Raw genomic sequence first — 106991 nt, 5'->3', positions numbered from 1 at the left:
GAAAAGGGGTTTATGGGGCTCACGGTTTGTGGGTACAGGATCCGGCTCATGGGCATGGCAGTAAAATGTGAGACTCCTTGCTCACATCTGGGCAAATCAGGAACTAGAGAAAGGAGAATGCTTGTAGCACGAATCTTAAATGGTCTTAGTAATAAAAATAAACCCAGAGCCAGATATTGGGGTGAACGCTGAAAGATCAGAGAAGCAGAACAAGCCACAGCTTCCTCACCTCGCCTATTCCTCAGCTGATCCTGTTTCCTCAAACTGGAAGCCTCTCTGTCCTCATCTGGAATGAATCTCAGCTGAACTGCTGCTCAAAAGCCTGAAAGCTTAACCAGCTCTAGTTCCTGGTCCTCACGCCTTATATACCTTTTTGCTCCCTGCCATCACTTCCTGGGATGGGTGTGTCACCATGCCTGGCTGTTTCCAGTGTGGCTTTGAACTCACAGAGATCCAGACAGATATCTGCCTCTGGAATGCTAGGATTAAAGGCATGTGCTACCACTGCCTAACCTCTGTGTTTAATATTATGGCTGTTCTGTTCTCTGATCCCCAGATAAGTTTATTGGGGTGTACAATATCTCAACCACAAATGCTGGCACTCATTCTTCCTTTTTCATTAAGTCTAGGATGGGAGTGTACTGCCCACATTTCAGGCAGGTTTTCTCCCTCAGTTAATTACCCCTGGATATGCCCAAAGGTGTACTTCAAAAATACTATGGACATTTCTTAATCCAACCAAGTTTATATTCACAATTAACTGTCACCAAAATCATACAGAGAGGTGGGATTTATGGGAGGCCATAAGTCGAAGCACTGGTCCTCTAGACTAGCTACTTCTGCCTCTCCCTGGAATACCATATGGTTCTACAGCAGTGGTTCTCAACCTTCATAATGTTGCGACCCTTTAATACAGTTCCTTATGTTGTGGTGACCCGCCCCCAACCATAAAATTATCTCGTTGCTACTCCATAGCTGTAGTTTTGCTACTATTATGGATTATAATGTAAATATCTGTTATAAGGGATATCTGATATGCAACCACTAAAGGGGTTGCGACCTACATGTTGAGAACCACTGCTCTGTAGGGTCTCTGTTCACTTCTGACTCCCCAGCATCTCCCTGTCCACCACCCCCCTCCTCCCAAAGGATCAGTCTCCTATCCTTTGGTTAGTTCTCGTGTTTGAACAGTTTCTCAGGCATCCTCTAAACCCTTCCATTCCTCCAGTTCCTTTTGCTTCTGCAAGGAGCAAGCAGCGCTGTCCTGTGTTTGGGTGGTTAGGTGGTAGATGTCCATTCCGGGCTGCAGCTGACCTTCTTCTCCTTCGGAAAAGCAATCTCCTTCTGGAGACTCCCCGGCAAGTCTGCATGAAGAAATAACTGTCCCACTGGTTTGTATTGGTCTGACTTCTTATAGCCCTCATGATGCTAAAAGAGAAACTCCTGCCTACCTCTTCTTACCTTCAGGCACACAGCAAAGCAGTATCATGCTGGACTATGTCCTTTCTGTCTTCTTCCCCCATGTATAGTAAATAGGTCTACCCAGTCTCCAGTAGTTTAAGCCAGAGGATCTGCGAGCATCGTGAAACATCAAATCCAAAACTCTTACTGGAGCCACATGGAAGAGAGCCCTTCTTCTTCTTCTTCTTCTTCTTCTTCTTCTTCTTCTTCTTCTTCTTCTTCTTCTTCTTCTTCTTCTTCTTCTCTCTCTCTCTCTCTCTCTCTCTCTCTCTCTCTCTCTCTCTCTCTCTCCTCCCTCTCTCTCTCTCTCTATTGAAACAGGGTTTCTCTGTGTAGTTTTGGTGCCTGTCCTGGATCTCACTCTGTAGACCAGGCTGGCCTCGAACTCACAGAGATCCGCCTGGCTCTGCCTCCTGAGTGCTGGGATTAAAGGCGTGTGCCACCACCGCCGGGCAGAAAGCCTTTCTTATTCCACTGAGAAGGACATAGGAAAGGGTGCAGTTCTGCAGCTGTGGTGGCCATCAATGGCTATCAGGCCATCTGCCTCCACCAAGAAGAACTGCCCAAGGTGGGAGGAAAGCAGACCTACCAAGTGAAAAGGAGGAGACAAATTCCCAACAAGTCCTCTGGCCATACTTGGATATTCAGTCATGTGAGCAAATAATAAAACTAGTATCAGTTGAGCAGACTGGTGTACCAAGAAAGAATATATTATTTCAATTAATTCTCCATTTTAAAGAGGAGGGAGCTGAGGCACAGACTAAGCAACTCTACAGCTGGTAATTGGTTGTAATGGGATTGGAATGTGGGACGTTTGGTTCTAAAAGCCATCCTAGTGACCATCCCACTGTGCTGCCTTCTGAAACGGAGCACAAGAAAGAAAATAAAGAAAACAACCATTTTCTCACAAGCATGTTAACTTACTCTTTCTCATTGCATATTTAGTAAGTTTCTGTCAGTTACATACACAATCATTTATGAAAATATGCTTTTGCTTATGGGGGAGGCAGGATAACGTGGTTATTTCTTTCTGACATCAAACTTCCTGGACTCACATCCCTAGTCTTTCACTTCTAGCTATGTTAGTTTGCTTTGCATTGCTATAACAAAACACCTGAGGAGTAGGACGTAAAAAGAGGAAAAAATATTTTGACTCACCATTTCAGGGGCCTGTTACAGAGAAGAACATCAGGGTAGAGAGCATATAGAGAGCAAAGTTGTTCATTCCAGTTGCCAGGAAGGTGGTCAGTGGGGGGTGGGAGGGTAGGCGAGGGGGTGGTGGGGGTGGTGGGGGTGGTGGGGGTGGTGAAGGGGGCCATGAGCAAGGGAAAAGAGAGAGAAAAACAATATCTAGTTTCTTCAAGGGTATGCTTCCAGAGACATGGCTTCTTTTTACCTTAAAGATTTCACCAGCTGGGAACCAAGTCTATAACACAGGAATTTTAGGGTGACTGTTCAGATCCAAACTGTAACACTGACTGACGATGTGACTTTTGGAACATTACACAATGTCTCTGTAACTCAGCTTCCTCATCTCGAAAACGGTTAATAGCACCTACTATCTTTTCCACAGAATCTGTTATAAAGATCGAACACTGCAGTGTCCTGAGGGCAAGGGACATGGTATTATTTCCACTATTATCATTATGTGTGTCTATCAGTAATGTCTATGTATCTACCAACAAGACAAAAAATGTCTAACTGAAAGACGGAAGATGGTGTAGAACCGGATAAACCACTAAGCAGTGCCATCAAAAGCTGGGTTTTTTCGGACCCGCAGCATCATCTTCAAGCTTTCTGTGGTTCTCCCATCGTTCTTGCAACCTCATGACTATGAAGTATTGCCTGGGACTCTACGTCAGCAAGGAAGGAAGGCTGGAAGTCCGGGAAGTCCGGAAGTCGGAGACTTTCTCCAGGAAGAGGCTCCATCTTTCCCGAAGTCCTCTGGGAAACCCATCGAGAATGCTCCCTGGCCTAAAGTGGGTCAGATGCCCCTCTGCAGCTGCTGGAAAGGTATCTGCCCTGGAGGAGAAGATAACCGTGGTTAGCTCAGAATTGATTCTTTGGAGCTGACCGAACAAGAGGAGGGAGGAGAGAACAGTGATATGGGCGGTGAACAAAGGCTGCTGCACCGTTTTACTCAGAACCTTTTCCAGTAAAAGGGATGAGACACAAAACAGAGCGCACATTGCTGTGAGCATCTTATGCTCTCTAAACGTAGTTTCTATGGCTTTTATTACTATGTGTCATCTGTGTGTCTTTAAAGCCCTATCAACAATCTTTCATGTGTTTATTATTATTTCCTCATAAACAGATTCCAGAAGTAGAATTTAATTAGGCCAAAAGTTGTAAACTCCTGCCAAATGTGCCTTAATCTAATCATGAGGAAACAGACAAATTTAAATTGAGGAACATTCATTGCTTATCTTCTTGGGGGAAAAAAAGTATCATTTTCATGAGACACAAAGGATAGACGAGGAACTGGTACCAATTAAAGATCACAGGCTCAATGAATGCATGAGGGATCCTGGAGTGGTCCCTGGGTTAGGAAAACCTCAAAAGAAAATTACTGAGACATTCAGCACAATCTACATATGAAGAAGTGAATCTGTGTTTGATAGTGATGTCCAAATATATAACCAAAGTTATATTCCCTGAATAAGACGCTCATGCATAGTTATATAAAGTGATATTCTTAGGCAATACTGAGTTAATCAAGGTACAAGGAGCATTGTACAATGATGCAATGATTCTATGGCTTACTGCCAGACGGTCTTCAGTGATATTAATAACATTAAATACAATGTAAAATAATTAAAAATTAGAGAATGTAGGTGAAAGGTAAACAGTTTGATTCTGTTGTGTTTATTTATCAAAATAAAAAGTTTAAGATGACATGTTATCAACATAATTTTGGCTTTTGTTGGTTTGTGTCAATTTGTAAGCAATGTTATAAACAATTTTATCCTGGTGTATTAACGTGGAGCATTGTCTCTTTTAACTCTTTGCTACTTTAGTAGGCTAAAAGTATTTTAATCAACAAAAAATACATTTCTATGTGTGTATTAGGTGAACTGCATATTTTTTATGTTCACTACATAGTTGTAATTTTCAAATCATTGACTAATTAATTTCCTTTTTATTAATTCTTTAAGTTAGCATACAAAGTGATGGGTTTTATTATTGCATTTTTATGCATAGAAGCCATTATCCATTCTTTTTATTCATCTGTCTCATAGTTGTATTTTTTATTGAGTAATTCAGCGTGTCTATTAGGCTCTTGTGTTCTTTTTTATTTATGTTTATTTTTAAATTTTAAGTTACTAGTCTGGGGTGTCTGTGGTCTCCTTAAATACATTGAGCCATTTGAAGGACAGAAATGAGGTAGATTGACAGAATCTTTAGAACTTTTATTGACCCCTGATATCTGTCAATGTTAAGCCAAAGTTTTTGTGAACGGTTGAAGTGCCTTTTCCCATTTCAGTATTAGCCAATTTCCTTCCTGTCTATGTCCCCACAACTCAGGCTCCTGCTTGTCACTGTAGCAATTCAAGCATTATGAAAAAAAATGCCCGGATATCTCTAGAAGAAGGAAAGGCAAGATACGTGGTAGTCTCTGCCAGACTAGCTTGGCTCAGTTCCTCCTGGTCCTTGCTCACAATGCCCAGGCAGAACACTGGTCATACTATGTTGCAATTAACTGTGGGGCCCCTGTGACTCTCAATGTAACAGTACTGCTGCTGAGTAAGAGAGGAACTTTGGATGCTGGATACAGGAGACATGACTGTGGTCCCACCCCATCTCCACTACAAGAAAAAAGTTCTCAAACATTTTTGGAGTCCAGAATATCTGGGAGAGGTAATTATGAACACACAGGTCCAGCCTCAATGAAGTAGACTGGGGCATAGATCTCCTCATGTCGTCCAAGTTTCCCAAGTGGTTCTGTTAGGTACCAAAGTTTGAGAACCATTGTTCTCAGTAGTTGAGCTGTCAATCACATTGAAAGTGTATCAAAAGCTCTGATTAAAAACTTCTCCGTAACTTGTTAGGCCATGTTCAGTGGATATCCCTGGGAGACCTGCCTTTTTTTTTTTTTTTTTTTTTTAAGGGAAATGGAGGAGGAGCAGATCTGAGGGAGAGAGATATGTGTATGGTGGTGGTGGGGAACTGGAAGGAGTGGAGGGAGGAGAAACTGTGGTCCGGATGTAATATATGAGAGAAGAATAAAAGGAAAACGTTTCTGTCAAAGCAAGCAAATTGGCTCCGTGGATAAAAGCACCTTTAGCACAAGCTTAGATCCTCTGAACCCACATATAGGTGGAAGGAGAAAACCAAATCCACAAAGCTGTCCTCTGAACTAACTCCACGTGTGTGCCTAAGAAGTGACTGAGGTAATGCTGTCTTGTCCTGACTCCATTTGTGTCTGCTCAAGCGCTTTTCAGACCCTATGAACAGTCACCTTGTCAGCACATTCAGAACTTCCCATGACCTTGAACATGGCCCAAATTTGTAACCAAAATACCTGCTGAATGTATGGCCAAACAAATGTTACTAGGTTCCTCTGACCTATATCTGACAAAGAATGATGTCATTGTGATTTTTTTTTTTCCTTTAAAAAACACTCTTCGGTGTCAAGAGTCTTTCTGAGGCTCTAGCCTACTCATGGTCACTGGCTATTAAAGGACTCTAATTTGACCTATGTGTGTGGTCATCTGTAATTTTCTCACCTGGACTATAGCATCCACATGCCCATTATTCACAGATACACTCAATAATAATACATCTTTTTAAGAGGTAGAGGTTCAAATCCATTATTTAAATATATCATTATCTAAGTCTTTGGTTGATTTTTTTTTTTTCTTTAACAGAATGGAGAGGAATGATTTTTTAGAAGACTTGAATTCTTTTTTTTTTTTTTTTTTTTTTTTGGTTTTTTGAGGCCGGGTTTTGGTTTCTTTTTGTAGTTTTGGAGCCTTTCCTGGAACTTGCTTTGTAGACCAGGCTGGCCTCAAACTCACAAAATTCTTTTCTTTAATAGAATGGAGAAGAATAATTTCTAGAAGTAGTAAGCAAATTAGGTAATCTGAAGAATGAGGTAGCCAAAAGGGGTATTAGAACTCAAAAAGAGAGAGTAGAGACCTAAGAGGGTCTTTGTGCTGGCCTGGGCAGGCAACTGTGAGCTAAGGATCCCAAATGCTTCTTTCCAGAATTCAACCTCTGCTTAAAAACAAACTTTAAAATCCCTGAGGGCCTTGGGTTGGCCTATCCTAATCTACCCCATCTGTGACCTCCTGAAGTGGGTGAAGGGACTGGTCCTGCAGAACAGTAACTACAGGGTCTCCATGACTACGCCAACAGCAGGACATCTGAGAGGAGTTTCGCTCGCTGAGGGTCCAGTGATGATGGTGTGTGTGCCAAAGAACTTGAACCAGACCAATGACTCACTGCAGTGAACGTTTTGTGGGTGGGGCTGATTGGACAAAAGGGTGTACTTTGTGACGTACTGCAGCTCCCAATGCCACTAGGATGAATGAAGAGGTGCTGGAAAGATGGAGGAACAAGGTGGGTTTGTGTGTTTTGTTTTGTTTTTAATTGATTTTTTTGCAGGGGATGGGGGATGCTGCAGGGGTGAGGGGAGGATATGGAGGGGCTGGGAGGTGAGCAGGATTGGGGTGCATGATGTGAAATTCTCAAAGAATCAATGAAGAATTATGTTTAAAAACAAAACCCTGAGTATGCAAATACAAATGCTCACATGAAAGTGTCCATGATTCTTCCCTTTCAAGGTAAAAATCCTTGGTTGAAAATATGGCTTAATCACCTGGCGTTGGTGGTGTACACCTTTAATCCCAGCACTCGGGAAGCAGAGGCAAGCAGATCTCTGTGAGATCAAAGAGAGAGACAGAGACAGAGACAGACAGACAGACAGACAGACAGAAAGAAAAACAAGGAAGCAAAAGAAAACATGGCTTCACATCTGAGACCAGAATACATCCTCGAGATATCGATCACAGCTCCATCTTCCCCCAGAGGTTGTTCTCCAAGCTGTCTGTCTGTCTGTCTGTCTGTCTGTCTGTCTGTCGCAGGAATGGAGAGGAAGAAGGCAAGGTCGTTTTCTCCACTTTGTTCCACTTCCTTCTTCCATGGTAGCTGGGGGCCAGTTTCTGAGTTCTTGAGGATGGGGGCCGGGCCGTGGTATGAAAAATGACAACCTCTGAAAGATCTGACATGGTTGGGCTTTCTGTACCTGGTGGACATTCAGTGCTCGCTTTCTTGAGGGTTTCAGAGGTTATTGGAAAGTTTACTCTTTATTCTACCCTATAGCTCATCGTTTCTATTCCTGTGGATAGCTTGTAGCCCACTAACAGCCTTTCCTTCCATTCTCAGAAGTTCCATTCTTCTACACGAGCTACATCTGATCCAGCAGAAAAGCTCATTTAGCCTGGTGACCCTACCGATCTCACTGAAGCCTGTATACTCTGACACCCCAGGCTGCATTACTTCCCTGGACGATGGTCAAGCAGCATCCTCTGGGTCTGGCAGCTGCAGAAAATGGTCATTTTAGGCTCCCTGGAAGGTGTCTTAGAAGCCTGAGGAGGAAGTGGCAGCCTTTCCCCAATAATCCCTCCATAAGCAGAATGAGGCTCTCCTGAGTAACATTCCTCTTTAAGAATCCTGCGGGACAGAATCAGCTAGCCTGGGTTCCTCTAGTCTGGCCTCACAGGGGGTCACAGAGACTGAACGGACAAGCAGGGAGCCTGCCTGGGACTGCCCTAGGCCCTCTACATATATGTGACAGTTGTGTAGCTTGGTCTGCCTGTGGGACTCCTAATTGTGTGAGCAGGGAGTGTCTCTGACTTTTTTTGGTTTTTCGAGACAGGGTTTCTCTGTGTAGCTTTGGTGCCTGTCCTGGATCTCGCTCTGTAGACCAGGCTGGCCTCAAACTCACAGAGATCTGTCAGACTCTGCCTCCCAAGTGCTGGGATTAAAGGTGTGCACCACCGCCACCCGGCTGTCTCTGACTTGTTTGCTGGCTTTTGGTACCCTATTCCTCATACTGGGTCACCTTGCCCAGACTTAATACAAGGGGAGGTGCTTAGTCTTACTACAAATTGATATACCATGTTTTGTCGATATCCATGGGAGACCTGCCCTTTTCTGAATAGAAACAGAGGAGGAGTGAATGGTGGTGGTGGTGGTGGTAGCAGAGGGACCAGGGACAGGGAGGAGAGGAGGAAGGGGAAACTGTCATAGGGATGTGTGTGTGTGTGTGTGTGTGTGTGTGTGTGTGTGTGTGTGTGTGTGTGAGAGAGAGAGAGAGAGAGAGAGAGAGAGAGAGAGAATGAATGAACGAATGAATGAACGAACGAATGAATGAATGAGAATCCTATAGGAATTTCAGAGATTCAGATTTCACAGTGGAGTCTTTGATCTAGTTGGAGTTGGGTTTTGCGCAAAGAGATTAAGGGTCTAGTTTCGTTCTTGTCCATGTGGGTACCCAGACGGGTCGTATTTCCCAGACCCGTCTATTGAAAGTGCTCTTTCCTCCTGTATGTATTTTGGCATCTTGTTGATTATCAGGTAGCTGCAATGTTGTGAATCTGCACATTGTTTTTAGGTGTGGTCATTTCCTCAATATTAATTTTACCAATCCATGAGCATGGAAGGGCTTTCAACTTCTATTGTTTTCCTTCAGAGATCTAAAATTGCCTTTGCAGAGGTCTTTCACCTCCTTGGTTAGGCTTATGATACAGTCTGGGTTTTGTGGGGTTGTGTATGGATGTATATGTGTCTATCTTGAGGTTACTGGGAAGGGGTTTGTTTCCATGATTTATTTCTCAGCATGTTTGTCATTGGCATTTAGAAAAGCTACTAATTTGTGTAATTTAATTTTTGTATCCTTCCATGCTGCTGAAAGTGTCTCTAGAATCTCTTGTGTATAATATCATTTGCAAATAGGGATAACTTGGCCTTTTCTATCTATACTCCTTACATTTCCTTCTCTTATCTTATTGCTCTAGCTAGGGCTTCAAGCACTACATTTAAAAAGAGCAGAGACAGTGCTTGAGGTACATGGAGGGAACAGTCTTCTCATTGCTAATTTTAATAAGATTGCTTCAAGTTTTTCTCCATTTAAAATGACATTTGCTGTGGGCTTGCTAGGGCTCTCATTTTACTGACATATGTTCCCTCTGGTCCTGTTTCTCTAGGATTTTTTTTTCTTTTTGTTTTTTCAAGACAGGGTTTCTCTACATAGTTCTGGCGTCCTGGAACTCACTTTGTAGACCAGGCTGACCTCAAACTCATAGTTTGGCCTCAGCCTCCCAAGTGCTGGGATTAAAAATATGAGCCACAGCCGCCTTGCTTCTCTAGGATTTTTATCATGAAGGTATGTTGGATTTTGTCAAAGGTCTTTTCTGCACTTATTGAGGGGATCACGTGATTTTAGTCTTTAAACCCATCTGCATTTATTTTACTTATCAATTTGAGTGTGTTGAGCCATCCTTACCTCTCTAGGAAGGCTACCTTGATTGTGTAGATGATGTTAAATCCCAAACTCTGAAACTGCTAGAAGAAAGTATAAGGAATACTCTACAAGGGAAGGACTTTTTGAATAGGACTCTGTTTGCTCATGAATTAATACTAGCAATTGACAAATGGGACCAAATGAAATGAAAAAGTTCCTGTCCAGCAAGGGAGATAATGAACTGAGTGAAGAGGAAGGCCATAGAGTGGGAGACAGTGTTGCCAGCCACACATCCAGTAGAGGATTAAGCTCAAGAGTATGTAGAGAACTCAAAAAACGAAGCATTAAGAAAACAGCCCAACTTAAAACCTGCATTTTCCATCCGTCTACTCTGACTCAAGACCCACTCAACGAGAGGGAAATCATTCTTGGTACTAAAATCCTAGCCCAATACCTGGTGTTAGTGTGGTCACTGATTGTAGACGGGAACCTCCTACTACCCCTTGACTGGACCAGCATAATTCCTAATTATGTTCTAAAACTTATCCTTATACCCATAGGTAAGGCCAGCACTCCTCTCATTAAAGGAACTTCCTAATGGGGTGGTGGTAGCAGTGGCACATGCCTTTAATCCCAGCACTCAGAGATAGGAGGATGCCTGTGAGTTCAAGGCCAGCCTGGTCTATAGAGCGAGATCCAGGAAAGGCGCAAAGCTACACAGAGAAACCCTGTCTAGAAAAAAAAAAAAAAGAAAGAAAGAAAGAAAAAGAAAAACCAAGTTATAATTAAAAAAAAAAAAAAGGAGCAGCTGCTTGACCATTACAGATAATCACAACTAGTCAAAGTGCAGAGAATAAGTGACTATGGAGTGAGTCCCCATCCCCAAATGGGATATCTGTAACACAACACTTACCAAAGTGTAGACTGAAGTTTCTTGGTTCCTCCTAGTCCCCACTTAACCCCCCTCCAATTCTTCCCCCCTCACACACCCCGGGTAGCAACTGTTTTTATAAAATAATTAAGAGCCTTAATATTATTTACAAACTATTTGGTCTATGGTTCAGGCTTATTGCTAGCTAACTATTACATCTTAAATTAACCCATTTCTATTAATCTACATATCCCCACATGTCTCATGGCTTTACCTGTGTTCAATTGCATCTTGTTCCCCTGTTGGCTATAAGTGTTTGTCTGGACTCTGCCTTTCTTCTCCCTGTATCTCTCTTGGATTTCCTGCCTGGCTATATCCTTTGTTGCCATAGGCCAAAACAGCTTCTTTATTAACCAATAGTAGAGCAATATTCACAGCATACAGAAAGACAGCCCCACAGCACCCAAGGCTCATGGAATGTACTAGAAGAAACAAGAGAAAGATTGTAAGAGCCAGAAGACTAGCAGGACTATGAAATAGTGTCTTTTGGATATGACAGGGAGGTTACACCCATGAATTCCCAACAATATGGTTACCCGAACAGGACCACGCCTGCCAACATTCCAGAATGGATCAGGGAAGGGCACATAAGGCCCCACCCCTGGTGAAGAGCTATAGGCAGTCAGTGGCTTGGCTGCCGAGGGAGAGAGGGACAGTTTTCTTTATGGACAACCTGCCTCCTGATGGTTCATTCTCTAGTGGTTAACCCTCTGCCAAGAATATATAAGCAACACTAACTGGACCCATTCAGGGGTGTGTGTGTGTGTGTGTGTGTGTGTGTGTGTGCAATGACAGAAAAAAAGGGAACATGGATTTGAGACAGTTATAAGGGAGGACATGGAAATGAAGGATATACTCATGTATGAAATGTGAAAATAAAACCTGTGGGATCTGAGTCAGAAATTTCTTAGTAAAAATTCTGCACATAGTAATCCAGTTTTGGAAATGCTATCTTAAAATTTGGTTATTCTGGTGCAACTTACATTTCAATACCCATCCCCCACCACTGTATAGCTTTAGATGTTCTATCAGGAAGCCACATTTAGGGAAGTCACTGTTTGCACATTCTAACTCATATTTAGAGCCTCTGGGAAGAGCAGCAGATTATTGGAAAATGACAGATAGTCCGTGCTCTATGTGTGGATATAAATGCTATGCTATACAGTCCATATTTAATTCTATTATTGATGGGTAAAGTTTATTCAGTGTGTAACATACATAGAAGTCTGCAGAAATAAATGAACAAAAACACACCTCCATCGTGAGGACCTAGAGCAAGGAAGAGAACAGTGGCAGCTACAATCAGCCACACCACAGCTCTTCTTGGTTGTTTCCCCACAATGAACATCCCGACCATCAACACCATAAGCCACTCTTGCCTTTGAAGTTGAGGTGAAACCCTTTGTGTCCATCCAGGATGTTTCGTAACGCTGCTTCTATGAGGAGAACATCTGTTCTCATTTCTGGGTAGCCATCTCGTGAAAAACCCCAGACAACTAATATTTAAACAGTGACTATGTTTAAAGTAAGTAAGGTAGCTTAAAGTCTAGCTGCAGTACCCCCAGACCTGCAGGACCCCCTCGACCTTCCCTAATTCTGACCAGCATCCACAGGAAGATTCTCAAGGCTCTCTAAAGACATATAGTGCTTGTCAGAACAAAGCAGTTGAACTTTCTACACACAAAACAATACTATGTGTGTACAAAGGAGGCTGTTTTGAAGAGTTACTTTTCCTCATTCTTTATATTTTATCAAATCAATTTTTGGTTCAAATTTAGCTGGCTTAGAGTTTTAGAATGTTTGAGGTGGAGAAAACCATGTCACTGAGAAACATTCTGCCCGAATTCTGATAACTGTTGGATGACTTTCCATTTCCATGGGAGTTATTTTTTATTTTATTTTATTTATTTATTTATTTATTTTGGTTTTTTTGAGACAGGGTTTCTCTGTGTAGTTTTGCACCTTTCCTGGAACTCACTTTGTAGACCAGGCTGGCCTCGAACTCACAGAGATCCACCTGGCTCTGCCTACTGAGTGCTGGGATTAAAGGCATGCGCCACTACCGCCCGGCTCCATGGAAGTTATGATAAGACCTTTTATCACTTCGACCGCAGAAAATTCCAACCAACCTATTTACAGTAACAACCGGAAATCTGAATTCATTTCTGAATGTTACTTGCATTTTGTTTATGTATTTCACTGTGTTTGTTGCATTTATAACTATGTAATAGGGTTTGTCAGTTAACATGTAAGGTTTCAAAGCATGATAGTTTATCATCTGAGAAAAAGACAGTCTTATAGGTTTTATTTAGATAAAAATTTACATCTTAAAGTTGCACAGAGAAAATTAGTATTTTCAAACTTGCCAGCATTTGCTTCTTGGATAAGTGTCCACAGAGTAATTTAAAGTGTTTAAACTGGCCTGGCAGTGGTGGCACATGCCTTTAATCCCAGCACTTGGGAGGCAGAGGCAGACAGATCTCTGTGAGTTCAAGGCCAGCCTGGTCTACAAAGCGAGTTTCAGGAAAGGCGCAAAGCTACACAGAGAAACCCTGTTTCGAAAAAACAACAAAACAAAACAAAAGTTCAAACTGGATATGGTACCTCACACTTAAAATCCCAACAGCCAATAGGTACAGGTCAGACTGACTATAATGTGTGGTCAAAGCCATTCTGAGCTATTTGGCTAGATTCTGTCTCTCAAAGGCTAAAGATATAACTCAGAAGTCTAGCATGGCTCTGGGTTTGAGCCCCTGTGCTTAAAAAATATATATATGGTAAAATATTAGCAATGCTCTGAATAATAAATGAAAGGCATCACTGACTTTTATAACATCCTACTCAACAAATGCCTAAAATTACAACATTAATTCAGTCAGAGGTTTATGTGAAGCCCAATTTGTACATTTATTTATACTAGTCAATAGGCACCTGGAATCACATGAAGACTAACAATATTCACACCATGTTTAGAAATCTATGATCTGATATAATAGGGAATAAATATACCAACAAATAGTTTTATTATTTTTTCCACTTATTTAAAAGAGAGAGAGAGAGAGAGAGAGAGAGAGAGAGAGAGAGAGTGAGTGAGTGTGTGTGTGCAGATGCCCATGCCACATGGCATATAGGAATGTCAGAAGACAGTTTGCCAGAGTTGGGTCCTTTTCTTCCACTGTGTGGCTTCTGGAGAGTCAAACTCAGGCATGGTGGCAAGTGCCTTTACCCAATGAGCCGCGTCAACCATCCCCAACAAGTAATTTTTACAGAGTGATGAGTAATTATTGCTTTGCTAAAGAACATTTCCTTCCTTCCGTCCTTCCTTCTTCCTCACTCCCTTTCTTCCTTCCTTTTTTCCCCTCCCTGAGATGGGGTCTCATGTATCCCTCCTGGCCTTAAAGTCACTATGTAGTTGTTGGGGTTCAGCCCTGACCTGTCGAAGCGTCCTTGCAGCAGGGAGTGAGCAATTGAGAAATGATGGATAGGGAAAAAACATAGACATGGATGAAGAAAAAGAAACATAGGATAACTTTGGGAGGGCCCTGGGTCAATACCTAGTCGCCTCGAGTTTATTCCTAATGGGCTTTTTATATACTAGCAGGGGAAGTGGCAAGAGACCTCCTCCTTTCAAGATCAAGGTACAAAGTACAAACAAGTGTAGACCCTTCCTTAATTTTCAAAACACCTGGTAACCACGCCCCACGGCAAAGCATTTTGTGATTAGGCCCTGAAGCATAAGACACCTGGTAACCATGCCTTTGGCCAGAACATCCTATTATGCAGCCTTGGAGAGTGACGTAAACTCTGACTCTCTGACCTTGAGTCAAAATAGAAACAGTCCACAAGTTGGAATCTTCGTGGGTTCCCACATGTAGCTGAGAACATTGAGCCTAGAGGCCTCTTGCCTCCACCTCTCAAGTGCTGGGATTACTAGTGTGTGCCACCATACCTTGTTTGTACAGGTGAACCTGGGAATTCAACCCAGGGCCTCAAACAGACACTCTAGTAACTGTGCTACAGCCTCAACCCGTAGTTCAAAATTACAACTAACACTCCAGCTGCCACTTTGTAACAGTAACAGACTGAGTTTTTAGTGCTCATTTTGTGGTGGACACCAGCTAGGCAATGCTATATGTATCAGCCTATTTAATCCTCCCGTAACCTTGAACCCGAAGAGTGTTCTTCATGTGCTTTATGAGCACAAGTATGGCACCAAATTGATGCCTGAGAGGTCATAGAATCTCTCCCCAACATGTGATGTGTAAGGTGGGCAAAAAATGTAGGTAGGCCAGGATTTTGCAGAAACTGAAACAACCGAAGACTGTTCATTGATACAGGACATACAGTGTAGGGTGCTGGACTGGAGAAGGAGAAAGGAACAATTAAATAAGCTGGGACGTGGAAATGAATATTCAAAAGCCCTGGCAAGAATCAATCTTTAAGATAATACCCTGAATATGTCTAGTCTTAGCATTTGAGAAGCTGAGGCAGGAAGATCTTCACAACTTCAAGGACAGTCTGAACTACTGCTGAGTCCCAAGCCATTATGCTTACAGAGTGAGACTGTTTCAAGACACAAAAGAACAAACCAGCATGGTGGGATAAGGGGCTTGGAAATCAGCCATTTTGGATTTGGATTCAAATTCTATCTTCCCCACTGAAAGTTGGTAAAATCGCATAAACCCTTTGTTGTAGCTGAAGTTTTTCAGTGTCCAGCCTGGCCCACAGTTGGGACAAATCTCTCTCACCCACCGGTCCCACAGCTGCTCGGACCCAAATAAACACACAGAGGTTTATATTAATTAAAACTGCTGGCCATTAGCTCAGGCCAACCACTGACTAGCTCTCACATTTAAACTCAGCCCATTTCTGTTAATCTATATGTCACCACGTGTTCTGTGGCTTTGCCTGTGTGCCATTACATGCTGCTCACTGGACGGCAGGCTGGCGTCTCCTGACTCAGCCTTTTCAGAGCCACACTTTTCCTCATCCTAAAATATAGAAAAAGATGGATACTCTCAGGTTGAAGGGAGGATTAAATAGGCTGATACATATAGCATTGCCCAGCTGGTGTCCACTACACAATGAACACTAAAAACTCAGTCTGTTACTGTTACAAAGTGGCAGCTGGAGTGTTAGTCATAACCTTGTACTACCATCTATGACTAAGGTCAGAAGGTAGGATATTTCACAGGATCCCTTTGGTTGTAGTTACAACTGCTACTAGTTTCCTTTTCTGTCCACAAGCAAGCTATAAAAGTGAGAAAATATGAGTCAAAGGCATAACTTCTGTTCCACTGACACAGTTGTTGACCAAATACGTTAAGAGTGGAAATGTCCTGTGGCAAAACTGTAAAGCAGGCCTGTTCGTTCATCTTTACCCTCTCAAGCCAGCTTTTAGTTTGCTTGCACAAATGCAAATTCTAAACAGACGCAATCAGTGAAATACATGCGTGTGCTCTGGTTCTTTGCTGAGACCGAGTAGAAATGATGGTAAAGGTGATGTTTCTGAAGGCAAAACCCACCAGGAGGATGATTTAGGAAGACAAAAAGAATGTGATTTGGGATTGAGAAGCCACATAGATAAAGAGAAAACTTATTTAGTTGGCCTGAGAAAAATGACCGCTAGACATGTCTTGGTGAAAAAAATGGGAGTTACCTGGTATATGAATTTTCCTTGGGAGATGTTGATATTGAAAGCAAAAGGGTGTAAAGGGCTAGTTTATGTTTTGGCAACATAGCATTAATATGTGTATCTGTATGAGTCAGCTAACACTGGACATGGGGACGTTATGAATCAGCACAAAATGGCTGACACCAGATGTTTGGGGACTCCCAAAATAAACAGTGATGTGATCTGTTACATAACTACTTTTGGCAGAGTGCCACTTTTGTGTGATTCTGTATAAATATGGTCTTGGGTCAGAGATCATAGCTTTTTGCCTTCACCAGCTTGCCTGTGTGTGTCTGTAGGTCTGTAGACTAACCAGAGAAATGATTCCACCCAAGTCTACCTTAGTAAACTAGTGAATTTGTTGAGGTTCCAGGATTATGTGTGAGGGTCATTTACTGGAGCAGCAGCTCAAAGGCACCTACATCCTGTTATGAATGATGGTTCACAAAACCTTCTCTGGAGGTCTGTACACAACTTGCAGGCAGCCGGGCTATCAGGAGTTCTCCCTAGCAATTGATACTGCTTATGTAACAGGGATGGGGTGGGGTGTGGAGTTTGATTCTTGTAGGTTTCAGCAGCTTCCTGAGACTTCTGAAGTATGTTTACTTTATGAGCCTTATACATTTTGTTTACTTCCTGAGTCTTAAAGAGACTCTCTTCTGCCTCCAAGAGGGACACTATTTCAGTTTGGTGGCAATAGCTACTCAGTATCTGGTTGTATCAGAGGACGTCCTTCTTGCTTTGGCAGTGGGGAGGAAGGTGAGGTGAAAAACAGGAGTGAATTAGAAGTCTATTTAAGAAGTGGTTCTTCAGTTCCACACAACCCCAGAACTAACCTGACCGAGGCTGGATAAGGTATATGGCCACCTTCTGGAGGAACACTTGGCAAATGTGGACATAGGGTTCAGTTCTATAAATGGGGAGAATTCTGGGAACATTCATGTTATAACACAATAAAATCCCAAGTCTTTCACCTCCATTTTAATCCATGATCCTGGAGATCAGAAAATCTGTCTGTGCTATCTGACCACTTGCAAAAGAAAGACACGAAGATACAGTTGCCAACATCGCCCAGGGACAGGGTGGGGGTGGGGGACTTTGGTTTCTTGTGGGGCCTTTCTTCTTGGCTTGCAAGTGGCTGTCTGCTCACTGTGTCCTCATAGTCTTCCGTTGGCCAATGCCGCTGTGTCTTAATCTCCTTTTCCTATCAGGCCGTTAATACTGAATGAATTAATGCCTGCCTATATGACTCCTGTTACCCCGATTCCTTCTTTAATGGTCTCATCTCCATGTATTACACTCTGAGGAACTTGTGAACTTAGAGGTAACCCAATCCAGCTAGTGAAGAGTAGGACAAAGTGAAAATCCTGTAAGAGTCTGGGGTAGGTTTGGAAATAGGCAAAATGCTTAGTGCTTTTAAGGGATCAAAGATCATGTCTTTGTGCTAGTTAGTTTTTTGTTGACTTGGCATAAAGTAGTTGAGAAGATGCATCCATCAGATTGCCTGCAGGCAAGTGTGGGGGGCATTTTCTTGATTAGTGATTGATGTGGGAGGAACTAGCTCATTGTGGGCAGTGTCACCTCTGGGTAGATGGTCCTGAGTTGTAAGAAAGCAATCTAGGCAAGCCATGGAGACCAGGCCAGTAACACCATTCCTCTATGCCCTGTGCTTCAGTTCCTACCCTGAATTCCTACCTGGACTTCCCTCCGTGATGGAGTATGACCCAAGCTGTAAGCTGAAATCAACCCTTTCCTCCCCAAGTTGCTTTTGGTCATGGTCTTTATCATAGCGATAGAAAGCAAAGTAGGACAGACTTTGACTTCAAAAATGCAGAAAAGATGCTGATATGCCGTGATGAACAAGGGCAAAAGTCAAGCAAGAGAGGATGAAAAAGGTCATGTGACTAAGACAGAAAGCAGATTAGTGGTTATCCAGGGCCTGAAATGGAGAACAGACTGATGGTAAACAAACCCAAAAGAACTTTAAAATTTTATTTAGTGTGTGTGTGTGTGTGTGTGTGTGTGTGTGTGTGTGTGTGTGTGTGTGTTGGGGCTGGCATGTGCCACAAAGTATATGTGACAGTCAGAGGATAACTTTGTGTAATTGGTTCTCTCCTTCTATCTGTATGTGGGTTCTGGGGCTTGAACGTGTGTTGTAAGGATTGTACAGCCAGCTCCTTTGCCAGCTGAGCCAACCTGCCAGTCTCAAAGAAATTTTTGATATAATGAAAGTGTTCTAAAACTAGATTGTGGTGATTTTTGCATAGATGTATAAATGCATTTAAAATTCATTGAGTTGTACAGTTATAATATGTATTACATAAATTATGCATTAACAAAACTATATTTTAAGAAACAAGAATGGATTATAAATTAGCTCACTAAAATATGATTAAAACAACAACAATAAAAGAAATATCAGGGCATGGTGGTACACACCAGTAATTCCCAGCACTCAAAGTGGAGACAAGATAACTGTGAGAATGAAACCATCCTGGGCTGCATAGTGAGTGCAAGGTCATCTTGGGCTACATTAGAGAGGCCCTATCACAATCAGACAGACAGGCAAGCCAACCAACAAATCAGCAAAACAAAAACCCCAAAGAGGCTTGGGATATATATCATTGGTAGAGCACTGACCTAGCATATATAAGATCCTGAGTTCAATAGCCAACACTGAAAAGGAAGTGGGTGGGGAAGGGAAGCAAGATATTTGCATGGTTCTAAAGTATCTCAACACTAGGTACTCATTAACCACAGTGGGGAAACAGTAACTTTATGGTGGAGAACACTGGCAGGCACTTTAACCACAGGATCCGTGTCAGCAGGGTAGTTAAGGGTATGTGGACATTGGGTTCTTTCTAAGGTGATGTATGGAGAGGTGGTCAACATTAACTTGTAAGCATCCTTGCCAGGAATGTGTAATCTGAATTTAAGCACAAGAAAAATAGTACAAACCAAAGTTGAGACATGATTACAGAATAACTCATCAGTGTGGAAATAACTTACCAAGGCATGAAAATTAATCTTATGAAAGACATGAAAATTAATCTTATGAAAGACAGAGACTGAGCAAATAAGACAACAGCATGCAGCATGGCTTTGTGGGTTGGTTCCTGGTCCAGAAATCCCAGAAATAAGACTTTATTTTATCTTATTTATCTATTGGGTTTTTTTTTTTACTTTTATTTTTTTGTTTTTGTTTTTGTAGATAGTGTCTCACTATGTAGCCTTGGCTAGCCTGGAACTGTCTATGTAGGCCAGGCTGGTCTCGAACTTGTGACAATCCTCCTGCCTCCGCCCACTCCCCACCACAGTGCTTGAAATTCAGGGAGGTAACATTGAGCCAAGACACAAATAGGACTTTTACAAGACAGATGGCAACATTTAAATAAGGTCTACAAAATAATTAATGACAACTTACCAATGTTAATCCTCAGTCTTTGGTAACAGTACAGCAAATGTAAGATTTGCTGGAGGAGTAAGATGAAGGGCATGTGAGCATCTCCTTAAAACAACTGTAACTTTTGTAAGCTGAAAGTTTCAAAGTGCAAAGTCAAAATATAAAGGCAGATTTCATTTTCAGCTGGGTAAATGGCAGTGGTTTGATAGTGAGAAAGAAACGGTGAAGACCCAAGTTCTACCCATTGCTCCGAAAGCAGCAGCTTAGAGAATACCAAGTAATGGATTCATCAGTTGCTGTGTTAACCATTTTCTCTTTCCCTGTCTTTTTCCAAATGGAAATGGTACCATTGAGTGTACTATGCTGCATTTTTCTTTTTCTGCTTAAAGATGTATTTTACTTACTCTAATGTTTACAAAGTATTAATTTATAGCCTATATAAGCTATCTTATAACAATTTGTGCTAAATAGTAATTTATTTGTTATTAATATTAATACTCCAGGGTTTTTATGATTACACTCAAAAGATAGATCTCCATCTGCTTTTTTGCAACAATTTTCATGAATTTTCGGACATATATTGTGTAATTTTTTGTGTATAATTACATGACTGCAGGCAAATGCGTGCATGCAGTGAAAAATACAATCAAGGAAGAGATAGTTCTGTCAGTCCCTAAATCCTCCGGTGCCCTCCCTCACTTTAGGACATACGGATCCTATAAAATAATGGCTCCATCCTGACATTTTCATACGTGCTGTACTGTATTTTCGTCAAATCCAACACACCCCATTTGCACCTTTTTATGCCCATCCTTCCTTCTCAGTCTCTCTTACTCCTTTGTCCCTTGAACCTTCATGTCCTGTTGGTTTATTTCTGACTCCACGTATATGACACTGGTCTTCAGGAGTCAGGCTGATTTTGCTTAGCATGACAATTGCCAGATCCATCCCTTGTCCTGCCAATGACCATTTGTTCTACTGACTAAATAAATTCCTTTGTGTATAGGTGCTGCATTTAGAAGTCATTTTAGCTGCTGGGGGGCACCTAGGTTGATTCCATTACTTGGCTTCTGTAAATTATGCCACAATAAACTCAGATGGGCATGTTTCTTTGTTGCATGGTGACTTGGATTCTTCAGCTATATACCCAGGAATAGTATAGCTAGATCATATAGTAGTTCTTTCTGTTTGTTTGTTTTTTGAGCAACTTGCACGCTGATTTCCATTGCTGCACTGATTTCCATTCCCGCTAACAGTGTAAAAGGTCCAATCTTCCACCCCCTTTCTTCCTTGCCAATGTTTGTTGCTTTGCTTTTCTTAGTGATAGTCATTCTGACTTGAATGAGGTAAAAATCTCCATGTAGTTTTGATTTGCACTTCTTTTTATTTTCTTGGTCATTTCTTTTCCTTTACGAGCTATTCAGTTCATTTGCCTGTTTGTTGATTGAGTTACTTGTTCTTCTGATGTTTAATTTTTGAATTATTTATGTACTCTGGGTAACAATCCTATCAGATGAATAGCAGGCAACATTTTTCTCCCATTCTGTGGACTAATTCTCCACTCTGCTATATCTTTCTCTGTGAAGAGCCTTTTAATTTGATGCAATCCCATCCATTAATCTTTGATATTATTTCCTGGGCTAACAGAATATCTTTTAAAAATGATCTTGTGTTTTAAGCCTAACATTTTGATTCAGTTTTGCCAAATATTAAAAGAGAAATTATAATTGATCTCTAAATTTGCATCTTAAATACAAATTCTGGAAAGACAGAATCATTCACCCAAGAACATATGAGCAAAGCATCATGCTAGTGTAAATGCCTCCCAGAGAAGATGGGTGAGTGTGTGCATTCTGGAGGCCTCAATCAGACCACAAACAAAAGCACTAGCCAGATGGGGCGAAGGTCCAGGTTCCAACTCTGTTGATAGGTTAATTGCATGCATACTCTGTTTCTGTTATGACATATTAAATTGTTTTCTCAACAACATTTACTGAGAAGGAGCAAGCCAACTGCTCACTTTGTAGTCTTTGTTTAATCTCCTGGCAAGACAGTCTTTCACTTTAAATCATGGAATGACCATAAAACTACAAAACATATATTGAGGAAATTAGACTTGGTGAGTTTATAAGGCTTGGATGCTATAGGGAATTAAGTTTGTATTTAAGGTGTAGATGGACGTTTCACATCTTACAGCGTGGGCTCTTTTTTAAATTAGAATGCTTCATTCAGGGCTGGGGTTGAAGATCAGTGGGAGTGTATACTAACAGGCATGAAGCTCCGAATTCAACCCCAAGTCCCCCAAACAATCAGACGTTTCATCCAAGATCTTTTTGCCCGTTTTTTTTTTTTTCCTTAGAGGCTGCTAAAAATAGAGTTGGTCCTAGCAACTTTTGTAATAGAATTAGCCTTACTCTGATGTAAGCCAAATTATTTAGCTATTTCTCTGTAATTGAATAGTTTTATATGCTTCTAAGATTTTGTCCTTAAGACTATGCTTAGAATGTTACAAATGTCTGCATCCATGTGTCTGTAGGACAAATTCCTGTCATAGCATTTCTAGCTCAAGGGTATATGCAATTAACATTTAAAAATGTTTTTCTTTCACAGCAGAGTTGTTGGTGTCTATTTAGTTTAAACAATCCTATGTCCTTTGGTAAACAGTAATACAACAAAAATGTAGGTTTTTCTCTTTAAAAATGGCGACATTTTCCCTGTTATCTGACCAACCTCTCTAAGGTAGCCATGCTATTTGGGAGGATGCACACCCTCCCAAATATACTGCATCTGCCAGGCCGAGTTGCAACTGAGTTATTATTAAACTGTATTTAATGAGAAGTTCTGATAACTAAAATAACAAGCTAGAGTAGAAACAAAGTTTATTGACAAATAAATAAGACACAGCTACTCCAGATACTTTCTTATACTGTTTATATATTTTTTTCATTGAGACAGGGTTTCCTCTGTGTAGCCCTGGTTGTCCTGGAACTCACTCTGTAGACCAGGCTGGCCTTGAACTCACAAAGATCTATCTACCTCTGCCTCCTGAGTGCTGGGATTAAAAGTGTGCACCACCACGTCTAGCTCTGTCTAACATTTTGAGATGTCTTGCTATATAAAGTCTGGGCTGGCCATAAACTTGTGATCCTCCTGCCTCAGCCTCCAGTGTGTTGGGGTTTTAGGCTTGTACCACTCTGCCTGGTCTCTTTCTTTTCTTTAGACAGTACTGGTTTTTACCTGGGATACATGTTTTAGAGAGGTACCTAATCAATCTTATATTTGATAAAATTATATGTCTCAATTATGGAATGCAGTGGTTAAAAATAAATGTATATATAAATGTAATAATAAAATTTAAATTAGGTGAGCTTCATGTTTAAAATATAATGCTTTCATTCATGAGAATTTCATATAATGTATTTTGGCCATATTCACCCAGTTTCTACCTCTATCTCCTTCTAAATCCACTCTCACCTCCCTTCCTCCCCAACTTATTATTATTATTATTTTTTAGGTAACCCAATGAGTCCAATTTGTGTTGTCTATATACCTGGTTGTGAGGCCAACCTTTGGAGCATGGTTGACCTACCCAGACACACTCTTAAACGAAACTGAGTCTCCCTTCTCCAGAAGTCTGTCCATGAACTAACTGTCTATAGTTCCTCCATTAGGGGTAGGAGTTTATGAGCTCCCTCACCCCTCCATGCTAGAATGTTCACTGACTCTACCTTCTGCAGGTCGTGTGCTGGCAAACATAGCTTCCATGAGTTCATGACTGCAGTGGTCCTGTAATGTCCAGGACTGTTTCACTGTAGTTCTCCCTGACTGCTCCCTCTTAGGATCTTTCTGCCTCTTCTTTCACAATGGTCCCTGAGCCTTGGGGGATGGCATAGATGTCCCATTTGCGGATGAGCACTTCACTGACAAGTATTCTCTGCACTTTGGTCAACTGTGAGGGGTTTTGTTTGTTTGTTTGTTTTGTTTTTTGCATTTATCACTGTCCACTGCACAAAGAAACTTCTCCAATGAAGTCTGAGAGCTGCATTAATCTGTGAGTATAGAGGCATGAATTTAGAGGGTAGTTCGATACTATTCCCGCTTAGCAAGAAAGTAGTGGGTTCTTGGTCAGATTTATTGTACCAAGCACGTGTTTCCATCTGTGGAGTGAGCCTTAAATCTGATCAGAAAGTTGTTGATGACTCATGTAGTATCTGTACCACTTTAGCACCCATGGACATAAGCCTCATTCTTATGAGAAGAAAGCATCACTAGTGCACATTTTCCTGTGAAAAAACAACAAGTTCCAGAACAAAATCTATATGTATTCTTATTTACGTTAAAAACAAAAGATAAATTGTGGTGGTATTTTATTTGTGCTCTAGCAAATAAAGCTTGCCTGGGGATCAGAGGACAAAGCCGGCCGCTATATTAAACATAGAGGTCAGGCAGTGGTAGCACATGCCTTTAATCCTAGCATTCAGGAGGCAGAGATTCATCTGGATCTCTGTGAGTTCAAGGCCACACTGGGAACAGAGCTAGGCATTAAATCATGCCTTTAATCTCAGCACTAGTTAACCATAGAGGTCTGGAGGTCTATACAGACAGACAGGAAGTGATAGAGCTGGGTGGAAAGAGGAAATGATGTAGCTGGGCAGAGAGAGGAAGTAAGACGGCAGAACACAGAAAGGTAATAAGGCATCAGTATACAGAAGTAACTCTCTTGGGCTGAGGATTTCCTAGTGGTAAAAACTTGTGGCTGGCTTGTTTTATACCTCTGATCTTTCAGCTTTCACCTCAATATCTGGCTCTGGGTTTTTTTTATTAATAAGACAGTTTAGCAATTTGTGTTACAATACATATGCATACAAATGCATATTAAATTATTTAATATGTAGCTGCAAAGCTATAGGTCACAAATTTAAAACTAGATTGGCATCCATTAAATTGCTCACACTGATTGTACAGTCAGTGACAGAAGAGAGATGGACAGTGGTGAGAAAGACTGCCTTTTCAGACCCCTGTTCTGTTTAAACATCACATCCAGGGGTTATCCGTGCAATTCTGAAGATGGCTAACCAGATACAAACCTCATATGGGTTATGATTTGTTTCAGAAGCATAAACAGAAATCTAAACAACGTGCAGGTTCAATTCCCCTCCTCTGTGGTTTCGTCAAGCCCTCGGCAGGCACTGACCACAGTAGGGACTGTTTCCAAGTCCCTGCTCCACTTCCTCCTGTGGGGAGCTCTCATCTCCAGTAACCAGGATGCACGGCAGCCATCACTCCCACATCCTGGACAACAGGACAAAAGGAGAAAATGAAGAGAGATGCCACGTTCCAGGTATCTGCCACATGTGTGTGTCCCAAAGCCAGAACATTCTCACTTGGCCACATATAGATGCAGAGGAGACTGTAATGGGTGGCCTTCACTTCTGAGAGACATCCACAAAGTTTAACCATCAGAGTTTAGACGCAAGGAAGAGAGAATATGTCGCATCTGTCTTTCTGGGTCTGGATTACTTCACTCAGTGTAATATGTCCAGTTCTATCTATTTACCCTCAAGTTTTACTCTTCTTTACAGGTTAATAGAATCCCACTGTGTGTATGTACTACACTTTCTTTATCCATCAGGTGACAGGCGTAGAGACTGCTTCCATTTCCTAGCTATCGTGACTAGAAGAGCAGTGAGCATGGCCAACCAGGTGTCTCTACAGAGGGATACAGTCCTTTCGTGGTGTCTCTTATTTGTAGATCTTTAGAGTATATAACCTGGAGTAACTTCAGGATCCAGGAAAGTAAAATGGGACCATGGGGTGGAGTGGAGGCTCCCGAGGAGGGGCCAGAAGGACACTGGTACTATGAAGGGAGAAAAGGGAAAAATAGGGCCAGTTTGTGAAGGGAGGAGGGTAATGCAAAGGGAGAGCAAGGAAGAGGAGCTAAGTGACAGGATGTTTGAAAAAGCCATGCCATTTTATAAGCTTACTTAAAAATACATATAATATATGTGTATGCAAATATATTGACATATCTCATTTATATGCAATTACCCCACATGGGGTGATAATGCTCCCCCATAAGAGCTATAGACCAACAAGAACCCCAGTGTGACACAAGGGAAATCTCCCTTTGTGTCGCTGACTGGGGGGATTCAAAGGACCCCCAAACAATATAGGCTAGCTACTGCCATTGTCTTTGGTCACCTCACAGAACTTGGAAGGTAGGACCCCATTGCTGAAGATACCAACCACTTGAGAGCCAGGCCTTGGAGGAATCAAGCTGGTCTGACCTGGAAGCTTCCTCCCTGAAGGCTAGCTCTCATAGGCTCCGAGGGTGCTGTGCAAGCTGCCAAGGGAGAAAAGTAAGGACCTACCCAGCTATAAGGTCTGGGAATCCAATGATTGACCTGGCAGGATATCCCCAAGAATGCCACGGTGGCACTTTCATCGTGAGGATAGCCAACAGCTGTCCGGTTGGACTTCAAGCTAGTTCAGTAGAAGGGAACTTGTGCTGGTTAGTTCTTTGTCACTTCGACACAGTCCAAGGTCATCTGGAAACAAGGAACTTCTGCTGAGAAAATGTCTTGCTATCAGATTGGCCTGTAGGCAAGTCTGTGGAGGAATTTTCTTAATTGATGACTGATGTGGGAGGGCCCAGCCCACAGGGGTGGTGACACCCTGGAGCAGATGGTCCTAGGTGGTATAAAAAAGCAGACTGAGGCAGCCCTGAAGAGTAACACAGTAATTAGCCTTCCTCCATGGTCTCTGCTTCAATTCTTTTTTTCTTTTCGAGACAGGGTTTCTTTGTGTAGCTTTGGAGCCTGTCCTGGAACTCTCTCTGTAGACCAGGCTGCCCTCAAACTCATAGAAATCTACCTGCCTTGGCGATTCAAGACCTATGCCACTACGGCCTGACTCTGCTTCAATTCTTGCTCCCAGGTTCTTGCCTTAAGTTCCTGCCCTGACTTCCCTTCACCATAGACTACAAGCTGTAAGCTGAAATAAACCCTTTCCTCCCCAAGTTGCTTTTGGTCGTGGTGTTTGTCACAACAATAGAACTAAGACAGAACTCATCATGCCTGGTACTGTAAACCTAGCCAAGAACTTAACAGCTGGAGATGTCTTAGACCCTAGCAGAGGACATACAAATGCCATTTTCCTAAATCAATCTAGCTTCCAACTGCACTGTGTACTAAATACTTGTACCCACAGAGAAGTGTAGCTCTCAGCCATCACCAAAGAAGCTTCTTTGTGCAGCAGATTGATGGGGGAATGTCTTTTTGTATGCTATGAAAATATGTTGCTCTGATTGGTTAATAAATAAAGCTGTTTGGCCAATGGTGAGGCAGAATAGGGTTAGGCGGGAGGAAGGAGAAAGGCAGAACAGAGAGGATGCTGCCAGTCACTACCATGAGAATCAAGATGTAAAGATACTGGTAAGCCACAAGCTATGTGGATATATATATATATATATATATATATATATATATATATATATATTTGGTTTTTCGAGACAGGGTTTCTCTGTGTAGCTTTGCGCCTTTCCTGGAACTCACTTAGTAGCCCAGGCTGGCCTCGAACTCACAGAGATCCACCTTCCTCTGCCTCCCGAGTGCTGGGATTAAAGGCATGCACCACCACCGCCCAGCTTTAAAATATATATTTATAGAGATGGGTTAATTTAAGATGTAAGATCTAGCTAGCGAGAAGCCTGAGCCAATAGGCCATACAGTTCGTAATTAATATAAGCCTCTGTGTGTTCATTTGGGTCTGAGCTGCTGTGGAACTGCAAGGACATGGAGCCGGGTGGGCACAGGAAAACTTGCAGCTACAGCAGATGGATGCTACTACAGAGATCCACAACTGGTACAAACACAGGGAATAAGTGACAATAGGGTGTGTAGCCCCAAGTGATACATACACAATATAACCCCCTATACCTAAGGCTCGGGGGACATCATGGAAGAGGGGATGGGAAGATTGTAAGAACCAGGGGACCAGGATGCCTGCTGTGAGAAGGTGTCTTCTAGATATGACAAGGATGCTATACTCAGAAAATCTCAAAGCAACTTCCTGAACAAGATCTGCACAATGACCATACCAGTAGACATGGATAGGGAAAACTTCATGAGACCTCATCTGTAGTTGAGGTAATTGATGGCTACACACACACACACACACACACACACACACACACACACTCTCCCACTCACTCCCACTATTAATTATAGAAGAAGAGGTCATGAATCTGAGAGAGGGTGGGAAGATACTGGAGGAGTTGGAGAGAGAGGACTTGAAATGATGTAAATGCAGTGTACCCATATATGAAAAATTCTCAAAAATTATTATTTTTTAAGTAAGGAAGGGGAGGACAGGTAATAGAGTCCTTAATCCAGAACTTTCCAATTAGTTCAGACATTCTCTGCACCACTAAAACAATATGGTCACTACGTAGAACAAGAATGCTGAAAGTTGCTCATCTGAAGAAAGATGATGTTATGAGGTGGAGAGGAGTTAGTGACTTGAAAACTCTAGGCTGCCTCCAGTTTGGAGCAGTCCACACTGAGACTCCAGGGTGGGAAGGAAATGTTAGATTAAAAGGAAGTAAACTAATCCAAGGAAAAAGTCATTCATCGCTCCCCAGGAAAATATGGTGACTGCGGTGTTCTGAAGGCATCCCCTAAATTTGTATGTTGAAGTTTGACCTCCAGTGTGATAGTATTAAGAGGGGAGGCCTTTAGGGGTGAGTAAGTCACAAGGTTTGTCCTCATGGAGGAGATTAATGATCCCATAAAACAAAAAACTGGACGGGAGCTTTTGCTTGTTCGCCAGCTGAGGACAGAGCACCTATCTCCTCTGGAGGGCACAGGCACCAGACCTTCAGCAGACATCAAACCTGCCCATGCCTTGTTCTTGGACTTCGCGGTCCCTAGAACTGTGGAGTCAATTCTCCTACAAGTTTCCCTGTCCTGTGTTCTGTTATAATATCCTGGAGGAACTAAGGCAGTGGGGAACTTAGGCAGAGGGAGTTGGAGGAATCCGAAGATCCGGGTCTCCAAGTCAGGTAGCACAGACAGTGTTTGTTAAGTGAGGGTCACACTCTTTAGAGGAGATTGGGATAGGAGCATGAGGAAGAAAGGTGGAGAGGTTTCATGCATTTCTGTGTTTGTTTTTTGTTTACAGTCAGGAAATACGGAAAAAAAAAATACTGAGCAAGCACCTGCATGTTTGGGGTATTCTTCCTTAAAACTGTGAATGTTAGAAAGTAAAATTTAAAGCCATGAATGATAGCTTCAAATTTCTATTGATAAGAAGTTTGTTTAAACTAGCTCCCTAAACAATTATAACATAAATTATTTCACGTGTGTGTGTGTGTGTGTGTGTGTGTGTGTGTGTGTGTGTGTTGTTGTTGTTGTTGTTGCTCAGGGTAGCTCCTTGCTTGGTACTTAGATCTTGGATCTTAGAGACAGTAGTGCTCCACTTCATCTAGGCCCCCTGCAGGCTTTCATTAGTGTTTTGTTTTGCCATTGAATTTGTAGGAAGCTGGCTTTTTAAGTGACTGGCATGTAAATTAAGCCTTATTAATAGCATTATTAAACCACCACAAGGTATCAAAGTTCAAAAGTATTACCATAGCCTTTGACATGAAAGCCATACCTACTAAAACATGTAATTTCAATATTCCGGTGAGGAGATATTATTTCTTTAGAGTGGTTGTATATTTTAACATAAGATTATCAAGTACTGAGTACCGACAGTCAACCTTAACTAAAGCAGTCACAAGAATAGTTGCCTTTCAGATACGTCCCTAACATGTTCATGTGCACTCAAAAATGCATCACACTGGTAAACCTTAAAAACTTGTAAAACTCTTTTGTTTACTTATTTGCTCACTAAGAAGTGGGCTGATTGTGAAACTCTCGGTTTCCTTTCCTCTAAGCCAGGAGCTATTGCTGGCCATGAGTGCCCCTATGCAGGAAGTTGCAAAAGAGAGAGAAAGAAGGAAGGCGAGCTGGCATTATTTTCCCTCTGCTTTAGAGATCCGCACAGTGCTTACCTTTTCTCATGGCGACAGATGTAACTATCCAAGGAAGAAAAATGAAGCAGTGGGGAGTGACAGGGAAATATGCCCAAGGACTTTGGTACAGCAGGGTGACAGTCACACAGCTGAGCTGCCAGAGTCTAGACTCCCTGGGAGCTTATCTGTTTTGCTCCCCACTAGCAGGGATCCCACTCTGAAAAGATCACATACTATCCAACTCAGGTCTCTCCCGACTTGGGCAGGAATAATGTAATAATTTACCCTTCTGAGCTTCAGCCGCTGTTCTGGATGGTACTAGGCTTACGGTAATTGTGGTGCACAAAACTGCCAAGCAAGAGTTTGTGGAAACGCTGAGAGGTTTATAACTCAAAGTTAAGATAGTGAGTTTTTTTTTTTTTAACTAAACTTTATTTAGCGCAGTGCAAGAAAATATTGCATTACTTTACATCAGGAGCTGATAAACCACAGCCTGCTGCCTCCCTTGTTTTGTATGGACTACAAGTTGTGAATGGCTTGCACAGTTTGAAAGAAACTGACATTAAAATTTTAAAGGTTGTAGAAATCTGCCTTCTCCTTTATTTTACAAATGCATTGCCCCCGTGTTTGCTTTTGAGCCTGTTAAGTCTAAAGTGTTTATTACATGTTTGTTTGATTTTGTTGTTTTTAAAGCTTGCAGATCCCTGGAGTGGCAGAACATGGAATTTCTGGTAAGGCAGATCTGGAGTGATCCACAGGACTGTCACTATTTGGATGACCTTGAGCATGCTACTTAATTTCCTAAGTTTAGTTTCCCATCTATGAAGTGGGCATACAAGAAGTATTTACCGTAGAGTTAAATGTATTTAATATGCTTAATATAATATTCATTAGATAGTAAGAACTCCACACATTGTAATTATTGCTGTTATTATTGTTTTACCGTAAATTTATTTTGAGGAAATAAAAAATATCAAAGCTGAGTGTGGAGAGAATTTTAAGATAAATGAAAAACTGTGATATATTCTAACATATTATTTGCAGGAATTGATTTTACTTACTTTAAAAGACATTTTGAATTGAACGATAATAACAAAGGCTCACTTAGAAAAATGGTAAATCTTCTGTTGTGATAGAAGCGATAAAGTCAGACCTGGCTGCCTAGGAGAACTGAAGCGCTGAGTCTTCCAGTCAGTCACTAGATTAAAACCATGCTCTTCAGAAATATGCTTGCTAAATTCTGCTCAGTTACTAGAGTGAGAAAAGAAAACAGATCCATAGATTCAATGGATAATTTTTGTTTGTTTGTTTTGTTTTGTTTTTTCAGACAAGGTTTCTCTGTGTATCAGTCCTGGCTGTCTTGGAATTCACTCTGTAGACCAGGCTGGCCTCGAACTCACAGAAATCTACCTACCTCGGCTTTCCAAGTGCTGGGATCAAAGGTGTGCACTACCACTCCCAGCACAGATAATTATTTTATTAGAGGGGAATATGCAAAAACACTAAAGGAACCATTTTGCCAAGTTGTAAGCTTTATGTTTGTACCTCAATCAGAACTTTAAATTGATAAAGTCATCAATTCCCTGTGAAAAACAAAATCTTCCCAACATTTGAGCACATGATGGCTCTTAAGTAAAAAATAAATTAAATAAATAAAAAATAAAAAAGTTAAAAAAACTCATGTAAGATAAAATTGACTGACTTAATAATGTGCACAACGCAGTGGTTTTCAGTGAATTCAGAGTTGTTCTACCATAATAATGACCAAGTTTGAAACATTTTTTTGTTTTGTATTTTGTTTTTCGAGACAGGGTTTCTCTGTGTAGCTTTGTGCCTTTCCTGGAACTGGTTTTGTAGACCAGGCTGGCCTCGAACTCACAGAGATCCACCTGGCTCTGCCTCCCAAGTGCTGGGATTAAAGGTGTGTGCCACCACCTCCCGGCCTTGAAACATTTTTATTACCATAAAAATACATGGTATCTATTAGCAGTGCCTCTTAAACTCCCAGTCCTTTGCCACTACAGACCTGTTTTCTGTCTCTAGACTTGCCTATCCTGGGCACACTGTACAAATGGACTTACACAATGTGTGGTCTTTGTGAATGGCTTTATTTTTAGCCTGATTTTGAGACTTGTTCCCCTGGTAGCAAGCAGGTCACCAGTACTTTGTAACTGTTTGTTGCCAACTCATTTTTCCCTGTCTGGATACATCACTTTATCTGTCAGTTGATGGGTGTTTGGGGTACACTGAACACCTGGTGTATTTTCTTTTGGGCCACCAACCAGCTCCCAAATCATGATACAGAGACTTATTATTAGTTTTGAATGATCGGCCTAGCATAGGCATGTTTCTGGTTAGCTCTTTTAACTTAAATTAACCTGTTTTTCTCTATCTACCTTTTGCCTTGGGGCTTTTTACCTCTTCTTACTGTCTTACTGTCTCTATGTCTGCCTGGCTTCTCTCCTCTCTTCCTTCCTCCTTTCTCTTCTCTCAAGTCTAGATTTCTCCTACTATTTATTCTCTCTGCCTGCTAGTCCTACCTATCCTTTCTCCTGCCTAGCTATTGGCTGTTCAGCTTTTTATTAGACCAATCAGGTGCCTTAGGCAGGCAAGGGGAAACAAACACAACACATCTTTTCATAATTAAACAAATGCAACATTAACAAAAGCAACACATCTTTACACAGTCAAAGTAATATTCTGCAGCATAAACAAATGGAGCACATCTTTGCCTAGTTAAAATAAGGTTCTACAGCAAACTCTTTCTACTCTTAGTAAAGCCTCATTTTGACACAACATTGCTTGCTAGCCACCTGGACTGAACTGTCCTCCTAAGGCCAAGCATTAAATATGGCCAAAAACACATAAAAACATGCTCAGTCTTGTTCATAAACCAACAAAATGCAACTGGAGATCACACTGGGGTATTATTTTGTATGTAATTGGTAAAGGATTAATGTCTGCTAATACTGGGCACTAGATCAATACAATCTCTTCCATTGTTGGGAAAATGTATGAATATCTTAAAACAAAACAGCAACACCTGAAAACAATTGACAGGAAACTCAGAAGTGAAGCTGGAAATACAGCAACCCCCAAGAGATTATGCACATTGTATGTCACTCTTTTTATGAAGTTGAAAAACAAGCAAAATTAAACATTATTTATTGTGCATGTGTATAAGGACACAACAAATATGTAAAGGAATGTTCAGCAATTCCAAGCAAATTCATGATTTTGGTTAGTATTCTAGGTTAGAATAGAAGAGGTACAACTTAAAGTTTTTGGGCTAGGGGTGCTGTGAAGGAGTCCACTATAACAAATGCAAAGTAGCGTTCTCCATGGATTATTATGAGCCATCAAATTAAATAATGAACTGAGTTTACCTGATATCTAAGTAAACAACAAGAAGTAAACAAAACTAGTATAAATTACTACATTTTAAAAGATCAGATAGCTGTACTGTGTAATTATAATTGTAAAAAGTTTCGCTAGTTATCCTTCTGGTAGAAAAGTTACAATTCAGAGCATGACTTCATAATCATTCTTTTCCTTGTGAATGAAAAAAAAAAAAAGGACTTACTGAGAGTAATTAAAGTCTGTCCTGTGGGAACGGCTTTGGTGAAGCCGCTCCAAGTCCTAACCTGCCTAGCCTCAGCCCTAGCAACAGACAGACAGTAGCTAGCTGCGGGAGGGAGCCCTCTCCAGCTCGGAGGCAAGAGCGCCCCTAGCGTCATAACAATGCAGTGCAGCTTGGCTCGCCCTCAGAGGACACGCCCCTAGAGCGTGCCTCACATCCGGGGGTGTGTCCCGCCCTAGGAGGGGCGTGCCCATTGCGCGTGTGGGCGGGCTCATCTCGGCAGAGGGGCGTGCCTCCCCGGGAAGGCGCGTCTGGTTCAAGTCCGGGCGTAGCTGGAGAGTCCGGCTGTGCGGCGCGCCGTGGTGACGTCATCAGCGCGGCGCTGACTGGATCCAGTCGCAGGAAGTCTACTGTGGCAGCTTTTTTTCCCGCTGAGGGGCGGTGTACTGCCTGTCGGTGGCATGTTACCGGCTATGAAAACTGTGGCGGCGGAAGAGGAGTACGCGGAGGAGGACTGTCCTGAACTGGTTCCCATTGAGACCAACAACCAAGAAGGAGAGGAAAATCTTGACTTCTTCATTAAGATTCCAGTCACAATTATCACCGGGTACTTAGGTAATTAATGGTCGCTCGGAGAAGGCCGTGACCTGTGCTCTCGGAGGGGGGTCTGCCGTGTCTCCTCAGGCACCCGGGCCTCCCGGCCGAGGACGAAGGTCTTCGAGGTAGGGGCTGGGGTCTCTTTCCCCTCGCGTTTTCCAAGGCGGTTTTGAAACCCAGACTCACCATATTGTCCTTGTGGCCTCGTGATACGCTGGCTTCTTACCTTTGGGCAGCTCATCCACCTCAGTTTAGAAGGAAAATGATAAATGTCATTCAGCTGAGAGGAAAAAACAACAACAACAAAACCGACAGTCTATTGTTATTAAAAGATGCCCTGATCAAGAAAAAAAGGAAGGAAATAAAAAGATGCCCTGTATGCAAGATGCCTCTCACCCTGCTTAGCTTGGGAGAGTCCACTTCACAGGACACAGCAACCAAACTCTTCCAGCCATTAGTGGGAAGTTTTTACCTGTCGTAACCTGCCCCAATATCCTCTTTTGGAGGGCTGCTTGCAAAGCCCTGCAGGACAGCAGAGTTAGAGTAAGATCTTTGCCTTGAACACTTCCTTAAGCTGGGGCTACACAGGGGATACCCGAAAACACGGATTTGCCAACATGGTGCAGTTTTCTGAAGGACAGTTCACGTGCTTATTTTTCGTTGGGAACGTTTCCAGATATCCTTTTAAAACAGTGTAGGTAACAGAGGACAACAACACATGACTAAACATGTGACTAACTCATCCCTGTGTGCTGCAAGAGACCTGGCACTCCTTTTACATCTGACTAAAATCACTGGTGCCTCTCACCACCAGATTTTTTTTTCCTTCTTCTAGAGTCAGACCGAGTATATTCTAGATTTTACTAGATTTCATAAAGAATAGTGTTTTGAATTCAGAGGCTACTCCACAGAAGTTGAGCACATTCCTTGTTCAAAGAGCACACATCAGACTTGCCCCTGGCTGTCCACATTTTGTTTACTGGTATGTGAAAGGAACAGTCAGGTAATGGTCTGAAGCTTGGGGTCAGGACTAACCCCAGCAACCTCCTTGTTGCTGGCTGAACCTAGGGACAGTGTGCCTCCTCTGCCATTTTTTTCTTTTGGAAATAGTGGGAACACTGTTGCACCTGCAGTCTACGTTTTCCTTCCTATTTCTCCGGCTTCCACCCTTTAGTTTCATTTCTGTATAGTTTCTGTTTTGATGTCCTACAGACAGCTCCAGACTTAACATGTCTAACACTCCATACACTAATATCTCCTCAAACCCTGCTCCTGAGAATCCAAACTGCTTGCAACACTAACGGTGTCTCCTAACTACAGTAGTACCGAGTCTCCCAGCTCCTTCATGTAGCCATGTGCTAGCCCGACTAATCCTTACAAAGTGTTAGTTTGATCATGTCACACTCTTTAGTGCCTTCTACTTGGGTGAAAGTTCAGGTTCCTTAGCAGGAATTCAAGGACCTTTGTGGTCTGGTTCTTGCCTACCTCCCTAGCCTGTCAGATGGCCCAACATATTGAACTCATTTTACTTTTTTGGTTTTTCGAGACAGGGTTTCTCTGTGTAGCTTTGTGCCTTTTCTGGAACTCACTCTGTAGCCCAGGCTGGCCTTGAACTCACAGAGATCCTCCTGGCTCTGCCTCCCGAGTGCTGGGATTAAAGGCGTGTGCCACCATTGCCCAGCTCATTTTACTTTTTAAAGCAGTGGTTCTCAACCTTACTAATGCTGCAACCCTCTAATGCAGTTCCTCATGTTGTGATGACCCCCAAACATAAAATTATTTTTGTTGCTACTTCATAGCTGTAATTTGGTACTGTTATGAATCATAATGTAAATATCTGGTTTACAGGATGCAGGATGGTCTTAGGCAATTCCTGTGAAAGGGTCTTTTGACTCCCAAAGGGGTCATGACCCACAGGTTGAGAACTGCTGTCTTAAAAGTACCCCTTGGAATATTTCTTCCTGTAACTGCTCTGACTAAATAGCCCTCTTAAGTTCTCCATAGTATTTTGTATGTCTCCTCTTAAATGATCAACTTGCAACAAAATAGCTTCCTAATTTATATCTAAGTTCTCCACCCACCCCCCTTCAACATTTTTAAGCTCTATGGAGGCAGAGCCTTAAATTTGATGCACAGTAGATACTTTGAATGAATGTAGATTATATCTTGATGTCTTTTTCTTCATAATGTGGTTAATTATTAAACTAAAAATTCTTCGGAGGAAATCTCCTACATTCATGGCTTTCAACTTTGTTATTGGCCTGTACATAATTATGTTCAGGGCCTCTTGATTTAAGACTTTCCTTATGGTTCTGTGTTCTTAAACCTGTCTCTCCTTCATGCCACCCATTTATGTTGAGCTTCACAGCATTTTTAAAAACAAAGTGTCATCTCTTCAAAAACTCTTCAAAGGAAAATGACCTAAACATTGAAGATATCAGTATCCTGTACTCCCTGACTCTATGCTACTGTACCCTAGGAAACTTGCAGATGTATTTTAGTAGACATGTGTAAACTATGAGTAAGACTCGAGCATTACTGCTTGTCACAGTAAAACATTGGAGACACTCAAAATGTCTGCCTACAGAAAAGTGAATGATACATTCCAATAACTGAACTACATTGCTGTGCAGTTAAGGTGTTGTTGATTTTTTGAAAATATATATTCCATTATGAACTTTGGAATCTTTGGTTCACATGATTAATGTTTTTCTTTTGCTTGAGATGAACAAACTAGGTTTCTTATGCCACCTGCTGGATAAAGTTAGTGTAGTTTTCCGAATGTCTCTACTGAATAGTCTGTTGTGTACTATCTCTGCATCCCATTTTATAAAATCAGTTTTATAGTAATAGACTGCTTAGACATACTAAAAGTAGCTTTATAGTCAACTTGAATTTATAGCTAGTTCATGGACGTTGCAATAGGTTGAATAAATTTAGGGAAGTAACCAAGTATTTTTACTTGAGAAAGGGGGCATCATGAAAGAAATCTACATATTGTTTATTTTAGAAGTGACATTTCTTAGAAACCATAATTCATTATTTTTTTATTAGGCATAAGTTTTAGATGTTCTTTATTGCTCTATTATTAGCTACAGACATATTAGTCATATTAAGTTAGAAAACTGACTCAATTTGTAAGATTATTTGTAAGTATTTATAAAATATACATAAGGAATATTATGATAGTTTTCAAAGATTGTTCTAATCTCTCCTGTGAAGTCCTCTGTGCTATTATTAGGTATGTCTTGAAAATTAGTCTCTGAGTTTTGTTGCTTTAATATATTTTATAGGTGCTGGAAAGACAACACTTCTGAATTACATTTTGACAGAACAGCATAATAGAAAAATAGCAGTTATTTTAAATGAATTTGGAGAAGGTAAGTAAAGTTCATTAACTGTCGTGTTATAATAATATTTGGGACCCTTTATTCTACTGGTAAATTGATACTCTGTACTTAAAATCAGAGCAGATGCTAATATGAGGCCACTATTGAATAGTTTCAGAAAATTAAAATTAATTTTTATTAAGCTAGCCTGGAGTATGCAGTGTAGTGGAAGCTAGCCTGGAGTATGTATGCAGTGTAGTGGAAGCTAGCCTGGAGTATGCAGTGTAATGGAAGCTAGCCTGGAGTGTGCAGTGTAATGGAAGCTAGCCTGGAGTATGTATGCAGTGTAATGGAAGCTAGCCTGGAGTATGTATGCAGTGTAATGGAAGCTAGCCTGGAGTATGTATGCAGTGTAATGGAAGCTAGCCTGGAGTATGTATGCAGTACAGTGGAAGCTAGCCTGGAGTATGTATGCAGTGTAGTGGAAGCTAGCCTGGAGTGTGCAGTGTAGTGGAAGCTAGCCTGGAGTATGCAGTGCAGTGGGAGCTAGCCTGGAGTATGCAGTACAGTGGAAGCTAGCCTGGAGTATGCAGTGTAATGGAAGCTAGCCTGGAGTATGCAGTACAGTGGAAGCTAGCCTGGAGTGTGCAGTACAGTGGAAGCTAGCCTGGAGTATGCAGTACAGTGGAAGCTAGCCTGGAGTGTGCAGTACAGTGGAAGCTAGCCTGGAGTATGCAGTACAGTGGAAGCTAGCCTGGAGTATGCAGTACAGTGGAAGCTAGCCTGGAGTATGTATGCAGTGTAAGTGGAAGCTAGCCTGGAGTGTGCAGTGTAGTGGAAGCTAGCCTGGAGTATGTGTGCAGTGTAGTGGAAGCTAGCCTGGAGTATGTATGCAGTGTAGTGGAAGCTAGCCTGGAGTATGCAGTGTAATGGAAGCTAGCCTGGAGTATGCAGTACAGTGGAAGCTAGCCTGGAGTATGTATGCAGTACAGTGGAAGCTAGCCTGGAGTATGTATGCAGTACAGTGGAAGCTAGCCTGGAGTATGTATGTAGTGTAGTGGAAGCTAGCCTGGAGTGTGCAGTGCAGTGGAAGCTAGCCTGGAGTATGCAGTACAGTGGAAGCTAGCCTGGAGTATGTATGCAGTACAGTGGAAGCTAGCCTGGAGTATGTATGCAGTGTAGTGGAAGCTAGCCTGGAGTGTGCAGTGCAGTGGAAGCTAGCCTGGAGTATGTATGCAGTGTAGTGGAAGCTAGCCTGGAGTGTGCAGTGCAGTGGAAGCTAGCCTGGAGTGTGCAGTGCAGTGCAGTGGAAGCTAGCCTGGAGTATGCAGTGCAGTGGGATCTAGCCTGGAGTATGTATGCAGTATAGTGACAAAAGGCAACAAGAGAGACCCTGCCTCAGCCAGTCGAGAACCACCTCCCAAAAGTTTGACCTCTGTATACAGTCTGTCCACATCAAACAAGCCCTTCCTCCATACATAATAAGTAAAGTACATTTAAAGAGACTGATTGATGGATGGATGGATTGATGGATTGTGGTGTAAGGTTTCCTGTATGCTAAGAAAGTTCTCACTCTAGTCTCTCTCTGAGCTATGCTTTTAGCCATTAATAATTGGAAGATTTCTTTGTTTTTTCGAGACACAGTTTTTCCGTATAGTTTTGGTGCCTGTCCTGGATCTCACTCTAGCCCAGGCTGCCCTTGAACTCACAGATATCTGCTTGGCTCTGTCTCCCAAGTGCTGGGATTAAAGGCGTGCGCCACCAGCACCTGGCTGGAAGATTTCTAATAGTCCTTTTCAAGCTTTTTATTAATAGGTATTTTCTTGTACATTAGTTATATTTATTATTTCTTACTGGTTTTCTTCATTTTGTATGGTTTTGCCTTTTGCAACATCCTCAGTATTTTTTAATGTTTTATATAGCCTAGTATTATGTGATACTCTACCATCACCCAACTGAAATATGAACAGAAAATACATAGATGAAAAATGAAAAATTTTTTTCTATTTGAAACTTTTTTGGGGCATTGTTCCATTATATGTAAAACATCTAAAATCATTCTTATGATACACATCTCATGTATACTTATTTCCCAGGTAAACTTTACTAAGAGACTTTTTCATTTGAATAAAAGTCTAATTTTTTAAGTGATTACATGATACTTTGGCTAAAAACCTTTGTCAGAATGAAGTAGTGTTTTTATATATATTTAGAATCCTGTGTAACCTTAGAACAGAAACCACCAACTTAGTGAGGAATTAAAAGGAAAACAATCTCATAGGAGGTTGAAGAACATATGAAACCCAGTATTTAAAAAGCATATCAGTATATTTAGAAAGTTTTCAATGGATAAGAAGAAAAAATATTTTTTTAACAGTTCCTCGGTTAAGAGATAGAATTAGACAAGTTAGCGTCTGGAGGAAGGAGATGTAGTTATTAATTTTGGATTTGTCTTCTTAGAACTTAAATTATTTATTTAATATTTTATAAATATTTTATGTATATAAGTGTTTTGCCTGCATGTATGTTTATATACCACAGGAATGCCTGGTGACTGGAGAAGAGGGTGTTGGATCCCCTGGAACTGGAATTATAGCCAGTTGTTAGCTGCCATGTGGGTGCTGAGAATCCAGGTCCTCTGCAAGAGCAACAAGTGTTCTTAACCTTTGAGCATCTCTTCAGCCCCTAGTTGTTAAAGTTTTTATTTTTTTATTTATTTATTTATTTATTTTGTGTGTGTGTGTGTGTGTGTGTGTGTGTGTGTGTGTGTGTATGGAGGCTCTTTGGAGGCTAGAAATGGACCTTGAATCCTCTGGAGCTGGAGTTATAGGTAGTTTTCAGCTATCCTATCTAATGTGCAGTGTGTGTGTGCTAGAACTGAACTCTGGTGTTCTGCAAGAGCAGCAAATACTTTTAACCACTACCCAGTCTGTTCAGCCCTTGTTTATTTACATTTTTTAGATAAGGTCTCACTGTGTAGCCCAGGCTGATCTGGAAATTGCCCAGTTGTATCTTAGATCCTTCTGCCTCAGGCTCCCAAGTGTTGGGGTTGCAGGTGTACACCATGCCTGGCTTATTTAAATCTTAACAGAGAGAAAAGTGAAAATCTTCTAGAGTACCATAATTTGAGTATTTACTGAATTAAATACTGACTTTAGGTTTACTTTTTGTTGTTCAAAAGAAGAGAGATTCTGGCTTGCATCACTGAAGAGTCATCTATATTCTTGAGACTTGTAAGCTGTTAATAGAATTTGAAGTTTTGTGATTGATTTAGAGTTATGAAAGAGTACATGTTCTAAGCTATAGTTTCTGCATTGGAATCTACTCTGTTTCTAAACATCTTCCTCTTGTTTCTGCTTGGCTAGTGAACATAATCTAAAGGCTGCCTGTTTCTGTTTCTAGGAAGTGCAGTAGAGAAATCCTTATCTATCAGTCAAGGAGGAGAACTCTATGAAGAATGGCTGGAACTTAGAAATGGTTGCCTCTGCTGTTCAGTGAAGTAAGGAGCACGTTTACTGTGTGCTTGTTGACTGACTTAGGATGTCTCTTGATTATATTTCCAGCTTTGATTTTTCTGTGTACTTTAACTGAATTTACTTACATAGCTTGTACCATTGTATTTTTGGATAGGATATACATTCATTAGATTGTGCTTTCTTTAAGTGTTTTTTGCTATTATTTTCAGTTTGTTCTAATGTTCTTATTCTTTCATTGAATTTTTTTTTTTTTTTTTTTTTTTTTGGTTTTTCGAGACAGGATTTGTCTGTGTAGCTTTGGAGCCTGTTCTGGAACTCCCTCTGTAGACCAGGCTGGCCTGGAATTCACAGAGATCCACCTGCCTCTGCCTCCTGCTGGGATAAAGGTATGCACTACCAATGCTGGCTTTTTCATTGAATTTTTAAAAATTATTTTCAGAGTCTTATTTCACATGTTAAAAAAAAGATTATTTTGAATTTAATGTGTCATTTATCTTATTTCCAAGTATTCAACCTCTTTTTTTTCTTTAAAAAGTTTTTATTTTATGTGTATTGGTATTTTGCCTGCATGTATGCCTATGTACCACATTCATGCATGGTGCCCACACAGTCCAAAGAGGGTGCTGAATGCCTTGAAATTGGAGTTACAGACAGTTGTAAAAAGCGAATTGAACTCTGGTCCTCTGGAAGATCAGCAATTGCTCTTACCTACTGATTCATCTCTCCAGCCCCTAAGTATTCCGTCTCTTTCAACTAAAAAAATAAGTTTACTCTTGCCGGGCGGTGGTGGCGCACGCCTTTAATCCCAGCACTCGGGAGGCAGAGCCAGGCGGATCTCTGTGAGTTCGAGGCCAGCCTGGGCTACCAAGTGAGTTCCAGGAAAGGCGCAAAGCTACACAGAGAAACCCTGTCTCGAAAAACCAAAAAAAAAAAAAACCAAAAAACAAAAAACAAAAAAAAAAAAATAAGTTTACTCTCATAAGAGAGAGTAACTGTGGGCTGGGAAATGTCTGTGGTAAGTGCTTCCTACAGAAGCTTGAAGACCTGTGTTTAAAACCTCATTATCAACATGGAAAGTCAGGTGTGGCAGTGTGAGCTTGTAATCGAGTGCTGGGTAGACAGGGAGACTGGTAGATCCCAGAAGCTTACTTACTGGGCAGTCTAGCTGGTGAGCTCCAGGAGCAAATGAGAGACCCTGTCAGAGAAAAATGAGGTGGGAAGCCATTGAGAAAGACACTCAACATTGGTATCTGTCCTCTGCATGCACACATGCCTACACATGCAAACACAAAAGAAAGAGGGAAGACTCAGCTAGTCCTGGTGACACAGATTCGTAATCCTAGCTACTTGAGAGGCTGATGCAAGAGGATCCCAAATAAAGGCCTACCTGAGCTACCAAGTGAGCCAAAGCTAGCCTGGGCAACTTAATGAGATCCTGTCTCAAAATAAAAAGTAAAAGGAGGACTGGGAACGTAGCTCAGTAGTAGTGTGCTTACTTAGCATATGTGTGGCTCCGTGTTCAAATCCCAGTATCAACACATAAACACACAGAGAAACAGAGAAAGAACCTTAGGTTAAGTTACTACTTAAGTTTTCATGGGCAGTTTCTTTTTAGTTTACTAAGCTACCATTGGTCCTAGAAGAGTACCTGAAATAAGAACAACTCAGATAAATTATCTGATAAACTCTTGGATAAATGATAATTACTACACGTGCTATTGATTTTTCTATATTATAGTGAATTAAATTTCTCCTGCATTATTTACAATCGTAGATGTTTGAAACTGAGTCAAACTTTTTGGAAAGAGGAAATAGTTATAAAGATTTTTTTTAACCAAAAGGCACCACATTCAATACTTACCTTAACTTTTGGTATTATGGGAATGAAAAACAGGTAATAAAAGTTTGTAGTCCCACCATTTGGGAGGCAGAAGCAGGAAGATTGACAGTTCCAGCCCAGGTTGACTGCATAGTGAGAGGCTGACTTTTTTTTTTTTTTTTTTTAAGAAAATTACAATGTACCCTAGTTCGACTAGAGTTAAAAGGTATGCAGTGACAATATCCTCCTTTAATTTTATTAAGAACTACTCTAGACAATAAATTTCATCATTATTTATACTGGTTTTCTTTTATAAAGCTGTAAAATAAATACTGACTTTTGTTAGATAACATCCCCTTTGCTTTTAGGTTTTGTTTTGTTTTTTGGTGTGTGTGTGTGTGTGTGTGTGTGTGTGTGTGTGTGTGTGTGTGTGTATGTGTGTGTGTGTGTACCTGAAAATATTTTTGTGTTGTGTTGTGACTATTTTAAAATGTTTAGGTAGTCAGTTATTACTATGTTTTTGGTATTCTCAGGGACAGTGGTCTTAGAGCTATAGAGAATCTGATGCAGAAGAAGGGGAAATTTGATTACATACTCTTGGAGACCACTGGACTAGCAGATCCTGGTAAGAAATGACATTATTAGTAACCAGCATTTAGTTCTTTGATACCTTAGAGAAATAGTTAAATGAGATTAAAGCCTTATTTTTGCATATGTTTGTGTGATGTACATCCATATATGTGTGTGTAGCCAGATTTCTAAGCTGTCTTATTAAATAAAAAACACAGAGCCAAATATAGGGATGAAAGCCTTAGATCAGGAAAATAGGGAAAGCCACCAGCCAACCTTACCTCACCAATTCTGCAGCTTCCAAATGCACAATTTCCTGTCTACCCAGGCTTTATTGCCTTGCTGTTCTGCCCTCTCACTGGCTCTTAGCCCAGCTGCCTCACTTCCTCTTCCTACACAGCTCTATCACTTTCTGTCTGTCTGTACAGACCTCCAGGTCTCTATGGTTGGTACTGGGATTAAAGGTGTGTGTCACCACGCTTGACTCTGTTCCCTGGTGTGACTTGTGTTCCCTAGTGTGGCCTTGAACACACAGAGATCCTGCCTGCTAAGGGATTAAGGGCGTGTGCTATCACTGCCTGACTTTTGTGTTTAGCTAAAATGTCTTGCTATTTCCTCTGATCTCCAGGCAAGCTTTATTTATTAATGAACAAATAAAATATCACCACATGTATGCATATTCAAATGTGTGTGGGATTTTTACCTTGGGTATTGACGATGCGTAGTCTCTCAATGAATTAAGAGCTGAGCTTGTCACTTTTGCTGGTCTGGCTATCCAGCTTGTTTCAGGAGTTCCCTATCTCCACCTTCTCTTTGTTTACTTCCCCATGAAGAGTTACAGGTGACTGACCGTGCCCACCAGCTTTTCCGTGGACAATTCGGGTCTAGTCTTGGCTCTTGCTTTACCTGTTGAGCATTTCACCAGCCCTAAAGCTTCACTGTGGGTTTACTTTTTGTTATTGTTCAGGGGAGGAGAAATTCTGGCTTGTGTCCTGTAAGAGTCATCTGTGTGCTTCTTGAGACATTTAAGCTGTAAATAGAATTTAAAGTTGTATTAATTGATAGAGTTATTGACAGGAATAAGTTATTTTTATAAAGATTTATTTTTATGTTGATGTATGTGTGGGTGTTTGTATGAGTATGTGCCATATGTATATAGCATATGGTGCAGATATATGTGCATGCAAAACACTAGTGCACATAAAATTTTTTTAAAAAATAACTAGATCCCTAATGTTTACAAAATACATCAAAAGTCACTAGGGTCAGGCCTCAAATAGTTATGGTCTGGTAAAAATGTGGGAATTTGTTTTTCTTTTTAGCCATTTTTCCCCTATACTTTAAAGATGTTTTCATTTTTTTTATTACTGTAAATATTTTTTCTGTCAAATTATTTGGTTCTATATTAATGAGACCAATTTTCTTCATAATGAATTTTATTTTGTTCTTTTAACTAGTCTGATTTTCTTTTTTAAGTCATACTAATTTGTTTATATATTTATGTTTACAAGGGAAGGGGGCTGGAGGGGGTGATGGAGGCAGAGGGAGAGAAAGTGAATGACTGTGACTAAAGAGAGTGAATCTGAATGTATATGCTGTGGTACACGTCTGCGGGAGTTGACTCTCCACCATGGTGGCCAGTTGTCTCTCTTCACCATGTGGGTCCTGGTTTGGCAATGTGCACCCTTGCCTGCTGAGCCATCTCTCGGGCTTCTGATTTCTTTTTTACTGCTTTTGAGTACCTTGCACATCCTAGGTAGGTTCTCCACCACTAAGCTGTGCCCTTAGCCCTATTTTAATTGTTCTGATTTATCTTTTGCAGCTATGTTTACTCTGATAATCTTTTTTTTTTTTTTTTTTTTTTTTTTGTCTTTTTCCCAGAGCTGAGGACCGAATCCAGGGCCTTGCACTTGCTAGGCAAGCACTCTACCACTGAGCTAAATCCCCAGCCCCTTACTCTGATAATCTTATGCTTTCCTTATGTCAATAATTGCCCTCATATTTGTTTCTTATCTGTTTTTTACTATTGTAAATTAATTTCTTGGTTAAACAATAGTGATTTTAAATTGATTCCAAATATATTTCATTAGTGATACAAAGCCTCAGAATATTATTTTGCTCTTTTTTTGACCTTCAAGCTTGTTTTTGTATTGTATTGCTTTCATATTTTTTCTATAAATAGCTACTTCAAAGTTTTATTTGATTTCTTAAATCGTTTCCTTGCAGAATGAATCCTTTGACATTTGTTGTGCTATTAAGTTACTCCATTCTTTTTCCCTTCCTGGCATTTATCTGTATTTGTTTTCCTCTGCTGAAATCACATATGTACTTTTGTACCCCAGATGGGAGGTCAGATGACTTTCCTTTACCTGTGTGCATTGATGAGGAATTCCTTTTAATATCTTCACTATCTTATCCTAATTTTTTTTTTTTGAGCCCCAGTTTGAAAACTGGGTATTATTGGGACACCTGAAATGAGAAGCTAGTGGAAATGAGTGACCAGACAGACAGATGAGGTAAAATGGCTATTAGCTTCTGCCCTCGAATATCCAGTGTGGCTATCTTGGGTTTGTTCCACTCATCTGGTAGTGCATAGCCAGCCCTTGCTGTGGGGCATCATTAGACCTCAGAGCTCTTGTTCCTTTTGTCCATGGTCCCACAAAGCAAATTCCCCTGACACAGAAGTGACTAAAATTTTTATTCTTGAAATATTTATGGTTATCATTGACCCCCCCCCCCCATTGCTTTCCAGTTAGTCCTACGTCTTGCCTTTGGGGGAGATGTTTCTGATAAGTAGTAGGATTTTGTAAACTGTTCTTCTGCAACCTCTCTTGTGGGTGGAAATTGAGTTAGTAAAGACCACAGTAACACACTGTCTTAGCCAGGTTCTTTTGCTGTGAAGAGACACTATGGCCACAGCCACTCTTATAAAGCAAAGCATTTAACTAAGGCTTGCTCACAGTTTCAGAGGTTTAGTCCATCATCCTCTTTATCAGGAGCATGGCAGCACACAGGCAGACACGGTAGCTGAGAATTCTACATCTGAATCTGAGGGCAACACAAAGAGCGAGACCCTGGGCCTGGCTTGAGCATTTGAAAGCCCAACGCCCATCCCCGGTGACACACTTCCTCCAAGGCCACACCTCCTAATCCCTGTCAAGTAGCACCGCTCCCTAATGACCAAGCATTCGACTAGATTAGCCTGTGGGGCCGTTCTATTCAAACCACCACACTCACAGAGAACTTTGTTTCCAATTTTGACTATTACACTTTTAAATTTATGGTTAGGGAACTGATCTTTTCTTATTATTTGGTTGTTCTGATAACATTTTGATATTTTAAACATTTTTTTTTTATCAGGTTTTGAAGAAGGGAGATTCTATAATGTAGTTCATAATTTCTCAGCCTTGACACAAATGATGTTTTGGATGACCAGTCAGTCATCTTCTGTGAGGGGTGTATCTTGAGCATTATAAAATGTTTAACAGCACCCCTAGTTCTGCCTGCAGTAGCGTATTCCTAGAAGCAACCAAAATTATCTTCAGACATTGCCTAATATTCCGTGGGGAGAAGAATCACTTACTCCATTCCCTCATCTTTACTGTTCCTGAGCACCTACATCTATAGTTCAAATAGTTCTTTCTTGTGCATCCTGTAAGGATTGTATCAGATGTAAATGATATTTAGAGTAAAAACTGTAATACACATTTACAATTCATCCTCTTAAGAAGTAAGGCTTCAAGCCATTTATTTGAATAAAAAGCAGTAAGGTTTTAAAGTTATGAAAGTATGATGCTAACATACCTATGTCTTTGGCTAAGTAAATAAATTAATACTTTTTTGTATCTTATTGTTTGGTGTCATGATGTGCTAAATTTACTTTCTTTTCCTTTATTAATTAAAACCATGTTTTTAGCCAAGAAAGTGGAAATAATTCTTATTGGCAATTCAGTTGTTTCTCGCTTAGGAGACTGACACTCTCCAGTTCTTAGCTAAATAATTGTCATGGTAAAGTAATTTCCTTGAAGAGGACAGACATTGATTCTGCTCCTGTTACTCACAAATCCTATTTCAGTCAAATTGGAAAACTATTAAGTTTTTGGGAAAAAATCAATAGGTATCAGGAAACCATTAGATCTTGTGGCCCTTGCTATATCTTGCATGAGTAATCACTGTAAACAGCTGACAGGTGTTTCACTGTTGACACAGAGTGATGCTTAGCAGGACCACATCTTGTCAGAGGAGGTAGACAGCTTTAGACAGTGGAATGAGTTCAGTTATCCTTGTTTGCCCCTGTGCTCATTCTTTCAGACAGCACCATCACTAACTGGGACGGGGATGCTTTGAAAACTCAAATGCTTTCTCTTGCTGTCAGTTCCTTTTCCTTGTATCGTGCCACACTAATCAGAATGCGTGGTTTTGTGTGAAACCAGTTCCTGTCAAAAACATTTTAATTTCTCTCTTAGAAATAATTTTTCTTCAGATGCAAATTTTATGTCCAATACTAAGTAAATATATGACAATGAATACCACCAGCAAACTTGTAATTTTTCTTGTTATTTGATTTATTTGGGGCAAGTGATTTTTGGAGTTAATGTGTTTTATTTGCTTTTTCTTGGGAAGAATTTATTATTTGTAAATTGTATGATAATCATATTCAGGAAATAAAAAATGGCATGTATTTTCAGCTATTATGTCCAATTTTATTTCACAGTATATATTGGTAAATTATCTTGGCATCAGTAGAAGCATGATGTGTGATGAGTGCTAAGAGTTTATTGTTTTTAGAAGTAGGGAGAGGAATAGAATGCAGTCAGATCTTGAAAAGTCCTATCACTGTAATTCTCATAAAAAGATTGACATATAGGTTTAGTTTAGCAACTGACTCCACTGGTGAAAAATAAGACTGATAATCATGTTTTGCAATTTGAAGAATATTATTATATTATGTATTTTCAGGTGCAGTGGCTTCTATGTTTTGGGTTGATGCTGAGTTAGGGAGTGATATTTATCTTGATGGTAAGCTAAAATAATTTCTTTTGTTTTTAATTAAGATTTATTTTATGGTTGCACTCATTTTGTTTATATTGCAGTTTTAATTCCTACAACATTGTTCTTCTCAAACTTGTTTAATTTTTGATGAATCAAATTTTTGTTCATAGGGGTTCTAAAGTCCTAGACAGTGATAAAACCAGACTGTTAGGTATTGCTCTCAACTCTGGTTCAGGATTTCTACTGAGACTTTTCTTTCAAAATGCTCCTCCGTAGATTGCCTGTGTCCTCCGTTGCCATGGCACACATAGTATAATGCTAAAGCTTTGTAGTTAGTCAAGAAGACAATGGAAAGATCATATTCTTGCTTTCATTTTTCCTTGAAGATAAGATTTCAGAATGTTGTACACATACATACACAATGTCAGTCTGTATAAATTTATAAGCTTGATACTACCTTCTTAGTGTAGCAACTATATTCATTTCTCCTCTTTATATTTCTTTAAACTAGTCATGTAGACTATAGGGTAAGAATCATTGAATCTAGGTTTCATTAGGCAGATATATATGTGTGTGTGTGTGTGTGTGTGTGTGTGTGTGTGTGTGTGTGTGTGTATCATGTAGCTTGTTTCATAGATATCACATTATACTGTTACATTTTTCAAAGTGATTTGACATATATTCAGAAATTACTGAACTAATTGATCTTTTGAGAATTTAGCTACTAGCAGAGGTTAGGAATATAATGTCCTAAGATGTCTCAGATTCTTTAAACAATAATTTAAACACTTAGAAAAGCCTCATTTTGACTGTGAAAATAAAAAGAGCCTGTCTTGTATAATTTGTCTTATTTCACTATATATTATGGAATGTGTCTTAGTTCGGACTTTAAACTTTTAAATACCAAAGAAGTTTTATTGTTGACTTAATTTTTAAATTTTATAAATGTTCTAGTTTCTTAAAAACAGAGCTAGTCATTCAATATATATTTGAAACATTTTTGTGTATTCCTGAGATTGAGTTAGTTTGCCATATTGATAAGAGAAAAAATAATTTATTGAATAGTATTTGTGAACTAAAGGATGTTTTTTTTTAATTTTCCTTCTCAAGTATAGTTGCATAAAACTGATAACTTTAAAGAGTAACTAACATGTTTATTTCTTTGTAGGTATCGTAACTGTTGTAGATTCAAAGTATGGATTAAAAGTAAGTTGAGCAAATATAACTTGCTAATTGTCAAGGAGTAGGAATGGAGGAGTTGGTTGTATTGTTTTCTCTTTCTGTTAAATTTTTCTTAAGAAAAACCTTTTTCAAAATAATAGTCCAAGTAAAAGATACACTTTGATTGTGTGTATTTATATTATTATTATGTAGTTTTTTTGTTTGTTTGTTTTGTTTTTGTGTTTTGAGACAGGGTTTCTCTGTGTAGTTTTGGAGCCTGTCCTGGATCTCACTCTAGACCAGGCTGGCCTCGAACTCACAGAGATCCACCTGCCTCTGCCTCCTGAGTGCTGGGATTAAAGGTGTGTGCTACCACTGCCCGGCATTATTATGTGGTTTTAAACATAGTATTTATTTTAGTCTGGTTTGGTGTTATGATAAAAATTGGAGTTATTATAATGTTTTATAATAAGGTTGTAGGGTCAGTGTAAAGTTTGGATATGTGTTACTTGTCACTAGAATCCATTTCCACTACAGAAAAAAAAAATCAGCTTAATAAAATATATGAGATCTTAGTTTTTGTTAAGAACTCTTAGCAAACATGAACTATAAATTAGTTTTTTTAAACAAAATACTGATTTGTTTAATGTTGAAAAAAATAAATATTAGTGCATAATAAGAGATTCTTTATTAAATGATACTCAGTTGTGCTTTTGCCAACTGCTGAGGTCTTTAAGAGTGTATTTATTTAGCTTCAATTTATAAAATGCACTGAAAATGCTTAAAAGCTTATTGCTGCATAAGATAAAATGGCACTTCCCAGATTTCAAGTGAACTGAGAAAATTCTTCAAGAAATGGAAATGTTGCACAGGGCATTGGAGAATAAGCTTACCTCTGTCCTAGCGCCAGTCCTCCACCCCACCACCTGGCGGGCATACGGGTTGGAACAAGCAGTCAGTTCATGGAGGCTGAGTATGGTGGTGCACACCTTTTGTCTCAGGAGTTGGGAGCTAGAGACAAGTGGATGTCAGTGAGTTGGAGGATAGCATGATCTACATAGTGAATTCCAGGCCATCCAGTGCTATATATAGTGAGAACCTGTCTCAGGAAACAAACAGAATTTCTTGGGAGTTAAAAATCAGTGCTTAAACATTAGTTGGGTGTTTTACCTTTTGATGTATCTAAACTTAATTTTTATGTTGGTCCTTCTTCCAACTCTTCAATGAAATGATGTTGTGGGAACATTTATCAAGTCTGTCCAGATGGCTGTCAGTCTACTTTACTGGCCCTTTACACCCCCAACTCTCAGTACCCTATTGAGACATTTGAATCCTGTTCTAGAGTTTACAGTTTAAACTTATGAATGGAATAGGACTCAAAGGAAGTTTGCAAATATTATAGTTTTACTCAGAAAAATTCTAATGGCTCTGTGTGTGTGTATGTGTGTGTATGATGGTCCTACTGTTTAGCCAATGTAGTCTTGAATTTGGTAGGGAACCCAGGCTGCCCTCAAACTTATAATCCTTCTTCTAGATCTCCTGAGTGCTGAGATTATAGTTGAGGGTCAACACACCTTGCTTAATAGGTTTCTTCTAAAAATAATAGTTGTAATTTGTTAAAAAAAAAAAGTCTTTAAACATAGATTTAACTACAGACATTCAGAGCTGGGTAAGAGGGAGGGAAGAAGAGGAAGGGAGAGAAAGAGAGAAACAGACTGACTTAGAAGAACACATATACGTATGCGTGAGTGTGCACTTTTCAACTGAAAAAAATGTTAATGGCCATTTTCAAATCATATTTTAAGAAAATGTAAATGGAGATAGTAAAAAAAAAACCCACTAGAAAACTTAAATTTCCTCATTTTGAACTTTTTTGTTTGTTTTTTGAGACAGGGTTTCTCTGTATAGTTTTGGTGCCTGTCCTAGATCTCACTCTGTAGACTAGGCTGGCCTCGAACTTACAGAAATCCACCTGGCTCTGCCTCCTGAGTGCTGGGATTAAAGGTGTGCGCCACAGCCACCTGGCTCATTTTGAACATTTTTATAGGTATGTTTGAATTAATTTCCTCTATAAGTTGATTAACAAATTTGGGGTACATAAGATAGCAGCTAGGACATTTCATTGATTTTTTTTTTTTATAGACTTAACATGCTTTACCTAAAGTCAAACTCTAGTGTTTTATACTTACAGAAATAGTTTTATATATATAGTTGGATATAGAGAGGAATTACATAGAATCTTTTACTGGCATGATAGAGACCCCAAAACAAAGCAGTGTTTTGAATAATGCAAACACAGTATATGTTTAACCCCTTGCCACTTTGATAAAACCTCTTAAATTATTAAATCAATATACCTACACAAAACTGACATACTGTCAGAATAATGGAAACTTTAGATTTTCCAAGTCAGATGTCAGATAAATAACTTTGCCTTTATATAAAGAATTTGCCAACTTGTTCAATTCCTCTGGTTGCAAAGCTTGACCTCAGTAGCTGCTTGTGATTCAGAGAATTCTGAGGCAGTACAAGTAATGACAGTTGGATAATGGGCAGCAATTTAAGGGTGTCATGCTTCACAGAGCCAGCCCATCACAAGTAAAGCTGAGAAATGGTACCCTGTGGCCAGCCAGCCAAATTGAAACTGAAGTGGTAATTGATATCATAGGCTATCACTCTAATGGGATTGTCACCCATTGATCTGAAATATTCATTTTTTAATCATGGGCAAAGAATTGGACAACTTAAAATGACAGCTCTCTATTCTCAAGGCTTGACATCTAGGCACTGACATTGTTCTTTTCAGTTCTACAAATGTGACAGCATTTAATGCAATAGAATCAATGAATGAAGTTTACACATAAAAGGTCAAGTAAGAGGTTCCTTTCTGAGTCTTCTGTTGTATTGCACAAGCCATTGAAACAATTCAGTAAGAAATCAGTTTGGCTTGGAAAAGTCCAGAAAAATAAATAGACTGACATTATGCCATAATTTTTTCCAAGCTGAAACCACATTAGATGTCTAACCACTCCTTGTGAAAAAACAAAAACAACAACAAAAAACCATGCCGCTATTTCTCTCCTTTTTCTTTGTCTGATGTCTGACATCTTTGACATTGAATTTGTTTCCACTGTGGTCAGCACACAGTTCTTTCTTGGTTAATGAATTTTTAGACCATTTTGATTTATTTTCTTTGTTTGCTCCTGCTTTTCTTTATTTCTGCAGGAAAGAACTCCTGTAGCCCTTCTTGAAGTTGTGACTATAGTAGTAATTTATTTTTAATGATTTCTTTTTGTTCCCCATCTTTATTGAGCCATAAGCCACAAATAAACATTGTATAGATTTAAGATATACAATTTGCTACCCTGATCTGTCTGTGTAGATATTCTAAAACATTGTGAAGCAATCAGATACTAACCTTGTCCACCCACTTACATAGGTACCAGTGTTTGATACTTGGGAAATTTCTGTTATTCCATCCCATAGGCCTAATTATAGTTGCCATGCTGTAATTAGCTTTCCAGAATAAATTTCCAGAACTTACTCCTCCTGCGAAATTAGAACTTGTGTACATTGGCTACCATCTCACCTCCTTATTTTGTTTGTCGTGGTAGGGCACATTGGAAGTTTGAACCTTTACTCTTTGAATATGTTGGTTTGTTGGGTTCATTAGTACTAAAATTATTATTGCCTGTTTTGAAATATAAACAAAAGCTACAATCTCTAGCAGAGATGAGGAATCCTTTGGAGATAGGTGATTTTTTTTTTTAACTTTTATAAAACTTTCATTGTATACCTGTATAGGTAGAATAGAATATCAGAATTTACATTTTTGTTATTTTACAAATGGAGGTCTGACTTATGACCAAATATTTTCTGCATAGCAAACAAGGTTTTGACCTTTTTTGTTAAGCTTGGCTTGGGGAAGTAGAACTTTCATAAGGGAAATGTAGGGCTCATGCCCGGAAAAAGAAATGTTAATCTACATTTACTACTTTTCATATTTAGAAAGCTTTCATATGAGCATCGGCAGGGCATTTATTTCTTTCTGTAATTATCACATGTACTTGTAATCAAGTTGTACATATTGGCAGGCTTTTCTTTTGGGAGTTTTTAGGGTATTTTTGTTTTTAATCTCTTACCTGTCAGAAGGTAATCAAATGTTAGTCTCTGAGTAAAAATTTATCTTAGATAAATGACTCAAAACATTGTAAGTTGCTTTGTGAAACTGCCAAGTTTTTAAAATTCCATTTAAGCAAAATTTTAAAGTCGTTAATTTTAATATCTTTTTTACATGTTACAAAGTCACAATCAGATACATCTATTGATATGCATGCAAATGAAGCTTCCAGTAGAGCATCTTAAACAATATTTCAGTTTTAAAGAATGTTGTATAGGATCATCCAGATGCAGATGTATCATTTTTGACTGCTTCGTGGAAAGAGATGTGTTGCTACATGTGTATAGCATTTTTCAAATAACAGAATTTATGTGTCTATTATGTCAACAAATGGTTGTGTTAACTACAGTTCATTTATAGACTGTTCCAGGGACTGATGATAGCTTTATTCTCTAGATGCAGAGTATATAATGCTAAATGGATTTGTTAACAATAAGAAGCCATGAATAATTATGAAAATATTAATATTACACTTGGTCCTTTAGCGTGGAATAATTATTGATACACTCTATGGTCTGTGAACTCTGTAACTAGGGAGTGAGTATGTGGTTGAATTTATAAAATTGGATTAAAAAAGGAAATGACTATGTCAGTATCATGACTTGTTCTGATTGGTTCTGTTGTACCTAAATGGTATTTGGTAAACGTTTAGAAGAAAAAAAGATCACCTCTGTAGTCTTAACCAAGTCTATTAAATAATCCTCAGTGTGTCTTAAATCCTAAGCTATAATAATCACCTCCCCATGAATTGTGAAACCGGCCTGAGAAAATATGATATAATTTGTACATAATTCTACATATGCTCTTATGTAAGTATTAAGTAACATTCTAAATAAGACTGGTTGTACATGGCATAAAAGCTTTTAAAAAAGATTTTAAATTGTGTTCACTTTACTTCTATCAGGTGTACTTTTAATAAAAAATAATCTGGTGGTGGTATGTAAAACAGTATTCTGTGATGATGAGGGCATTAGATTTAAGTGTTTTTATATATGTAAATGAAAATAGCTACTTCTCATGTCATGATGCCTAAATGAGTTAAAATGTTTTAAAAGTGAAATAATTTATTTTGGTTGTGAGTCTAGCTTTTAACAGCTAAGCCATCTCTCTCTCTAGCTCCACAATTAAATATTTATAAAATTCTATTAGAATGTAAAATGTTAATATCGAGTTGTCTGTAGTCCTCAGTAGCCAGCTTTTTGTTGTGATAGAGAGTCTCTGTTGAGAGGTAAGGTGATAGGTTGAAAACATTAATTTACAGAAGACAGCCCCTGGTAACCTTATGGCATAGATGACTTCAGGATATAAATAGTATTGAGAGAAGGGCTGCTTCTGGAGATGAAAAGTACCTAATGGCCTTCTAAGTCAATTATAGTAACTAACTAAATCTTTCTGCATTTGTATTTCATAATGGAACTTAAAGTCTCATTAAGACAAAAAAACAATAGTTTTAAAGTAAAATATTTTATGTTGACACTAGATTTTTGTATTGTATTATAGTAATTGTTTTAAAATTTTGTTTTGTTCAGCATTTAACTGAAGAAAAACCTGATGGCCTTGTCAATGAAGCTACTAGGTATTCATATTTAAAGCTTATATTGATTGCTAACCAGCTAGAAGAAGATAAAGTAACATAAAAACAAACAAACAAACAAAAAACCTGAAAAACAATATGAAGATAGTTAAGGCAAACTTACTTTCTTTTCCTCCCACACATTATTGCTACCTGCCCATCACGGACTCATAACTAGCATTTTATTTAAACCATTTATATTGTGGGGATAGATGAATGGTGGGCACAGGATGTAGTTGATTTTGATGAACTTAGAAGATTCTTAACATTTAGAAGCATTTTATTTTCATGCCACTTCTCTGGAATTGAAGATGGTTAATTTGCTCCCTTAGACACTGCCTCACTCCTCACTTGGTACTCAATACAGAGGAACAAATACTGAAAGACTTTTGACTTGGCACTTAAAATGATTTTTAATAACTTCTGTATTCTTAATTGTTTTGACTGTAGACTTACAAGTATTTAAATTAGTTTTCCTACCCTAAGCATATTTTCACTAATGGGATGTAGGTTTTGAAACCAAATGTGCTGCTAGGCTTAAGAATGAGGCCTCCTGGGATTTGCTACAGATGATCCCAGCACAGGACATAAAGACTGTAAGCAAATGAGTCCTTGTTATCTTGGAGTTTGATAATTCTTTTGTAGCCCTTCCTAAATATTGTGTTGTTGTATAATTGTGATTTAAATTAAAATTAATTTAAATAGGATTACAACTTTTTCCTCACAAAATGGTTATTATAGAAAATATACATAAGTCAAATAGAAAATATCAGAAAGTTGTGAATTCCGTGAAAGATTAAATGGAAGGTCTCCAACTTAAAGACTGTAGCTGTTAATATTTGGAAATGTGTGCATTCTGTTATCCACCACATCAACTTACTTAAACAGAAGTAGGATTACGATATACAGTCTGGAGTTATTTTTTTCAATTTTGCTTGTGTTCTTATATTTATATCTTAACAGAAATAGAAACTAGTAGTTTAGTCATTAGAATTTCCTGAAGAATTGAGAAAAATAATCTGTTATGTAGCATTTTATCAGTTAAAGTCTTTAACTAGGATTTCTGTGTATCTCTTTTACAACAATAATACACCGCACAGAGGAAAAGATGAGTAGACGCCAGTGCAAAAATACAGGCAACAACATAAAGACCTATATGGCAACATCAGAACCTAGTGATTCTACACCTGCAAGACCTAAACATACCACGACAGAAGAAACAGAAGAGATCAACCCTAAAAATGACTTTAAGAAGATGATAGAGGCCCTTAAAGAAGAAATAAAACATTCCCTCAATGAGGAAATAAAAACTTTCCTTAAAGAGGAAATGAAAAACTACCTTAAAGAGGAAATAAAAACTTTCCTTAAAGAGGAAATGAAAAACTCTCTTAAAGAGGAAATAAAAACTTCCCTTAAAGAGGAAATGAAAAACTCCATTAAAGAGGAAATAAAAAACTCCCTTAAAGAAATGGAAGAAAAAATGAACAAAAAATGGGAAGAAATCAAATCAAGCCAAGAAAAAGCAATTAAACAGATGAAAGAAACATTCCAAGATCTCAAAAATGAATTTGAGACAATAAAGAAAACACATGCTAAGGGAATGCTGGAAATAGAAATCCTGACAAAACGAACAGGAAATACAGAAACAAGCATAACCAACCGATTGCAAGAGATGGAACAGAGAATCTCTGACACTGAAGACACGATAGAGAAAATAGATTCGTCAGTCAAAGAAAACACTAAAGACAAAAAAGTCATAACACAAAACGTCCAGGAAATTTGGGACACCATGAAAAGACCAAACCTAAGAATAATAGGGATAGAAGAAGGAGAAGAATACCAACTCAAAGGCACAGAAAATATATTCAACAACAATAATATTCATAGGGAAGATATTTACATAAGATCTTGATATATTTTTAAAGTATAGTAATATAAAGCAAATTTTTTAATGTTAAGTGAACTTTTTCTCTGTATTTCTTTGAAAATCATGGTAAATTTTGCAATTTTTATCAAATAGGCTATCCTTATTTCTGTCATAAGGGATATCTGGATTTTATACTTTTCTTTAATAACACACACACATACACCATGAATTGAAAATTATTCTCTGATTTAAAAACTCTGGAGGCTTATCTTTATAGAATTAGTAACAAATAATTTTTGGATGAGCTTACATAGTGATATATGAAATTCTTCTGTAGAATGAGTAGATTGGGAATAAACTGAACCCAAGCTAGTTCTTAATTGAAATGTTGTTTCTAAACATTTTTGTGATTTCTTAACATTTTTCTTCTGTTCTTTGCCTTTTTAGGCAAGTTGCTTTGGCAGACATGATTCTTATCAATAAAACAGACTTGGTTTCAGAAGAGGAGCTAAACAAATTAAGAACAACTATCAGGTACAGTAGACAGCATTTGACTATTGTATATTAAAAGCCAGAAGAAAGAATGTTGGAGGAGATAGGTATGTTTACCTAAGTGTGTCAGTCTGTACATATATTACACAGCACCCCATCTTTATGAACTGTTTTTATATGTCAATTAAAAATAAACCTAATTCACTTTTAAAGAACAGTGAAAATTATAAGTATGTTAAATGCCTTCAGATCTAAATTTTAATATGTAAAATATTTTTTACGATGACTGTTGCTCTATAGAAACATAAAATAAGATTCAAGGTTGACTGACTTCAAGGATCATTAAGGAATCACATATATTGTTCTTGACTAATTGACTGTTAAATAAATAGGAATGTATGAAATAATTCACCAGCGCTTGCAAAACAAAGTGCAGAATTTTTAGGCTGATATTCTAGGCCCACTAACTCCCTTTATAAGATTTCATTTCCTGTCTTTTCTTTGACTCTTTCCTAAGGTCAAGCCTCCATAACACCCTAAGATGGTTAATTCACTTTTTCATGTATGTGTCTTACCAGGTCCCACCCACTCATAATGTTTTCTCAATTGCTGGTTTCTGAGTCCATCCCCTCCTTTAGAGCCTATTTTCTCTTTTCCTCCCATTCCTTTTTTTTTTTGGTTTTTCGAGACAGGGTTTCTCTGTGTAGCTTTGTGCCTTTCCTGGAACTCACTTGGTAGTCCAGGCTGGCCTAGAACTCACAGAGATCCGCCTGGCTCTGCCTCCTGAGTGCTGGGATTAAAGGCATGCGCCACCACCGCCCAGCTTCTTCTATTCCTTAATGAAGTCTTCCTTACTCAAATTTTGTCTCTTCCACTTGAATCCTCCTTGATTTTATTGGTTTCCTTAATTGTCAACAATGACTTGTCTTCCAGCTTGCCTTATATCTACATTGCCTATGTGCACAACTAATTAAAATAGAATAATATGAATCATACTGTTATTAATAAATAGCCATCAAAATTATTTTGGAGAGTTCCATTCCTTTTGAAACCAAAGGTGGACTTTTCAAATGAGGGTAAAGTTCAGGGATTGTGTCTTGAATTATTTTGTAAGACCTAAATTAGACACTGCCATATATTTCAGTAACTTTCCCTATTGGTCACTTTTAGTGACTATAGAGTTTTCTATAATGGATTAGCACTAGCATATTTAATAAAATTTTTATTACCTTACATGTTGACTATAGTACCACTAGTTTATATAGTATATGCTATAAAACTGAATCAAAAATATATCTCATTAAAGAGGTCATTTGTAGTGATTATGATTACAAGAGAAAGACATTTGTACTTTTTCTTTTATATTTTTCTCTTATTTTAATAATAATGTCCTTAGGTTTCACTATGAAAAGTAATGTCTCCTGTACAAGGCAGGTAATATTGTATAGTGTTTAGGAATATGGAATTGAAGTCTACTTTGGTTGCAATCCTTGTTCTGTTTCTCACTGTTCTTAGGGGTTTTATTTAAGCTTCTTAAACGTCATCTTCAAAACAAGATTTAAACCTATCCTATAAGTTTGCTTTAAGTGGTGCAGGAGACGTGTGAAATTGCTGGTGAGCCATGCAGAGTGCCTGGCACTTAGTAAGTGTACAGGAGACGTGTGAAATTGCTGGTGAGCCATGCAGAGTGCCTAGCACTTAGTAAATGTACAGGAGACCTGTGAAATTGCTGGTGAGCCATGCAGAGTGCCTGGCTCTTAGTAAGAGTACAAGAGACGTGTGAAATTGCTGGTGAGCCATGCAGAGTGCCTGGCCCTTAGTAAACGCTTCCTGAGCTGTTACTACAATGGAGATTGGCTTCTTTGAAGAGAAGATTAAGACTCTTGTTAAGTAGTCCAAAAGTGAGACTTACCTCAGAGTTATTGTACACAAGAAGGCTTACCCGTGAGAACATACCCAACAAGCAGCACAGACTTTGGATATGTATCTGTAAAGAAAAGATAATTAATCCTCTAAAAATACATTGGTGTTCACGGTGTTTAAAGGAATTAAAGTGTCTTTTGTGGCATACAAAGGGGACCATTTTCCTTTATTTTGTGTTCTGTAGTCACCATTTCTACAAAGTATATGGGTTAAAATTGACTGTCATGCAAAAGTTTTTAGTATACAAGAACATTAGGAATCCCTGCTTCTTATGAATCATCTTTTTTCTTCCTTTTCTTTTTGGCAGTGCTGGGGTTAAACCTAGGAGTTTTATGCATGCTAGGCAAGCACTGTACCACCAAGTCACATGCTATGCAAAGACTGTACCACTGAGTCACATCCTTACCCCTTTCCTAAAGTGAAGGACCTTTTATAACTGAGAGTCCTGCCTAGCCTTCCAGTTGTATGGCAGGCTTTGAGTAGCAAGTTTTCTTAAATGCACAGCTAGATTGTGCTAGATTTGTGGTTTGAAGAGAAAGAATCTGATCCATAAAAAAATGCAAGTTTGTTTTTCAATTTTTACTAGTTCTGGTTACACTTGTATCTGTTTACTTTTATTTTTGGAATGATTGATTTTGTATGCTTTTTTAAAAAGTTACCATTTTTTTTTTAACCCTTTCCTTTTGCTTTTTATTTCAGATCAATAAATGGACTGGGGAAGGTTTTAGAAACTCAAAGATCAAGGTACTTTTTAAAGTTATTACTAGGACTGAAGGTACATGTGAGTTGGGAGATTGTTACCTAACATGAATAAGGCCCTGGAGTTGACTGCAGCACTCATAAACTGTGCATAGTGCACATACCTATAATCTCAGCACTTTGGATATATAGGCAGGAGGCTAGAAGTTCAAGATCAGCCTTGACTATGTAGGAAGTTCAAGGATGTACTGGGCTACATGAGGTGGAAGGAGGGAGGAAGAAAAGAAAAAAATATTATTAATACCAACAACAAGTAACTTAGCCTTTAGTTATTAAAAATTGATAACTTGATTGTGATGTAATAAGGACATAGATGCATTAAAGTCAGACCTAAATATTGTCTGAATACTCTTTACAAATTAATTTGCTATATTTAGTTAGTATCTTTGCTAAGAACTACACAGCTATGATACATAAATCTGGGAAAGCATATTCAGGAATCTTTTTGTTGTTGTTGTTTTTGTTTTTTGAGACAGGGTTTCTCTGTGTAGTTTTGGTGCCTGTCCTAGATCTCACTCTGTAGACCAGGCTGGCCTTGAACTCACAGAGATCCACCTGGCTCTGCCTCCCAAGTGCTGGGATTAAAGGCATGCACCACTACTGCCCAGCTCATATTCAGGAATCTTAATTTAAGGCCTCTAAGTAGGTTTTTAATACTTTAAAACCTTAGTGTTGCAAGAAACTGTAATAAGAATACATGGATTTTTTTATGTTTAATTTTAATGCATCTCTTTATTTACATCTTCTAATAGCTTCATGTAATTCTGTTCATAAAGATGTGCATAATCTTCTGAAATAGTTTTACTCTTTTAAAAGCCTCTGTGACCTGTACTTTTGTAGATTGAACTGTTTTCCATTGAATGCTGCATGATTTCAGAAAAGTTCAGTGCAAGGATATTTTGTTAAGCTCATGTTGGAAACAAGAGTGGCTTAGTAGCCAATAGACCCTTTTGAGACACAGCTGGCAGTCTAGTGCCACCCAGACTCTAGCTGAGAGAGCCTTCCATTGTCAAATTCAGAAGAAGCCTTAGCTGTGTGGCTTGCTGCAATAGCAAAGATTAGAGGTGCTGACAGACTGACAGAAGTGTGAAGCAGTAACAGAGGCAGCTGCTCTGAGCATGTGTGCAGCTGAAGAATGAATTTGGTAGTCATTTGCAGGCGCCCCAAATGCCTTTGGTGTGATCCTGCTATCCATGTGCTTCCAGATTTTTCATCTCTACTGTAGAAGTATGATATCTAACACATGATCTGAGCCATTCCTCAGTATGTCTTCTTCCTATCACAGTCTATATTTGTTTTTGCCTTGATTTTCTTTCCTTTCTAAATGACAGACATCTTCGTAACGCTTAAATTAGCTTTTAAGAATCATACCTATCAGTAATGGTGTTTCTCTTGTGACAGCATATATTCAGTTCATATTTTCTTTATTTCCACTTTGAAATTATTTATGTTCTAAATAAAGTTCCCTCTTTATTAGCTTATTGTGTAATGACTTCATTCATCATGTATTTGTAACATTTGCTCTCTTACAAGAATATTAATCATGCAGTGTTTATTACTTAAGAATGAGGGTGCAAGTGAAGAAAATATTTATCTTCTTGTTCTTCATTATCTGCTGTTGGCAGTGGATCTGAGACTAAAATAACATGTCCTTACTGGGAACACTGGAGTTAAGTTAGAGACCTTGTCCATGAAGATCAGCTATGCATAGGAGTCTTATTATTGGGTCATGAATCTTACGTTAAGTATTTCCCCAAATTCCTTGAGATATATGGCAACTTGGGCTTCCCAGTGTAGAAACTAGAGATTTAGTTCTTAGCAAAATAATTGGAGTCATTATTTATTTTTACCATTTTAATCCCGTTAGTATTTTGAGGTTGGCAGAAGCGAAAGTGCTATAAGCATGTATAAGCAAAAGCTCACCTTGACTTTGTAAAAACAGGAGTAAGAATCATGTGTGGGGTTGTCTTACTGGCAGTGTTGAAGTGGATTGGCAGGCAAGTACTAGTTCTAAGGGCTGCATAGACTTCCGAAGTAGGAGTGGACATTGGATGGCATGCATTCTTATCTTTTCTGGACTTTTTTAAATTTTAGAGATTCAAGTGAATTGAACAGAGGAAAATCAAAATGCAGCTGGTCAATAATAAGTTAACCATTTCAATTTTCCACTGGTTCTAGGCATTTCAGGGTGGGTTCAGGATTAAGGGACAGTTACAAGTTCTTTTAAGACACTGGTCATTTGGGAAAAACTGAGAAGTGAACAAGCAAAAAGCAACACCTTAGATATTCTTAATATATCACAACAGAAATATTGTCTGCACAGAGTTCTCTAAGAATAAGAAGGCAGAGAAATGACCATTCAATTTTTCTTGATGAAGAAAAACGGGAAAACTTAACTAGGAAAATGATTTGATTAGAGTCCTAAACAGTGAATGGATGTTTTTCCAGATCGCCTGGAGTACAGGTGATTTTTCCAGGTGTACAGAAGCCTTTTGTTCAGAGATACTATTTTAGAGTGACTAGGACACATGGCTGCATGTAGCTGAGAGGAAAGGTATAGCAGTCTTCCATAAAGGACCATGAGTGCCATGACACGTGGGATTTTCTGTCGGCAGCAAGGAGTTACTAAAAGATTTCACAGCAGTGAGACACTTGAGGGGTGGACTCACTGTGGTCTAGTGTCTGAAGTTTACGGCATACAGGAAGGTTGGAAAGACTTGGGTAGAGTAGGATGGGTGTGGGTTTAAAAAGGGTAATGAGAACGTTTGGAACCTTAGTGCTAGAGTTTAGCACCAAGTTTTTGGAAATACGGCAGCTGTGTGGACCTGGTGAACCCTGTGGAAAGACTCACTGAATTAGAAAAGATGGCTAGGAGGCACTCTCTAAAGTTGCGGCTGCAGGCTGTCTAAGACAGTAGGAGAAGAATGAACTTTTGAGGGTTTTTTTCCCTTCTTTGATTTATTTCCCTATTTAATTTAAAATGATAATGGTTTTTTGATCTTATTGTTTGAATGTCTTGGAAAATATCTGATATTTTTATTTCTGAAGGAAGAAATTAAATGAACATAATCAATGCCATGAAAATTTTTCTAGTCATGTTTTAAATGAATACAGACTTTCTTGTTCAAGACAGTGCTAGTTTGGGGAAAAATTCATAAAAACTTCAATGATTTATGATTTATCTTCTTATACTGACTGTTGAGAATATGGTTAGAGACTCTGACACTCTGTTATTAACATTCTGTTGTTGGTCTTTTCATTCTTAGAAGTACCTAAAGGATGTGCTGTGAAGCAGAGTTATCGCTACATGATGGTGTTTTCAAGGACACTGTCACAGTGGGGCAGGGCTGTTTTTAGAAGGGTGGTGTTTAATGCTAACTGGCCAGTCACAGAATTGGTATATAGACTTCTTTAAACTGTTTGCTGAAGTGAAGATGATGAACTTGTGTGGTTTTGTCTTTATTGATAATTGTTTAACTGTAAGATGGAAAAGGAAGTATGCTTAATGCTAGGATTTTGATCTCTTAGTGTAAATTGATACTCAAAAATTTCTTCATTCTCAGAACATTTGCTTCCTTGCCTGATCATTTTCCTGGCTCAGAACATCTAGCATGTCCAATATTTGAAGTATTGATATAGTATATTAACATAGAATGTTGGTCTTTGTTGTTAATAAGATGGGAATTTGTCTGTCTATGCTAAGATAAGCGTTCATAATCTCCTAGAGTGCTGTCCTGAGTGTGTGGCTGTTGGGTGCAAGTGAACAAGGCAAGCATAGCTGGCCAGTTCTGAGCTAAAGGAGATATTTTATCTTACATTTGTATGCTTAATTACACATCTTGCATGTGACAAATGAACTTTGTTTTCCTTGTAAAAATATATTTAGAAATGTCTGACAAGCTGCTTGGGTCTAGTGTTGAAATGTACTTTTGACTGTAGTTTTGTCTTCTTTGAAATATTCCCTTCATTTTAGTTTAACTATGAAGTCGCTGTTCTCTGCTCTCCCATGGGCTTATGTTAAAACTGAAAATCAGTCACCCGTTTTATGAGTTTATCTGTGTATTTAAACTAAAGCAAGCGCTGGTTGAAGTTGATTCTTAGTGATTCGAATTGCTGCGTTCCTAATTAGATTCAGTCATAACTAATTTTCAGAGAAAGCATTTGTTCTGACAGCATTGTGAACTGGGAAGCTTATCTACTCTACTCTGCTTGTGCCCGCATTCTGAACAAGTACAATCAGATGTGTGGCTCCAGAGGGAGCTCATATTAATTCTCACCCTGGTGGTTTGACTCCTTTTGGTGTTTTTTGTATGTATTTTGGTATTTAGGATTGATTCCAGAGTTTTACATAGGCTTTGTCAAGGTGCTGTACTTCCGGCCCCAGAGTCCTAGTATCCCCACCACTACCACCAGACAGGGTCTCACTATATAGCTGTCCTCAAACTCATTATGGAGACCAGGCTGGCCTCAAACTCACAGAGATACACCTGCCTTTGCCTCTCAAGTGCTGGGATTAAAGGTATACACCACCATGCTCAGCTTTAGAATCCTAGCATTTTTTTTATAATTTATTTATTTTATGTACATTGGTGTCTTGTCTGTATGTATGTGTGAGGGTGTCGGATGCCCTGGAACAGGAGTTAGAGACAGCTATAAACTACCATGTGGGTGCTGGGAATTGAACCCAGGTCCTCTGGAAGAACAGCCAGTGCTCTAAACCACTGAGCCTAGTATTTTTATATTATCTCTCTCTAGTCCTAGTATTTTTCTATTACATATTTTATTATAAGAAGAAATTAAAGAATTGGGAAAATCCCAAAGGCATTTGGAATGTGTGTAAACCACTGTCCATGTGTTACTTCTTTTATTTGGGGTCATAGTTGCTTAGAAAAGGTTATTTAGATCGTTTTTAACTCTAAAAATATTTTAAAGCATGTGGAGTTATAATTGAAGGACAGTAAGAAGTGGAAAGGAAAACTCCCTTCTTTTTTTTTTTTAAACAAGTAATTATTTATTTGTTTGTTTGTTTGTTTATTTGCCTGATCTTTACCATTCAGCTACTTTTAGGAATTTTAGGTAGAATTCTCTTTTTTTCTGGCCTGTCATTTCATGTATCTACCTAAATGTAATATGCTAGTTTTTAAAAATATTTATTTTTATTTTGTGTGTAGGATTGTTTTGCCTGCATGTGTGTATGTGTACCACATGTGTGTCTAATACTCATGGAGGTCAGAAAACAGCATCAGATCTCCTGAAACTAGAGTTTCAGGCAGTTGTGAGCCACCAAGAAGTGCTGAGAACCAAACCCAGGTCCTCTGTAAAAGCAGCAGATGCTTTAACCATTCAGCTCTCTCTCCAACTCCAAGGCTGATTATCTTTATGTTTACATATTTTGATAAAGATCCTTAGAGATTTTTCTTTTTGAGACAGGGTCTCATGTAGCCCAGGCTGACCTTGAACTCAGTCTGTAGCCATGGATGTGCTTCAGATCCTTTTATCTACCTCCTCAATGCTGAGATTTTAGACCTGTGCCACTGTGCCAATTTGAAATTTTATTCTTAATCAATTGGATATATTTCACAAAATTTTCAGCTGTTTAAATGCATTTCCTTTCTTTTAGAGTTCATCTCTCAAATATATTAGATCTTCATGCCTATGATATTCTCTCTGGAATAAGGTATGTTTTCAATATATTGGTTGTTTTTTATGTAATTTGTTTTATTCCTGTTTCCTATTATTTAAGATGCCATTTCTTTGATATACAAGTTTGTTCTTTGTATTATTTTCTGAATAAAAAGAAAGTCTTAATTTGTAGCACAGGCTGGCCTTTAAACTTGTTATTGCCTGCCTCAGCCTCCTAAGTACTGAGATTACAGGCATGTACCACAACATGTGGCTCATAAGATCATTTCTAATTATGATCATGAAAGCTGTATCTACAGAAATTATAATGTAAGTGATAATTAAGCCTAGAAACTCACCAGTAGTTTTGTACCAACCATTATAATACTCTAAAAAAAATTCATGAAATACATGGAAAAATCTAACTGACTACTCTCACAGACCATTCCCTTCCCCTTAGCAATAGTCTTCTGTTTCTTTTTGGAGGGATCCTTATGATAAGAGATGGAAAAATTTATTCTTGGACATCAGTGCTTTATTGTTGTTTTGTTTTCTTTTGTTTTGAGGTAGGATCTTGCTATGTAGCTTTGGCTGGCCTAGAACTTGCTATGTAGACTGGCAGGCCTGAACTCACATAGATCTGTCTGCCTCTGCCTCTAGAGTACTAGAATTAAAAGCACGTGCCAATGTGTCCACCTCAGTTATTTATTTACTTTTCTAATTGTACTAAGAATATATAACATAAGATCTTTTTAAGTTACAATACAGGATTGTTAACTTTAGGCATGATGGTATATAACACAGACTTGTAAAATTCATTGAATGAGAGGTCCTTATCTTTCTCTCCTAGAAACCAATATATTCAAGTGCCTGCTTCTATGGGCTGTGGTATTTTGTCCTTCAGTAACAGATGGCAGGATTTCCTTCTTTTTAAAGTCCACTTACATATACACAAACATGCATATACACAATGTACACACATTTATTTTATCTATTCATCCAAAAATAAACATTTAGGTTGTTTTCACATCTTAGCTATTGTAAATAATGCTTATATTATCTTTCAAGTTTCATATGTGTCTACTCAATATCATGAAAATAGATACTTCTCTGAGTATTTTTCATTAGTAAGGCTGTTATTCTTATGAATAGGTATAGTGAATGTTTCTATACTTGTGAGCTACAAGTAGGCACCCTGTCCCCATGGCTTTAGTATTGTTCACCCTTTAAAACAGCTTCTAAAATAACCCATGAGGACATGACATGGTGTTTATTGGACCTCTTTATCTTATAGAGAATTTTAATTCCTGTTTACTGTGATTTTTAAAAATGGGACTACTTCAGTGCCTAGATGTGTGGAATATGCAAGGCAGCTATTTCCTCATGTTTTAAATGGAAATCCAGAGAGGTAGCTTTGTCATCCTACAAGTCAAGGACTAGAACTAGTCATTCTAGAAGTTAAGTCCTCAGTAGACAGCTACTTCCACTCATTGCTTCTGGTGTTGGACTTTTAGAGTAACCCAGTAACAAATTGAAATGTCCATTGCTGGAACACCTGAACAAAATCTACTCCGCTTTTCTTGGTCTAGTTAGTAGGACGATAGGAATGCTTGGTATATGTAAATCACTTATGACTGTATGTTCATTTAAATACATTCCTATGTATATGGTGTGGTCAGAGCTCCTGATTGTTGCTTTCCACAGTGTGAAGTTTTCCTGACCCATTTTCCTGCTGTACATTTTGAGCACTCGAGAGTTTTTTTTTTTATGCTAAATGATGATTGCATATGAAACTGCCTCTACTGAATGTACCAGGCTCTGCTGACTCCCCATGGGAGACCTTACCTTGTTGGATGAGGAAATGAGGGTGGGTTGTGTGGGGGGGGGCGGGGGAGGCTGGAAGGGGTGGGAGGAGGGAAGAGAGGGGGATCTGTGGTTGGTATGTAAAATGAATTAAAAAATTCCTTAAGAAAAAAAAAAAAGAAACATGAAAATCATTGGGAATTGCACTGGTTATTTTTCACACAAAAGATTCTGATTAATAAATTCCAGGTTTTAGTAGTATATGCTTGTCCACTAGACTAGAGTATAGTTCCTTTTCTTTTTATGATAGGACTAAATTAAGGGCACACAATTCTGAGACTTACTAGGAACTAATCCTAAATGTTCTTTGTTAATTTTTTTTTGACGTTTTACTTGCAAGTGAAGTTGTATGTACTCACTGTCTGACAACACTGAAACGTGATTTTCCAACCATTTTCTATTTTCCTTCTGGGTTTGATTAAGAGCAGTTATAATGTTTTAGTAATACTTAAAGGAGTATGTGCGTAATGTTTTCCCCCAGTTGTAGATAAGGCTTTCTTTTTGCTTAGCTGTTAAACAGGAGATGCCTGTCCTAAGCAACCAGCTGGGAAGGATTTAATTTGACACTTTCTCTCTACCAAGACCCCCCAGTGTGAGTCATTCCTTCCACCATGGTTCCTACAGCCTAAACTTGCTGTTACTAATTTACCCCTCACTGTGCTTCAAGACAACATCTGCAAAGCTTTAAGTCCCTCCCCTTCCTCTGCCCTGTCACCATCACTGTCTAAATGTGTGCTCCAGTTGTTATGGTAGTAATTTGTTCTGCGTATTGGTCTTCTGGCTCTTCTCCTAATAGAACGATGCATTCTTTTTTTTTTTTTTTTTTTTTTTTTTTTGGTTTTTCGAGACAGGGTTTCTCTGTGTAGCTTTGCGCCTTTCCTGGAGCTCACTTGGTAGCCCAGGCTGGCCTCGAACTCACAGAGATCCGCCTGCCTCTGCCTCCCGAGTGCTGGGATTAAAGGCGTGCGCCACCACCGCCCGGCAGAACGATGCATTCTTAAGATTCTGACTTCATTTTTTTTTCTTTCTTTCTTCCTTCCTTATTTATTTTATTTTTTGAGACAGGCTCTCGCTATGTAGCTCTGGCTGTCCTGGAACTCCCTATGTAGACAAGGCTGGCTTTGAATTCACAGAGATCTGCCTGCCTCTGCCTCCTGAGTGCTGGGATTAAGGGTGTGCATCACTATGCCTAGCTTCATTTTTTTCTTAACTGGTAACTGACTATATAGGAAATTTGTACTTGGATTCTATATGTCCTTTAATAATATATATGTACATCCTATGGAAACCCTTAACAGAGGAAAATTTACATTCCTAACTTTTTAAAGCTATCAACATATTTTCCTATCAGGAAGCATGGAGAATGAAGAAACTTGGAGCACTACAGAATGGCCATGCATATATTTCTAAGCCTGTTGAAATTATTGTATTAACCTACTGGGATTTTAAAGAAATCTACTGACAATTAACAATCGAATGTTGCTAAAATATTAGTTTTTCTCTTCATTGTATGATACGATGTGATTGGGTATGCATTTAAAAGCATTTTTTATATCTTAGATCTGTCAGCTTTTCTCTGCATATATCTTAGATCTCTCAACTGTTATATACAGATATTGATTGCATATATGTATAAATTTAGAATATATGAAGAGTAAGTAAATTGGAACTTTGTGGTAGACTCAATTATGAAATGTTTGTTCCGTAATTGGCCTTGTGTCTTTGGGTAATGGATAATATTAAATCAGAAGTGTACTGATCTTTGAATCTGTAATTGGTTGTTCTTAGTTTACAGAAAAAACTTCAGCATGTGCCAACAGCACCCCACCTTGATCAGGTAAAATTAAAATTTTAAAGTGTCTCTTTCAACTAAGTTGGTTCTACTTAGGATACTTCTTATTAGATCTCTTTCTAAAATAGTATCGATTAGCTTGGCAGTTTTCATAGTTTTACATGTCTTTGGAGGTGTGTAATCTAGTTAAACAGGAGAATTTGTCACATGTTAAGAAGCATTCTAATCCTCCATGTGTCCTGATATTTTAGAAAGTCCTGTATTGAAGCTTATTTTGACGAGAATTTCTACCTAAATGAAACCTGGAGGTTCTATCTGCTTTCTGCTTAACCTGTATTTAACAGTTGATTAGAGAAAATAAAGGATGGCTTATTTAAATAAAAACTGACCTGAATTTTACCTTCAGTGGCACTATAAATTTGAACTCTGGTTTTTGTGATCCCCAGGATGATATTTAAGATGCTAGGAACAGGGGGTTGGGGATTTAGCTCAGTGGTAGAGTGCTTGCTAGGGCCTAGCAAGCACAAGGCCCTGGGTTCGGTCCTCAGCTTGGGGTGGGGGTTGGGGGTTGGGGGAAGATGCTAGGAACAAAGTTAATAGGTTTTCTCTAATCCATGTTTCTCCTAAGCAAGTCTTAGAGGGTAGAACTTTAGGGTGACTCCTTGACTTCATTTAAAGCAGTAAGAGTACTTATGAGTGAATTGTGTGCCTGACTCCTCTGTCTACAAGCTGTAACTGAGTTCTCAAGTCTTTATCATTTGTAATGGGGCCAAGATAACAACAGTCATTTGTGCATTTGCCTTCGTCTGGGCTCATGTTCATAGGGGCTGTTCCACTTATGTGCATGGCATGTTTCTCCGAGAATGTAACATTCATTACCTCTAAAACGAGTAAGTGAGAGAAATAGTAAGTCCTTGGCAGTGGAATTTTAGAGGCAATTCAGTGATTGTGGCATTTAGTAGCAGTCCTAGGATGAGGTTTAAGCACATTCTTACTCAGCTCCTGGGTTCAAGATATCACATTAGGAATCTGGGATTAAAAGATGAAGAAAATGGAGTCCTCACAAGAACCTTATGATGGCCGGTATCTACATTTATGGTATCCTGAATGCACCCCATCGTGGTATTTATAACATCATGCAGTGTGATTTGAAATGCTTCCCCCTTGAATTACTCTACAGATTCTTTTTTTTTTTTTTTTGGGTTTTTCGAGACAGGGTTTCTCTGTGTAGCTTTGCGCCTTTCCTGGGACTCACTTGGTAGCCCAGGCTGGCCTTGAACTCACAGAGATCCGCCTGGCTCTGCCTCCCGAGTGCTGGGATTAAAGGCGTGCGCCACCACCGCCCGGCCAACTCTACAGATTCTTTAGAAATAGTTGTTCATTGCATAGCGTAGGATTTGATATGTAATAGCATCTCAGTGAATAATTGTCAAAGGAATGAAAAGCTGAGATTCTCAAACAGTGGTGTAATTCAGAATCACTTCAGATACTCCATAGTTCCCCTCAAATCTCCAGAAATGAGGCTTGGACACATATATATTAATCATAGTTTAACATTTTACTATGAATATTTTCAGTGTTGAGCAAGAGTAAGGAGACTAAAATGGATCTCCTGTATACATCATTTAGTTTAAACAGTATCCAGATTTTGCCAATTTTATTTCATCTGTCTTCCCAACATTCCTTTGCTGGAGTTTAAAATACATATTTTTAAATAGTAAATTTCAGACATATATAAAAGTAGAATTGCATAAAGAACCTGTATATACTTATGACTTCTGCTGCAGTGTGTTGAAGCAAAACCCAGACGTTACGTCATTTCTCCAGTAAATAGGGCATGTCTGTTTTTGTTGAAAATCAACGTGAGTCTCTGATACACTGCCCTGCTTTAAATGCATAAACATAGGGCAAAGGAATATCTAGACAAAGAGTCCTAGGATTCAAGCATGAACCCTTTTGTTGGTTTATTGGGTCAGAGTTGTAGAAGAGGAACTGCATCTCTTCTTCACTCACTGGCAAGGTCAGGGTCAAGGTCCCCATCATAAGGCAGATTAGCAAGAAGAAAGCATACAGTTTTACCTACTTAGTTTATATGATATGGAAGCCTTCATAATGAAATCCTTAAAAACTGGTTAAACCTGAATGTTTCTGTGTTAGGTTTGATTAATAATAGAGAGTTGTGGAGGGATAAGATAGGAGAAAGAATATGGCCTAACAATACTAAATTGGAAGATTTAGCACAAGTTCATTTGTTTAGACTCTTCTTTGTGACTTTTATCTTCAGACATAAGTGGTGTGTCTATCCTCTGCTCCAGGGACTTGGATCTGACTAGGATGGTGAGAGAATGAGGAAAAGACAGACACAGGCTGTCAGAAAGAAACAGAAAAGCTGGGATTGGGTGGTCTGGTCTCTTGACTGAAAAAACTTCAGCATGCCAGAAGCTCAGGGTTTATTTTATAGAGTTGAACAGAATTTATGGTTTACAGCATGATCAAGAAGACAAGTTTAGCTAATTTTGGTGGGAGCAGTCTCTGTAGGGGGCAGACCTCAGACCATAAATATCTGGTTATGGTGGACATTCTCTGCACACACCATTCATACTTGGTCCCCCAAACAAGGCTTTGCCATTCCTCTGAACCTGAGGAGGTGCCCTGACATGGCTGAGCCTTTGTCAGCAACACATATTCACTCAGGACTTCACTCACTCAGGGTTTCCTCCCTTCCCTACAGATAAGGTTGCTCTTTTCTTCTTGGCACGTCTCACATGAGAATTGTAAGATCGGTTACAGGGGAAGCTCAGAAAAACAGTCCTATATTTATGGTTAGGGTCAAGGAAAAGGCAGACCGGGTATGTGGGTGAGAGTGGTTTTCTTGTTTTTATTTTTCAATGCCAAAGTGCTATATTTTGGGCTAGAATGTTGTACTGGTTACTTTTTTTGTCGCTTTAACAAAACACCTGACGCGAGCAACTTAAGAAGAAAGGATTAATTTTGGCTCACAGTTTGAAGTGTGGAAGTCATGGCTGCAGGAGCATGCCGCAGCTGGTCACATTGCATCTGCAGTCAGGAAGCAGAGAGAGATGCATGCTGGTGCTCAGCTTGTTCTGTCCTTTTTCTTCCTTTGCTGCAGCCTGTGGGATAGTACCTGCACGTCCAGGATGGGTCTTCGCCACTTAAACCTTGCTGGAAACGTGCTTAGTGGTTTCCATAGTGGTTTTTAAAATTTACTTTTATTTTATGTGCATTGGTGTTTGTCTGCATGTTTGTCTGTGTGAGGGTGTGGGATCTTTTGGTACTGGAGCCACAGAAAGTTTTGAGCTGCCATGTCATTTCTGGGGATTGAATCCAGGTCCTTTGGAATAGCAGCCAGTGCTCTTAACCAGTCCCAGTCACCTAAATCCAACTCTCCAGCCCCTCCATAGTGTTTCTAAATCTAGTCAAATGACAATGAAGGTTAACCATTACATCTGTCCTTAACCTCATCCAAAGCTTTACGAAAGGTAGTATTTTTCATGTAAAGTAAATCATTCGGGTAGTGTGTAATTCAGTGTTATTTGTATACACACACACACACACACACACACACACACACACACTCGTCCATGTGTACAAACACCTACCTTTATATCTCCTACTCAGATCAATATAATAAGTATCTAAAAATGTAATCTTATTATTTAGTAATAATAAAAATGTAAGTGGTGGCGCACGCCTTTAATCCCAGCATTCGGGAGGCAGAGCCAGGCGGATCTCTGTGAGTTCGAGGCCAGCCTGGGCTACCAAGTGAGTCCCAGGAAAGGCACAAAGCTACACAGAGAAACCCTGTCTCAAAAAACCAAAAAAAAAAAAAAAAAAGTAATATTATTTAGGTCTTCTTTCTTTTTTTTTTTTTTTTTTTTTGTGTAGCTTTGCGCCTTTCCTGGGACTCACTTGGTAGCTCAGGCTGGCCTCGAACTCACAGAGATCCGCCTGGCTCTGCCTCCCGAGTGCTGGGATTAAAGGCATGCGCCACCACCACCCGGCCAAGTCTTCTTATTTAATAAGACTGTTTAGAAATTCATCTACAAGAGAAGTCCCTTATGCACCTTCTGGTCCAAGAAAGGGCAGTTGCCATTCTGACTTGAATACTAAAGAGAAATTTTGAACTAGTAGGGTTTTGTTGGCTGGTTGGCTGGTTTCTATGTTTTTTATTTTTGTTTGTTTGTTTTAGTAGATACAGTGGAAGGGGAGAGGTAATCCAAACATTGAAAAGTGAGAATGTTTATCCCAGAGAAGCAGGCTTTTAGTGCAGAAGTCTTTTTAGGTGACTGGAGGTTTGTTCTAAGTGTTGTGGTATAATTTGTAAGGCAAAGAAGGCTCACACTGCTGTGTGTCAGTGTTAGAGAGGCAGGACTTGTCTTTGGGATCTAGAGACCAAGCATGAAGATGCTATCCCATGGAGTGAATACCTGTGTACAAACAGGGTAAAGCATGAGCTATCTGCATATGAATGAGTAAGAAGAGGGAAGAATGGTGGGAAGTGGAGACTAGCTAGAAGAGCCTGGAAAACTCTAGAAAAATCTCGACATAGATTTGAATGAAAATGCCACATGCTCAGCTTGGCATTTGGAGGTAGAAAATACCGCAGAGGCAAAGAGCATTAAAGACGAGCATGGAGACAGAGGTACTGAGTTTGACTGCATTGCTGAGTTGGTTTTTCAGATGAAGAAACCATGTAGAAGTTATTGCATAGTAGATCTTATTTACATAAGATATAAAACAGAATCTAGTAAGTTAACTGAGAAAATAAGTCAAACCAACAAGCCAGAATTACTGTTAATTTTATTTTAGGGGAATTTCTTTATTAGGCTTTAGTTTTCTGAATTATTGCCTCATTTTTCTGCTTTTGTGTCATTAGCCATGAGAAGAGACAGTTTTAGATTCCAAGCAGAAATAAATTTCAAAATCTAGTCTGAAGGTGGTAATACCTAGGATATGCTATATATGAGTTATTGAAGCTTTATTCCTGAGAAATAGTTTCTGTGATTCACCTTTTTTATTTTGCATTATTCCTTGTTTAATCCTAATGATGAGCTGGGGTGGGAATATAGATGAGAAAGCCCAAGTGACAGTCTATGGTTAGTTTTATTTGTAGAAGCAATTTTGAATTCTGACTTTTTATCACAATTTATAGCTTTCATCATTTTTGAGTTTTTCTCATGTGAAAAGAGTTTAATTGGTTTGAAAAGCCACAGTTCCAAAGTAGGGGCATCCACCTTGAGCCTTATTGTGTATTCTCTTTATTTCAAGAATCATTTGTACCTATTGCTGGAGTTAATTATACCCTTTTAAATAACTAAATGATAGCAAGGTGTTGCGATGCCTGTCTCTAATGCCTGTATTCCTGCTTCTGAGGAGGTTGATGCAGGAGGATCAGCAGTTCAAAGCCAACCTGGGTTACTTGAAACTGTCTCAGAAAACCAAAACTAACTGAATGAAGTCATGTCCCTAGTCTGCAAAAGAAAAAAATTATTTTAAAAGTCTTTAAGCTAACAATAAAGCAGCAAGTATACTGAGTCCTGTGTTGAGACATTCTCAGTAGTAAAAGCTAAGTTATTAAATTTAAATGAAATACATTTATGCTTTTTTTGAAGACAAAATTACTTTCTTTGGAAACTGACACATTGTGTTTCATTTGGTAACCTTTTACAATATAGCTAGATAGAGGATTCTAGGCACTTACAGTGATCTCTTTTAATGAGGGAAAAAAATCACAGTTTTATTTAAACGCATTGTTGGAGCCCACTAGGTTTCCTAGTGGCTGTACCCAGCAGGACTGCATAAGAGGTTGATTGGACCATGGGCCTGGGTACCAGGTGACTGTAACTAGCAAGGGGGAGGCTTTTTGCTCCACCCCTTGGCATTGTTATAAATAGACCTTTGGAATCAAGTTCTGGGCCCCTTTGGATAAGGATCCAGGCCCACCTAAGTCTACCCTGTGTTTTTTCTCTGTGTCTTAACTCTCTAAGTGTCTTACCCCTCATTCCTCAAGAGTTCCTGGGGTGAATAAGTGTGGGGGCTGGTCCTCTACAATGCATAATATTACTTTGAACTACGAAAAAAACCAAATAGTTTTGAAGTAGGATATGTTTACTAAGATCTTAAAATAAGTACTTTGTATTGTTGTGAAAAACAACAACAACAAAAACTGCTGAAGTTGCTCTGTCCTTCAAAGAAATCCTAAGTGTGCATTGGAGTGTATGTGTGTGTGTGTGTGTGTGTGTGTGTGTGTGTGTGTGTGTGTGTGTGTGTGGACAGCAGGACTTGTGTCTTGTGGGCTGACAGGACTCACTGAACAGCAGGTGCCCGGTGCTGCCTCACAGCACCAAGCAGCTGCCTTTTCGTTTTCTGATTTCTGTAAGTTTACTGTTTTAAGTACTTAATACAAGTGGAGCTGTACAATATGTGTTCTGTTCCTAGCACATTTCATCTAGTATAGCATCCTCAAGGTTTATTCACATTTTACTGTGTGGCAGAATTTCCTTCCTTCTTTCCTGAGACTAAATAATAATCCATTGTAGGTACCCGTCACTTTTTTAAACTCATTTGTTGATGAGCACTGAAATAATTTCTGGCTGGTGGTTTAATTATTATAACAAAATACAGGTAGAGCCCTCACAATCTATGGTTTCCATTCTGTGTAGCCAGCTGCAGTCCAAAATATTAAGTGGAAAAATTCCAGAAATAAATAATTCATCAGTGTGAAACTGTGCTGTTCTGAGTAGCATTATGAATCCTCTCACCATTCTGCTGTGTCCTGAGTGTTGTGTGAATCATCCCATTGTCTGCTGGATCCATGCTGAATACAGTACCTGCCCATCATTCAATGAGTTGGCATCTCTGCTGCCAGATCCTACTATTACAATATCATAATGTTATGTTCATGTGACCCTTGTGTTACTGAATCAGCTCCTGAAGCACAAGACTAATAATGTTGACAATACAGTGTGTCAAAGAGAAGCTGCAGAGTGCTTCCTGTGTGTGAAAAGGTGATTAAATAAGAAAGGGGGAAACGATATATTGAGATGGCTAAGATATCTGGTCAGAATGAATTGACTATCCATGACATTGTGAAGAAAGAAAAAGAAACTTGTGCTAATTTTGCAGTTGGAGTTAAACATGGAAGTTATAATCACGGCATGTAAGTCCTTAGTTTAAACTGGAAAGACATTACCTTGTGGCTCAGTATTATTTGTAGTTTCATACAAATACTGTATTGTATGTCCCACAGATAAGGAGAAGTGATTTTATAAGTCCAACAAGCTTTTTTAAATTGACTTTACTTCCGATGTTTGAATAAGAAAGCACTCTGCTTTGCATATTGACAATATCAGAGGATTAAGTGTTAGCATATTGATTGTCCTACATTGATCTTTAATGCTTTTAGCTAGTCTCTTAAGTTTGCATAAAAATAATTCAGAAGCTGGGATGCTGATGCACACCTGAAGCCCCAGCATACAAGCTTGAAACAGGGGGATTTTGAGTTCAAAGCCAGCTTGGAATACATAGCAAGACCCTGTTTCAAAACCATGAAACAAAAATTAAATAAATAAACAAAACAACTCAGACATTTTTATGTTTTCTTCTACAGTCTTATGAGGCCTTCTTGGGGAGCTGAGCATTTCTAAGATGTCACACAGAGTCTCTGCCCTCTTTCTTCCTGTTAGAAACGTTCTGAGCTTGGCTTGAGCAGCCTACTCTCCAGGGCGGGAGTGGTACCTTTAATGATGTGCTTAGCCTCTGTATTTTTATTGCTAAGTTTGAGGTTTGGGGTTATATTGTTGTCTGAGGGAGGTCTGAGTTTTAATTATATAACTTGAAGCATCTTTAGAGAAGACAGATCTTTTGAGATCAGGAGGAAAAATAAATCTGAATTCTGTAAGTGATGCTCCAAAGACCTGAGCCAGAAATCCCACTGCTGCCTGCCAGCCTGGCTGAGAATTCCTTTCACTCAGCACAGTGCTTGCTCATTTAGAGACCAAACATGCCTTTCTTTCTAGGAGAGCGGAATTACACTTTTGTTGTGAGCAGTACTTCTGCATCAGGGTGGTTATTTTTTCTGAGTGTCATTCACCCAACTATAAAGTGAAATAGTCCCCACTTCCCGGGATTGTCGTGATGCTCTTGAAGGAAAAGATAGGACAGCACAGGCAGAAGGCGCAGTGTGTGCTCCGCGCCTGTTTTGCTCAGGCGCCTTACCTGAAAAGGTTTTTGTTTGTTTGTTTTTGTTTTTAAATACTGTTGATCTACTTTGTAGAATTGATAATTCCCAAAGAGGGAAATAATGGTTAATAATATTATTAATCAGCTAAAGCTCCATAAGTATGACTCTTTTCTTTTTTCATCTTAGAACTGGTTATAGTTTTAAAAATAGGTGGATGATTCTATAAAAATTATGAATTATTCTCTTGATTTACAGAGTATTGTTACAGTCACATTTGAAGTACCAGGAAGTGCAAAGGAAGAGAGTCTAAATGTATTTATCCAGGTGAATGCAATTTTTAACTGATTAATGATTGATCAGCTGTTTCGTTGCATAGTTGTTGCATTTGCAGTGGTTGGTCTTATGAAATTGTGTCGCCCCATACAGAATCTCCTGTGGGAAAAGGACGTGCAGAACAAGGACGGCCACTGCATGGAGGTCATCCGGCTGAAGGTGCAGTATGCAGTTTGCCCTCACCGGCTGTTATGTCAAAACCAGATTTGGTTTTAAACAGAAACACTACTTTTATGCAAATAACCGTTGTCTGCCCTCATTTTCATGATTTCCATTGCTGAAAAGGCGCTTTAGACATCACTGTAAAAACAGCAGCAGCAGCAACAAAACAACCTGTGTGCCCTGGCTCTTTAGCCCAGATCTCTGCCTGGTGTTCCCAGCAGTTACCTGGTGCATAAGCTTGACACCGTCAAAACTGGTCTCTGCACAGATTGGTCACTTAGAGAAACGGTTTATTTTTCCAAGAGAGCTTCATTTCTTTTCTTTTCTTTTTTGGTCTTTCAAGACAGGGTTTCTCTGTGTAGCTTTGGAGCCTGTCCTGGAACTTGCTCTGTAGCCCAGGCTGGCCTCGAACTCACAGAGATCTGCCTGCCTCTGCCTCCCAACTGCTGGGATTAAAGGCGTGCGCCACCATTGCCCAGAGAGCTTCATTTAACAGAGAAATAATGTTGAAAATTGTACCACTGTTGAACCTTATGTCACTTGATGACTTATGTCACTATAAGCATTTGTCATATTTTATTTATTTATTTATTTATTTTGGTTTTTCGAGACAGGGTTTCTATGTGTAGCTTTGTGCCTTTCCTCGGACTCACTTGGTAGTCCAGGCTGGCCTCTAACTCACAGAGATCCGCCTGCCTCTGCCTCCCGAGTGCTGGAATTAAAGGCGTGCGCCACCACCGCCTGGCACATTTGTCATATTTTATACAGAGGTACAAAACACGGGAATTCTGGTTCAGTTTTTGGAAAGCCATTCATATGACTTCACATTTGGATGTGTGTGTGCATTTGTGTTTGTTTGAATGTGGGTGAACACATAACAGAATGTGCAGGAGGAGGTCAGAGGACAGCTTTATGGAGTCAGTTCTCCTGTGGGTTCTGGGACTCGAACTCAGTTTGTCACCTTTGAGAGGTAAGTGCCTTTATTCTCTGGCCAGCCACCTTGCCACCCACACATTGAACTTTTATTCAGATGAATATAATAGCTTTCTATTTGATCTTTGCCTAACTTTATTGTAATATATTTCCAAAACAGACTCACTAACAAAATACCTTAACTTCTCAAATTTTCTTGTTAAATTTGTGAAAGAAGTACCAAATCCTTAAAGGCAGAGAAATTAGTATGATATGGTGCAATAACAGATTTGATCACTTTCAGGTTTTTGTTGTGATAAATAACATTGAAAAAATCCTAATATATTAGTTTTATTATTAGAAAAGGGAATCATTGCTAGGCATGGTGATGCAGAGTCAGGAAGTGGATCTCTACGAGTTTGAGGCCAGCCTGGCCTGCATAGCAAGTTCCAGGCCACCTGGGGCTTCATAGCAAGACCCTGTCTCAAAAAAACAAGACGAAAACAGAAAAGAGAAAGAAATTCTCTATTTTAAAGAAGTAGCCAGGAAATGTGGTGCATGCCTTTAATCCCAGTACTCAGGAGATAATAAAGGCTGGCAAATTTCTGATTTTGAGGCCAGCTTGGTCTACACTGGGAATTGCAGGACAGCCAGAGCTACACAGAGAAACCCTGTCTTGGGGAGCGGGTGGGATCAACGTACATAAAATGATTAGAAGTTTTAAAAAAAAACTTAGAATATGCAAATAATTGAATCAGGTGATTTTCATAGCTTTGTCATGAGTTTGTCTTTTGAAAAGTAATATTTTTAAATTTTATGTACTGTTTCTGCTTGCAAATCTGAACTGGAGCTGAATGATCATTGTCCTTTGAGCAGGGGCTGGTGTCCATCAAAGACAAACCACAGCAAATGATTGTACAAGGCATCCATGAGCTGTACGACCTGGAAGAGAGCCTAGTAAGCTGGAAGGACGATGCTGAGAGAACAAATCAGTTGGTCTTCATTGGTAAGTAACGAATTTCTGAAGGAAAATACAAAATAGGTTTGTAGAAGATATAGTGTGTTGTTTAACCAGTATTAACTAAATAAGCTTGTGTATTTGTCTGAATCACAGATAATGTAAGGTTTTGCTAGAACCTTGCTCTTTAGACAACTTAGAAAAGTGCTTAACTTAGATTTGAGGATTAACTAGAAAGTTGTAGAAGGAATCGTGCAGTTACTGTTAATTTTATAGATCACTAGAGAACGCCATGCATTTAACACTCTGGAAATTAAAATGTTGTTTTAATAAGCCTCACTGTTTTGTTTTATTTTCAGGCAAGAATTTAGATAAGGATATTCTTAAACAGCTCTTCATCACTGCTGTAGCAGAAACGGAGGAGCAGACAGCACCTGGCAAAGATCAGGATTGTCCGTCACACTAGAAGCTATTTATTACCAGAAGAACTGAGAAGAAAAACAAGGGTCAGTTTCCTGCCCAATGTATTTCAATCCTCAAGTCTTTCATTACCTCTCCTAGGAGTTAGGAGTATATTTTATGATAGTATTTATTTTATAAAATACATAAGGTTTTAGTAAATCATTATAAAAACATTTGATATTGATATAATAAAATATGTCCTCTGAAGGGTTTTTTTTTTTTTTTTGAGACAAGTATTTCACAAAAATTCCAGAATTTTCTTGGAAGTTTAAACATGAATTCTGACAAGTTATGCTTCATTAGTTGTAAAAATGATGGCAAACTTTAACATTTTCATTTTCCCTTTAAACTTCAGATAATTGCAGAGATACAATGATTGCATTGATAGTAACAAAAATATTAAATGCTATTGTATTTTAAAAAATGCTTAACCTTTATTTTTATGTTATGTGCATGGGTGTTTTGCCTGCATGTGTGTCTGTGCACTATGTGCATCTATTGCCTGAGGAATCCAGAAGAGGGCATTGGACCCTCTGGGACTGGAAGGTCCTCTGGAAGAGCGACCAGCGCTCTTAACCACTGGGCGTCTGTGCAGCCCTGTCACTATGTTTTTAATGGAACGAGGCTCTCGTGTTCCTAAAGACCTAAAGAGGAAGAAATCTGAGTCAAAGAAATTAAACTGTTTCTTACAATCCGTGCCAAACCTTACTGATAGTGTAATGATAGCTCTGCTCTTTGTTCTGTATTATGCTTAGAAGATTATCATTGTGGAATGTTAAACGGTAGTTTTATTGCTGGCATTAAATTCATCTTGCCTATTTTGAACTGTGTTAGTTTTTTGTATAATCTGAGAAGTAATGAGGTACACTACCTCTACTAACCATAACTGCAGATAACATGTGTGTGTGTGTGTGTGTGTGTGTGTGTGTGTGTGTGTGTGTGTGTATGCGTGCGCGTGTGCATGTGCATGAACACATGTAGATCAGTGGACAACTCTTTTGAGTCAGTTCTCCCCCTCCACCTTGTTTTGAGACAGGTAATTTATTTCTGCTACTGTGCTGTGCACACCAGCCTTTGGAATTTGCAGCTAATTCTCCTGTCTCTGCCTCCCATCTCACTATAGAAGTGCCAGAACTGGGGTTGTAAACCCAAAACAAGCCTGAATTTTAGTTGCCAAAGGTTTATTGCAAGCACTTTACCCATAGCTCAGCCATCTTGCCTCAAAGATAACTTTTTTTAAAAGATTTCTAAAATTTATGTTTATGTATGTTCACATATGTGAGTATGTGTGTTAATGTCTGTGGAGACCTGGAAAAAAAAGCATCAAGACCCCCTCAAGCTGGCGGAACATGTGGTGAGTCACTGTTCATGCTGGCACTGAATTCAGGTCTTCTGCACGTTAACAGTAAGAGTTCTTTTTTTTTTTTTTTTTATTAGAAAAATCTTTTATTTCTGCTCATTTCATGCTTCATATTGTCCAGGAAACATTCTTGCATGTGTATCTGAAATGGCATAGTACCACACACATTGTTTAAAGGGAAAGGACCACTGGAGGAACTGACCAGCTGTCCAAATTCCTCAGACCTCAGGACCTTCTCAAGTTACATTAATCTGAAAATCTGAAATACCATGTCCAAAAAATGGCTAGGGGTGTGTTAGTCATGCTTCTCTAGAGCAGTGGTTCTCAACCTTCCTAATGCTGTGACCCTTTAATACAGTTCCTCATGTTGTGTGACCCCAACCATAAAATTACTTCATTTCTACTGTTAGGAACCATAGTGTAAAATCTGATAGGCAGGATATCTGATATGTCACCCCTGAGCAAGGGTCACTTGACTCCCCCAAGGGCTTGCCATCCATAGGCTGAGAACCACTGCTCTAGAGGCACAGAACAGATAGAATGCCAACGATGGCTGTCTCCTCACTGGAAGAATCCCGCAGTTGTTCAGTCCACAAGGCTGGATTCTCAGTTGGGATCCCAAAGAAGTAGGTTCTAATCCCAGCAAAAGAGCGCCTCAGCAGCAGGGTAGACGAACTTGACAAGGCCAAGTAGGCAACAAAAGCTCCTTCCATGTCTTTTTATGTGGCCTGCCAACAGAAGGTGTGGCCCAGACTTAGGGTGGATCTTCTGACCTCAGGACCCAATCAAGAAAAATCCTTCACAGCCATACCCAGCAGCTTAGGTTTTAGTTGACTCCAGATGTAGTCATGTTGACAAGCAAAATTAGCCACCACAAAGGTGTTGTAAAAAAAAACAATCACTTTATTCAATATTGTTTTAGAAGTGGACTACATTTCCTTTAAGAAATAAACTAAGAAGAAAATGCTGCTTAGCCTAGTTGAAGCCGTGATGCTGGAGTGAACTCTGATGCTGAGGGATCTAATCTGAGCTTTAATGCGCCTGCTAGGTTGTCATTCAGTGCTGCTTTCACTCTGCGGTCCTTTCTTTCCCACATGGCACAGGAAGTAACTCAGCCTTGAAAACTTGGCTAATAGGAGAACATCCGGGATCCACTGGTTTCTTAGAAGAATTCGCCCATCAGATAACCTGGCAATTTCGTTCTCACGAATATGGTAGCCATGAAGAAATCCAGTAGGACACAGACAAAGCCAACGAAGAGAAGAAGAAAGCTATTGAGTTTTGGATATTTGATACATTGGATCTGTCCAAGATGAGGAAACCTAAACCTCCATTTATCCTTTCACAATATATTGTCTATTTGCTTGGTAGCCTCTGGTGCCCCTGTTTGTCAGACACTGAGCCAGCACTTGGAGGTTCAGCAATATGATCATAGATTATTCCTTCAAGTGATGTGTAATACAGACACCACCAGGGCATATGCCATCATGGCCAGGGGCACGTGCACCCAAGATGGCTTCTTCAGCTTCAGGTTGGGGCATTCCAGCACTAAGAACTGGAATTGGGAGGGTCTCCATGTCGGTGGTGGCAGGGCCAGTGCTGTGGCCTCCAGCCATCCCTCCAGCCCCTCAGATAACTTTTTTTTTGTTGTTTTGTTTTTTCAAGACAGGATTTCTCTGTATAGCTTTGTGCCTTTGCTGGAACTCACTCTGTAGCTCAGGCTGGCCTCGAACTCACAAACATCCTCCTGCCTCTGCCTCCCAAGTGCTGGGATTAAAGGCGTGCGCCACCAACACCTGGCTTCAGATAACTTTTAATAATGATTTTTATGTGTGTGTCTGTGTGCAATAACTCAGTTTTCTCCTGTTCTTACTGAAAGCCACGCCTGCATTAACTGCTCAGATTGTATGTGTGGAATATAATGAAGCGTTTCCCCAAACTAACAGTTGTTGAACATCAGAGAATGTTCTTAAAGTGGCTTTGAGAATAGCCCACCCCCAGATTTAGTTAATTAATTAGATTAAGTTAATTAATTACTTTTGAGAAGGGTGTCACTGTGTTAGCGAGACAAGCCTGGAACTCATAACCTTCCTGTCTCAGCCTTCCAAATGCTGAATGGTTGTACTGGCTGCCAAGGGGAGGCTAATTGATTAAGTAATTTCAGATTGATTATTGCTATTATTTTCTTGTGGGCATATCAGTGAAGGAGAACTTGTCCTTCCTTCACATTAGTGTTTATTTTTAAAGTTTTTCTTATCACTCATCTCTGAAATCCTTTTTCATAGGAAATGCATTTATTTTATGGCAATGAGATTTTCAATAGAAAGTTAGCTAATATTTCAGTCAGATCTGGGCTTTAAGTTTATTCATTAAAAATTGTTTTTTAACAATGCCATAATGCTACTTGGCAAATAAATGTTTAAACATGGAAAAGAACTTGTAGTTTGTATATCTTGTAGGAGAAATGCATAAAATAGTACTCTATACTTTCTAAAAATTTACTTTTATTTTTATTTATGTGTATGTATCTGTGTGTGGGGATGTGCATATGTGAGTACACTGCCCCATGCTGCCAGAATCCAGGACCCCCTTGAGCTGGAGTTACAGGCAATTGTGATCTGCTGGATGTGGGTGCTGGGAACCCACATCAGGTCCTCTGCAAGAACAAGTGTTCTTAACCACCAGGTGCTTCCCAGCTCCTAACATTCATACTCCTCACAGGTCTGTCTTTGTATGACGTGTGTGCTTTGCCTTTAAGTATTTCTCACTGCACATGGATTGCACACATACACTGTGGTTTAAAAATACAGGCCGTCCTCTTCATCCTGGTCACTCAGAAGTCTTCTTGTTTCCAAAGTCAATGATCAGATCAGAGTCATAGTCTAAAGTACTTGTATTTTAAACTTAAAACTTGACACACATAGCTTCAAGGTTTTATTATTTATGTGTGTTTAATAAAATATATGTGATAGTGCAATTTACCTAACAGTTTAGGATATTTCTATGATACTCCAAATAAACTTTATTCTTTAACTGCTTTGTAAAAAAAAATCAGACTACAACATAAAATGCATCCATGCTGTAAAACTTTCTGGAGCACTCTGAAGTTTGCTTGGTATCTGTGCCTGGGCACTAATGGCACACAATGGATAAAGCCAAGTTCTCAAACCACATAGTCTGGTGGAGGACAGATGTAAATAAGAAAGTAGGAAGTAGAGCTAGGCCACCTGATAAAGATGAGCTTTAGATGGAGTGCTCACGGAAGGCCCCTGTCGAGAGGTGACCCTTTGAGAACTGAATCTCAGGTGTCATACATAATGGGGTGGATGGGGTGGGGCAGAGAAGACCTTTAGGTGGGGAGCAGCATAATGTGTTGGGAGACATACAGGGAAGGAGGCAGGGGTGGCTCAGTGTTAAAAAGCAAGGGCATAATACAGAACAGCAGGGTTTTCTGTTCTTTGTGGGACAAAATAAGCACTTGGATTTTTTATTTCTCTTTCTTTGAGATAAAGTCTCACTGTAAAGCCAAGGCTGGCCTGAAACTTGCTGTATAGAACATGCTGGCCTCAAGCTTGAGAGATCTGCTTGCCTCTGCCCCCAAGTACTGGGATTAAAGGTGTGTCACCATGCCCAGACTACACTCTTTGGTGCTCTTTGGGTGGGTGAGAACTATGGCTGTGACACACGTGTAAAGGCCAGAGGACAACTTTATGGAATTGATCTTCTCTTTCCACCTTCACCTGAGTCCCTGGTGTCGTACTCAGGTCATGGCTCTGTTCACTGAGTCATCTCGTTAGCCCTCGGATTACTCTTAAGACACTGGGATGCCACTAGGGCACTGGGAGCTGAGGGATGGTTCAACTAGTTGTCCCTGGCTTGAAATCGAAAGTGGTGCTGGTGTGAACATCGTTGTGCACACCTCTATAGGAATATTTCTTCAGAGTGTGTGTGTGGAGTCACTAGTGTGTGGGATTTGCACATTTAAACTTTTAATAGATATTGATGAATTGCCCTACAAAATCTGTCTTTCCCCTTCATTCACTAGTATTTAAAAGTACCTGTTTTCCTAAATATAATTAAACCATATTTCAGCTTTTGCTGATCCAAGTGGACAAGCTTACCACTGTTTTATTTATTTTATTCTGCATATTATTTTTATTCCTTAAAAGATATATTGTCCTGCTTTTTTTTTTTTATTTTCATTTTTCCCAGAATGAAGAATTTCCCAGTGACCGGTGTCTTATTCTAACTGTAGCTTTTGGAGATGGTGTACCTTACTTAGGCTATTTTAAGGAGTTGGTTTTTTGTTGGTTTGTTTTTTTATAATGCAGCAATAATGTGGGCCACCAAAGGGGTCCTATAGACCCCCAAACATCACAGCCTATTGCAAATGCTATTGGTTGCTCTCCACAACCTGATAGTCAGACCTACTGCTAAGGGCACCCGTGTTTATGGCACAGAACATAGAGAAATCAGGCTAGTACTTTCATTCCCACCGGCTAGCACAGTGCTGGAAGGTGCCGGGCATGCTACCAGAGGAGAAAGGTAACTGTCCGTTTCGTCCAACTATGAACCCTGATTGCTATAACGACCTGCCTGTAAGATATGCTGGTGCAATTGTGGCACATCCGTTATTGGAGAACCAATTTTTTTTTTTTTTTAATTCAAGGCCCATTCCATGAGTTGGAACCCGTACCTGACACTGTTAATGAGGCCAGGAACCTGAGACTAGATAGGTCCTGTGCTCTATGGGAAAATCTACTATTATTCTCCTAAAGGAACATAGCAATAAAATAACTCCTGGTGTCATTTGCTATATGCATAGATCAGTATATTTCTCAACCTCATCAGAGAAATTTCTCACAGTAGATGATAATTGACACAGATAACTGAAATGAACAACATGTAGAGAGTAAGGGACTTTGGAGTGCTCAGCCATGAATGGGATCACAACCCCCCCCCAGGGCTCAGTGATGTATGCAGAAGAGGGGGCTTATTCCTAATAAGCTGTTTATTAATTATTAATAAACTAAGAAACTTGGTTATATATAAAAAATAATAATGTGGGCCACCCTTTGCTTTGGAAGGCTTGCAGGGTATTCTGATGATGGTGATCAAGGTTTAGATATGGTTTACCTAAGACTTTACAGTTTACATGGGATATAGGACCAAAGACTACATTTCACTGAACCCCTGTCTCCCAATTTATAAAGCGGATGTAATAATACACAATTTTCTCTGGATTATCCCAACAACTAAATGTCAAGTATGCTGAATAAAGCATCCCAGCAAATGTGAATTTCCACTTTCTAGCAAGGTTTGCTGTACAATTCAGCCTCTATATAACATAAGCAGGCCTTTGGGGAGTTTTTTTCAGCTCTAAGTAAAAAGGGTTGAGAAAAATTGGTACCATCTCTTAAGACAGTTGTGGAAGTGTCAGCACAGTTGTGGGGGAAACTAGATGATTGACAGTCAGCTTAGTAAGACCTTGGAGCTCAGGCCTGCAATTTCCCTCTGAGTGGCTGTCAGTGTATAACCTAGAAAAGACCCTCGAAATTACTCACCTAAGCAGACTTGGGGGCTTCTAATTATCTCCCCTTCTTGGAAACCCAGGCTTCTTTTGTGGACTTTTGCTGAATTATATAGATTATAAAAATACAAAATATATTTACAATAAATGTATTTTAGTATATATCTAATGTATATTTACATATTAGATAAAATATAAGATACTTATATTTAATTTTTATGTTATATAGTACTATATAATATTAAGTATAATATTGATAACATGATATATTTTTATTATATAACACTGTATAATATATTAATATCTATTTGTGTAGTAAATAAGTATATAATATTTAGAATATATAAAAAGATATAGAATATATATAAAACATAAAAAGACTTTTAAATCTTTTTGGGTCTGAGGCTATAGTTCCATAGTAGAGCATGTGCAAGTCTTTAATTCCTAGACTGAATGTTGAAGGTAATTATCAGCAAACTAAAGACTTCTAAAGCAGTGATGGCCAATACATTGTGATAGTAGGGCTTGGTGGCAATCTGTGAACTAGGTAATTAGTACCTTTAGCTTACTAGTCTAGGTGAAAAAACTATATTTATATTGCTTTGAAAGGACTTTTCCATGTCTAGAAATGCCTTATATTTGTGGGCATGATGTTGAAAAAAGTGAATTCTGCCTTAAAATGCTAAGTCATTTTCTCAGAATGAGGCTTTTTAAAACTAGTGTTTGTTCTGGAAAAACAATGGCAGCAAAACTGTTCAGTCTTTGGAGAGTTGATCACCAAGCACTGTTGAGTTCTCACTGGCCTGGGGCTGCTTCAGATATTGAGGAGAGTTGATCACCAAACACTGTTGAGTTCCCACTGACCTGGGGCTCACTTCAAATGTCCAGGAGAGTTGATTACTAAGCACTGTTGAGTTCCCACTGTCCTGGGGCTGCTTCAAATATCCAGGAGCTAAGGAAAGAGAAGAGAAGAGAAGACTCAAAGCTTAAACCCCATCAATGAGGTGGAACACTGTCTTTTCTTTTGTTCTTCAGAGTGAGGAACCATGACGGACTTCCCGCAGGGCATTCAACTTAGTTTTCATTGCTGTAGCTCTTTGCTTTATTCAATTCATACTCCCATACAATTGACACCTTTCCTAAAGTATACAATTCACAGGTTTCACTAAGTCCACAGTTACTATTACAGGTATCTAGTGCAGAACATTATAATTAAATCTCCAAAGAAGCCCTATGTCCTTTAACAAGTACTTCCCATGTTCCTTACACTAATCTCTGAAGAATTGTATATTCAAACCCCTTAGCATGTTTCTTCAAGGCCTATTTGAGTAAATGTGTATGAGTACTTCATTCTGTGTTCCTGAATAATATTCCATTGTGTGGTTACATCATACACTGTGTATCTACTGATCAGTTGACAGATACTTGAGCTTTTAGGTTCTGTTTATAATCACTCCCAGCCCCTTTGCATGACAAGGAACTGAATGCAGGGCTTCATATGTGCTTGGCAACTCTGTGCCACTGAACTGTACCCTAGCTGTTCTGGCTTGCTCTTCTGTTGCTGTGTTAAACCATTGACCAAAAGTGACGTTGGCGGGGAGGGGCTTATTTCGACTTACCTTCCAGGTAACAGTACATCAGCAAGCAAAGTCGGGGCAGGAAGTCAAGGCAGGGACTTGGAGCAGGAACCACAGAGGAACAGTGCAGCCAGCTTATGCTTAGCTTGCTTCCTTGCCATCCAGGCTCACTTGCCCACAGTGAGTGACCAGTCAAGACAATCTCTCACACACGTGACCACTGGCCAATCTGATGGAAGCACTTCTTCAGCTGAGGTTCCCTCTTCCCAGGTGACTTTAGGTTGGGTCAAGTAGACAAGAAAACTAAGCAGCACACCAGCCCTCTTCCTACTTTGAGCTTAGAGCTAAGTTTCCCAGGCTGGTCTTAAACGCACTCTTAATAGACCTGGCAGGTCTTAAACTTGGAATCCTCCTGGCCCAGCTGTTCTAGAGTAGCTAAGGTTACAGGCTTAATTCACCAGAACTGGCTGAATTTTTAAGAATTAGTTGTATTGTGATTGTGTACACACCTGTGGAGGCCAGAGGACAAACTCAGGAGTTGTTCTTCAGGTGCCATTCTCTTCTTTTCATTTTTTCATCACCGTTGTCAGCATCAGCATCAGCAGCATCATCTCATCCTGAAACTCTCCAAGTAGTCTAGGCTAGCTGACCAGGGAGCCTCAGGGATCTGCCCGTCTCTACCTTCCTAGCCCTGGGATTACAGTGTGCTGCCATGCCTAGCATTTTTATGTGGGTTCTGGGGATCCAACTCAAAACCTTGAGCATACAAGACAAGCACTTTACCAACTGAGCTATCCAATACCCAGCCCTGGGATGTGTTAACGGTTTAAGTTTATAGACACACCAACATCTCACCATGCTATGGTACATGTGTTACTGTTAGTAACCAACATTGATACAGGTTCTGATTGTTTGGAATCCTTACCTCATATTCCTTTTCTATTGCATCCATCCAGGATAGAACAGTGCATGTAGACGAAATTCTAAACGGTTTTATTAAATAAGAAACACAGAGCCAAATACAGAGTTAAAAGCCCAAGAGATCACAGCACTAGTGAAGTCCAAGACTACCTTTTGCTTACCACTAGCTGCCGTCCTTCCCCTGAGAGACCTTCCTGTGTGTCTTGCATTGTATTGCTTTCCTGTTCTGCCTTCTCATTGGTTCTAAGCCCAGCCACATGACTCCTCATCACTGCCTGTCTATACAGACCTACTGGTCCCTATGGTTGATACTGAGATTAAAGGCTCGTGTCACCATGCTTGGCTATGTTCTCGACCACACAGAGACTCTGCCTACCATGTGATTGGGATTAAGGGCGTGGGCTACCACCGCCTGACTTCTATTCCTGGCTCTCAGTTAATGACCTCTGATCTCCAGGCAAACTTTATTTATTAACATACAAATAAAATCACATTTCAGCACAATTAAAATATCAGCACAAGTGCATTCAATAGTCTCGGGTTCCTGTAGACTACAACAGTGCCTTAGCTATCCCTTGTCTTTATGCCCTGGCTCTTCATTTGGGACTTGTCTTTTATAGCTGGGCTTTGGGGGAAGGTCAGAGTGTCATTTTCATCACATCAAGCAGCCTCACATCAACATGCTGCATGAAAGTGGGTGTGGTCTTCAACCTCTGGCTGGGGTTAGATTAGATTGGATTAAATTGATTAGATTTCTCCACAGGAAAGGCTACTCTTTCCCTCTTCCTGTTGTACTTTTTGGGAGAAAAAATCTCATGTGTGCAGCCCACACAGAAAGTAGTTGGAAATTGGGCTCCATCTCCAATAGCTACGTAAGTTATTTGAAATTCTGCAAGAGAGATTTCCTTTATCGATTTAATCATTGATTTTTAGCAATGTGGACACACAAGTATATTTTAGACATTGAGTTATAACTCAGCTACTGTGCTGGATTGCCCCAGTTTTGGCCACAGGGAGATCTTTAGTTGGTTCCCAGGGTCACCTTTGAGACCCACCATAATGTGGGATTTGTTTTTGTTTTTGAGCTCATCCTTACATCCTTTCACTTGTAAATAACCCAAAGGCCCTTAGAAGTTGACTTTAGGGAAACCAACAATACTCTTTCTCTCAGGTAATCAGGGAGGGAGCCCTGCATCCCTCCAGCAGGGGGTGAGGGCAGCATTTGGGGGTATCTGATTGAATGAGACACCTGCCTGGCCCTCCTGTAGTTTAGAATCACACAAATAATCATTGGTCAACTTTGGATTCAAACGCAAATCTGTCAGGCTCAGACCTGTTTGTTCTACCTGACCAAATAGCCACACAAAATAGGAGCCTTGGAGGGTAAAAACCTCCACAGAGCACCAAGCTTAACTCAGGCTTGCATGGGAGCTGTTCTCCAAAAGGAGAAACATCTTTTCATACTGTGTTTGATTAGATTCCACCTCGGGAGTTCCCCAATATGTACCATGGTGTTGTATTTTGTCTACAATCTCTATTCATGTAGCAAACACATTCTACCACATTGCTACTTTAGTTGCTGGGCTAATGTACATGAAACCGATCTAAAAGCTTAGGTACTCCAAAACCTTCAAGTAAGTCCTGGGAAAGTGTGGGTGCTTCTCAATGGACCCGGACTTATCAAGTAGCAGAAACGCTGAAGCCCAGCCCTTCCTAAGTTTAATTTCAAGCTTTATCACTAAAGTAAAAGCGCTTCGTGTTTATGGATGGATGTTGGGGGGTGGCCGGTAGGGGTAAGGGCAGGCAGGCAGGCACACCCTTACACTGAGGGCATTCCTTTATTTATAGGACTACTTTGGGGAAACAGTAGTTTTTATGGTGAAACCAATGTAGTTGGTCAAGCCTATTTAAAAAAAAAAGAAAAGAAAAGAAAATATCAGTTGTCATTAGGGTGCAAGAATGTTGCTTTCCTGAAGCCTTCTCTAGGCATATCTGAATGAATGTGAAAGATAATTATACACCTTTTTGGAGAATCGGGACTGTAAAGAGACTAAGGAAATCCGATTTTTTTTTTTTTTTGGCCTTTTAAAATTCACACTGAACTTCCACAGCTTATTGCTAGGATGTTTTAATCTTTAGGGAAATCGAGACAGGAAGGACGATTGGTGGAGCTTGCATAGAGGCCAGGAGCCATTTCTCTTGAACGGGGCATATAGCATTAAGTCGGTGAGCCAATTTGTTTGAGATACATTCCTTTACCCTCTCCTTCGCCAAAGCCAGCACTTGCGAGTTCTGAATGTCGATGTGGTCACAGGTCTTTGGGTTTCATGTTTTCCTCTCTGCGTTTTACTTGCGCAGTTTTAGAGCAAAATTAACCGAGCCTAGACAACGTCAGAGCAGTTTGGCTGGTTAAACCAAGCCCAGAGCATCCTCCTTGGTTAGTAGGTGGGTATAAAGAGAGGACCGAGGACCCTCATCATTGGACCGCGTCAGGAGGAAGTGGCCCCACTCCGAGGAAGGGAAGAAGGATATATAGCGGGAAGTCCATCGCATACGTCTCATAGAAACTTAGAACACTAAGTGCACCTTACCGTACGGTGTTGGAGAGAAGGAACAGAAAGAACAAGGAAGCCTAACCCAGGAGCGCTCCAGCTTCCCGGCAGACGCATCCCAGCTAACCGACCCCTCCCCCCCGCCCCCAACCAGGTGAGCTGCCACCGCGCCTATCCCTTCCTCTCCCTCCTCCATGAACTTGGCAAGAGCTGGACACCTTCGCTCCCCTCCGCAGCCCAGTCCCCTAAGCTCCGACCAGGATGAGGTTGAGATCGACGTGCTGGCAGAGGAGGAAGATGGAGACCAGACGGAGGACGACGAGGAGAAGGCGGAGGAGATAAGCCAGAAGTGCCTGGAGCCGCCGCTGCCGGGGCCCGGAGCCCGCACACTTGCCCGGAGGAGCGCGGGGGACCGCGGCAGCCTGAGCACCTCCTCGGGATTCATCCGTAAGTTCCGAGCGCCGCGGACAGCCGCGACCGCCGCAGCCGACGGCCCGCAGCCCGCCAAGCCGCCGTACTCCTACATCGCGCTCATCACCATGGCCATCCTGCAGAGCCCGCACAAGCGCCTGACGCTCAGCGGCATCTGCGCCTTCATCAGCGGCCGCTTCCCCTATTACCGCCGCAAGTTCCCCGCCTGGCAGAACAGCATCCGCCACAACCTGTCGCTCAACGACTGCTTCGTCAAAATCCCCCGCGAGCCCGGCCACCCGGGCAAAGGCAACTACTGGAGCCTGGACCCAGCCTCCCAGGACATGTTCGATAACGGCAGCTTCCTCCGGCGCAGGAAGCGCTTTAAGCGCCACCACCCGCCCCCGGGAGGCCCCCCGCACGGCCCCTTCCCTCCGCCCGCTGTGCCCGCCACCCTGCACGTCTCCCACCCCAGCCTCCTGTTCCGCTACTCTGCCCCGCCGCAGCCTGGCCTCGGAGCCCATCCTGCCGCCCCGCCCGGGAGCCGCCCGTGCGCGCCGCTGCACCCGCATCCGCTCCGCTACCTACTGCTCGCCGCCCCCGCCTACGCCGAAGCGCCCAGAAAAGCCGAAGAGGCGGACCCGGCTACACCCCGCGCCATTCCCGCGCTGCAACCCGTCCTGGGTTCCCAGCCTTGGGACGGGGAGGAGGGCTCCGGATCTCGGCCCGGACCTGGGTGTACCTCGTTCACCATCGAGAGTATCATGCAAGGGGTGAGAGGAGGAGGAGGAACCGGGGCTGCTCAGAGTCCGCCCTCCGCTCCGTGGAGCTACTGCCACCTGCTGCAGCACCGGTCGTGCCTGCTGCACCCCCAGGCCGTTTCCCCTTTGCTGCAAGTGTCCGCTGCCGCCCGGACAATGCTGCAGCAGGAGCCTCAGCAGGAGCAGCAGCAGCAGCAGCACTGTGCCCGGAGCTGCGCTCCAGGTAAAGGCATGCGCCTGGGCCGACACCTGTCGGCCGTTGCGGCGCTGCTGAGGCATCAGCCTGCGGCCGAGGACTGCAGGCTGACAACTCTGGCCGCTCTTTCCGGCAGAGAGGGGACCTTGCCTGCATTTTAAACAACATCCGCGCCCAGCCTCCAGGCTGATTCACCCTGGCACACCTGGAGCCAAGTGGCAGGGTGGAACCACTCGCTGTCTGGGTTTGCAGCCCCCCCCCCCGCGCGCCCCGCCTGCTAGGCTTGTGCGTGGAAAACCAGCAGCGGAGCATGCACTAAGTCCCGCCAAACTGTTACTACTGTGTTCTGCTCCCTTGGTGACCCGAACGCAGGGAAATCTGGGGGCTTCAAGTCTCGCTTGTCCGCTTCAGTTGTGGCTTCCTCGGCTTTTCCGATTTGCATACTTCCTGGGGACCTATGAACTATGAACGTGAGTGAGGTGTTTCGTTGTTAATAAAGACAGAACATCTGGCAACACAAAAACACCTCCCCCCCCATCTTCATTCCCTAGGGACTGCAAGTGTTCCCCAGTCAAATACAGAATGCGTACATGCTCTGATTCCCGAAATCCGTATGTAATATAAGTAGAACAATTTCGGAACGTTTATTTCTTGTATCTGTGGCGTGCCCTACTCCAGCGGGGAGTGTTAAAATTAAACCTAGTCATACAGATTGAATAAAATACTACATCGCGATGATATACCGCTTGTTTCCTTTTATGTCTCCTTATTCGCTTTCATAAATGGAATTTCTTTTAAAACTTACATTCTTATCTAAAAATTCGTTTTCATGCCTTATATCCATTAAAAATATCAGGAATGACACATTTAAGTATGGGCTTTAAAACTCCAAATATTTGTGGACGAAAAGTTTATCTTATGAAATAGTTTTAATGCTTATGAAACGTCTAGAAGGAACAGAATTCGAGTAATTAATACAGCCTCCATCCCGTCTCACCTCCACCCATCACTTTCTTGTTTTGGTTTTTGAAAAGGGAGTTTCCGCAGTGTGCTTCTTCGTGGCCCAGAACCAGCGACCTTCCTATTTCAGCCTCCAGAATTCTTAGCATGCCCCATCATGCCGAGTTTATTCGCTATTTTTCGAAAGTTGATTACTTTTCTGAGGCAAACGGGAGGATGACTGCAGATGAATTGGAAACAAAGCGCTTCTACTCTTGGAAAATAAACGGCTATTCGGTATATTTAAACAAATACTAGTATTTTCATGGCCTTTTCCTTAAAAAATAATTTCTGAGAGGCCTTTGCAACAGCAATTCAGCTTCAGGGTGCAGGGAAAAGAAGACAATGCCCATCACCTACAGCGGCCAGAAAAGGCGGGATTTTAGAGGTTGGGTCCATCGTAAGCGGATTCTATAATTAGTGGCTTTGGGGGAGAGGTACTCTGAGTAGAGGAAATGGTTCGCACTCCCCACAACGATGTTCACATTTTTATTGCTTACACTCCATAGCCCAGAACTCCGCCCCATCTGCTGCCCCCACCCCTTCCGACTTGAGTGCTTTGTGGGACCTTCTGGAAAGTTCCTCAACTCAGACCTTGGTAGCTTTAAGCATTCAAGCAGGCAGCTCTCCTCCGCTTGGCCCCTGGGTCCTCACATTACCAGCTCTTCGGTGGCCAGCGGCAGTCTGGGAGTTTAGAAGCAAATAAAAAAGATAACGGGCCTCTATCCCTCTTCTCCGCTGTGCTGTTCCGCTTTGCACTTTTTGTGCAAAGATGTCCCGAGCCTGGCCACCTTCAGGTATTCGGTTAACACTGCCTCCCCGCTGCCCCCGCGCTCTAGCCAACTCCGGGACAGGAATGCTTCCTGGCTGGGCTCCCTCGCACGGAATTCCCATTCCTTCCGCGGCGCCCAAACCCGGCCCAGCACGAGGATGAGCGACCAGACCCTGGCCCAGGCTCGCCCCTCAGTTGTAATGCTTCTCAAGTGAAACCATAACAAGACCAGACTTTCCAAGACCGTTGCTGGAATGGCGAGGTAAGATGAAGGTCGTTCCAGGAGTCCACTGGGCCAGAGCGCCCTGAGGACTGGGACAGCTCGAACCTCCTCCGGGTGCTACCTGCACTGCGCCCGCTCAGTTGGCAGAGGGGACCGTGCGGCAGTGGCGGCTCCTGAGAACCCGCAGCCGAGCCCGCCGGGCATCCTTGGAGCACTCGAGGGCGCGTGGCTGGAACGCAGCGTGCTCAGCCTGGTCACGCATACTGCCTCCTCCAGACCCACGGTAGCCCCAGCCCGCTGGTCTGGATTACACGTCTTGGGGTGGGTTTTAAAAACCATGTGGCTTCCGAGACCCCGAAGTTTGGAGGTCTGGTTGGGGACAGACTGACTGGGTGCGCCCAGAACGAAATTGAGTGCAGGCCATTCCCACCAGCCAAGGCGAGCAGGAGGGGACTGTCGCAGTCTCTGCCTTCCAGGAATGAATGACATACACCATTAGCTGCTCTCGGCCCCCTACTCCTGGTGCGCCAAGCACTAAATCCACAGCTGTACCTCGAACATTCACTGAGGAACACTCACTGTAGAAACGCAGGGTTTGCAGAGGAGAAATTTCCAACTAGGAGAAATTGTCTCCTAAGGACTTCCAGGTGGCACATGTAGTTTCTAAACCTTGAACTCTTCACGAACGTGTGGCCTCCTGCCCCAGCCTTGGGGGGGGGGCGGGGCGGGAGGAGGCCTCAAGGTCAAGACCAGGAGCCCACCAGGTCACTAGAACCGAAGCAGCTAGGAAGGAATCAGGAAAGAATTCAAGGAGTGACTTTGTTCTAGTTCCTCCTGGCGGTCCCTAAGAACCTGGAGCCATGGAGTAGGAGAGATTTTCCCAACACCCAACATGCAGGCCGAGAGCCACCTCCTTCCGGTAGTCTTTGGCCATGGGAGCAGTCCCCAAAGTCACTTGCTCTCCTGTCGGCTGCTTGCTGCTCAGGACAGGGAATCCGGGTGTTTTGAAACGTGCCTGGTAGAAAGCTTGAAACGGGAGCGGGCCAGCGGTGGGAAGGTACTGTTTCTCAAGTGCCTGGTCTTTATCCCAGATGAACGACCTGCTTATCGAGCTTAGGATTCTGAAAGCGGTTTCATCTCTAGATGCAATATCAGCCACTCCTTTGGTTTAGATTCTGCGACAGACAATCTACAGCCACACCAGAAACGAGGGGCAAACTCTGGCCTCAACAGTGTTAAGGCTGGCAGCGAGATGAAACTAATGGTGTCTTCTAAGATGGGATCTGTGGGAGACTGTTGAGCATTTACAGAGAATATTCAGGAAATTTTTCCGACATCAGCATACGATTACAACCTACACGAAAATGTTGCTTGAATTGCTAATGTCACTTTGTAATTTTTAGTCTTAATAGCTGCCCCCCCCCATCAGCCCTAAGATGATTTCAATGCTTTGTAAGCGTTGGTTGACTTCCTTCGTGCAGGTGACAGCTAATCATACCCAAATTGACTTCCCACAGAAGAAAAACTTACAGGCAGGAAAAGAGCCAACATCTGAGACCACAATGTGAAATTCACGTCCACCTTAGTTCCCTCTGCTCAGCTCCCTTAACAAGCTGAGGTACCTGGGCGGAAACCCCAGCTCCTTTTCCACAGGGTACAGGCATGTGTCTCTGGCAGTCAGTGACTAAGAATGTTTTAGGACAGTTGTGACTTCCGTACAGTGAAGCAGTTTCTCTTCCCCAGCCCGGCAAAGAAAAGAATGAGGCTAAACGAAGTCTAAGAGGTACGAGTTTTTCTGTGCATAGCTGTGAGTCTATTTAAGGCAGTACTTATGACCCATAGGTTATAAATTATGGTGACCATTATTACTATCCGTGCCATTTTTCTTTCTTTCTCTTCCTCCTCCTCCTCTTCTTCTTCCTCCCCTCCCCTTCCCCTCCCCACTCCCCTCCCTTCCCCCTCCTCCTTCCCTCCTCCTCCTCCTTCTTCTTTGACAGGGTCTCACTGTGTAGCTCTGGCTGTCCTGGAACTTCATGTGTAGACCAGGCTGGTCTCAAACTCACAGAAATCCTCCTGCCTCTGACTGCTGAGTGCTGGGACTAAAGGTGTGTGCCTCCACACCCAGCAGTATGCCATTTTTCAAATGCTAATTTATTCCATTAAAAAATGGAAACTTTGGTAGAGAGAACACCGTATGTGCCTCTGAGAATTACTTGTAGTTTAGTCGGCTGTAACTGATTGACTGACCCGGTTCATCTTTGCCATCTTACTGTCCTCTCCTCTCCAGGTTATTTTGTGACAAATCCAAGATCATAGCACCTCACCCCATAAATATTTCATCAACAGAACCTTATTGCTATTGTTACGCCAAAACATTTCACTGACCATCAATTTATCTAGGTAATATTAAATATCCTCAATTGTCTCCAAAGAAAGTTTTAAAAAGTTTATTTGTTTGAACACAGCCTGGTGGTACAAACATTAGGGAGGGTGAAGAACTCTGTAAGTTCCAGGCCAGCCAAGGCCACAGTAGTGACACCCTGCATCACAAGACAAAAACAAATACAAAACAAAGACAAAACCACAAAATGGACCAAAAAAGCTGTGAGTTTGAGCAATGGTGATCAGGTGCTAATATTCCGTGGACTAGTCTCTTATTTGAGCAATGGTGATCAGGTGCTAACATTCCGTGGACTAGTCTCTTATTTGAGCAATGGTGATCAGGTGCTAATATTCCATGGACTAGTCTCTTATTTGAGCAATGGTGATCAGGTGCTAACATTCCGTGGACTAGTTTCTTATTTGAGCAATGGAGATCAGGTGCTAATATTCCATGGACTAGTCTCTTAGCTTTCTTTTAGGCTGCCCCATCCTCTTTCCTTGCCCCCAGGGACTCTGAGGCAGTTAGAGAAAGTAACTGAGACATTTCTAGCATTCCAGATTTTTCTGCCCATCGGTGATATTCTCATGGCAAAATATACCCAGTGATAATGCTGTTCCTATAGACTTAACAACAACAAACAAAACAAAACAAAACCCCGAGTTTCACTACATTCCCCTGACTAATCAGGAAGTCTATGTAGATCAGGCTGGTCTTAAAATCACAAGGATGTGCCCAGATCTGCCTCCCGAGTGCTGCCAGTAAAAGCATGCATCAACACTCCTGGCCTCTTCTGCAGACTTTTGGATGTTCCCAAGCACGGGTCTTGGAAAGTTTATGTTAATTCTTCTTAAATGTAACTTATATTTTTTAAAAAAATTGATTGTCCTTTTGGGTGCATTACTAATCAAATACATCATCTACAATCTAAATCTAGTTCTATTGTGAGAAGAAAGGCCTTTATTTCTTTACATTTTTATGTTTCAACATTTTATGTTTTATATTGTGCTGTGTTTTAGGATGTAAATGCTAAAAATCTCAGTGAGTATCATGGCACCATAAGAACACGAATTCTGTGCTTATAGAAAGATTCATTTTCAGGTAACCCCAAATAAAGAGAATCGGGATATATAAAAAATTAGACTGGACAGAAAGGACTCACTTGCACATAAGAAGCAAGTGGTAGCTAACCATTCTTGCTACTTATGAATGAGTTTACAAACTAAATCAGCTTCCATTTTCATTCTTCATTAATCACTGGCCTCTGTGATTTCAATTACCCACATTTTGCAGTTTTTGCACAGGTTTCTGTGCTCACAGAATCTCCAGGAAGGAAATAATCAAACCATGTTTTACTTATTCCAAAGGAATCCTAGTATATTGTTCAAAATGCATATGATGACTAGTTGTGTTTGTAATACTGGCACGTGTGTAAATGAGTGGATATAAAATTTAGATTTAGTTGGATGTAAGTATTGTTCAAATGATCAATATTTTTGTTTAAAAAGTATTATTCACTTTCACAAGAAAGGCTAGCTTGATAGGTCAAAAAAGTACTCTTTAATTTTTTTTTTCCAAGACAGGATGTGGTAGTTTGAATGTAATTGGCCCTCATAAGCTCATTGGGAGTGGCACTATTAGGAGGTGTGGCTTTGTTGGAGTAGGTGTGACCTTGTTTGAGGAGTTGTGTCACTATGGAGGCGGGCTTTGAGGTCTCATATATGCTCAAGCCATGCCCAGTGTATCAGTTCACTTCCTGTTGCCTTTGGATCAAAATATATTAATTCTCAGCTCCTTTTCTGTTGCGGTAACGCCCGCGTTACTGATACCTGTTCACCATGTCTGAGCGAGGGGCTGCAGATTAAAAAATAGAGACAAGAGACAGCGAGTCATTCACCATGGCTGAAATGCCAAATGCCAAATGCTGAATGCCGTTTATTGAAAGAGGGAGGAAACCTAAAATACAGTCTTACAGCACAATAGATGATCCCTGGAGGGCAGAAGTTCGCTACCTGCTACTGAATGTTCTACATTCTTGTATCTAAGTTGTTTACACCAAATACAGGATACAGGAACAAAGAACCTCTGGTGAGCTCTCTGGTGATCCTTAGGTGAGAAAGAAACCGGCAGGGAATCTAAATAGGGAGGACATCTGGTCAAGGTCGGCAAGAAAGGCGGCAGGCACTCACAGTCGGGGGCCGGGGCCTACAGGGCCCACACTTTTCCAGCACCACATCTGCCTGCATGCTGTCATTTCCCACCATAATGATAATGGATTGAACCTCTGAACTGTAAGCCCCCTCTGATTCAATGTTTTCCTTTATAAGAGTTGCTGTGGTCATAGTGTCTCTTCACAACAACTGAAACCCTAGCTAAGACATGGGGTTTCTCTGTGTAATAGCCCTGGTTGTCCTGGAACTCGTTCTGCAGAATAGTCTGACCTTGAACTCAGAGATTTGCTTGCCTTTGCCTCCAGAGTGCTGAGATTAAAGGCATGTGTCAGCACTTCAATTTTTTTTTTTTTTGTTTTTTTGGTTTTTCAAGACAGGGTTTCTCTGTGTAGCTTTGCGCCTTTCCTGGAACTCGCTTTGGAGACCGGGCTGGCCTCGAACTCACAGAGATCCGCTTGGCTCTGCCTCCTGAGTGCTGGGATTAAAGGCGTGCGCCACCAACACCCGGCTTGCACTTCAATTTTTAATAGAACATTAAACAACCACATTATCTCTAAAATTTAGATTAGCACACATGGATGGCGGGGACACCCTCCTCCACGGAGAACCACTGGCTTCCTTTCTGCGTAACTCATTTTCATTGATGTGGAGAACTGTTCCCAATTCATTTTTTCCCTGGAAGATATTGACTGGGCTACTACTCTGTGCGAGGCACTATGTCAGGAGGAGCAAGGGACACAGCAAAGGGCAAGACAAATAAAGCCCTCACTTCCGGGGCTGAAGTCCAGCCCTGGACACAGTGTCACAAGTGGACAGCTATAAAGACAACTGATAATGGCATGCTGCGCAAACCCACGGTGGTGTCTTTTGCTTGTTTAGATTTTTTTTTATTTTTAGTGTGTGCATGCGTGTCGGTACATAGATATGTGCATATGTGCACAAACTCATGGTGTCTTGAGAACATATATGGAGGGACTTCTTCTTCTTTTTTATTTTTTTGAGACAGGGTTTCTCTGTGTAGCTTTGCGCCTTTCCTGGAACTCACTCTGTAACCCAGGTTGGCCTCAAACTCACAGAGATCCGACTGCCTCTGCCTCCCAAGTGCTGGGATTAAAGGCATGCGCCACCAACACCAGCCAGCCAGCCAGAAGAACTTCTTGAAGGAGGAGACACTAATACAGACTCCTAAAGGTTGGGGAGGAGCTGCAGGGCGAAAGAGAGGGTCTGCGACAGAGGTGTGACTAGCCAGCTTAACTGTCCCAACGCTACATTTTTGCAAGGATATGGGAATATTTCTCACGGACACTAAGTAAATTTCAGCAAGACAGCCATGTGGTTTCACTTATGTCATGAGCAAGAAAGCCACCTGGAAGTACCAGGGGGCCTCAGGAGAAGGGAGCTAAGGTGCCCGCAGAGATTTAGGGCTGTGGGTAGAGTGGTAAAAAGTCAGCTGGGGTACAAATTCATCTGCCCACTCTTGGTCTTTCTCGGCAATCAAAGATATTTATAAAGATGTCACAGGTGCATCTGAGGTGTGTGTGTGTGGGGGGAGTGACAGGGGAGGGGAGGGAAGGAGAATGGAGGGGAGGGGAATTAAAGGGAAGACAGTAGATAAGAGAAAGGAGACACCAAGCTTCACCATGTGCCAGATGCCGGAGCATGGACTGTGGTGGTATTCTAATTGTACTGAAATGTGATTTTGATTGTATGTTAATAAATAAAGTTGCCCGGGGGTCAGAGCTATTAGAGCCATAGACAGAGTGTGGCAGTGGTGGCGCATGCCTTTAATCCCATAGATCTCTGTGTGTTCAGGGATACAGCCAGCATTGGAGACATATGCCTTTAAGACCTGGCGGGGGGGGGGGGGGGGCTGTACATACAGACAGTGACGAGGCAGTCACGTGTTTGGGTTTACAACCAATGAGGAGGCAGAATGACTATGAAACGACTTACACACAGGGAAATATCTCTCTTTCGGGAAGCTGGGACCACGGCAGGAGGAAGGGTGAGATTTTAGCTCTGAGCTCTGATCTCTTGGCTTTCTCTTTTACATTGGTTCTGTGTTTCTTATTTAATAAGACGGTTGGTTACATCTACAATGGACGCTGCAGCCACAGTAGGTAGGAGCAGGGTGTCACCCACTGTCCAGGGCTTGCCTAGCACACATGAGAACAAGATAGTTGGTCATCCTATGAGCTATCTCCTCTCATAAACCTAGCTTTGGAAGGCATTAGAACTCCCCTTAGCAAGCTGGAGGAGAACTAGGAGCACAAATGAAGCCCTGCACCTCACTCAGGACAAGTCTGGCGGCCGGCTAAAGGACAAAGTCTCGGTTGTCACCAAGAGTTGACATTTTAAATTTACTGACTCAAGGTTGCGTCGTATGACACGGACTCTCCAGAGGATTGCTTTTGTGCTTTTGCTGTAAAAAAACACACAATGTACAATTTACCATCCCGAGCATTTTTGGGTGTGCTTGTGAATAGTGTTCAGTACATCCAAACTGCCTTACAAAAGAATGGAGAATTTCCTCATCTTAAACGAGTGCAGTTCTGGGTCCATGGAGCAGCTTGTTCGTTTCCGACCTCACCTCAGTCAATCCTGACATGATGGTTAACATCAGTTGTTAACACAAAGGCAGACCACGTGTGCTCCTTCACTGATGTTATGTAACAGGACCCCAGGCCATAGCACCACTGACTCCATGATGGAAGTTTCATTTAGGCCACAAAACAGCCCGCAGACATCACCACCTGCCAAAATGAAAACAAAGACCTGATCCATCAAAGTCCACAGTTCTGGAAAAGTCTCACAATGTACTAACCTGATTTTTGGCTTCTGTATTCTGCCTCTGGCTAACTGTTCTCGTTAACTGAAGTGTGTTAACCCAGATTATGGTTTTTGTGCTTAAAAGCTCACCCTGAGAAAGATTTAGGGCTACACAGGGATCATGAATACCCAGTGTAGTTGCCGGCTGGCTAATAAAGACCTTCTATTGGCTTAAACCTGTACTCTTCTCCGGTGGCTACTCCACAACATTAGGTCCCAGCTTGGCCTCCAACATGAACTGGAGACCGGTTGCTCTTTAGGAATTCCTTAGGCCTTCAGCACCAGATTGGATCTGCTGAAGCACCCAGCCTGTGGACTGAGAAACTCCTGGTTTCTGTTGGGGAATGTTTGTTTAACTATGCAAAGATGTGTTGTATTTGCTTATGTTGCATAGTATTTATTTACCTATATAAATATGGGCTGCATTTGTCTAATATGTAAAGATGTGCTGCTGTTTTACTTTGCCTGCCTAAGGCACCTGATTGGTCTAAAAAAAAAGCTGAATGGTCAGTAGTGAGGGAGGAGGTAAGGTGGGACTTCCTGGCAGGGAGAGTAGGTAGGAGGAGGAATTTAGGCTCAAGGAAGAAAGAAAAGGAGATGATAGGGAGATACCAGCGGCCAGCCAGACCTGGAGGAAGCAGGGAAGTAGGACAAACAGAATGAAAGAAAGGTAAAAAGACTTGAGGCAAAACAGATGGATAAAGACAGGTTACACTAAGATGAAAGAGCTGGTGGGACAAGCCTAAGCTAAGGCTGAGCACTCATAATTACTAATACACCCTATGTCTTTATTTGGGAGCTGGTTGGCAGCCCAAAGAAAAATCACAACCACAGGGTTCTCTGCCTCTCCAAGTGTGAAACAGATACTGTTGGACCTCCCAGACTGCATTGTGTAAGCACATCTAACAAATCCCCCTTAGTTACCTGGAAACCTCTACCCCCAGAGATCTTATCCTATTTTTTTAGAGTGATACAGGAAGCATGGATGGAGGGGTGAGAGCCCTGCCTGTGTAGATTAAGAGCACTAGAGAGTTGCCTCCTGGTTACACTTGGCTGCCACACCTCTTTGCAGATCTCTGCTCTTCCCTGGGAGATGTCATCCTGGCTACTGGTATTTTAGTGCCTGGCACAGAGCTTGTCACCTAGCAGGGATCTATGACCTGAATGAATAGGCTTTTTCCCCTGCTGTTACTGTTTTACAGAATGTATGTTTGTGATAAGAAAGTTCTGGAAGATAGAGCACCTGGGATCAGTATAGCTCAGAGGCAACTGGACTGTGGACAAGATGAGTTTTGAAGAGTGTGAAGAAATGAGGAGATCAACAAATTATGGTCCCTGCTCTTTGCTGTCACCTGTTTCTGCCCTTCATGTCCTCTCCCAGCGTCTTTAACAAGGTGAGACTCTCCTTTTCATTCTGTTTAGCCCACTCTTCCCACTTAAGCATTTTTCTGCGCTCCCCCGCTCCCCCTGGCTAACTTGGCCTGCTGTTAATGTGCCTTCTCCTGTGGTGTCCTGGCACTGGAACTACCCATTTCTGTGAGTGGTGCACCGCTGTCACACCAGCCGGTAGCACTAGTATATAGTGTTCTCAGCCACTTGTTGCTCTCCACTGCTCTGTCCCCAAAGAGAGTCCCCCCCCCCCTTTCTTCTGTTCTGCAGCTCCCTAGTCTAGACCAAAGGGCAGACTTTTTTTTTTTTGGTTTTTTGAGACAGGGTTTCTCTGCGTAGCTTTGTGCCTTTCCTGGAGCTCACTTGGTAGCCCAGGCTGGCCTCGAACTCACAAAGATCCGCCTGGCTCTACCTCCCGAGTGCTAGGATTAAAGGTGTGTGCCACCACTGCCTGGCAGACTTTTTTTTTTTTTTTAAATTTAATTTCCCATTTCCTCAGGAGGCTTCAAAACCAAAACCAAAAAACCCTTTCCAATTGATTGTGAACCATAAACACACACACACACACACACACACACACACACACACACACACACACACCTGTGATGCTTGGCTCCAGGTTCTCAATAGCGACTCAAATCTGCACGTGCTCAAGACCCTTCTAGGAAACAGTGTCATGTAACACAAACTATGCATCTCCTCCCACATTCTTTAAATGATGTCTGGATGTCTGTCATACTGGATACGGTATGTTGCTCTGTGAATGTCTGATGTACTGCTTTGTTTAGGGAATAATAACAATAACAGAAATCCCATGTGTTTATTACAGTTCACACTGCTCCCACCCTGAATAATTTCTACCCATACTGGGCCAACTGTGTTAATTTTTTTTTACCTCCTCCACATTGGGACGCAGCCTCTTCAAGCAGTCGGATGCATCACAGTAGTGATGTGTGTTTCATAGCACAGCCTTTCAGTTCTGTTTCTGGTCAGGCCGGTCCCCTCGCTGGTGGTCCCAGCACTGCCATACAGATCCCCCTCCTCCAGTCCCAAGTGCCAAACTATTCCATCTCTGCCAAATCCTACACACCCTTTCCTAGCCCTGCTTGTATTTCAGGAGGCAGCTTCCCGGGTCCCCCGAGACTTATTTTCCTCCGGAGTGCTGTAGCACTCAGATGAGAACTCTCCAGCATGTTACTCATGTGTTTTATTTGTGTTATTTTATTCCCTATGACTCACAGTTGCCAGCTGTTTCTCTCTCTCTGATGACTTCATATTATCTCAATACAGCTAAGCCAGAACCACATTTCTCTGCATCTCTCTCCAGTTGGCTCCAGGTTAAGCTTAGCCACAAGAAAAATTTGTGCGAGGGACTGGAAAATGCCGTCACAGACAGCCTCTGTGATGTCTGAAAGTTGTGGGACAACACAGTGCACTGGGGACAGGCTGCTGTGGATGTTGACTTACAGGTATGCATGCATGTCCCATTGCTCCATCTGATGTCGCTCTTTGCTCTCCAGTTCCAGCTGGGGATGCATGTGTGCACTTCTGTGGCTGGGGTGCTACTTTTCTGGCATCTTTCACTGTCAGAGTCTATGCAGCATGGTGATATTGATGGTCAGCGTGGCTCTAGATCATTACTTCCATTTCATCCGTGCAGTATTGGAGACGTGGGCAAGGTTTAGGGGTACATTTCGGAAGACAGTGGGGGATTCAGAGCCAGGGAGTTTGGGAGTTTTTGGTGTGTAGCTAGCAGGGGAGTTGATGGGGCGCTGAGCTCACAGCCCAGCACCGCAGCAAGAAAAAGCAGTGATGGACTGAGGACTCTCACGACTTAGGAGGGAGCTGGGAGTTGTGAGATTAGGGAGAAGGAGGCTGAGACAGACGAGGAAGAAGAGCATCAGTGAGGGTAAGTAAAGACCTCTCCCCCTGGGCACTAGGCAGCGATGAAGATAGCATTGTTAAAATGTGTTAAGTGGGGCTGGAGAGAGATGGCTGAGTGGTTAAGAATGTTACTGTACTCACAGAGAACCTGAGTTTCGTTCCCAGCATCCGCTGCTGGTCACTCACAACTGCTTGTAACTGCCATTCCTGGGGTCCACTGCCCTCTTGTGGCCTCTGCAGGCACTGCTACTCACATGCACGTACCTCCCCTAACCACACACACATAATTAAAAAAAACAAAAATCCTTAGAAAACTGTCTTAAAGTCAGCTGGTGCTTTGGAAACATCTTTAAGTTTCTGTGGTAATCACCCCCAATGTTCATTTTCTTGTAAATAAGCAGAGATGGTGGGGGATGGCAAAACCGACTCAATTAGCAGCTCTTGGCTGGACTCTTTCTTG

At 40.7% G+C, this 106991-nt stretch overlaps 3 protein-coding genes and 1 pseudogene across 9 annotated transcripts; 2 read left to right on the top strand and 2 right to left on the bottom strand.

Moving 5' to 3' along the window:
• Positions 1–33081: 33081 nt before the first annotated feature.
• LOC121823128 (uncharacterized) lies at positions 33082–89942 on the bottom strand. Of its 4 annotated transcripts, XR_006064459.2 has the most exons (6): positions 89553–89942; positions 88331–88418; positions 87501–87569; positions 59500–59574; positions 44026–44352; positions 33082–34373 (listed from the first exon to the last, which is right to left on the bottom strand). XR_006064459.2 is itself a non-coding variant. In XM_076561512.1 (5 exons), the coding sequence occupies exons 1-4, from the start codon at positions 89102–89104 to the stop codon at positions 44269–44271; spliced, it is 327 nt and encodes a 108-aa protein (XP_076417627.1). In that variant the 5' UTR covers positions 89105–89455; the 3' UTR covers positions 33082–34373; positions 44026–44268. The 4 variants fall into 4 exon arrangements, 1 of the variants encoding a protein (XP_076417627.1); XM_076561512.1 differs by lacking the exons at positions 87501–87569; positions 89553–89942 and adding an exon at positions 89086–89455 and having other exon boundaries at positions 88270–88418; XR_013047916.1 differs by lacking the exon at positions 33082–34373 and having other exon boundaries at positions 43493–44352; positions 89086–89906.
• On the top strand, positions 33993–83165 carry Zng1a (Zn regulated GTPase metalloprotein activator 1A). Of its 4 annotated transcripts, XM_076561486.1 has the most exons (16): positions 33993–34146; positions 37422–37508; positions 40860–40956; positions 43286–43377; positions 48282–48341; positions 49483–49520; positions 55185–55231; positions 57543–57629; positions 60210–60254; positions 65890–65946; positions 69543–69591; positions 78005–78073; positions 78176–78241; positions 80033–80162; positions 80474–80620; positions 83040–83165. In XM_076561486.1, the coding sequence occupies exons 1-15, from the start codon at positions 33993–33995 to the stop codon at positions 80578–80580; spliced, it is 1185 nt and encodes a 394-aa protein (XP_076417601.1). In that variant the 3' UTR covers positions 80581–80620; positions 83040–83165. The 4 variants fall into 4 exon arrangements, with proteins under 4 accessions (XP_076417601.1, XP_042118001.1, XP_042118002.1 ...); XM_042262067.2 differs by lacking the exon at positions 83040–83165 and having other exon boundaries at positions 80474–81401; XM_042262068.2 differs by lacking the exon at positions 83040–83165 and having other exon boundaries at positions 34117–34253; positions 80474–81401.
• Positions 82956–83578, bottom strand: LOC121832216 (oligosaccharyltransferase complex subunit OSTC pseudogene; annotated as a pseudogene).
• Positions 89943–92710: 2768 nt separating the features above from the next.
• Positions 92711–94045, top strand: Foxd4 (forkhead box D4). The gene has a single exon (XM_042283479.2). The coding sequence runs from the start codon at positions 92711–92713 to the stop codon at positions 94043–94045; it is 1335 nt and encodes a 444-aa protein (XP_042139413.2).
• Positions 94046–106991: the final 12946 nt, after the last annotated feature.

Source organism: Peromyscus maniculatus, chromosome 1 (genome assembly GCF_049852395.1).
Source record: "Peromyscus maniculatus bairdii isolate BWxNUB_F1_BW_parent chromosome 1, HU_Pman_BW_mat_3.1, whole genome shotgun sequence".
NCBI lineage: Eukaryota > Metazoa > Chordata > Mammalia > Rodentia > Cricetidae > Peromyscus > Peromyscus maniculatus.
Note: the sequence above shows the minus strand (reverse complement) of the source record. Positions and strands in the feature narration are given on the sequence as shown.

Excerpts from the sequence above, each read along its gene's own strand:
- Zng1a (XM_076561486.1), top strand. The coding sequence starts at position 33,993 with ATGTTACCGGCTATGAAAACTGTGGCGGCGGAAGAGGAGTACGCGGAG. Across the intron at positions 43,378-48,281 it reads CACTGGACTAGCAGATCCTG|GTGCAGTGGCTTCTATGTTT; the intron begins GTAAGAAATGAC and ends ATGTATTTTCAG. Across the intron at positions 78,074-78,175 it reads GTCTAAATGTATTTATCCAG|AATCTCCTGTGGGAAAAGGA; the intron begins GTGAATGCAATT and ends CGCCCCATACAG.
- LOC121823128 (XM_076561512.1), bottom strand. Across the intron at positions 59,575-88,269 it reads AATATCTGAAGCAGCCCCAG|ATACATATCCAAAGTCTGTG; the intron begins GCCAGTGAGAAC and ends TTTTCTTTACAG. Across the intron at positions 44,353-59,499 it reads TTGTGTACAATAACTCTGAG|CTTAAATGTCTCAAGAAGCA; the intron begins GTAAGTCTCACT and ends TTCTATTTACAG.
- Foxd4 (XM_042283479.2), top strand. The coding sequence starts at position 92,711 with ATGAACTTGGCAAGAGCTGGACACCTTCGCTCCCCTCCGCAGCCCAGT.